Raw genomic sequence first — 142,587 nt, forward strand, 5'->3', positions numbered from 1 at the left:
TGCCCCTGATCACAGCCGCTACTGGTTCCCATCATCGCCCCGAGATAGCCAGGCAGCACACGTCGTAAAAATCATCCTTCATTCCCGCATGACACCGTTATTTAGCTTCGCATGCACGGCCTTTATCCAACCTTCGAGCTTTCAACGCATCAGTTCCATTTTTATCATTCTGTTCCTTGTGCACTCAGTAATTAGTGAGCTATAAGTCACTGGATTTCATCAGATGATATCAAGAAGTAGAAACAAAGAGTTGACTCCGTAGCCCCCGTCCTCCCAGCCCAATAGGAACAGAGACATCTGTGGATATATAAGGAGAAATAAGAAATATCCATTAGTGAAAGACGTTGGTTTGCGTCACTATTGGCAACAGCTGGTTCTTCAGGCAAATAAGTCTTCAAAGCAAAGTGCGTTGATCATTTTCTAGCTGATCCTCAGTTTTTGAATATTTATTTACATCACATAGCAACGGCGTCATACCAAAGATGTTCTTCCAGAATACATAGAGAATGACGAATTGCCTCTGCAGCTCTTCTCGTGGTTGGGAAAGGCTGAACTTTAGGTCTTTACTTTTGTGTTAGCGCAGCACGTTTGACACCAAATGACCTGCCAGTATGATGTGTGGATGAATAAAAACCAAGCTCTTCTGGTGAGTTAAATAGCTTTTCCAGGTTAACACCAGTTATTGCTGCTATAAAATGAAGCGCGCTCCTCTCTCACGCGGCTGCAGGATTTACACCTTAGTCATCACTGATCCAAATCTAACTTGTGTTGTGTTTACTGCTTCGGTGCATTTTTTAATAAAGTGCAACGTAACCTGATTGACCAATACTGTAATTTTTTAATTGAATTCAATTGTGCATCCACTGCGCAATCCAGTGTGTGTCCAGTATCACATTGATTATTTTGCATCAATAACAGTTTCATTAAGTTGTGAGACGAGATGTTCTGACCCAGAAAAATCTGATTGGACTGAGAGATTGGTTGAGAGAAGTGCTCTGCTCATAAATTTCACAGAAAAATTAATATGATGCTTCAGCGAGCAACTTAAATAGTGTTTGGGTTGTGGCCTTCCGTCATTTTCCAGATGGAACAAGTTACAGTCAGTACACCGAGGTGAGGTTTAATCTCTCCACTCAACATTTTATGGTTTATTTGGATTGCCAGTATGCAAGACAAATGGAAAGAAATTTGGTCTTATTCAAGAATCCATTGCATCTGCGATGTTACAAAATAAATAAATAAATAAATTAGTTTGTTTGGTTCGCATGTGTGCAGACTGGTGACTCATAAATAAAGCACTTGCATTTTTCCTGTGTGTGCCTTGTGTATGTTGTTTGTCATTTGTGGGCCGGCCTCTGTCATTGGTCTGTGTGCGTAAGCTCTCTGATATCTTCGGACAAATAAAGCATTTTGAAACTAAAATAAAGAGTCATAGGTAGCCATAAACCTTCCAGGGAAATTCAGTAATATGTATTAAATTAGGTTGTGTTTGCTAAACTAAATTATGTGCTTGCCTCTAGCGGGACAAATAAGGTATCTTGGATCTCATATTCAGATCCCGCACCATCAAATTCACTAACAAATGGCATCCTTACGCTGGTTAAAAACTTACGAACATATTTCTCCCTTCTATGTGAGGGATTAAAATGGCTGTTGAAATAACAGTGCTGCACCAGAAACGATCTCTTTAACTGACGAGCTTCAGAGATGCAGTGATTCAGGAATACGCTGCTGAGGCTGAAGCCCCCGAAGAAGACCGAGGCTTCTTTCAAACCTGAACCTTAAAGGAGGCAACAGCTGCAGATTATTCATTAAAGTCATTATAAAGCCCGTTTTACATGTAATTAATGCATTAGGCAATGTTTTTATATGATGAATGTATTTAGGATTTTATAATTAAAGTAATTAATAATTAAAATATACCTTTCCCATGTACAGTTAAAGCATCCACACAGAGTACTTTTCATGAGCGAGCCTAACACTTAAACCTGGTAGCCCACTGCATTGATCCAGCAAGTTTCTACTGAGCACTCAAGAAAGAATGCCGAACAGCATTTAAGCAATACCCTAAATTTTGTTGATGTAGTCTTTCCCTCTGCAGCACTGTGCCTCAACTTTCACAACCACAGTGTGCCCTGCAGTTCAGTCTTTGCCCCGGGTTTCACCACGCATTGTGTACATGAGTATACGGGGTCCACAGGAAAAGCAATAACAGACAATTTGTGGAAGAGGATATTTCCAAATGTATTTCCTTTAAAGCTCACCCCATCCTGAGCTAAAAATGGAGTGACCCTAACGTTAAAGCCACTTGAGCTGTTTTAATTAACCTAACCACAAAATGCCTTTCCGGCTCGAATGACATCAGCGATTGGGTCAAATATAAATGGTCCAGACAAGGGACATCACCGACTTCCTGCTCTCTGTCCAAAACGGCTACTTCATGGGAATATCGTGCCCTTGTTCAGTTCCCAATTTCCAGCTAAATCCCGCTTACTCACGCTACTAAACCGCCAAGAAATGTTGTCTAGTTGATGGCTGTTAAATTGCCACAAATGTATGCAGATGATATGTAGAAATGGATTTTAAAAAAATTGAAAATGTTCTTTCCCAAAGAATTTAGCCTTCAAGCAAGCTTGTCTATGAATACATATCTATTGATACATATTGAACAGGATCATCCTTCTTCTCCTCAATGTTTTCAGAAGAACAGTGGTGTGAAAAAGTGGTGCCCCACTCCCTGATTTTTTTTGCATGTTTCTCACACTTAAGTGTTTCAGATCATCAAACAACTTTAAAAATTAACACAAAGATAGCACAAGAAAACACAAAATGTAGTTTTTGAATAAAGGTTTTCATTGTTAAGGGAAAACAAATTCCAAACCTACATGATCATTCAAAGTGACCCTACCCTAAGCAGCAACAACTTTGATCTCTACCATGAGGCCATTTTAGTCCAGTCTCTTTCTTATGGTGGAGCCATAAGCACTGACCTTAACTGAAGCAGGTGAGGCCTGCTGTTCTTTGGTTGGTGTTGGGAGGTCTTTTGTGACCTCTTGGATGAGTCATTGCTGTGCTCTTTGGTTAATTTTGTTCAGCTGGCTGCTCCTGGGAAGGTTCACCACTGCTCCATGTTTTCACCATTTGTGGATGATGGCTCTCACTGTGGTTCACTGGAGTCCCAAAGGTTTAGAAATGGCTTTATAACCTTTTCCAGACTGAGTCATCCCAATTATCTTTTTTCTCCTCTGTTCCTGAATTTCCTTGGATCTCGGCATGATGTCTAGCTTTTGAGGATCTTTTGGTCTACTTCTCTTTGTCGGGCAGGTCACATTGAAGTGATTTCTTGATCGAGAACAGGTATGTCAGTAATCCGGCCTGGATGTGGCTAGAGACACTGAACTCAGGTGTTAGTTAACTTGTGTTTTAACAGGGGGGACACACACCTTTTTCACACAGGGCTGTTTAGGTTTGGATTTATTTCCTTAATAATAAAAACCTTCATTTAAAAACTGCATTTTGTGTTTACTTGTGTTATGTTTGTCTTATATTTAAATTTGTTTGATGAAATTAGGAAGGGGGCAAACACTTTTTCCACACCACTAAATACAGCAGGAAAACAACCACCTCCAAGCCTTCATTTCCTGTATTGCCTCATCACTCGCTCAGGGTGTGAATACTGGGAATTACTGAAAAGGTTACTGAGTCTGCATTCACACATGAATGTTGTCTTTATTCCCCCCTTCAAGCCTCATGTTCACCATTAACAGTAACACCTTTCAAAGCTCTTATAGAGGGACCAATTCTAGACTGTCAGTCAATTTGATCTGGTGTTGATTAGGTTCCCTGAGAGAGAACCCTAAGTCTTGTGAGGCTGTGCTCAGATCCCTTCATGTTTTGACAGGGAAACACTTGCTTGTCCCTGTGGTGGGAGCAGAATTCAAGCGCATTCAATTAATATTCATGTTTTTTCTAAAACCATAAATAAATGCTGGCAGATTCATGAAATATCTCAATCTGTATCATTGTTTAATGTCACTGCAGCATGAATATGTAGAAATGTAACAACTGAGCATTCTGCTTATACACATAATGTTAAATCCTGAGCAAGGGCCTATCATTTTTATCGGAATCATCTAACATTTTCTTTATAACCTTACTAAATTTCCACATAGGCCCATCCAGTGAAACTCCAGTGAGTTTTACGCTATTTGGATGGATTGCCATGAAATTCAGCACACATTCACACGACCCACGACATCAACTGTAATAACACTGGTAATCCTCCCCAGTGATGATGCTGTGTGCCCTCTTTGTGACCCGGGTGTTGTAAATGTCATGTAGTGGTGGGAAGGCTGCTTCACAATTGAATTATGCCGACATGCTGGACAGCCTTGTTGTCATGAACGGTGCAGTTCCCATCCCACACTGTGATGACGCTCTCCACTGTGCATCTATAAAAGCTGCTGAGGGGTTTTGGAAGCTAATCCAAATTTCTTCTTTGTCATGTCACCGACAGGTGAGGTCTTTTGGAGAGTGTTACTGAAGCAGAGCTTGGCTCCACTTAACAAACAGCGAGTTCAAAGAAGGTTCAGGGTGTGTGATTTGAGTGGAGCTTAGGCTGGTGAGCGGTGCCTATAGGCAGACAGCTGGAGCATCTTGAGCACTGGAATTGCCATACAGTCGTCATAAACTGGGACCAAAACGGTTTGTGCCAGGGAGAAAACATATTTATATACTCTATGAAGTAGAACATTTTTACATGGGACTCTGGATGTTGGCTCAGCTTTTGGAGCTAGCTCCAAGTGACCATTCAAAAGTGAAAGACCAAATGAAGGGAAGTCTGTGTTGAGAGGAGGTTGGTGTAGGACTGGTTTACAAACCAATATCCAAATCTTTATTTTATCAAAAATGATGAACTTTTATTACAAAACCCATTCAAGTTGTTTTTCTGCCTACACCTAATAAAATTCTTGCTATGGCACAAATTCACAACTTTAATAAAGTTAAGGCATAATGTCTGTGTAGCCATCCACTAGCTGGAGCTCAGTAGAAGACAAATTATATAGCCAGAAAATGACCTTAAATGTCAAACTTAATTTACTACAGAAATCTTTCTACTGGGGGTAGCTAGGTCCCAAAACACAGATTATGATCCAGGCCAGATCCTACCAGAGATGATATCAGATTAACAGTGAAGCCCGTTGATATCAGTTGTCTGAACACGGGCGAATTGAAGTAAGAAAACATGAATTACATTTCCTCCTGAATGATGTTTCGGTCTGAGCTGCAATAGCCAAAAAGGCTTGTTTGAGTTTGTCAGTGCCAGCAGAGTTTCAACCACTTATTAAATACAAATGGCCATTTGTTTTTGTTTTTTCCACTGGAACCAGGAGCATTTACTGGTTGTGTTTAAACACAAAAAGATTGCAGTTGTGTGTTATTGTGAATGAGACAAAAGACCAGTCACTTTGTATAAAAATTAAAGCAGACAGGACCAGGAAATTCCAGAGGGTTCACATACTTCAGTTGCCACCGTGCTTTAGTTTATGACCAAGTGCCTGTAAAAATGTCCAGCTGTACTTATGAGCCTCTGAGTGTCATTAAATTGTGTAGTGCATAAAGGGATATACTGCAGTCAATGATGATCATGAGGAGATCAGTATGGTTAGGTTTACTGGTTTAAGATTCACATTAAATTCAATGTTATTTATGAGCCTGTGATCATCTGTTTTCAATTAGAAACTAAGTCTATGCTTTATAAAGATGTTTTTTGTTGTATGGTCTCTATCCACATGTGAAGAAAGGATGGAGTGCTGATAACAGTTTTGAGCCTTTTCAGTAGTTGATGATGATAGCATCATTGCAATTTTCTGTTTATAAGATTCAGTAACTAAACATTAAGTAAGAAATTCACATTCAAAACAGCCACACAGACCGTGTTTTGGCCTAATGTCTCCATAGAGGCATAAAGTCCCTGTACCTGAGAGGACTGCTGTGTGGATCACACCAGCACTGTTCAGTTTAAGAGCACATTTAAAAATTGAGAACTAGGAATGAAATTATAGTTAGCACACTCGCAGCTTAGGAAAAATATCCAGGTTAACAAACACTGCATTACCGCAACAGAATAAATACAAGTCCTGCCACACAGCCAGACGTCTAATTGGTTCAAGGAGAGTGTGGCATTAATAACAACAACGGCTCTCTGAACTGTGAGGCCTTTTTTGGAACAAAGATGTAGGCCTGTGGCTCTCCATCTCATTAATACATCAAAAACTCTATTGCAGAAACACGGTCATGGTAAAACCAGACAAAAGTCTGTCGTCCATAATTTGGACCTGCAAAACTGATGTGGTGTCAGGCCTTTTCATCTATGTACAGACAGTAAGGATGTGTTATTTTGAACTGACCCTCAGTAGCTCCTTTAAGATAATATTTGGAAAAGATAGGCTTTGTAAGTGAATTAAGATATCTCACTCAATAAAGATAAAACAACTAGATGGATGAGTGGCCGAGTAGAGATGATCTAAGTATGCAAGTGGAGGTGATTTCTCTGTGACTGTCATTCATTTCGTATCAGCAAGTATTTGATGGTGCTCTACAAAGCACTGTGATTTACAGATGGATTTTGGGGGATTTACTCTCACATAGAACATAGGTCTGTGACCTCAACAGTATCCTGTTACAACGTAATACGCTGAAAGTAATGCCATAAAAGGTCTCTTTGAATTCCATTATTTATCTCTAGGTTACGTAATTTGGACAATAGCAATGACAATCTTAGGCCAAAACATCTGTTAAACACAACTGAAGGCTTTGTAAGTATGAGAATGGAATCCCAAGGGTGACGTCATGAAGGGTTGCCCATCTTTTTATATACAGTTTATTGTTTTTCTTGGGAAAGACAAATTAGTTCCTTTTTATTCTCACATTATTTCTATCAGTGAGATTTTTTTTAACCTGGAACCTATTGTCCTATTCACCCTGTACACCTTGGATTGCAATTACAACACAGAGTCAAGTCACATGCAGAGGTTCTCAGGTAACAGCAAGAATATAAGAATCTGGTGAACAACTTCATCTCATGATGCGAAGCGAACCACCTTCCGATCAATAAGGCTAAAGCAAAAGAGATGGTAGTGGATTTACAGAGGTCGAGGCCGCACTTGCAGCCTGTACGGTGGTTCAGACCTATAAGTACTTGAGTCTACAGAGTCAGACCTTGAACAACCTTTTTTTTTTTTTTTTCACACAGCATTATATATTCATATTATTCTCTTTTAAATATTAGCGGAGCCAGTCAAAGTTTTGGACACATCTTCTTATTTGCTTCATTTTTATTATCTTCTACTTTGTAGATTAATACTGAACACATCAATCCTATGGCACAAGACACATGGAAAAGTGTAGCAAATAAAAAAGTGTTTAAAAAAGAATATAATTTATATTTCAGATTCTTAACAGTAGTCAAAAACAAAGTTTAATGACAGCTTTGATCACTCTTGGCATTCTCTCAGTCAACTTATTTATGTACCCTGGTCCAAAAGTCTTGAAGAAGTTCCCAGAGGTGTTGAGTACTTGTTGGCTGCTTTGCCTTCACTCTGTGGTCCAACTCATACCATACCCAAACCATCTCAGTTGAGTTTAGGTTGGATGAATATGGAGACAAGGTTGTCTGAAGCAGCACTATCTCTTGGTCAAATAGCCCTCGTGTATCCTGGAGCTTTTCTGATGGTTAATTCTGCATTTTTAAGGTGGTGTTTTGAGTCATAATACAAAAGAGTTTATCGGTTTGATCAAAATAAAATTTAAGGCACTTGTGTCGTTGGCAACCGAAGGGTTTCAAAGCCAATGTCACCACCACGTGGTAGATATTTGTTGTTGCAGGTCATTCCTCAGTGACTTTTCAACCAACCTTTTACATAAACCGAAGCCGTCTATTGGCCAGTTCAGGCTGCCGTCACCTCCAACTCATTTCTGATTGGTTCCCTTAGTCCCGACAGCCAGCATGTTACTATGAGTTTTACGTTCGTTAGCTTTGAGCTAGTCCTGTGATGAAAGTGATTTGACTCTGACAATCAACAGGTTAGTGCCTGAGTAGTTGACTGCAGTTAGAATTAATAACGCACAAGCTTTCGTGAATTGGCGTATTGTACCCTCGCATATCTCAGTTGTTTTTGTGTTTAAGTTTTAATTGTAATTGGCCTAATAACCATCTCAGGCTTGATTTTTTTTGCGTTCGCTAATTAGCATGGAGTTAGCAGGGTCAACGTCTCTGGACTTAAAATTAGTAGCCTGCACGTATACTGAAGGAACTGCACCGGTAACTGAAGGAAAATACTGTTGCAAATTAGCGCTGCCGTTTCCGACGTGTAGCAGTAAACCCTGCTGTGCTCGGTTCCCCTTCACATTCATTTTAAATGTGGCGGTTTGCATCATTGGTGAAGTGACGACGTGGGAGGCGCAGCACGGAGAGCTCTGAAGCTAGATTATGTTGCTAGGCAACAAACAATCCTGAATATAACGTTAGCCATAGTTATTATTATTAAAAACGGATTTTCCCATTGAAATACTATTAATCGACGTTGTGTAGTGTTTCATATAATGCCATTAAAACAAAATACCACTTATATCAGCGGATAAGCTCTGTCGTGTGTCATTTGCACAGTCAGTTACCATAGCAACAGCCCACAAGCTAGAACGCTAACTACATCCATATAAACCTCAGCTATAAGGGTGATTAGGACAGGTCCTGTCCAAAGTAGTCGCGTAAAAATCAGCTTGCAAACGGGACGCTAATAGGCTCTGCTAAGTACAAGCGCTGTCGCTGAAGCTGTAGTGGATGTCCTGATGGAAGGTATGGTCATCAAAATGAGGGTACACGTACCTCAGTTAGCGCTACTGAAACGCTGCTGTTAGCACGACAGCTATGTTTCGCTGCCACCTAACTCTATGTAATTAGATACTGCATATGATGATTTCCGTCAGGTATGCACAATGTATTACAACACTAATGCACGCGTAGCACACCGTGAGGACCAGTATTCGCCATACTGAGTTATATTTTACAGCATTGTAGTGCTCTCAGCACGCCTTTATAGACTTCTAATCCGCTTTGCACGTCTTATTTCAGGGATGGGACAGTCGCCTGTGGTGATCCTGCAGCCCCTGATGAGTGGCAGCTAGTGACAGTGCAAAAGCAATGTTGTGCTGCCATATACAATGAAGAAGATATTCAGCTTCACTAAGAAAAAGAAAAACCCGTCCAGCAGCACCCCTGACAACGGGAGCGTGCTTTCTGTTGGCTATGAATTGAAGGACAAGGACCTGGGGAAGGTTCACAAGGCTGCCTCAGTGGGTGATCTGGCAAAGCTGAAGCAACTAGCTAAGAAAAATGATATCAATCAACTGGACAAGGAGAACAGGTAAGTGGGATTGAAGCACTTGTTGACTCTAATAGTTGGTATCAGAATCACTTAAAATGTGTCATGTGAACGTTGGTAAATGCGTGCTTACACTATTTGGAGCCTTAATTTCATTTATCCTGGTGAATTGGATTCAACAGCAAGGTAACTTTTGTAGTAAGCCTATAATGTTGTTTAATGATCACAGATGGCTCCTCTCAGAGAATCAGTGCATGATTGATCTACTTAATTCTTTAAGTAATTTAATAATTTTATGCTGTTTCGCTAATTCTAGTCTTTTTATTGATATCAAGGATATTAATCCAGAGATCACTTTAAAATGCTGTCCATGTGAACAGTTTGGTAAAATGTCTGTGCTTAAACCACTATTTTGGAGCCTTTAATTTACATTTTTATCCTTGTGCATATTGGAATTTTCAACAGACAAGGTTAACTTTTGTAGTAAGCCTACTAGTTGTTTGTTTTAAAGTGATCAGCCAGATGGCTCCTTCTCAGAGGAATGCAGTTGCATAGATTGATCTATATAATTCTTTAAAGTAAATATTAATAAAATTTATTATTGCTGTTTCAGACATAAAATTATACCATAGTAGCTTTTGTGTACATTATTGGATATAGTATGCAAGGAATATTTGATGCATTCTCTGGGTTGTGAAAAATGGTGTCCTGTTTTTAAACTGTCAACAGCAAGCTGCCCGCTGTTTTAGGCATGATGTAAAATCTACATGACACCCCCATTGTTTCTTTTCTACTTAAGTTTCAAGGTACTATCTAATTACCATGAACAACTCAACTCCACTGTTAGTGGAGCACTTGAGCCATAATATAATAGAAGTTGTACTGAACAGAATCTGTTTGATGTTTTGTGAGGTGGTACTTATCGATCCATTTGAAAAATGATAATAATCATTTTTATATTTTTGTATAATTTTCTATATTTTATATTATATTTACATTTTGGTATTTGTTATTGTTACTGGTTATACCAATAAATCCATTATCATGCAATCTATTTCTAATGGGAATCCTAAATTTGACACAGTTAATGGAATAATTACTGAGAGTAACACCTTTCAATGTACTCATTATAAATCTACTACAGATGGTACAAACAGTTAATATAATACTGTATAACAAGGATTAGGCTTAAAGAAGAACCCTTGCTTGTAAAAATCTGTGCTACACACATAAAGATTATGGCAAGCTCTAAAATGCATAAAAACCTGAAGTTGAAAACAGTATCTGTGTGGTTGGAGGGAGTAGGAAGGTAAGAGCTAAGTTTGATTTTTCTTTTAAAGTGCTCAAGTATAGTGTTTTATGAGTGTTTAAATGAGAACATTTCTCTCCTTTTGTGTTACAGGACTGCACTCCATATTGCCTGTGCTAATGGCCATGTTGAGGTGGTGCAGTTCCTCGTTGAGAGCAAAGCCAAGCTTAACCTATGCGACAATCAAAATAGATCCGCCTTAATGAAGGTAATCCTGGATGTTGAAACTCCAAGTCGAAGTGATTCTTAATTGAATATAAAACATCAGTGTGTGACTATAGTTAATATACAGCATTAGTCTCTGAATATATGTTAACTTTCCACTGTAACAGGCGGTGCAGGGCCAGCATGAGCACTGTGTGAGCGTACTGCTTGAAAACCATGCCGAGCCTAACCTGGTGGACATCAATGGCAATACAGCCCTGCATTTAGCAGCAAACATCCCATCCATCTCTACTGCTGTGCTCCTGCTGCAGCATGGGGCTGAAATTAACGCCCAAAACAAGGTGATACCATAGGTAGTCAATATTAAATAAAATATACTATGCAACATGTTTCCCACTGCAGTTTATGAGACTGTGGGGTTGGCACTTTGTGCTTGGGTGGAACATACTCAACACCAGGTATGGCACAAACGCCAATATAGGGCCAAGACTTTAATAGTTATTTTAGTTACACACTTCTGCTATTCTTGTACCGAATATTTGAAATGAATGTATTGTGTATATGTGTTATGTTTGGATATTTCTTATGAAGGCTACATCAAAAGTTTTTTATTTTATTTGGACCTACATTTTAGGAGGGTTTCACACCCTTAACTGTAGCAGTCCGTGAGGATCATATTGAGATGGCCGAGTTTCTCCTCAAGGAGACTGCTGACCTGAATTTTTTGGATCAAGACCAAAGGTTAGTTAAACGCATTTGTTAGGAATGTCAAATAATATTGATGTTGCCTAATCATTGTTTACAGTTGGTTATGTTGCTTTCATCCATTTCACCTGTAGGTCCCCATTAATGATAGCTGCTGGCAATGGACAAATCAATATGGTGCGACTACTCTTGCAGTTTGATGCAGATATCACGCTAAAGGACTCTAAAGGATGGTCAGCTGATGACTATGCAGTGATGAATGGACATCATCCGTAAGCTGGGCTTTGCTTTGCACTTTTGCTCCTAGAGTGGTATTTCTCCTAATGGTTATGGATTATTAGAAAAGTTCATAAAACGGGACATTTTAATGAGATGAATTTGGTTAAATTGGTACCAATTTTCATTAGTTCTCTGCACAGTCTCGCAGCACATTTGTATCCCTAAAATCACTGAAACACACGATGATTGATGACATCTTGACTGTCTTGTCTCTTTGGCAGTTGTTCCCTTTTGATCATTCAACATGGTACCCAGAGGAATGATGGGGCCTCTCTGTCACATCACGGTCCAAGCAGCAAGAAGAAGAAAATATTTGGCAGTCCTTCCCAGGACATTGAAGCAGGCTTCTCGCTGGGAGGGCCAGCCACAGACAAAGATGGTAGGGAGTTTTCATCATGTTATAATGAATGAAAACATTTGTTATTGTGTCTATTCATTATTGACAATGATTATTTTATTCATTCCTCATGCATAACCTCTTGACTGGACCTAGAGCATGGAGGAAATGAAGCAGGGGGAGGTATTACCTTGATTAGATGCTTTGTTATCGAAAGCACTCAAAGACTATTCGTTTCTTGCCAATAAAGATCATTAACAATCACAAGGGATGGATATTCTACTTGTTCCTGTTTTCAGGAAATTTATAGTTCCCTGCTGCTTACGTCATAGAGCTTTGTGCACTGTTCTTTTTCTGCTTTTTAAGATTTAGAAGCTCTGAAGATCTCACAGTTTGATAGTTGCAATAATAAAATATGCCACATGCCTTACTGAAATGGATACAGATGAGGTTAAGTTGAAAATATGTTCTGTGCTTTGTTGCAGATGAAGATATTTCTCAGTCAGAGTCACTAAGTCGGTGAGCTAAATTTTGTTTTTACAGTTTACAATTTACATTACAGTTGACTTCCTGGCTGTAAACATTGTTGTTTATTCATCAGTGTTTCAAAAAGTGCTGCAGATGAATGGCCTTCATCAGAAGATGATGAATCGATTATACCTGATAAGGTTGGTGCCACTCACTTTTCATTTCGTGGTGTGTTTTTTGTAACGTTTATACTGACTTTCATTGTTTCTTGTTCTGACTTTCAGAAACTACTAAAAGTAAACCTAAGCAAAATGATTGTGTCTAAAAAGGCAGAAGGTACCGATAATCTTTCAGTCTTTTTTTACTCCTTAGTGCCCGCTCCATAGTTTGTAGTAAGTAATCTTTTATCCCTACCTTCCCTGTAGCTCCTGCACTGCGTGACACCTCCTTGAGTGGTACAGAATCTGAGCCAGAGAGTGAAAATAGAATTCAGAGTATCCCATCCCTCCCCAAGGCTTTCTCCTCCAGCAAATCTCTTCAATACCCAGTAGATCCATCTCCTGTTTCATTCCTTTCCAAAGTACCCCAGATGGCTTCCACCCCTCTTCCAAACTACAGAAAGGTAAAATATCTGTTGAAGCATTGCCCAGTTTCTTTTCTGTGACAACTTTCTTTCCTTCTTTTTTTGTAAATGTTTAAAACAAGCTGAGCGTGTCACTGAGCAGGAGAAAAGCAAACGCTCAGAGCAACCTTCAAGTAGTAAAACAAGGTCAGACTCTCGAGAAGGAAACTCAACAGCAGAGGACTCAGAGGAGGAAGATGGAGATGGAGAAGAAGAAGAAGAAGAAGATGATGAAGACGAAGAAGAAGAAGAAGAGGAGGAGGAGGAGGAAGAAGAAGATGATGATGATGACGATGACGAAGACGATGAGGAAGAGGATGAGGATGAAAGTGAAGAAGAGGAAGGAGATGAAAACGAAGAGGAAGGGGATGAAAATGAAGAAAAGGATCAATCTCTGGAAGAAGATAATGACAATTGTATGGCTACAGTCAAGGCCGACACTGCTGAGTTTGAAGATGTACAAAAACCTAATGGTGCCCTTAAGATTGTTGACAGCACTGATACTCAAAGCATACATGGAGATGCCTCAGAAAACTATGCCAAAACAGAGACTCAAAAAACTGATCTCACTTCCCCCGCTGGAACAGCAAATTATGCAATGGCAGCAACCTTAAACGTAGAAGGGGATTGTGTTGTGTCAGCCATTAGAGTTGAATCAAAATTTTCAGATGAAGATGACAGCCTTGGGAAGGAGAGTTTAAACCAAGGTTCAGTGGGATTCCCCACACCTTCCAAACATCGTCCGGACACTCATTCACCTAGCAAGATTAACGAGGAAGAGTTTGAGAAAGAAGAGGATGATGATGATCCCTGGATCGATAGACCAGGCAGTGGTGATACAGTGTGGAATGACAGTGATGAAGATGAGAACAGTCAAAAAGGGACTTTTATTCCCAGCAGTTTGCTAGCTAATCAAGGCAATGTGTTCCCCAAGGTTAGTATTGGACATACTGATAGTCTGTCTGACAATAAAGGTGCTGGATATGACAAAAAAGAAGAGAAACGCAGGACCTCATGGGGCTCTTCATTAGAGGACAGTGACATTGATATACCCAAAGATAATGAGGAAAACAGTGAGACTGCTGATCACAGAAGCAATGTTCAAGCAGTAGATCTGCTGCCAGAAACAACATCACTGCATTCAAAAACCACATTGCCGACACCAAATGAAGACCCCCAGGATACCACATGGGATTCTTCATCACCGGTGATACCATCTCCAAGCAGTGTCTCACCTAAGCAAGTTAAAGAAGAGCATAAATCACTTTTAGAACTATGTTCAACAAGCTCTCCTCTGTCCAAAAACATAGCTGGTAGAGAAACCGTAGAAGATTCTGATTGGGATTCTTCTGAAAATCATGCCCAAAATGATGCAAGCACTATTACAAAATATGAAGTGGTTTCATCAGTCTCCAAAGCAAATGTCACAACAGCAGATCAGGCAGGAGAGCACTGTGAATCCTCTGGGGAAGGAGAAGATAAAGAAAGTATTGAGAGGAAGTCAAATGACCCTTCCGCTGCGGTGTCACCAGTACCTGAGGATGAAAACGCAACCAGAAACCAAATATTAGACAGTGAAGATGATGATGAATCTGTTGAGTTGTTAAATAAGAAAGAACAGTCAGACTCAGAGGAAGAAAAAGATGATAGTAGTTGGGATGATGAAGATGAAAGTGATGAGTCAGAGAAGCAGCAAGCTATGAACATGAAGGATGAAAAAGTTTTGAACTTGGATGATAAGAAGGGAGTGGAAGAAGTTCAAATAGATAGCACTGAGAAAGATGAAGACAATGAAGTTGTTCCTCAATCTTTTAGTAATGAAAAAGATGAGTCTGTAGAGAATGTCAAGATCGAGAAAGAAAAACCTGTGGGTATGAAGAGTCACAGTCTTAACAAAGATGATGAATCAAGTGAGGACTCGGACAGCAAAGATGAAAAGCTGCAGTACGATTTTACCAGCGCCAAAGTAAAGATGACGGATGTGGGAGAGGATTCTGACGACTTGTGTCAAAGTGACAAATCAGATGACGAACACGATGCTAGATTAACTTCATACGTCACACTTGAAAATAAAAGTTTCAGTGTTACCCAAACACAACTGCTATTAGATGAAGAACCAATAAGGGAAAAGATGTTTTCAAGCCCACCCACCAAAGATGATGTCACCACTGCTCAACCCAATGGTTCAGATGGTTCTGATGAAGTGTTACCTCAGACTGATATTGATGATGTTGACGTAGACTCACCTGATGAGGCAGAGAGCCCAGACATGAGAGGGCCAGAGCTCAGAGACACTGAACAGACTGTCATTCAGGTAAAACCGGAACCTCATTAGTTGTAGTATAAGAGTTTGTGTAAAATAGTGAAGCTACTCATAACAAGTTCTTTGATAGCTCTGCCAAGACCCTCATTATCATCCCTTGCCCAGTGTTTGGAGTTCATTAGAGGTGGCTTGTGGATGCACATACTCAGTAAAATAGGTCTTAAACTATGTGATTATGATATTTTTTTTGTTTTTTTTATATACAGAAAGAAGATTCCACAGAAGATGAGGATGACCATGACAAAGAGGAGGAGCAAGATGAGGACGACGACGAAGGGGATATATCAGATGAGGATGATCAACCTGAAGAGATAAGAGGATCCCTTGATGCCATTTCATCTGTCCCCGAGACAGAAGTCTCTAAAGATAAGAAAAGAGGTAAAGAACAGTTCCTTCTTGTGATGTTTATTACAGAAATATACGCTCACTTTCCAGTTTATTGGGTACACGAGTGAAAATTAATGAATTTTAATAAACAGTCCTACACTAAATTCCCCTTCATGACTTTTAATTCAAATTGTATAAGCCAAGTAGAACACAGCCATAATGTTATTGGTATTGACTGTGGATATGACATTATTATATCCATAGAACAATTATACTTTTAATAGATGCTGTATTATCTTAGGTGTTGACTGAATGTGCATTGGATTGATGACCTCATGGCACATCATTATGTCTAAATAATGTCCTACTCACATTTCTCTGTACATTGGACAACTACATAGGAAATTGAGCGGTCACATGTTGTAGAAGAAGTGTATAGTCTAATCCATTTTCTTACTGTATAACAACACTTTCATTAAATGTAGGAATTATTTATCATCATCCAAATACCCAAATTTGATGGAGTTAAAAATGGTGCAATAATCTAGAAGTGTTTAATCATAATGTCGCAACCTTTCTTATAATTAAAATAAATTAAGCTAAGTTAGCTCCTGGAAGTTACAGTTTTCCTGTTGCTGTTATAAAAGTCATCTGTATTGAGCTGCAGCCTTCTGCTGTTCAAGTACTGCATGTCGTGGTAATCAGTCTACATCTCTTTCTGCCTTGGAAGATTTCTTGTCTGAACTGGGCCTAGAGAAGGGTGAGGAAGAGCAGGATTCATTGGACTCTGAGGTACAGCAAAGACACATTTTGGATATCATGTAGGTAGGACTGCTGTTTGCCATAAAACTCTCAGAGACATACTTCTCTTTTTCAGTCCCACTCTGAAAAATCCACGATGTCCGCTGCAGAACAAAAAGAAGATATTAAAGAAAGTAAGCCTATATCACAAATTCCTATCTTTTTTTTTTTAATGCAGCCAAATCATTCCAGGCGCCATTTCATGCTATAGACGCAAAGTGACCCTATTTAATCATAACCATAGAAAACTGTAGTTTTTTGTAGTGCATGCATCAATTTTCTTCCTGAGTAATGGTGCAAGCTGTCAAAATATGATCCAGAATGTGCAGTTCTACGCAATTTCACAGCCTTTCCAACAATGTGTTACATCTCTTTTGTAGACTTGTTTTATACTCCCTCTTTTTTAAGAGGAGAAGGATGCAATAGGATGGCAGTGCTAGAGCCTCGGAGGAGTGTAGGCAGGCCAAGAGGCAGCAGGGGAGAGGGTATGAATGTCTTGACTCATGGGTTTGAGGAACGGCATGTTTACCATACCAGAGGCCTAATCATCACTTCATGGTCACCATAAGCGATTGCATGCAGCATACATACACTACTCCATCCTGCCTGCTTAAACCCCATTTGTCCTATTTGGAACTTAACGGGACAGTTCACCAGTAAACTAAATGTGTAAATCTGGTATGTAGTGCTTTTTATCCATCTACATTTTCTGGAAATATCAGTAGGAGATTTCCGCCTTCTCTGTTCCTACAAGCACCAAAAATGCATTTAAAAAGGCAATGTCTATTTCTAGAATTATGGCCCCTTTACTCAAGAAAATCCACAAAGCTTATTGTGAATAGTTTCATGTGTGAATGGTTTTCTTTCTACCTAAGAACATTCATATTACTGCTTAGAAGGAAGCATGGGTCACCCCTGATGAGAAGCAGTCATTACCAGCTGCCCTGGGTTAGCCATAGTGGTAGCACCATCTGTTGCAATCTGTCTACTCAGGTTCGAATAAGTGTGATTGAGGAGGATAGGTAAGTCTGCAAGTCTTCCGTGTAGTCACACATTGGCTTGTGGAGATAAGTTTATATCTAACCGATACTGCTGGCTCACCCAGCGCCACAGATTTAGCTAACTTTACAGCTTAGCCAAGAAGGACATCTTGTCTTACATCTTGGCACGAACGTTACCCTCTGGTCATAGGTAGATGAATGCTTTTTTCTGTTCAGATATACAGGTACAGTTGGGTGTGGTATGTATAGTCTAACAGCCTAGAATAAAAACACAGCTTTGGTTTTAGAGTGAACTGTCCCTTTTAACAACCACAGGTTCTTCTTACCCTGCTTGTTTTTTATAGGTTTTGGTTCAGAAAATCCATCTTGGCTAATGCTGAACTTGAGTCCCAGTAAAATGTGTACAGGGATTTCTGATGTCTATGCATGTACAGTATGTTTAAGTAAATTAATCATATGCTCATTTGCATGGGAATGCTTTTCACAGTGGTCTGGCAAACTCATCCAGCGGCACCAAAATATAATTTATTGTACTTTGTTGTTTTATTTCTTCTACAAAAGACCTTTTGTGTAACAAGCATGCCTCATTTCTTTCAGTTGGAAACAACAGTAAAGATGATAATGGAGATGAAAATTGTGATAAAGGTGACACTATACAGAAAGAGGTAGGTTGAGTCACATATGCTGTGGAAGATTAAATTAACTGTAATCTGTTGGACTCAAATTGTGATGTGTTTTTACTAGACTGAGAAAACGAAATGGGAACCACTTAGTGTATTGAGCAAACTTGAAGGGGATAATGACCAAAAGACAGGTAAACATAATAAAAATTTAAAAATGTATTTGAAGAAGAAGAGTTTGTATTGAACATTGTGTCTTATTTTGCTTTGACAGACTTAATGGAAGAGCTTGGTCTGGGTGATGTTGATGATCTTGAAGGTAAGATGACATAATGGATTTTCCTTTTAGTTTTAATATCTTCTGCCTATCTGCCTGAACACAGGGCTGTTGTTGGTCATCTGATGTCAGGAATTCTGTTGTTAAACATACTGTTGGTAAATTGTCTGATATGTGCAATATTCCTATTGTAAAAGCTTTTATTTAAGTGCTGGTTTATCTGACTCTACCTGTCGTTACTGGTGGTTATAGCAAATGTGGTTAAAACCTAAGTAAATACCTAAGTAACTCTGGTGTATATTTCCCACACCAAATGTTTCTGAACGAATCAAGCAGAACTTGATTGCTGTTGCTAGTGTATGGATAGAGCTAGTTCTTCAGGTTCATAGCCTGCTATCAGCACAGTGAACGTTGTGGTAGGAACAGTCATGGATGGCGTTTCCTTGCTTGTTTCATATACTAATTAGCCATATAAGGCGCTCCTATTGGTCATTGTCTCAATCGCATCGCCTAAAAAGTCAAGTCAACTTTTTACCCACTTATTTTGCATCACAAATTTATTTTTGCCTGTCCATTGCTAGCGCTTGCTGAATTTCATTAACCTTCTATGGTCATTTGGACCCTCAGCATGGCTAGTTGCTTTCTGTATGTTTCCCCCTTTACAGTTCACTGGGACAGAACCTTGACAAAACATTCTGTCTTGTTTTGTAGGCACATTTTCATGAACTATAGCTGTGCCAAGGCCACTGGCAAAACGCATTCATTTCCTATGCCTACTTTATAATAAAATACAACTCTTGTTCACCAGTTATTAATGTGAAGCTGCAGCAGGAGCAAATGCTTTTTCCATTAGCAGCAATCTTGGAACCCATTGCTTAACACAACAGTTTTTAAAAATGCAAATTAACTGCAATGCTTTCGTCAGTGCACAGTGGACTCAGGCACAATTGTGGTACATCATTTGGCAATGTTTTCTCACTCTTTAAATGAAATGAAGATTGCTAAAATAAAATTCCTAGAAGCTACTGTATTTTGTCACTGTTGATTAAAGGCATCTTTTCTGTACGCAGTTGATCTTTTTCTCCTTTGTTTATTTCTGTTATCAAACTATTTGAAGCTCAAAAAGCAGGTCAGTAGGATAGACAAGCTGAACTAATATGTAGAACTGTATAGACTGGTAGCTGCAGTATCCCCTGTGAGGCCTCACTTTAGAGTAAAGTTGTGTAGCACCCTATCCAGACCGTTTCCATTGCCATAAAGAAGTGTCTCCTTTTATGGAGATATATGTGTTCAAGGCATAGAGGTGAAGGGGTTATCCTAGTGTAAACCCATCTAATGCCCTCTGCAACATCAGTGTCATGTTTTGTTCAGTCACCTCGAGCTTCTTTTGTCAATGACCCAGATGCATCAGACTGGGACTCGGCCAGTACTGCCAGTAAGAGAACCCTGCCTGGCCGCAGAACTGCCTCCCCTGGACTTGAGGAGTTCCCAGAATGCTCAAGTTCATCCGTTAAGGGACAGGCTGAAAACACAACTCCCGCTGCACAGTTGACACCTGAGAGGAGCTTTGAAAAGAGACTGCCCAGTACTCCCTCTCAATCTGTTCCCCATCCTCAGCCCCGCGCAAGAAAAATGGTACTTCAGAAACCAGAGAGCGAGGAAGGTAAAGTGAATCAAAATCTTCCGTATCCTGTCTTATTTTTTCAGGGTCTGTATAATGAAGCCCCTTCTTGGCCGTTTCTTTCTTTGTTTTGTTCTCATGCAGAATCGGATTGGGAATCGGACAAGATGAGTTCATCTTCTAGCAAAATGACTAAAACTGACAATCAGCTGCAGGATACAGCTGAGCCTCTGCCGATGGTTGGGCCAGGTAAAGCAAACTGGTCTTTTTTTAGCAGGTCTTTTCTGTGTGCACATGTTGTGTGCTCTGGTTTAATGACTCTCTTTCTTAGGTTCCCCTGAGCTTTCGCCAGTGACACGAGACAGTGAAAATTTCACAAAGTTTGAAGAGCATCAGGAAAAGGTGAGAAAATATCCTCCCTGCTTACAAAGTCTACGATTTATTTTTGTGCCACACAACATAGACACTCGTAGTTTCCCAATAATAGGAAATTAAAGTACACAATTAACTCATGTTGTTGTGAAAATGTGCACATATTTATGACATTGCAAGTTCCTTGAGCCTACACTGTCCTATGTGAAGAGAGTTACATACAAAAATGCATTATATTGGTAGCTCTTTAGCAAAATCATACTTGTCTTTGCACTGGATTGAGCTACATTCACACTACTGAAAATGTGTACACACAACATATTTCTGTGGTGCAAGTAAGTGGTATCATATCAAAGACAGCATATATATTCTTGATTCTCTAATGCAGAACTGTAATCAGAACTAAGAAGTCCCATGGGAATGTGTTGAAGTGTCTCCATTTTATTTGAATATAATGTCAAAACCTGGTTTTTGCATTTTTGTCTCGTTTGTTCTGTGTTTTTCTTGTCCAACCATGCCATCAAAGGAGAAAGATCATGCATTAGATAGAGATCTATATAACTCTGGCCTTGTGAGCTCTGACAGAAGACCACATGATGAGTTCAGAGATCGGTGCAGTCCTGAGGAAACAGTTGACAAGTGTGATGGCGTCCCATGGGAGAAACGTTACGAGAAGCTCTGGGTAGAGGTGGAGAAAAGGGAGGTGAAATCCACCTTCAAGAATGTTGCTGGTGAATTGAAAGAGAGATTTGGAGAGCTGTTTAAGTCAGGATGTGCTGCAGAAAATGTCACAGAAGAACAGGCCACAACTGGAGCCACCTCTGAAGAAGACAAAGATTCAAGTGATGAAGAAGAAGAAGGGGAAATGATTGTGCGCCCTACAGCCAGAGCAAGGAGCACTGTTCTTCTCACCATACCTGAGCAGAGAGAGTCTGGACTGGAGGACTCCGCTACAGAGTCACCTGATAACTCGCTCTGCGAAGGCACGATGCAAGACTGCGAGCAGCCAGCTAGAAACAACAGCTTTCATCAGAAGTCGAGTTTACTCACTAATGATGATCTGAAATCTTCTTCACCACCACTCACCAGTATAACTCATGCAACTGAAGCTTTGACTGATGGTCATACCATGCAAATGTGTGCTGTTGACCACGGTTCATTGTTAAAAGATGAGCCCAAACAACACATGGAGCTAATCTGTACAGATACATCAGCTGATCTAAATGCAGCTAAGAAGAACAATTCAAGTTCAGAGGAATATCTTGTGGAGTCCGCCATATCTCGTCCTCCTTCACTAGGCAGATGTTCAGCGTCTGTTCTGGGTGTTTCTGATGAGGAGCTGGAAGAGGACATGGAAAGGTTTAAAGTTGAGGTAGGGGTGCTGAAGGTTGTCTTCCTCGATTTGGAGAAAGAAAGGGCCCAACTCCAGAAAGAGGTAGATGATGGCCGCACTACATACTCCGTTCTAGATTGCCTCTCTTTCACTTTTTCTCATTTTATTTGCATACTTTTCCTTCTGAGTTGTTTCAAAGCTCCCCAACTAGATGTACATCATGGTCTCATTTTTTCTTCCCTTCTGTTCATGTTCCATCTTCTAACATTTGTTTTATTTTTACATTTCATTATCTTGCATAGCCTGGCAAAGCCAGACACAATTCATATCAGAATATGATACAGTGTTGGGATTTCCTCATGGGGCACGTTTCAACCATTTTTCTGTCGCCTGCCCAAACATTGTGATTGGCCCAGCAGATTTTTGACGGTCAAAATCAACTTCCAACGGAGCTACTCCAGAAATTTTGTGGATGGGGGATTTGTGCTGGCTTCCAGGCTAGCTCTTGAGTGGTTCTTTATACATACATTAAAAAAAAACACGAAGTTGAACATCCAAGAAGCCTTTAGTACTTACTTGCAGCTACACAAAGTTCAGTTTGTTGTTTTCTATAGTTTTTAACTATCAACTACTATCATGCATGGACCTCGCATGTATCTTTACATTGAACACGTTCTGTTGTATAAACTCTTTGTTTCTAGGTAATACCACGTGAAAGTTCTCTAACTGATAGCCTTCTTTGCCCTGAAAAGAAGTGCAGTGATGATGTGTCAGCTGATGTTATTCTGTTTGTTTGTTTTTCTCTTGCATGCTGTGCTCTAGTTAGTCTCTACACATTCAGACATTTCTAAAAAGATTGAAAACCATGGGACTAAAACAGTTATTGAGTTATTGCCAGCCTTTTGAGTGTATGGGTGGGTGTCTCTGTTGAACAAAAAAGATATGTATTATATTTCTGCATAATTCAATATGTCACAAAAGACCATCACCTAAAGTCAAATATACTAAAAAAACAATGCAATTTACTGTAAGCATCATCCAGTAAGACTGTAAGACGTGAGCTCATAAGGAAGTAGATAATGGTTTTTCATTTTGGGAAAAACTCCTTCAGATCAAATTATTTAAATTGATGAGAGCTTCACAGTTTAGTTACTTAGAATTCCACAGCGAGTACTGCAATGCCTGGAATCGTGCGTCCTTTTGATTGACTGAAAATTCCATGTCAAATAGAGTAGCAACACTGAGGTGTTAGGTCTCCAAAGGGAGGGGTGACACTAAATTATGTATGACAAAGTGTAGTACCTGATCCAAAATGCATCTTAAAAGGCTGGCCCCAACCTGTTTCAGTAAGGATGAATCTCTCAGCTCCATTTATCAAAATTTTGCCCTTGTCTTTTCAGGTTGGCAAAGAGGTGACAAAGGTTGCAGTAGAGGTCCAAAAATCAAGTGCTTCCTGGGATACTGGTGGATCGGCATTGGAAGAAGGTACTGAGAAACCTGATACTGAGTTAAGATGCCTCTCAAGTCAAACTGAAGCAGTTCACCAGGAGCAGCAGCAGCCTGCAGCCACTGAGAGGTATGCATTATTTTGCTTCTGGACATTTATAGGCCCTGACAGTTACTTTTGGCAAAAGTTATCAAGGACTCATACAAATTCAAAACAATTTTCTAAAAAAAACAAAACAAAAAAAAAACTCTAACCAGATCAGATATCACTGGACATTATATACAATTGTTCTTTAGAGCACACTTCATTCTCTAAAATTTCTCTTACTGACTTCGATAATTGAGGTCCTTCTTCTGCATTGCCTCCAAAGGCTCCAATGTGTAGATGTCACAGCTCATTTACTGTCAGGTTTATTGCTCTCCATGGCACCAACAGGGCTCCACTACAGTTGCATCTTCCAGTCCAGCAGATCCGCAATAGCATCAAACAAGAGAAGCAAGCTGTAGAGGCGACCTTACAGCTGGAGCTGGTCAGAGGGGCCCAACACAGCAGAGCCCCTCAGACCAACACACATGTTAACGGAGACCCTCTCTCTGTGTTTGACGATAGCAGTTTAAGTGAAGTGTCGGACGATGAAGGAAGGTATATATGCAGTATGCCACTTTTGTATATCAATTCACTTCTATTAATTCACTAACAATAACAATCTGTTAATTCACTAACAATAATGATAAAAATATTTTAGACTGAACGCAAAGTTAATATACACTCACTTGGCAGTTCATTAGGTACACTTGTGTTTTTATTTAGGAGTCTGTGGTTTGTAGTACTGTTGAATTGTATTTTTTTGTACTGACATGCTTTTTTTCAACAGCCACATTTTAGTCAGTGGGTTCATAATACGAACACTTCAGTGTTTCAGTCCAATTTAACAGCACCACCATCTACAACTTACAAAATGCATGGCACTGGTGTGTGAATGTGCGTGCTTGTGTAAACGAGTGCAAAAATGATACATTGTCACCATAAAGTGCTTTGAATGTCCAGTAATTAGAAAGGCTTTATAAAGCCATGTACCATTTATGCTGTGTCAGAATAAACTGACATTATTGCAGTCATGAAGGGGATTTAGTACCAGACTGGTATATCCATTTGTTTTCACTCCTATACCTAATGAACTGGCCAGTGAGTGTATATAGTGTATATATATATACTATAGTATAGTATATATAGTGTGTATATAGTCAGTGGAGTCATGTACACAGACACAGAAAGATACGTGTACATGAACAGATTTGCTCTAGGACCCGGAAATCAAGGTCCCTATGCAAGTAAAAAAAAAAAAAAAAATTATAAAAATTAAAGCAATAATGTCCAGATTTCAGTCTTTTTTTTTACCTCATATAGTCAATATTCAGACAGTAGATATAAAAGCAAGGGAATAATATAACAGAAACTGCTTCTAAAACTCATTCTAAAACGAATTCTAAAACTCACCATCAGCGAATTACAAACCAGGATTGCCAAACACTTTGCGTTCAGTCTGAACAGAACTTAATGATATTAATCATTATGGTGAAGTAAATCTCTTTAATATGAAGCTCCCCCCACTTCTGTAGAACTGCATGGCTGACCACTGGCTTAAAAAAAAATAATGTTAGTATACTGCATTATACCATTATACTTCCAACAGCTCTTGTGTTGTGTGTTACAGCTGAAGAACATGCACATCTCTTCATCAAATAACATAATGTTTTTCTTCTCTGTGTTTGCTGGGCTCAGGGTGCCAACCAGTGGACAGCATAAAAACAAGGTAGAACACAGAGAAATCCCATCAGTAACTGGACGGACTAGATGTTTGAGGCTGAGTACACCACAGAGAATAAGAATTATGTTGAGGTCATATTTTGTTTCCCTATTTAGAACTCTGAAGAAGTGGAGATGGCAGAAGATTTTGATGAACTCACTCAGTCATCGGACACAGCCACAGATGACATTGACTCACCCACCTCGGGCTACCGTCACGCATCCCTCCTCATTCAGAATCTGGACTCAGCCTCTTTAGGTAATGATTCAGCTTGTTCAAATATATAATAAATAATTTACTCTGCTTTTTAAGACATTATCCACTTTTGAAAACAAGCTCTGGCACAGGCTTCACCATATTTTATTTTATAGATTCAAGAAGCATGGTGAAGCTACAAAATATTTTCCACGAATACGAGCGCTCCATCCAAAAGGCAAGGAGTCGGCACGGTTACCTGTCAGACAAAGTGAGCCAGCTGGAAATGGAGAAGGTGGAGTTGAAGAGCTCCCTGGAGGAAGTCAAAGATTTAAAGTCTGCTTTGGAGCGCAACCAGCTGGAATTGCAGACTGAAGTCACAAATATCAAGTGAGAACTTACTTCCTTCTTACAGTAACTAGCCATTTCTTACACTGTCTTGGTCTCTTGTTCCCTCCTATTGTTGTGCATCATATCTTATGTGATCTGCCTGTTTTGTGGAAAATATTGTTTTGTTGAATGAAAGCTTATACCTGATGCTCGGTACAGATTTCAGCTGAAACAGGAACAGGAGAATCGTCGCAATGCCACAATGATGTACAACACCACCAGAGATAAGCTGAAGAGGACGGAGGAGCAGCATCAGCTGGAGGTTCAGGAGAGACAGAAGGTAGAGCTCACGCTCAGGAACCTGGAGCTGGAGATGAGAATACTGGTCAACAACATCAAACAGGTACCTTCTCTTCAATTTTGTTTCACCTATCCTAAAAAACATGTGCACTTTTCATTATACCGATATTATCTGATGTTTTTTGAGTATTTTTTCAGTTGCTGGTGTATCCAGTTGTCTTTTTGGTGTGAAAGATTGTTACATTAGTGTATGTTATGTTACCGACCCAGCTTGAAGAGGACCACAGTGAGACTCAGAGACTGCTGGCTCAGGAGCGAAGTGCACGGACGCTACAGGAGAATCTGCTCAACAGCCATCTCCGTAAACAGCAAGAGATAGAGGAGGAGAATAAAAGAAACATGAGCAAAAGCAATGAGGTAATCTCCACTGATAATGCCAATTGTCAGAATTTACCTTAAGTTTGTCTCCTCGAGGTAATCTCTTCATGTTGTTTCATGTTTCATGTCCAAAGGCCTTATCTCAGCTCACTGAAGCCAGTGACAGGGAGAGGGAGTTGGTCCAGCAGGTCTCTACCTTACAGGAGCAACTCAGCATCCTGAGGACCGACCTTGAGCGTTCGCATGCCAACAGCAGCCTCAAGGAGAGCCACCTCCTGGAGGAGAACGAGGCCCTTAAGGAGCAGCTCGAAGATGCCCGGCGAGATCTGAAACTCAACAGTGAAGCCCTCACCCAAACCGTCTTCAGCAGCAACAACCAGCTGTCTGCCCTAAAGTCAGAGTTGGCAGTGACAACAACCCGCCTGGAAAATGAGCGGCAGAGTCGTGAAACGCTGGAGGTAGAGGTTGAGTCGACTCGCACCAGGCTGGCTGGAGCTGTGAAGGAGGCTGAGCTCTGCTTGGCAGCTCACACAGACACTGAGAAAGCTCTGCTCCGCGAGAAAGAGGAACACCAGCGTCTTAAAGACAGACTCACTGGTTAGTACTGAGGGAAATTATTTTCTTAATGATGCATTCCAGGTATGAATGCCATATATTAAATGGATACACCGGCTTTGAAAAAAAACATTTTGAATTGAACACCTTATATGTAACTTATAGAATGAGAGAGGCATGAAAGAGGCATTTGTAGTTTATAGTCTGATTTGAATGAGGATCCTTAACCACAACACAGACTGAGTGGCTGTTGACATTTTTTCCTGGCCTCTTCCACCTCCTGTTGTACTTGACATTTGCTGTAGTGGCTTCTATTTGTGTTGTTGTTTTTTGTTTTGTCCAGCAACGTTTTTGGCTTTTTGTGATCTGGTTTGTAACCCCTACTATGTTTATTTCTACAGGTGAATCATCCAGTCAGCGTGAGGCGGTCAGCAGCCTGTCCCAGAAGCTTTCCAAAGCCGAGTCCCGCGCCAATAGCATGGAGAACGAGGTTCATCGGGTCACTATGCAGCTGACCGAGAAGGGCCTACTGCTGGAGGTCCTACAGCGCGAGAAGGACCAGGCAACTGCTCGTGTCAAGGAGCTGGAGGCAGCTCTGCAGTCTGAAAGGGATCTGGTCAGCCGTGCCGGAGCACGCCAAGAGGCCACACAGGAGCGACTAGCACAGGCTCAGAGTGAAGGCATGTTACTACGGCAACAGCTAGAAGAAGCCCAGAACAAAGGCGTCGCAAAGGAACGTGCCGTGACAGATGCCCAAGAGCGCTTCAGTGACATCCTGTCCAAGCTGCGCTCTGACTGCGAAGAGAGGGTACAGCTAGTGGAGGACAGAAATAAAGAGCTGGCCAGTAGGACCGCTGATCTCCGTGATCAAATCTACAAGTTAGAGGAAGAGAAGAACGAGCGAGAGGTAAGGTTAAGTCTACTCAGAGTAAGAAGATTATCTAACCTCCATCTCCAGACCCACTTTTAGCCTTTATTCTACGTGCCAGTTAAGGATCTCCTTCTATATCCAACCAGCATTTGCTTTCTCTCTCCACACAGACTAGTGTAAGGCAGCTGCAGCAGGAGCTAGCAGACTCACTCAAGAAGCTGTCAATGAGCGAAGCTTCTCTGGAGGTCAACACACGCTATCGCAATGACCTGGAAGAAGAGAAGGCTCGGCTCTTCAAGGACTTGGACAGGCTCAAAGGGAAGGTAATGGCAAGAAACAGGGCCCCCATGTGGCAGCATATTGTCTTTAAAATTGACAACACCATAATATCGTTATGGTGTTCAGCTGAAATAACTTTAATTTCATATATTCACTGAATTGAATTTAAATCCACTGTAAACATGATGAGGATGCTCTGTCTCTGTCATGTAGCTTGAAGAAAGTGAAGATCAGTATGTGCAGGCGGAGAGGCGTATTAACGGTCTGAAAAGCAGCCTGGATGACAGGGAAAAGGAACTCACCACTATTTCTCAGAAACTCCAGGAGGCGCAGTCTGCCTCAGCAGCGTCTCATACCACCATCAAACAGCTGGAAGAAGCTGTGCAGAGGTATGAAGAGACACATACTGTCCACTCGCACTGAGTTAAAGATTGATCAGTTTATTCTGTTTTATTAGACACCACATATAAAAGACATTATTAAATAAGTCATGAAATAACAGGCCAACATAATTATATACTCTACATAAAATGGGATCAAATAATTTTCCGCTATTTCTTTATTGATGTACAGTATAAATGTATGCAATGTTAATGTAATGTCTCATTAGGCTGGAGATTGACAACGCCCGATTAGAAGCTGCAGCGAAGCAACAATCCAACAAAATTGATGCTCTTCAGAAAGGTGCTCAGGAAGCTGCCATGGTGAGTGCTGAAAACCTAACACACACATGCTGGATCTCTGTGTTGTCATATCTACTATTTTGCAATCAAAAGCCACAATATCTCCTATAATATCAAACCACTAACTGTTCATTATGCAGTCATTATTACTTTCTAAGGTATGCAATCTTTTTCCAGCTATCTGACTGCTCACCTGGAGGAGGGGTCAGTATTGTGGATGTAGGCTTAGTTTCTCTGTGTGGGCTCTCTTTACAACCGTAATATAAATTGATACTGCATATGCAGTAAAAAAATAAATCCACTGGGGCGTCATGGACTTCTAACAGAGGCTGTAAAAATACGGAAGAGGACAAATCTTTGTGTTGGTTTGGGGTTTTTCTTGGTGATGTAAAAAATGTGTTTTCTCCCTCTAGCCTGATCTTGGTGTGTGGGGTCTTTCACTTTCACTTCACTGAGCTGTCTAATGCATGTTATTTCCTCAAGTCTCTGCCAGACTTCTAAAGTAGTTTATTAAAAAAATCCTCTCTTTTAGTTTTATTTTTACAAAGCTTTTCTTATTTCTGTAGGTGCGGGGTCGTTTGGAGGACTTGGTTACAAACCTCCAAAGCAGTAAGATGACTTTGGAAGACCAACTCAGTAGAGAGGTTGGTGGCATTGTTTGTTTCCTCACTTTGAGAGCCTTTTATTTTTATTCTTTGTTATTACTGCATTCTGATAAAAAGATTATCAGTAGGTTATTAATCCAAAGAGTAAAATCAGAAAATGTAAACCAGCAGAATGGTGCTTCCTTTTGCTAAATGTTTTCTTATGTCTTTTTTAGGTCCAGAAGCAAAGCATGCTGTCTCACACGGCCCAGGACTCCCAGGCCTTGTGGGAGGAGGAGCTGAAGAGCCGCTCTAAGTTAGGACTGCGTCTGGCGGAGCTCGAGAAGGAGAAAGGAGAACTGAACACCCAGGTGATCACGCTGACTAATGCGTGCGCAGCCTGATGCCATGATCAATTCAATTGTCGCACGTCCACGTCATGGTTTCGGTTTAAGACATATTGCCTGTGTTCCAGATGGAAATAGAAAAGAAGAAAGCCAAGAAAATAGCAGAGCAGAAGAAGGCTGTGGACACTCGTCTGGATCAAGAGATGAAGAGAAACACAGAGCTGCAAAAAGAAATGTACAGGTGACTCCTAACGTCCTCCTCCTCGCGCCTTCCTCACCTCTGGCAGTACCTCCTCCTGTTATTTAGACACCTTGGATCCAGTAGAGTGCAGTCTTTCCTGGCTTATGTGACTGTGCTGCACAAATGTGTGTATCTGGTGTAAGAATGTGCTTTTAAATTCACTATAAACTGCAGTTTCTTTAAAATAACATGTAGTGTCAGTCTTTTAACCTATGTTTCATTTATCTGTTATTTTGTCTTGTTTGCTTTATGTTACTGTTGTCTGTATGTCTTAGATCTAAACTCATTTCCTGTCATTCTAATTGATCAAAACTACTAGATTAAACTTCCTTATAAATCAGGTAAAAAATGTGATAGGTAATTATGGTCGGGTTTGTGCACGTTTATTAGTGTGCACATTCTGAGCTGATCATACGAATGGTTTGAGATTTGTGTGTGACCTGGACATGTGTGTGTGTGGTTGTTTGTTCAAGGCTCCGCACTTTATTGAAGACTGCGAAAAAGAAACTGCGGGATCAAGATGCTGGCGGAGCAGAGTTCGTCTCTCCTATGAGCAGCCTACGGATGGAGCACGGCAGACACACCCAGGCAGACGGGGCGTTTGGACGAATTAAAGACCAGGTTTGTCCATCTAATGCAGCACCGTGGTTTTGATATAAACCCCGTCTGATATGTAGCATTTTGTGACGTTTTCTCTGTGGTGGTGCTTTCACTCTGTTTCTTTTCCTCTGTTTCAGGTGGATGATCTGCAGGTGCAGCTGGAGAAGGAATCGTCCCGTCGCAGCCAGCTGGAGAAGGTGAACGGGGAGCTTAAGGATCAGGTGGCCTCTCTGAAGAGCTTGAGCCGCACTCACGATCAGCTGGAGAAAACTAAGAGGCAGTTGGAGGAGGAGGTGTTGGACCTGAGACGGCGAATGGAGGCCGTTCAGGTGGAGCAGAGCCAGGTGGAGCAGGTCCGCCGTGACGCAGAAGACAGAGCCCGGCAGGAGATTCAGCAGAAACTGGAGCAGGTCAACCTCTTCCTTCAGGTACAGAGTTACTATGTATACAATGGAAATAAAAGGATCAAACACATAACAGACTGATGTGATTTTCAGTACGAACATGGCTGATGTAGGATCATTGTGCGTGTTGTTCCTTCCAGTCCCAGGCAGCGTCCCAAGAAGCACTGGACCAGATTAAAGCCGCCAATGAATCTAACCTGCGCTCTCAACTGGAGCAGAAGATCCGGGAGCTGGAGGGGGAACTGGGCCGGACCCGTTCCACCCAGCAGGACAGCCTTAACCAAAGAGACTCCACTCGCACAGAGCTGGAGAGATACCGCCAACTCTACACAGAGGAGCTACGTCTGCGCAAATCCCTAGCTGCTAAACTAGACAGGTCTGAATAACGTTACTGTATGTCACCAGTCCTTCCACAATATACAGAGCTAGTGCATTGGCCTCATGTTTTAACTCCTTTCAGAGGAACAATCCTGTAGGCAGTGTTGATTTGCTGTTTTCCATCCTCAGAGCCAACAGCCGCCTTGCAGAAGCCAACTCCAAGTTGCTCCATGAGCGCAGCAGGTCCCTGATCACCAGCAACATCACAAACGGGAGTCTTGGAGGGCCCTCGCTGGACTTGGGCTCTTTGGGTTCACCAGCAAACTATGGGGCCACGTTGGGACCCCTCAACAGGAGTCTGGGCCTGGGAATCTCCCTCCTCAGCCCTGTGACCGAGGGACGCAACAGCAGGGTGGAGGACTACCTGGCCAAGGTCTGCATATACATTTGACTCTGTCACTCACTGGAATTAAGGGGTAATTTTCTTCATGTGGACTAGTTTATTTATTTTGAGCCATTTTCATTTCCATAGTGTCATTATTGTCAGCGTTGCTGTTGTCTTGTAACCAGTGCCGTTTGGTTCCAGCTTTTTACTTTTACAGGCCAGTGTGTAGTCGTAACTTTAGAGGTGTGTCAGTCTGGATGCGTGACACTTCAAATATTGTCCTGATCCAGGAAAACATAGTACCTACCTACAAAACTGAAGTTATTTTCTTCTCTCTGAATTGATCTTTTCTTCCTCCTGCACACTGTCTCTATCTCTAGTCTAGTAAGCTAGTAATACTTACCTTCTAACCTGTCTTCTGTTTCTCACTCTTTTAGCTTCTAGCTCAAAAATCTGTCTCTCACCTCTCCTCTCTCCAACCAGACTCATAACCAGGTGTGTAGACGTATGTAGCTCAGTGTCTGACTGGCTGCTGTTCCCTTTACCCTGCTGGTGGGCTGACGTTTGTGGCTCTGTGCAGATGCAAACCTTGATGTTCAGCTCAGGGCTTGCAAGTGAATGAATGAAAAACAGATGTTAAAAGGCAAAGCTGCAAAACGTCTGGCTACAAAAATATATTTCCACTGAGCATTCCGGACACCGCGAAAAATACTTTTTATTTTTACATGGTTAAGTATTGGACAAAAAGAAAGAAAAATCTCCTCCTGCCAAGTCAGAGATCTGGAAGTATAAAATTAAAGTTATAATTTTAGTTACGTAAAATAAAATAGAAAAAAAATAAATAAATATAAATATATATATATAGTGTGCCATTTCATTGCAGAACTATTTCATGATTCCATGAATAAGATATTTATGGAATAAAATAGAAAATTAGCTGAGATCATACGTCAGGGTTTAATGGAGAGAACTATAAAAAATGTGAGTGAAATGTGCAGGATCCTCACGATTTGCTTTGTGCAGTTAGTTTCATACACTTGCCAGTTCAGTAGGTACACTAGAGCCAACGAATGCACTATAACCTTCATGGAACTAAGATTTAGTGCAGGACTGTTACGTTAGAGTGCATTTATTTTCACGAGTTTACCTAATTAATGTGTATGGCACAGTAACTGATACATCTACCAGCCTCAAACATACAAAGGTGAAGCTTTATTCAAAATATATTTTTAATAGTTAAAACATTTAAGTATTTCTATCCGTGTGCAATATATGCATATTGCATGATGTGTGTGTATGTGTGTGAACGCAGCACATCCAAGTGTATTTCTAGGTAAATACGAACAAATCTGGAATAATTCCCTGTATATGGTGCATGTGCAGCTTTACGGTTTGTTTTTCCAACCATTGCCTTTAATGTGGATTCATTCAGATGTTGCACAAAAAGCTTTGGTTTACTTGCATTTTGTCCAGTATCATCTATCATTCGTGGAGACGTGACTTCCCGTTGACCACACTGACGCTGTGATTTAAGGCATCAAATATCTTTTCATACCAGACACTACACAGAACACTAGAATAAAGCAGAGCTCGCATGTCTGGCATGTCCTGCTGTGTTTCACTAAATAGTCCAGATTCCCTTGCAGTGTTTTTCCACCGTTTAGTATTTTCCATGGTGTTGTGTTTGGCGGTGTTACATCGTTCTTGTGTCATTGTTTTTTTTTAAAAACGTGTAAATACCTCCAAGTGCATATTTTTGCGTGTTACCTCAAATTACTGCTTTTTTTTATTCTTTTTTTTTTTTTTCCAGATGCAGAGTGAGTTGGATAGAAATATATCAAAAGAGCTAAGCAACGGTGAGTGCTCTGAAGCTGGAAACCTGACAAAGTTTGTGTTAATCTGTCCGCCTTTAGTTAAATATGGTGGTGTTATCTGACGTGAAGCAGTAGTTGCATATAAATGGTAACTCTGGCGTCTCTGGTCTTCAGCCACAGCAGAGCTGGATGCTGCCTCGGCCCGTATGTCCCCTGTGGGCTCTGCCTCCAGAGTGGAGCTGGACCCCGTTAGCAGGGCAACGCAGCAGTACCTGGAGGTGCTGAAGAAAAACAACATGATCTGAACACGTAATACAGCTCTAACTTTGTATTTTAGCGAGTGAAACCTTTAAATACTGACTGAACCAACTCTAAGGCCAACACCAAGAATCTTTGTACGTATTTATCTTCTTTTATGAAAGAAAGCTTAATAATGCACATTGCACTTAACCACTCAGGAGCAAAGGGCATGAGTCATAGATATAGATATATATATATATATATATGTATACACGCAAATATATTATATACTGCATTAATGATGGGTCAGTTAGAGACAACCTCGAAAGTATTTGTTCCTTCTCACGAATTCTGTTCCTCCTGTATCTTTGTTGTGGTTTGGATTTTTATTTGTGAATATTGGTGTTGCTAAGTTTGTGTTATTTGTCTAAGTATTCGTATGCATCATTAATGCTTTTGCCAAGATGTTACATTTGGTACGTGCCATGAAATGGTGCAATATCTTGTCTTGGTCTTACTTTTAGTATTGTGTGTCTTATTATTTTATTTATTCTTTTTTTTTAATGAACATGATATACTTGAATAAGACGAGCTGGAACGCTCTCCAGCTATAGGAACAGAGTGACTATGTTTGTCATTTAAGTTTTGGTTGTCTTCTTATTCATAATACTGTAACAGAATTATCTGGTCATATTCAGTCTAACCATAGTGACACAATGTTTTGTAATTGGAGGTACTGTGTCATTGTTTAATTTAAAATCTTTCATGTTTGCTATTAAACGTTTTAATCGCATTTCAAATTACTTCTTGTACTCTTCATTCTGAGCTGGTAATATGTTGGTGCTTACTTGTCATTAGGTGTAGTTACAGCAGTTCTGCAACAGGTAGGCTTCATTTAACTGAGTGTAAATCAAGAGGTAATCACCATCTAGTAAAATAAAGCCTGTGTGGAGCTGCAGTTCCTCTTATCACCAGTAGAGGCCGACTCTAAAAACTAGTCAGTCCTCACAGATGTTAAAATAGCCAACTTTACTTCACAAACTGTACAATAAGAAATTGTTAACAACCTAGTACAAAAACAGGTTTGATCTATTGATAATATAGTGAACACACCACCTTAAATTATATTACACCGATCAGCCACAGCATTAAAACCACTGACAGGAGAAGTAAATAATACTGAGCATCCTGTGTTAACTCATTGTTCTGCTGGGAAACTTTTGAACCTGGTATTCATGTGGATGTTACTGATGACATCTACCACCCACCTAGACCAGACCAGATAGGTCTGATCATAATGTTGTGTCTGATTGGTGTAAAATGAAATTTACACATGAAATATACAACACTGAAATGATAACTGGTAGCTGGCTAGGTGCCTTGATCAAGGGCTGTCAGTCAAGTGCTCCCAAGCCTGTATCTCGACCTCTTGACTTTAATTGTGTTATAAACAGAATAAATCATCGTGAAAATTCGGAAGGCCTCTCTTTTCTTATTCAGTTTACTTTGTTACATATTTTAAAATTCATTGGTTTGAATACACTGTGTAGTAAAAAAACAACAGGAAGAAAAAGTCTTTCTATGTTTTCTTACTAAAGGCAGCTAAGCAGATTCATGACTGGCCTCCTGGTGCTTGAACTGCACCTTTTTCTGCAGTTACTGTTTACAGATCTGTAGATTCCAGGTATCTTACATTCAAAACAATAAAAAAATGAAAATACTGAAGCTTGCCATCAACATTATTCCCATTTTTAACCCAGTCCTCATTAGCTATATGTTTTGATGTATTCCACCGCTCCCCATCGCCTCACTCTTCCAAACACATGAAACTTGATGGCATGCGCTGGATTAGAAGCCGTTTCCCTCACTTATTAAAATGAGACAATGTGTTTATGATTGCCCCCCTCTGGGGTGTCTCTCATCCCTTTGATCCGTCCTCTCTGCGTCAGCCTCTAAAGTTCGATATTCAAATCTGGTTACATTTATTTTTGTTTCCTTTACAGCCGATGGGCACATCTGACAGACTGACTATTAGGTGTTATTATTTCCCCTTTTCTTTTCTTTTCTTTTCTTTTTTTTTTCAATCGACGCCACTTCATACACTACACACAAACCATGTCTTGATTGAGGAGGTTACAACCGTTGTCACAAAGCTTTGGAGGCAGGCGTGAATACAAATAGACAGATTCTGAATAAAGAAGCGTTTAAAGAATTGTTTTTGAAAAGCAGCTCAGGTTTAAAACAAACCGCCCCTCACTGGGTCATCTCCCGTCTGTGATGCCCAGTCTTGTTATCTCGGTATCTCAGACTGCCAGTCCAACAAGATAAAAACAAGGTGTCGGTTCTAAACCTCAAGCCTCCGACGCGCGATGAAGTTGTCAACTGAAAGATCCACCCTATTTATGAATCTTACAAGGATGCAAATGCATCTGTGATGTTCTCTATATCAGCAGGAATAAATGCATGATATTATGTACATACCACGTCAATAACAACTGAAGAATAAATGTTCAAGAAGTAATTTGTAACTTGAGGCCACTGGACTGCTCAGTCTGAGATTAACAAAAGCACTGTCAGCGAGTTGTACTCTATACACCCGGGGTGAAGCCTTTGTGAATAACAGATCCCCTACAACACAAAACAATGATTTCAATCAAAATGTGCCTTTTCCTTCAATTAATATACTTTTTTTTTAGCTTTTCTAGAGGGGATCTGGGTAAATATTTCCACACTAGACTTGGTCACAGATAATGGAGACACTTTTGGTAACCGGTAAAGAAACAAGTGAAACAATGAGTGAGTGGAAGCTTTGCATAACATTATGACCACCTTCCTAATATTGTCTAGGCCTGCAAAACAGTTGTGACTCATCAGAGAATGGACATCTGGACCTTCTGAGGGTGTCCTGTGGTGTCTGGAAACTCAGTGTCGTTAGTGAGGGGGCATTAATTTTCTCCGCTGCATGTAAACTGGAGTCATGCAAACAACAGGATTTTGAATGTGCAGAGCAGAGGTGAGGGCCCCAAAGGGAGGTCTCCTACTGTCATCAGCTAAGTTTATCAGCACACGGGCCCCAAACTGGCCCGGGCTGCCAAGTAGTCAACGGGCCTGTTGACAGGATGTGACTGTGGCTGAACCTAAGTGAGGTATTCTCACAACTTATAGCTTATAACTTATAACTTATAGCTGACACTTTAACCCCATTTTAAGCGTTTTGTGTACATGAACTTGCGTGTTGTAGCTGCCAGCTCCATTTGGAGGCAGCAAGAAAACAATAATCTGACTCTGCAGCTTAAAAATGACGGCCTCACGTTTTAACGTGTCTGCTTGTGCACAGGATAAACTATGAAATAGAATTCATTTGTGAGATTTAGAGGCGTCAAGACTCAGTTTAGCCAGTATCCCCTGCTTTCAGTTTTAATGCTAAGCTAAGCTAATGGCCTTCTGGCTCCAGCTCCACAGCTTACCAGCAGACATGATATCTCCACGGTGATACCTTGCAAAATAAAATTAAAAAAAATTTCAAAATATTAAAGCAAATACATCAAGATAATTTGTTCTGTCAGTTCTGTCTCTTTGAACAGAGTCAGTATGGGGCTCATTAATAGCCCAGTGCTGTTGTTTTTGACCGTATTATCAAATGGTCACAGTTTCTTTTGATAGGTTCACTAGTGTGTGGGCAAACTAGATCTATACTGAAAGAAATGCTTTATGTTTGTGCATGTTTGTACATTTAATGACGTTGACCCAACGAGGCCCTGAACGAGAGGGCTCTACTTCTCTGCTCAGTTTCATACAGTTTCTGATGTTATAAGATCGCAGGTTTGACTTCTCCCTGCGCAGCTCTTTTCAGCTCAGGAACGGGGCGATGCAAAACTTGTCAGCTTTTACTTGAGTATTTGTCATATAAAGCGCTTAAAGAACATAAAAGGATGCTTATTCTCTCCAGATCTCAGAAGATCTAAGCTGGCCCCTTAAAGCTGCAGCGTGAGATGACAGCAGAGAGGCAGAGTAAACAGCCAAAAATAAAACAAAGTGGCGATAAAGACAACGCTGTCAATCTGTCCGGGAGAGCCAAGAGGCTCATTTAAATCACGTTACAGCGCGTAAATCGAATTTAAGTGTCTCTTTTGCCCACAGCACGTTCAGATCGCGCCGGTGACAAGCAACAGCGGCGGCGTCTAATTTGGAGCATGGCGAGTACACACCATCAAATAAACACCCAGGTTTGTTCCACTTGTCCCCCTCAATTAGTTGTACCCTTTACCCACAGCTGGTGTGACCCCGCACACGTCACAGCTGACATTGTCACACGTCTCCGTCGGCTGCAGTCACACCGTGATAAACCGTGATAAAATGTGGATCCATATATTTGCCTGTGAGTTTGAAAATGATGACGCTTGAGTGACACTGCTTATGATGGAAAAATCTAAATAGCAAAACCAGACGCACAGCGTCAATAAATCAAACAAAAAAAGTATTAATTTGTTCATTAATTAATCACATATAAATGTTTTTAAACCCATCATGTTCTTGTGCCAAATCCTTAACTATCAAAAATGTTGAAACGTTCTTCATATAATGGAATTATGTAATTATGGATTAAATATCTGTTAGAAAGTTCTAAGTTTTTATTGACTAAACAATTATTTTCGATTCTTATTTTTAACATCCAGCTATTTTGCGATGGAATAAGGAATATTAAGCATTCAGTCTTTTTAAATAAAAGTAATAATATTATAAAACGTGGTTTCCACAGAAGCAGTGTACAAAGTAAAGGGAATGAAAAATGAGAATGTGAATTATTTCACAGTATAATTGAAGCTGCTGATTTATATAACAGTTCTCTATTTGAAATAAATTACATGCCTCGTTATTTTTAATATTTGGGGACCCAAGGTCATGTCCTCATTTCATTTTTTATTTGTGGCAACCTACATAGACTTCACCCTCCTGTATTAAAAACTTAGAGGTGATTCAAGACCCATTTAATCACCTTGTCACTCCGCGCAAACAAATAATATAATTTCTCTGCCAATTCTCAGCAAGCATTCGCTCACTTCTGATATCAGCTGCAACCACAATGAGATTTAACTCAGACTGTGCTCTACCAGCTTTTAGTGCTGGTACACGTATGTCGACATATGAATTCCACCCATGCCTACAGACTACAGTTCCCTCAGAAAACAAGGAAAAACCACACCAACACCATCTCTGTTTGTTCTTCTTGACTTTCTCTTTTTTTTTGTCTGTAATTCTTCTGAACACTGAATTTCCTTTGTATTAGGAGCATCAAAATCTTTTTCTGCTTTCTAGGTTCAACAACTGCTTGTTGCTAAACCGGTAACTTAATGTATGGAAAAGGAAGATAAACATTTTCCTCTGATGTAAAAAAAACAATAAAGTGTCAGTGAGAAGAGACTCTTTGCAACGTCTGACATGTTCCCAAGTCACACTGGAAACTCTGACACCAACAGGCAAAGACCAGATGTTTTATCTGCGACACTGTGACCTAAATCTAAGAGTGGACAGCATGTGCTCTCCGCCACTGTCAGTCCATCATCAGTATCATAAAATATCATAAAATGCTGAGCTTCCAGGTTGGGTTCGGGAGGCAGACACCCTCTCCTTTTAAGATCAGGCTTCAGACTTCCTTTTTTGATAAAGCTAATAGTTCCATCCATTAGTTTTGATACAATAGGCCTAGGCTGCTGGGGAACAATGCACTGCTCACCATTTCTTCTCTATTACAACTCATGCATTTGTGTGCTACTCCTGTCTGGCATGTCTCCACCTCCCTTTTTGAACTGTGACCTTCCGACCAACAAGGTTATTTATATGCGTTTCTTAAAGGGATGTAAACCCAACATCCAACTGAGGGCGGCAAGAATCAGACATGTTGCTCTTTTTTATTTATTTCGTGCATTTCTCTTATTTCTCGAGGAGCCTGCACTTTCCACATTGCAAGACACCCACAGTTTTGGAGCAGGTGGCATCTGAAAATACAAAAAAAAAACAACAACAAAAAAAATAAAAACATGCATATTTCTTCACATCCTGCATGCAGCAGTATCCCCACGACACTGTGGTGGAATCCCCCTTTAACTTCAGAGATTCAATAAGAAAAAAAAAAAAAATCACTTCAAAGAATGGCAGTTTGCTCTGTCCGTGACTCTTTGGGGCAGCGTCACCCGTCAGTTCATGTCCGGTGCGCGTGTCCGTCCTAGCTGCGATGGCAGATTTCGCAGCACTCCAGACAAAACTCCAGACACTCCGTGGGCTCGCAGCAGGACTCGAACAAAACCGAGTGGCAGTGAGCGTGGCAGTTGAGCTCCTCCACCGGAGCGTCCTCGACGGCCGAGCAGCAGCGGGAGCAGGCCTGGCAGCAGGAGGAGCAGAGTGCGGTGAGGCAGCAGGAGCAGGCCTCCAGCAGTCCCAGGAGCACTACGGAGCACCGGCACCACAGGCACGCCAGCAGCAGGTGAAAGCACACGTCTGTTCCAACAACACACAGAGCAGAGGAGCTGATTTAGCGACAGCTACACCTGAGGTCACCGAAAGAAGCGGCTGCGTGTGGTGAAAGCCTGTCACGCGCCATCAGAAACAGGGATTAACGACTCTATTAACCCCGAATTAATCTATGCCATGTTTGTTTGCGATGCCAAGTGGAACTTAAAAGGGAAACTATTCTGCTGCACTGATCAAGTGTGATTGTTTTTACTTAATCACAGAGCTTTGTTCAGTCCTCGGGGGAAAATAATAATAAAAAAAAAAGGCCACAGAGGCTGCCAGTGATGAACAACAACCAGGAAGAAGCTGTCAAGTAATAATTGCTCCTGCTACCCAAATTAGGTGCAGATGAAATTGCATACATTAACCCCACCGCAGTGTTGTAGTGTACCTCCTGCGATCCCAACCGGTGTGTCGTTCTGTTTTCATCCTCGCGAGCACCGAGATGGTGCGCGAGCTCATGCAAATGGAGCTGTTTTATCCTGTTTACTCAAGGAAATAAATGAAAAGGAGGTGGCAGAATTCCCCGGGGAGTGGGGTTCAGCGTTTTCCTGCTTAGCCGTCCAAATTATACACCCACGGTATGTAAGTTATGCTAATGTCTGCGTGAAGATGAAAAAGGAGCATTACGTGTGGCTGCTGTTCTGATTTAATGCACAACCTCATAGAGATAACGACATGAACACAGCGATAAACAAGGTGTGGCCTGTCACACGCTTTGGTGAGACCGGAGAAGGCATTCACTGGAAACTTTTAAGAGCTTCACTGGTTGTGTGTTACATCTTCGATCAAGATAAAAGTGATCAAATATTGCCTTATTTACACGACTTCATGTAGAAGTATCAATAACAAGTGCCTATTATTGTATAGTATAGTATAGCCTAGTATTATCTACCAAATTTCAATATGTTCTGCAGTAAAAGTTTCCCTGTCAGTGATTTACTGTTAAATATGATGTTTATGCTGTAGCTTACACCTGTATGTTGCATTTTACTGCTGTGGATGTTTCACGGATTAATAAATTTCCATTAGTTGTAGTAGCTTTAGCTCAGTGTTGCACCGGTGCTGTGGCTTAGTTGGTCAAAGCGCCTGCCTTGTAAACAGGAGATCCTGGGTTCAAACCCCAGCAGCGCCTTTCAGACACTTGGTAAAATGCATATTTAAGTTGTGGTTAATGCTTTCATTTAACAGAAACATGTCCCTGTGCAATTAGCCAATAAAGCTTTCTATTTATATCTTTACGATGGCCGGTTCTCTAAGCACTTAATTCTATGTAAACTCATAGATGAACACACTGCCATTTTAAATGTTTGCCTTCCATGCACTGCACTACACACTAGTCCCAAAGCACAGGGACCGTGCTCGTATTTGAATTCCAGCATCAACCAGTCAATCAGATCAAAACTCAGTCTAGAAGCAGCTAAACCGGTTTCTGAAAGGGTTTTGTACTAGCGCATTAAAACTAATGTACCTAGAGAGTAGATACGTATTTTAGATAGTAAAGCTTAGCCCCACTCAAACAAACCCACCAGCCGGTGTCTCAGCAGCTTCCTGGGATCCAGCCACGCCGCTCCGGCTGCCGCTCTGCTCCAGCAGCCTGGATCCCTGAAGTCCGCTCAGGCTTTGGGAGCCGGAGGGGAGCTTGTGGTCTGGGACCGTGAGACCACATCGCGGGCACGTGGTCTTCTGGAGTTCACTCCGAGGCTGCGAGAGCACACCTTCCTCCTGTGAGGCCTCAGCTGGCGGAGCAGCAGCGGACAGAGGCTGGGCTGAGCAGATCAGAAATGGAGAGAGCGTTGTATAGATCGCTATATATAAAACAGATGTGCACAAATGCACCTCATGTTTGTTTTTCTATTTCGCTATTTTACAAGCTCCTTGGAGGAGCTTGCTAACGATTTGTTTTTCAGATAAACCCCTAATGAAGAGTAACAACATTGAATTAGGTCACTGTATTGTTTGCTGTGTAGGCCTCATGGTTTCCACTTACTGCTGATGAGGCCAGTGGGTCTGGCATTTCCTCCACTAACAGGTTCACACACTGGACGGATTTCCTGGGCTGATTTCAGAGACTCGCTACCTTGAGACACATCAGGAAAAAGTCACGTTCGCTTAGGACACATGGACAATATGGATAAACAAGGTTCTTGATAAATCAGTGATGTCAGCATCCAACTTTCACTTTTTCACCAGAAAAATTGATGCAGGATGGAGATGCCACCAATGGGATGTGATCCTGCTTTATAGAGAGTACAACTCTCACAATTCAATCCCATAATATTTCAATTTGGTTTCGGGGTGTCTACACAATGGACTCAGAAAAACACGTAAACCATTCATTATATTTGACCAATAATGAGCAGCAGCAGTGACTTGAAGCCCAGCTTTAAAGCCAAACATAATGAAAACAGAGAGCTCATTTGAGATCGTCTTATCAGCACTTGCCTTTATTCTGGTTGCTCTGTTCCTCCGTCCCATCCACAGACACATTCTCTCCTGGTAACATGTCTGACACACATGACTGCTCAGGATCCTTCTTCCACTTGTGTCACCCGATCACCTTCTTCATCCCCCTTCCTCAGTCCACACAGAGAGGTCAGGAAACCTCCAGCGACACCCACCATGCCGGCGTGAGTCACCGCTCAGCAGACTGTGAGCTGTGCTGAGTGTGTGTTTTGTTGTTTTATCAGTGACTAAGTAACACTCCCCTTTCCAGTGGAGCTCCGAGCAGCCGCTCCAGTCGAGCTGGTCGCAGAGCGGAGCGGGCGGCGAATGGCCGACCGTATTCTGCTTTTAGTCACCTAACACAGTGGAGACACATACCCCACCGGGGTGTTAGCTAAGGATTGTATGTATGCATGCAAACTCCCCTGCTCACTTTCGTACACAACAATAAGAACTTGTCGTAGTTGTGTATTGGCTAGCATAAAATGTGCAAACACATCCAGTGACTAAGCCATTATTACGTTTAAGGGACTGTCAATCAAACATCTGGCCCATCCCACATGGCACCACTATACATCCACATGTACACATAATCAATAATACTGTTATTCATTTAGCAGTTGAGATTGTTTGAATCGTAACACTTGGTTGGTTGGGTATCTTCAAGAAAAATAAGGTTTTGTCAGAGTATCTGTATGTAACACCAATTTATTGTCCATATTTAGTGGAGTGTAACATGGTAGCAACACATTTAAACATTTAAACTTAAAAGTGACCAACATAGCCACCGTTCTTTTCGGTAACTACCAGAAATCTTTCCATCAGTAGAGTCTGTTGTTTTCTCAGCCTGTTCACCTCCCAAATGCACACGCTTTCTTCCCTCACTGAAAATCTCACTGCTGCTAACAGTTTCTCAGTAAGATTAAAGGTGATTTAAATGAGGAAGGAGAGTAATCTTTGAGTATTTGCTGGTTAGCCCAGAGTGCTTATTATTATTGAATGCCTTTATTATCTTCCTGTACCGAAGCTTAAAAAGTATCAAATGGAAAAGAAGAAGTCCATGCCATTGCCCGTCCTCCAGCTTGCTGTCACAGTGTGCTGACCTGTTAACCTGTTTAATGAATCACAGCCATCTACTCTATCAAGAGGCATCAAAATCTCATCTGTCCATAAAACCTTTCCAAAAGACAGCCTTTTATCTTCTGCCTCTTCATATCTTCTAGATCATTTTAGTTCGGGGGCCACATACAGTCCAGTTTGATCTCAAGTCGGCCAGACCAATAACATAACAGCATAATGACAACAGATTTTATTTATTTTTTTCGCTGAAATTTACCCACTTTGCAAGTTCATGCTGCAGGCCATATGTTTGACACCTGGGTTCTAGATAGTTCTATGCTGTACTACTGGAATACGTTGAGACTAATTGGCTTCAAGTAGCGTCACCATGTGTTGGTCATGCCACAATAATTTACATATATTTTAGACCTTTTTGACTTCTTGGTATGAGTCCTTTTTTTTTGGTCTGATCCTTAGTAACTAGTCACAGTGTAAAATACACATCCTTCCTCAGTCAGCGTCGATACTGATGTTTCTAATTCCTTATCCAGTCATTAGTTTTGTTGTCAGTGGGCCGTTAGCGTGGCTTTAGTTTTGAATCATGTGAATCAGCAGACTCTCCAACAACAAAGTAATGCTGGTAATCAGTAATCATTTGCAGTCAGTAATTTTTTAATCTTTGCTTTCCCACATACTGAGAGCGTGGCTGACGGCGTCATCATTACACGTTGATGAGCAAATGAGAAGGGAGCAGCCCTTTAAGAGGGGCTGTTGACTAACTGCTGTCAAAAGTGCTACACTGGAAAACATGTTGACTCCCCCCCAACCCCCCCCAACCCCTCGCAGTGAGTCTACGGCACATCAAAGCAATGCGTAAGTGAAGCCGTTGAAGCTGTCTAGCACCGTGCTAACTCTCCGTCAGTGAGCGCGCAGCACGGAGAGACAACCAGGAGAAAATGTCATCTAATGGGCTGACGGCGAATCAAAGGGAGCCCTGAGAGGCAACAGAAAACCTAAAGCTAACACGTTATCAGCAAAGACAATTACTGACATTAGTCAAAACAGGGAGCGGAGAAATCTTTTGTTCTGCGTCTGGTTGTGAAGTCTGCAGTCACAGCTTCACTCTGTGTGTGTGCGTGTGTGTATCAGTGGATGTGGCAAGATGATGCCGTTGGGACTGTTTGTTCCTTAATTTCATTGTTATTTTACAATTATACGCACAATGATACATTAAAGAGACACGAGGATAAACCACAGTCCGTGATCATCAAGAGCTAAACTTATATTTTTTAGTTTTTTACTAAAACATATTCAAGTTACAATCATATAGTCTATATAGGTTCTGCTTTAATTTGAGGTTTGATGTTAAACAAATGTATCATGTAAAATGTTGGAGGATTGCAGCCATTTATATATATAGTCCCTTATTATCAGAGGCTCTACTCATTCTTAAGTCATAATACTTTGCATACTTTCTGTACTGTAAAGCATCGTCCGATCAGTCTGATCATACAGTATATCCTTGTGTACTTTATTTTAGAATTCATTCAGCTGTCTCTGCCTCCCGTCACATCCTGAATAAACACCAGTGGCCCATTAGAAGATCTGCATCCTGTTATATACTACTCTGTTTGTTTGATTGCTTTTGCTTTATTAATTATTAATTTATGCTGCTCAGCTCACCATAGCTCACATAGTGTTTATTTGGTGGGTGTGGTGAGGTGACTTGTTTTTGTTTTTTTTTCAGCCCATATTTTGCTCATTTCTGTTGTATTGAGAGCTGCTTTGAATGCATGTGGTGGGTTAAAAAAATCCCTAAAGAAACAATGAAATATTATCCTGCACCCCTCTATTCTCCTAGCTGTAACTTGAATGTTTTTATAAAGTGAAATAAATAAATGCATCAGTGTCCAAAACTATACGGGCCTAAAAAATGAAGTGTTCATAGAAACAATCTGCTGCCCTGCCAATATTTTGTAGGAGTACAACCAGGAAATGATGCGCAAGAATGAATTTATTGTACTCGCATGAATTCATGTCATTACTATGTTACACACATTTGCTGAACAAAACGATGGACGCAATATTATAAATGATTTCTGTTGGTTTTCAAAGATCAATTTATAATTTACTCATAAATAAGAGTTAAGTAAGTTATTTAAAATATGAAAATAAAAGTACACTAAACAGTAGCCCTGAGTTACCTCCTAATGTTTAATTGCCATGTAAAGTGAACATATGACGCTACAAGTGCATTTACTCAAGAAGTCGTTTATTCTTTGTAAAAATCATTAAAATAGCCAACATACAGACTGAGTAAGTAGATAAGCAGAAAAACATACTGGATAACTTAACATTGCACAACACGGTAATAAATCCAACATTAAACAGGTTTACATATATTTATTACACTGTAGTAACAGACATTGGACACGCAACTACAAACAGAAGGACTCTGGCATGAGCACCTACTCTCAATATTATAACATGTCTGAGTTCAGTGGACTGGAATAAAGGAAAGACAAAGATAACACATACTGATATGATTCTTAAATAGAAGTAAAAACATAGAAAGACACTCCTCTTCAGTCGGAACGGTGCACAATGTACATATTCAACTGTTTTAATGACACATATCTTCATTTTATTCTATCACATATCAAACAACATCAAACATCACATCGATGGCATAATAAATAACTCTGGGAATCGTTCACTTTGGCCTTTAAGATGGATTTAATTAAAACACGACAGTTCATCCTGTTTTCTCCAGCTGTACTTTTGACTGCACATGCTTTTTTTTTAGATATCACTTGACTTTGTATATTCATGTTTGTCTGATGCAATTTTATTTGGCAGCTTTTCCCTTGAAAAAGAACGAAAGGACTGTCCTATAGAGGGACTATAAATGGGACTAAACAGCAACACCTCCAGATACATTTTAATCACACGTCTTATATTCAGAACTGTTAAAGCCACTCAAATATCCAGAAGGAAAAGCCTCCGATACCTTTGTTTTGGTGAGAATGTCTGGAAGAATAGATTGTACTCGCACCGTCAGGGGTCATTCCAGGTCAAACAAATGCTCTTCGTCATTTTCCATCATGTGCTGCAGACTGTCCGACTTCACCATCGGCATCATGCATTCATGGTCGTTCAGCTCTTCGTCTTTAAGGAAAAATGGCCTGCAAAAAGACATTTCAATAAATGCTCTGAGCACATTGTAGATGTCACTCGTTTCCAGACTTTATTATAAACTCACTGCTGGACTTGTGCAGAAAAGTGGAGGTTTTTGTTGCTTTCCGCTGCTTTGTTCTCCCTTATTTGACCCCTCGAGCTTCTGCTTAAACTCTCCTTCTTGTAGGATGTCTCTGATAGCGCTGCCTGCAAAGAATATTTATTAACAATCAGACAGTGGGCGCAGCTCAAACTCCTGTGAACGGGAACAACTGGTCAAAACGTCTACTGAAACATATCCACTCACCTGTAAACTCACATTTGCAACAGTCCCGAAAGACACATTTTTCATGAGTGACGGGCTCCTGCAGCGTAATAAGGGTGAAAGGATTTCAAAATACACATAATCCATTTCTAATTCATAGCAAGCAAACCAATACATACTATGTATTCTGAAAACAACAGCATGGTAAACAGCAAGTCCACTTAAATTGACAAATAATTAATGTAGTGAATGAACAGGGCTTTGTATAAGAGCTCTGGAACTGATGAGAACTGTTCCAGTCATATTTCTCTATTTATTGACACCAGGAAACTACCCTCTACATACTGTAAAGCACATATTTTGGTGTAGCCATAGTTTCTACTGATTTACTGAAAATTTGTTTTTGTTTTTTTCTGTTGGTCCAGTTCTTCACTACTCATCACATGCTGTGCTTTATGGAATCATCTACAGTTCTTTCCATTAAAAGTAGCCTATCGTGTCTCTTATCCATGTCAAAAGTTAGATTTTTGCTTCTTAATTTTGCAACTAACAGTGGAGAAAAAAAAAAAAAAAGCTGTTATATCTGCACGAAACCATTATCAAACTAGACGCCAGTGTTCTGCAGCTACACCCTGGACAAGTCAACAGTCAATCGCAGGCCTCACACAAAGTGACAAACAACCATTCACACTCTTTTTTTTAGATTAGATTTTTTAGATCTAGAATCATCAATTAACTTAACAGGCATGTGTTTGGACTGTGAGAGGAACTCGGAGTACCCCCTGAGATATGTTGGAGTAGAAGTAGAATGCAGTATGACAAAACAAAAATGAACTACCTCAAATTTGTACTTTATATACACCAAATGCACATATCTCTCCCCGCTCTATTACATGCAGACACATGTGTGCCAGCTCTGAGAGGAGCAGGAAGGAAGCACCGTACCCCGTGATTTTCTGAGATCTTCTCCTCTGGAATTCAACCTCATCAACCGTCCACACGGCTCCTTTCACATTCTCCACGCGCACGAAACACTTGTGCAGGCTCAGGTTGTGGCGAACTGCGTTCTGATCCAGAGGAAATCAGAGTCAGGGGGGTATTGGTGAAACCGTGATGCTCAGATCATGTGTGACACACGGCGGGATCGGGGAGGTTAGGATGTGCGGGTGCGATACCTTCCACGTGGCAGCGTTACGTCTGAAATAAGCGAACGTCCTCGTGAACCAGTTGTATATCTCGTTGAGCGTCAGCTGCATGTCTGATGCTTCCATGATAGCCTGTAGATGGAGTTTACATAAAAAAATTGAAACACATTACAGGGTCAAGTCAAAGCTCTGGCTGTTTCATGTCTAATCCAAGAACAGGAGAGTGAAGCTGCCCTCAACTTTGATTTAGTTTTTTTTGGTAATACTCATCAGTTTACAGGATTAATGTCAGTAACAATGTGACTTAAGTAACAATTAAAGGTGTAAGGCCACTACTTGGCGTCATTACCATTATTCATTTTTAAACTTTTATTCATCAATGACATGTTTGCTTTATTCCAAACAACACTTGATACAACCCAATACAGCTCAGAGAAACACATACTTATGTTCAAGAGGATTTTAAATTGATAATATAACAAAATGAACAAGTTAATTTTGTGCTGTCGAATGTGTAATGAATGTGTAATGAGGAGTATTAGGGCAACCCATGAGAAAAAAATTGAGGAGGCAGATTTTTTTTCATCATGCATTTTGAGAAAAAAGTCGAAATACATGTTCATTAAGTAGACCGGCAGTATCGTATGCGTATGGTACTGCCGATACTAATATTAATATTAAAATTGTGATGTGATTATTTTTTAGTTATATTGTTGATATATTATTTTGGACTGTTGCATGTCACCAGTGGCGTGGATATTGTCACACACTGTTGTGAAAGTCAAAGTCAATTTTTTTCCCCTGAAATTTCATCTTTTTTGTCAAAGTGCATGATAAAAACTAAAATCTACCTCCTCTATTTTTTTTTCCACATGGGTGGCCCTAATACTCTTCTGTACCTGTAGCAATACTAGTACATACATATTTCTTTCCCCACACACATTAATATGTCCTCATAATTCATGGCTCACAGGGTGGTGAATAAAAGTGAAATTTTAATGCCTAAACTCAACTGAAACACGAACCCTGAACATATTCCATCCCCAGTTCGTGATCACATAAAGAAAGCGACTTGGTCCTACCTGTCGGATCAGTATAGCGTAGGTGAAAGGAGGTCTGATATCAGTGTTCTTGTAAAGCTCAAATTCATTTTCTGGAACAAGATAAGTCAAACCTGCCATAAGCCTCTGAGTGTATTTACTGGCCGATCAGATACGTTAAGTGGCCCTAAGTATACCTGAAGACAGAGCGCAGACCAGCGGGTGGTGACGGCGTCTTATGGCCCCGGCACACGACGCGTGAGTGGGAGACTCTTCTTCACCCCTCTGGGGTGGAGTCCCTGGAGGCTGGGGCGACACTCGGGCAGAGTCTGACGGGCTCAGAGAGGGCGAGCGGTTGGTCGCTGTGATGGAGCTGAGCTGAGAGCAAACAAAAGCAAGACCATCCAAGTCGACAAAGGGACAGCGCAAAGACTGACAGAGAACCAAAACAGAGTGGGAGAATCTTTTAACTGAGTGTAACAGAGCGATTAGATGCGCCTCCTCAGAGAAGATTCCACTAATATCGCAATAAGAAGGAAGCCAATTATTGTTAATTATAGGGTGAAATTATTTGGTGCGTGTTGTGATTATGGTGCAATATTTGCAAGATTAACAAATGATTATCTTCCACATTATCAGAGCATGTCTGCTGTCTGGAAGCACAATGGCGCCGATGAGGTGCCAACTGCTGGGCACAGAGAGGGAGGGAAGCTGAGAGCTGACCGACCTCACACAGTCCACCGAGAAATGTAATGTGAGAGTTGTGATAAAAAGGTGCACAGGGCTTAAACGTTTCAAAATTGCACTTGTGATTCAACCTGATGGATTTTCCCTCTGCCTCAAAGTCCTGTTTTTTTTTTTTTTGTTTCTGAGAAAATGCAAACATGCAAGCCCATCGAGCTGTAAGAGTCCGACAGGTCAATTACAGTCTAGCAGAGCCTTCATCAGCTCCGGAGGAGATGAAGCTGCAGACAGACACATGCTATTTTCACAACAAATCTTCCTCACAGATCTGTAACGGCGACAACTTTACGGCTCATTTACTCAGCCTCCATTGTCCGCGCCGCCGTTACTGCTCGCTGTCTACCTGCAGGTCGCGGAGGTCGGCAGCCCCATCAGGCTGCAGCGAGCTGGCGGGGGCCGAGAGGGACCGAGCCTCCGAGGACGGCAGGCGCAGGTGAGCCGCCATCGCCCGCAAGCGCTCCCGTTCTTTGCAGAGCTGTTAAGAGGAGAGGAAGTGAGGAAGAGTCATAGTGGATGGGGGGGCATGTCAACATCACAGATGGCTGAAATGGTGGACTGAGAACCAGACACATTTCGCTGTAAAATTCCCTCCTGGGTCAAACATTACGAAGAAAGAGAACTTACAGGAATATTTGAAGTTGTGTCAATGACAATTTTTTTTTTATCAGAGGAGAACGGAATCATGATGACGACAGTCGCTCATTTAGTTTTTCAGTATGTCATTTTGGCTCTACCAAAGAATACATGTGTACGTGGCTACTGCTACAAATTCATCTGATGTTTTTGTTATTTTATTTTTTTACCTGAAGCTCGAGCTGCTGAACCACCTGCATCTGGACTCTGCACTGGGCCGTGCTCCTGTCATCCAGAGTGTGTTCACTGCTTATGTGCCTATTACAAACACAGGGATAAAAAAATTAAAAAAAGGTTGGTCAGTCCGGACTCAGAGCTGACAAACATGTCAAAATATATCAAAGCCAATCATTGAAACTTTCTGCTGCAATGAATATGAAAATCAAATAATATTACAGTAATAAGCAAGATTTAGAATTTAAGGAATTAATTAATGCTAAAAATGATGGGACCCGTAACTAAACCCCCAATCCGTGATGACCCAGTGCTCCGAGTGTTTCCAGCATTTATTCTCATCCATTTGTGTGTGTATAAATAGAATGACTAAATGCAGAGAAAGAATTTCCCCATGAGTGGATTTCTATTATTTTTGTATATAGGAGTCTTCACATGTGCAGAGAGTGTTTGGAAAACACGCATGATATTTTAATGTGTTTGCCACTGGAATGAATTTGCGTTTGCCACATGAATTATAGTTGAACGGTGAATCTGAGTTGCAGAGAAGATAAACCTAAAAGATTCCAGATACCACAGCATTTTTGTTTATACTTCCAGATTCTTCTGAAATATTTCTGCCGATCTGCGCAATCAGTGCATTTTATGGCCGTCATCGCATTTCTAAAGGGAGATTGTAGCCAGAAATTGCACATATTTGCTTTTTATTAACATTGCTTTCCATCTTTTTCCGTTTTCACACAGAGACGTATGCACACATTCACCAGTCCAATATGCATGCTGAAGGTCAGTTAACATAACTCAGAGAGCTGTTTTTATTTCAACTGAGTTCTCATCTCGGAGGCTGTGGTTTGTTGTATTGTGTTGTGCTCAAAAACAAACACAAACCACCTCCCATACAATGGAATTATTGGGGCGTTTTAACATGAAGTGAACATTAAACCTTGAAGCATAATGTAGTGCAGTACTGTTACATTAGAATGCATTTATTTTTCTCGTGTACGTAATGAACTGGCAAGTTTCCTCACTGTACAATAAATTGTGTTTCTTTCTCACATGATGAAAAACACTGTCAAAACAACCTTCTTGTTTCCGAATAAGGAGCATTTTTGAGAGACTAAATGTCTGTCTGACGATTATCCTAGGCTGACGAGAGAGACGCACGCCAAGGCCACAGAAAAATAACGAAGATGGAATAAAAACCTACTTGATAAAGTGGCTGAAGTTTTCACAGAGTGACTCGCATCCAGGCCAATTACACACACCGTGACCAAAGAGGACGTGCGAGGCGACGTGATCAACTTTAACACTGCCGAATGAGGAGAGAGAAAAAACTGTCATTAAAAAAAACTGCAGTCAGACAACGAAACAGCAGGAAAACCGACATGAGAGTGTTTGCTTTTCTTTTCAGGTGACATGACTCTGACAGGGAGCGGTGATAGGGAGCACTGAAAAATAAACGGAAAACTATTTACTTTTGATTTGGAACATGTAAACTTTTTTTTCAGGTGGAGGAACACAAAGCAAACAAACAACATAAAATATATCGTCCCAGGGGGAATTAAAAGTGAAGTCTCAGAAGAGAGATGTGTACAGACGACAAGTGTTTGATGTTTACAAACAGGCGGTGCCATATTTGCGCTGAGGTCTGTTTACAGCACAGAGAGATGGATCTCACCATTCAGCCCTGTGAGGAGGCGGAGGCTGTTGGTCACCGCTCTGTCTCCCTGTAGCTTTTGTTGACATTATTTTGTGGGCAGAGGAGTCCTGGCTGCTCGTTATTGTGGTTTTATCTTCAGTTATTCCAAATATGACCTCTTTCCATATCTGCTGCATCTCTGCGAGGCTGAGGCAAGCTGGAAGATTCGAGATAACACACAGAATTAGCTTACTTTTTATTTTATTTGTCCATTGAGGAAGCAACACATCTTATCTTATCCTAATCAGTGAATGAGACATTCGAGGAACCATGACATTTACTTTCCAGTCAGCTTGTAGCTGTGCTCACAACCAACTTTTCAGTGAAGGATGAAACACAGGGAGAGAATTTAGTGTGATCTAGGAGCAATAATCTCAGCGACAGCTTCATATTATACATTTTACACAATTTTCTATCTCTTACTTTATCATCTCAGAAGTAATCTTTCTGAGTCTGCATCACATTGATATCCAACTTTGTCTTATTTTTTGTTCGTAATATTTTATCCCATTATGTTGTGTACCTACTGTCCACTGAATCTCATGCATGCCCCTAGTTAAAAGCTTATAGCAGATGCTGACCTGATGAGTGGCCTGGAGATAGAGTAGGAGAGGACATTGCTGGTCTCTGCGTCCGTGCGAGCTGCTGCTGCTGCTGCTGCTGGAGTTGGAGGAGTTGTTGGAATATGAGCTGCTGCGCAGGGAGCTGGAGGACAGAGCAGGGAAGTGAGATCAGTAAAACATGGCACAAACAACGTAGGATGTTTCACTATGTAACCATGACAAGACTTTGCGTCAAACAGGACACGAACACTGTAATAATAAGCACACACCAATCAGCCGCAACATTAAAACCACTGACCATTGATGGGGAGTGAATAACAATGATCATCTCGTTAAAAACCTTTGGTCCTGGCATTCATGTGGATTTTATTCCCTACACATAGCACCAGCCTTAATAACGTTGCTGACCAAGAACCCTGAAGCAAACATCAAACCCAATGACAGCAGCGTTACCCAGTACGACAGTGCAGCCTGCCATGCCACAAACATCTGTGGATTGCCAGAGACCCCTCTCCTTAACCCGCGAAACCCAAACACGACGACCACAGAATGCCTGTGTCCATCAGTACGTCACAACTGTTTGTGAGGAACAAGGGAGACCTACACAATATTAGGCAGAGGGTCATACAGTATTGTTGTGGCTAATAGCTCTATCTAAAGGATTCAAAAGTTCATCAGTTCTAGATTATTGACAATCACTTCTCAAGCCTTAAAACGAAGACCTGAATACACATCATTGTGTAAAAAAGTAAGTAAAAATATATCAATACATATTAAATACTGTATAAAATTTCCTCAATGGAAATTATGTCTTCTACTTTCCAACATCCTATTAGTGCCTACTAGAACATCCTGAAATATGCAAAATTCTAGGCTAAGATCTTTCACAAAGACAATACAAAAAGACCACAAGCACTGACCTCTTTGATTTTCTTGTTTGACTGCTGCTGAAGCAGCTGAATCTGCTGTTGTTGCTTCTTGTAAAACTCTTTCAGATGCTGCTGGAGAAGAAAAGATGATTAGCTAATATGATTCCAATGTAGGCTATTTAATTATTAATAGAATATTTTGTTGTTTGTGCTTATTGATAATATTAATTACACTGTATTTCTGCTATGGCATGTCCAAGATGTCTGCTGATCAATTAAAATTGGACAGCCTGGTAGGCTAAGTAAAATTTTACCTGTTGTGCCAAATGTACAGTTTTGCACTTTTGGCCTATAAGAAGACAATTTTGTCTAAACAGACTAGCCAACCAGTATTTAAAAAACTTTGCAGTACTTGGTAGTTTTTAGTTAGTGAACTAGCATTAGAATTAGCCATGAGCTCAGTGTGAACTGGAATGTTAGCTGCTGCTTGCAAGGCTAATTATGCTAACAGTAACCAAAATATGTTAACTTATATAACAAAATATTTTTTTTTCCCATGTGCAAATTCTAATTATTTAGTATTTTCATGTAAGAGAACTAAGTTGCATTGTCAGACAGATTAAATTATCTAGCTAACTGAACAATTTTAAGATTTGCTGGCCTGGCTAACCAGTAGACTATTGGTTAGCCACCCTGGGTACATACTGTATCAGCAGTAATACGTACTAAGTAAGTGGGGTGCTTTCATGTCAAACTAATGTGTCACAAAGCTATCATTTGGTTTAATAGAAAAAATAAAGAAATGAAGAAAAGAAACTGCACTTAAATGAGAAGATGAAACAGCAGGAAAAGTGCAAAACAAACTTAAAGATATGAAAGTCAATGAAGATAGGCATCCCTGCATAAGAGGCAACATCATTCTATCCTTTGTCTCTCCTCTTGGACGTGACAGACCCTGCAGACCCTTAGCAGGTGCTTGGGAACCGCTAAAAATGAGCTAGACATGCCTATGTAAGTAAATATTTTCATGCAAAAAAATGATCTTTACCTGCACAGGTACAGTCCAGTTACTGTCCATGTTGTATATTAGCAGTAGCAGTATTAGTTTTTGTGACAAATACCTGCTGAAGCAGAAGGGCCTGCTGTTTCTGGTGGATCAGAGCCTGCAGCTGGTTGGGGGACAGAAGCTGCTGCATCTGTTGAGGAGCCATCATAGCCAGGAAGACCTCAAAGAAGGAGAAGACAGATACAATTATAAAGTGCCACAATCTACGGAGTGAAGTCAAGAGGATGAGTGAGACAGAAGGTAAATGCCAGGTGATAAACCGTGATAACCATCGAATGGGAATTTTTCCAATTACACAATAGTGTTGTCAACCTTTTGTGAACATCATCATGCTGCATTGTGTCACTGACCCTAAATGAGATGAGGGGGAAAGGCTGAGCAGTTAATTAGCGACACCATTTCATGCTTGTTGTGGCTCTTAATAGAAGTGTATGGGTATTAATAAAGGCGAACTCCCACAGAATAATAACTGGTCTGCGCTGATACCCATAGAGTGATTGTCTCCCTTTGTATTCAAACAGAGGTGGCAGGAATTACCATGACTGCATTAAAAACAAGAAGAACCCACTTACATGTTCGACACGTTGTACTACAAACAACACAAATAAAAACACAATAAAACATTATAGAAAATAGAATTCACTATTACAGTATGTGTCCCTTTGTTCTACATATAAAACGTCAGCTATTGTCCACGGTCATGTGTGAAGGCAGTGACCTGATGTTCTTCATTGGATTTAGTAAAGCCTGTCATATTGGAGTATTATCTTCGCGGCTTGCAGGATGTAATGAAAGAAGAACACACCAAGGACTTCAAGTTAGTAATTTTTTTGTACTCATTCCATTGACATAACGTCTCCAGAGTTTCAACCAGACTGATAAAACAACTGGAAAGTTATGAAGATATTGGCAGCAGGTGTAATGTTCTGAATTGCCTAGGGGGGCGTGTAGGATCTGGTCTTATTTACTGCTGGAACAGTTCATTTACTGAGGTTATATCAGCAATTTAAAAAGGTTGTACGGTAGCTTAAAACACAAGGGTTATCTCTGATTTATAATTTCACAAATTGATCTTCAGGTCTGAGACTGTTCCTGCTTATTCCAATTGAAGAATTAGTTAAACATGGTGACGTTCCACTGAATAAAAGTCATTTGTGTGAGTAAGAAAGCACAGCGTATTGACCTACCTAGTTTCCTCACCCTAATACACACCTCTAAATTATACTACAGTACAGTGCTAGTCAGGCAAAACAAGCGGGCGTCACTTTGATAATTTTGGGGGATTTCACTCTAAATCTTTCCTGGATGTTCTTTTACATGTACTGTAAGAAAACACCTATGCTGACTTCATTATCATGCTTAACAAATCACTGGGTAGGACTCGACGGTTCTGTTAGAAAAGAAATAGATTGCATATGGAGGTCCTTCTCTTTCATTATTAGAGAACACCCGGCTTCAATAGCATTCAACTGTAGTATTTTCTAAAGTTTGCAGGATGAAAAGTGTTCACATCACAAGTTATTATTGTATTCTGAAGGCTGGAATCACGCTCTGGCAGACAGGCAGTGTAGCTCGCAACAGTGTCTCCACGACATTGTCATTATGTTGAACCGGGAATAACAAAAAAAGTGACGTGTTTAAAAAGTCACATCATGCAGATCCGGTGCTGGCTGTCAGCTCACAAATTGAAGGCCACAAGTACAGACTTAAAAAGGGAATTAAAGGAAAAGACGAGGGGCTGAAGGAAACAATGTTCATTATCTGAGCTGTTTCATTGATCCTGTAGATAAAGATCACCAAGGATGGAATTGCAAGAGACAACCATAAAATGATGTCGGGCCAATGCTTATTTGCCTTTCACTTGCATGTGTTTGACCCCGGTCTGCGCACAATTATTCCTCCTTGGCACCAGCTCGCAACCTCATTATGGGGGACAAACACGAGTTCTGTGTGTCAAGTCCCAGCTCAGTTCAGATCACATATGAAATCTCTGCCACTGTCAACAGAGCTGTAGGCTCTGGGTTAGGTGTCCTGTCAGAGGATAATCCACTACGGAGCCATGGGGTATTTCTCCTGACATCTGTTTGCCCAAGACTGTTCTGTTTCCCGCTTATAAAGAGGAGGAGACAGAGCTGAAGGATGGTGAAGAGTTGGATGAGGAGGAAGATAAGGAGTAGCATCACGAACGTACCTGTTTATGGTGGAGACTCTGCCAGTTTTCAGCACTCACTCCACTGCAGGAGTCCCCATTAGCCACTCTCTCCCCTGCGCCGTTCTCTGTGTGACTGAGGAGGCTGCGGGCTGGGGTTTGACGGGATGCCGTGGGACTGAGAGGAGACTCAGGCATCTCAGCTCAGGTCCTAACAGAGAACACCAACACTAAATGAGCTGTGAGGCTCACACACTATAGGTACAGTTCAGCATCTCAGTTAAAGTTATAAGACCACACTAAGCACGAGGCAGGAAAGGAACTTTTTTTTCTAACTTTAAAAACCTATTTGTATGTATTTTAAAAACAGCTGAAGATGAAGATGAAGATGAAGGCGATGAGTGTGTTCATTGAGGTGCTGCCGAATAGATCATATGAAAAGAGGAAAAGAATGACAGCAAACCACAACTGGAATACAAAATAAAAAAGGTTGCAGGTTCGACACCCACAAGGTGACGACAGATGCAGTTTACAGAGACACAGATTCGACAGAAGGTCACAAAAGACACATTTATTTTCACCCACATGCTATTAATACCTTACACGAAAACAAAGCAAGTGTCATAAATCTAAATAAAAACATTACCTTATTCACAGCAAGTTCTAAAAATAAAGACTGAATATGTATTCACTGAAAACATTTTCAGATGTAACTGACAAATAACATAAATGCCCGCTCAGTTTTCAGTTTCTATTCTGAATTCTATGAAGCAAAGTTTTGATCACACTGGCTAACTTGCCTCTGCGCGTAGTGAAAACCAAGTGACACAAAAAGATCCCATGCATAAGGGCTAAAACGTACAACCTGTTACCTCTAAAATAAAATAAAAAAAAAAGCAGTTAACTACAGTTATTAACTCCTAAAGCCCTGCAAGAAGTAAAGTCTTAGCACCGTCTTGTACTACAAAGCTCCTCTGTGTCCATCAGAGCTGTATATAAGCTACATACCTTTGAGGAGAATAGTAAAACTCAGAGCAGCCTGGCAGAGTTGGTGTCTCCAAGTCACGCAGTTTGGACTGAGGATGTGAGAGAACTGATAGAGTTGTGTGTCTACCTGAGTGGGAGGAGTCCCAGTGTCAGTCTGTAAATATGTGACAGTGAAAACAGCAGCTGACTGCCCAGTATGTGAGAAGCAGAAAAACACAGTTATCAAATCAGCCACTGATGTTTTTTTTTTAATTATTATTATTATTATTTTATGCTCAAAAGAATTCAAAATCTTCATATATGTATCACTCCATTTTTAAAAACACCCTCCACAAATTAACATCAATTAACACTTCATTTACACTGCAATATATTTTGACGTGAAGCTGCATAATAGAGCTCGATTTTGTTCTTTTCCAGCTGATTGATTTTCAGAAATTGCTCTTGTATGTGGGCATTGCTTGTGTTGGCTGATGTTCATAGGCGTACACAACATAACAGCAAAATATATAAATAAACCCGTTGTCAAAAAAAAACGAGCACAGTTTACCGTCTCAAACGGAAAATACAAAGGCTCTCGATCTTTTAGGGAAGACGAGTATAGTTGAGACTTTATTTAGATATGCAATATGTGAAAGTTTCAAACAACAAAAAAGAGCTCTGAAACTACACAACTGTCAAACGATTATCAAAGGGCTATTTACAGTTGTTTCTGCACTTTTATTTGAACAGTATTAAAAATAAATAAAAGTGTTTTTATTTAGGCTCCTGATAAATGCAGTGTACCCTAGAGTTTAGACGTTCAACCACACCTGAAATACCTTCAGATCTGTCTAAGACAGAACAAACTCTGCACAAGACACTTTGGTATATTTGGCTCTTGTTTGTATGGGTTATTGTTTTTGTGTTTTTTAGGTCCTGGTTTCTTTTAAATACACGATAAACGAAGCTGGAGGGGACTGAAGGCCACACATCTTAATAGTTAAACCCGTGGTGACATTTAAGAATCAAGGGTTTCATAGCTCTGCTCACACACATTTTCACATTTTTTAAAAAGAATATCTTAGTATAGATTAATGAACATACACAGCAATAATGTAGGTTACATATGTGTCAAATATTATACTATTCTTACCATGATTAAGTACTGTACATTTATATTAGGGAAAGTGAAGAGGCCAGATACGTCTTCTCTTTGTTAGGATAAAATCTGCTAAAGAAGGATAAACCCAAGAGCAGTTAGTGCCTGAATTATAGATATTGTTATCAAGGTAACTTTCTGCCACCTACTGGATTAGTATTTACCTCTCCTCCAGTTTGTATAGAATAAAAAAAAAAAGAAAAAGTAATATGCATTTATTTTATATATTCAGATATATGAAAAATCCTCCATGTTGTTCTGTCTGAGCTTTCAGGGCTGTTCAAAAATGAAATTAAAAGTTGACATTGTAAGGTAATGGGTTTATTAACTCTTTGATGACTGGAGGCTTGCACCAGCAGAATGCGGCAGGTGGTGTGCAGAAGCTGCTGTCATACGACTTCATCATGCCTTTCAGTACTGGGACATTAGTTTCCCAGCAGTGTGGTCTGGAAGTCAGAGGCTGACTCTCATGTCGTCTCCCGGCTGTAATCTTGCCATATGAGCCTGGCAGCATCTTTGGACAGTAGTAAGGTCTCATCCAGCTGGGGGATTGCACCCAGCCCACACTAATGCTCCGGGGCTCATAGCACAGTTGGGTCCAGCCCGAAGAACTCATCTGATTCCTCCGTGGTTCCTGTAGAGGGCATTGTGGCACCACCCAGGCCAAAGACTCTGATCCACGCTCACAGAACCTTCCTGGGAAGCAACTGGTCTCCATCAAAGCCAGAAACCCTGCCACACTTTCACACCTCCACCTCTCCCTCCTGCTCCTCGTACTCTTGTACTGCCGAAAGTTCCCATGTTGGAAGTCTGTCAGGTGAGCTTGGTGGACTCCCCAGTAGTGGCCCCGACCATCCTCGCAGCGGCTCACCTTTACAAAGCAGTCGTTCACTGACAAGTTGTGCCTGACGCTGTTCCTCCAGCCTGGACCTCGGCTCCTCAGGTAGGGAAACTGCTCCTCCATGGCTCTGTATATGGATCCCAGGTTGAGTTTCTGGGACGGGGAGGACAGGATGACTTTGGCAATGAGAGCAATGTAAGAGAGTGATGGCTTGGAAAGCGATGAGGAGGGGCTCATCGTGTTATCAGGAGCTTTGGTGACGATGCTGTCATAGGGTCGGGCCGCGTCTACCATCGCTAGATCTTTTGAAATTATGCTGCTCTCATTGGCCTTAGAAGCAGTTGTCACGATGCATCTTGCTTTTTCTTCTTTAACATGTGAAGTATCCATTAAGTGTCCTCTTTCCTTTGCCTGCATTGTCTATTTTTACCACAACCTCCTAGCACAGCGATGAATATATTTTGCCTATATATCAGATCCTACAACTTATTACAGTGTGGACAAAGCTGTTATTCTGCCTACATGCTTTTATATGATTCTCAAACAGGTGAGGGGAGTGTACCAGTCAAAGTTAAGCATTCTTACTCACTGTTAAAGTATGTATTTTATCTACTCTCTGGTATTAAGGACCAACCACTTCGGGCAGGATAGGCCACTTTATCACAGGTGTGAGATAAATATAGGAAGTAATACACAATGCATAAACATAAATCATATAATTCTGGTATGTGCTGATAAATCTCATGTGCAGGTATGGGATAAGCAGATAAATGAATAATCTCACATGGAATGGTTGTTTCTCACTATCAGGAGTTCACAGTTATTGCATCACTCTGAGAAAGTCACCAACTGGTCAAAGGAACTTGTGTTTGGAGGCCTAAACAGTTTATGAAAAGACTATAAGTTCTGTTTCAAATCGTGTGCGTGACGAATTATGGGCCAGAAGCAACAGAACACAAATAGCTCTTGTGGTAAATCTCGTGCTTCTTCTACAAATAGGTTTATAACTCTCTTGGGAGAAATTATAACACAAGACAGATGACGACAAAACTTGAGCAAGTTATGCAATAAGAAAGTTAGATCGTTATCAAGCAATAGTTTAGATTATATCACACAAGTCTTAAAGAGGCAAGTGGTTGATATATTCTCCTCATGAAGTTAGACTACTGTACATAGCTTAAGTCTCTTCTGGCCTATTTATAGTACTGGCCCTTGCAACAATGTCATCTGTAACTCGACTCCATCTGTTAACTCAGAGCATGTTGAATGTCAGTTGCCAGAAACAGCAGCAGTTCATTTCCCACTGACTCTCTCACAGAGAGCTACATGGAGTTTGTGGGACAACCAAGAGTTTTTGGGGCCGATAACCTCTTGGCTGTCCCAGGCCTCAGCTCCCTGGACGTGGACGATGATGAGGGTGAAGTGATCATCGGCATCAGGCCCAAATGTTCTCCTATCCCACGGCGAAGGAGCTCTTTCACGGAAGAGGACTCGGAGCCGGAGCCTCCCTTGAGCGGCTCCAGGAGAGTGTCCTTTGCAGATGCCAAAGGCCTCTGTTTGGTGCAAGTGAAGGAGTTTGACAAATGGGATGTACCCAAACTACCAGGGTTCGACTCCTCTGAGGTTGAAGTTAACGATACAGAAGAGTACCTCCTCTCACCCTTTTCTTTCACTGTTCCTCTGGCAACAGAGGAGCTGTTTGCCAAAGTCCAGGAACAGAAAATCGAACTGGAATCAATCGAATTACTTCCAGGGACCACAATACTAAAAGGAGTGGTCCGCGTCCTCAACATCTCCTTCAACAAGGCGGTATATATCCGAACCACTTTGGACTCCTGGTCCAGCCACTTCGACCTCCTGGCAGAGTACATTCCTGGTTCCAGTGATGGTCTGATGGACTGTTTCTCATTTAAGCTCACCTTAGTGCCACCATTCGGGGAGCAGGGAGTCAGAGTTGACTTTTGTCTGCGGTACGAAACTCCTGTGGGGACATTCTGGGCCAACAATAACAGCAGGAACTATGTGCTCTTCTGTCACCACATAATGAAAGGGGACAAAAAGAAACAGAAGGAAAATGTGAACAAGAAAAGCTGCCTCAAGACAGTCAGGTGAGGACTGACTGGGGTGTTTTTTTGGATTATGAGAAGGGTCCGTTATGGTGGGAGAGTGGACTGTCTAGTTTCTGCCATTTGATGTAAACAACGTTAACTTTGCTAAAACCTTGTATAGCTTTGCATGAACTGCTTTATTTCTGCATGAAAAAGAAAGGATCGCCTGGCTACTAATTTATATGGGGATCTGGAGCTGCCTTTATGCTACTGCTGATGTCTGACTGTTCAGGCTGTCTGTAAATGGGAAAACTGACATAAGGTCATAGATTATTACAACTGATGAACACCATCAGCAAAATTAAAAATATTTTTTAAATCAAAATGAGTGAATTTTAGCATCGTCTCCGTATGTGGTTTGTTAATTAGTGATAGTCGCAAAAAAAAAAGAAAAAAAAAGAAAAAAAAGTGACTGATCAAAACTGTATTAATTCACAGTCAGAACGACTCCACTGTGGACAACATTTCAGCAAATGAAGCGTCATCACAAGAAAATAGTCCACCAGGTGAATATTGATTTTGCTGATTGTGAAGTGAAGGAATGATTCTTATTGTGAAATTGTACAAAATGTATGTGTTAGTGCAGATACGACGTAGATGTAAAATGTGTCCCTTCTCCGCATGTGTCCATAGTAGATGCTGCTGAAGACAAGAAAATCTCAAATTCTCAGTCACAAGTATCAGAAAAACTAACGGTAAGTCATCTGATTTGATTTTGCAAAATGTTTTAAATTATTTAAATTACTCTATTTTTAAGCTCTGTGTATTATTAGCTATGAAAGGGAGCTTAAAGACACCATGTTGAGCGTATGAGGTAGAAGAGGAGCAGAAAAGTTAACATGACCCCTGGTGGACCTCCAAAAGAAATGTCACGTAACTGGAGCTTGAGTTGCTCCATCATGGTAACATAATGTCCTGTGCATCTAGAGAACACTAAGTGCTTCCTCAGGGCCTCATATTTTGTCATGCAAGCTCCTATCCCGTTTCAGTAATTAATGCAAAAATGCAGACAATATTTAATCTGAATATGCAGCTTTAAATGTCACCCTTCATCACCATTGTGTGAGCAAGCTGAACTTAATCTATCCCTGTTGATGGACAGATTGAGAGCAGCCAGAACAGGAGCAGAAGAAGTCGCCGAAAGGCTGCACGGATGGCTCGAGTGAAGGAGCACTTTCAACAAAGAGCCGGAGGACCTAATGACACTGAAAGAGAAGAAGCCCCTCTAGAAATAAAACAGGCAGCTCAAGATGACCCAGGTCGAGAGGTGCAGTTATTTTCTGAGGCAAACGGCAAATCAGAAAGTTCTCAGTTTTTTCATGAATCTCTAAAAACATGCTGCAAACCCTCCCTTAAAGTTCTGCCTGATACATCACAAGCACATGACTCCACAGCTAACAGTGAGCCAGAGAAATGTGAGATTACTTTGGCTGACTCTGCCACATTAACAGATGGAGAGAGTGTCACGGTCGTGACAGGCAAACCATCACACTCAGCTGATGAACCTGTACCTACAGAGCAGCAAAACATCGATACGTTTGTGAGCAAAGCTGAGGAAAGCAGTCGAGACCCAACTTATGACAGAAACACGACAGCAGTGAGCGGTGTGAGCTCTATCAGCCAGGCCAACGGCTTCACATTTGGAACTGTGGTGGCCCCGCTGTATCATCAGGTGTTTGGTAGAGCGGGAAGTGAAAGTCAGAGTGTAGGTGACTGGGGACGTCCCGTATGGCCTACACTAAACACTGGAGACTTACATCTTCACAGTGAAAGAAAAGAGACCAGCTGCACAGCTCCAACAGATGCTAGAAGTAGCAATGAGAAGGTTCAAGGAAATGTAATGAACAATCATGAAGAGTTAGATGTTGCGATCAATGATCTCCCCACTGAAGAAGAGGAGACAACCTTCGCAGTGACGGTAACTGATGCGCTGAATTGTGGAGACGACGTGCAGGGTCCAGATAGGACTGATAATTCTGACCGGAGATTTACAAGTTCATCTCAGGGTCCAAAACATTTGGGAGACGCTTCGGAATATCCCGAGCCTGTAAGCATACAAGTGAATACAGAATTGCGGAATCTACAAATAACCACTGAGAGTTTACATCTCCAGGGAGAAACACAGGAAGACAATCTGACCCACGACCTCCAATGGGACAGCATAGCACAAACACAAGACTGCCAACTCGCAGAGAATACATGTACACAATCTAAAACTAATCTTGATGAAACACAGGCACAAAGTGAAACACAAGAAGCCAGGCTCAGTCTGCAAACATCAGTTTTGTCACTTCAGTCTTCTCAGAGTCAGTCAGAGCACTATATTGTAGAAGAGTCAGGCCCACAGACCAGCAGCAGAGAAGAACAGAACTGCGATAGTAAAACTGTGACAATATCTTTAAAGGAGGATCGGCTACCAGAAACATTACATGATTTGAGTTCTAACTCCGTCAATAATGCCTTTGTAAAAGAAACTGATGTTTCTTGTTGTAACAGTGAGGATTTAACAACACCTCAGACATCTCTGGAAGCTCTTAACACAGAGGAAGGATATAAAGCAACATGCAGCTCATACAAAAATGAACCGAAACCCCTGTGGGAAATTAAGGCAGTTGGTGATGTAGCTGAATCCACAACAAACAAGGTGATGAGTGACTATAATGAAGACACTTTGGAAAACACAGAGCACCATGAAATGGAAGCTGCCGTCTCAAAACAGGACGAGGCTTTCTGTTCAGCGGGCGTTTCTGATGGGAAAAACTGGGAAATGATGGTTGAAGAGGAGGAAAATAGCATATTAACAAATGAAGAAAAGAGTGAGCCAGTAGATTTAAAGGAGGAGAACAGTGAAGCAACGGAGAACGATGCTGCAGAGATGAAAATAGAAGAATTTGTGAAGGAGATCTCAGCTGCAGGAGTGGAAGAGGACGGGGCTGACAAGGCGGTGGGGTTAGAGGACAAGGAGTGGGGAAGAGAGGGGGAAATTGGGGAGACTGTAACTGCAAACAATATGGCAAATGTTGAGACAGAATTAGAATATGTTCAGGTCACAGCGACGGAAAAGACAACTGCAGAAGAAGAAGTAGCTGAAGCAGAGAAAACAGAGGGAGAAGAGGAGACAGAGTTACAGAAACACTTTGCTGAGACACAAGAGGTCAAAACTGAAAGGGCACATGTCCAAGAAGAAGAGGAGCCCGAGAGGGAGGGAAAAAATGATAAAGCCTGGAGCGATGAAAGTGAAACCACTGTGGGATGGGAGGACCAGTTAAAACCAAGGGAGGGAAATGGAGAGGAGGAGAATCCAGATTACAGAGGAGGTATCCTGGTTGATGAAGCAGGAGAGGCAGAGATTGTAGATGCAGACTCATGCATGACAATAGTGAACAGAGGAGATGGAGTGCAGTGTTTAGAGGAGAGGTTAGACGTTATACAAAACAAGGTTGAAGATGGTTTACATGCTCTGGTGAGCAATGGGCAGGAGGGTGCATATGAGACAGCAATTGACAAAGAAAATACAGAAGAAGGGCAAAATCCACACATCCAGAATGAAATCTGTCTTTACAAGGAGGAGGATCTTCGAAGCAACAAGAATGTCACACATGACCGATCAAAGGCTGAGAAAGAATCCCGCGCTGCAGAGGGAGCCGGGCACATTTTAACAGATGAACCTGAAAATGAACAAACAAGCCGCGACAGTGCTTCAGAAGAGTCCAACTCAGATGACGAGGTGGAGTTGTACATGCACTGTCTGAGGGCTGTTGGCACAGCACAGGGCCACAAAGACAAAGACACAGGATTCAGTTTGAGCAAAAGGCCTTCTGTAAGCAGAAGCAAATCTCTGTCCACGCCCATGCCGTCTATCAGCGAGTCTCTGGATGAAGAACAGCACCTCAGCCGCCCTGAGGACACATATGAAGACGTGAAGGCAGCTGCCGCCGCAGCTCTGACACTGTCAAGTGGACAGCAAAGCATTAACCAAAATGTTTCACGGTGGAAAGATACTTTTTCCTGCAGCAATGTCTCAAAAACACTGCTGTACACCACCTCGTCAGTGGTATTTTTAGTTGTGGCGTACCATTATGATTTTCTTGCCTGTTTGGGGCTCTACTTGATAACTGTGGTTTGGCTCTGCTGTCATGGAGAGAAGCAGCCCGTTAAAAATGACAACAACTAAGTTGTAAAAGCCACTCTCAGTAGTGATGACTTTTCAAATGAACTTCAGAAGTTTACTAGCATAGAAGGTGTTGTCATCATAACCGTGTTTCTCTCTCTCCCTCTACATATATATGTGTGTGTATATATATATGTATATGATCATAGTTAATTAGTAAGAGTTGAAGAATTAGCAAGATCATACCATAGGAAATAATACTGGGCATTGATCTTTTTCACATATGACTCATATCAGAATAAATGCTGTACATTCCCTATGGGAGGATGTTAACTCTCTGTTGTCAAGAGTAGAGTATGAACCAATAATTTCTACGCTTTCCTGCACATGAAACCCAGCGTCTCCTCAGCTGTGGAGGATAACTCTCACTGATCGGTCCTGCAAAGCCATGTGGAGGAAAATCATCAGTGTGCTGTGTATATGACTTCCGGCAAAAAACGTTGCATTAGTGTATGATACTTTGAGTCTTCTCAACAATAAAATAAATAGGTTGTAAAAGTGGAAAAAAAAAAAAAAAAAAATCTGTGGCTCTCATTTGTCTATTGTTAGCAGCAGTACTGGAAAGGCACTTGTAGGTGAAAGCTAACTAGCTAGCTAGGAAAGACTTCAACAACAAACATGTACGTAACATGTACACATGTTCACATACACGACTCATAGTTTCTTGACTAGAAATCGAATGCTAGTAGTTTTACTCTGAGTTTTACTGTGCGCTAACATACTGTATGTTTGTAGCCAAGACATAATAACTTGCAGCCTGAAACTTGTTCGGAATATCATTAATTTTGATCCAACACTTTACAGCATTTCCTTTTTTAACAAGTACATTGTCTTAGCAGGTTCTTGGATTAGACTGGACTACACTGAGGTTGAATTACTTACAAATAAACAGTGCTGTCAGTGGTATGTCAGTAATCTGCAGTCATGCCCTGGAACTCTGCATAAACACAGAAACCAGATGATGACCTGAGTGTTTGGGATCTTATTTGTGTTTCTGGTGTGGGGAAATGTGTTTGAAACTCTAGCTGCATACTGATCCAACCAAACATCTTGTTATCACCAGGTATCAGTTATAAAATATGTTTGGCATCAAGCTAACCAACACAAAAGTCGAACTGTATTCTTTTACTATTTAAATGTAATGTTTCCACAGTCTAGCCTTAAAAATCAGTATTTACTCATGAACAAATGGCTTCTGGGAAAGAATGAAAGGAAATAGTTTGAAGGATTAGTCCTCTTCTCGCTCTGTCCTTAGTTTCTTATCTTTCTCTGCTAAAGAATGTCAGGCTCATGTAAAATGGAGGGCAAACCTTGATGGGAGTCCGTGTTCATTTCAAAAAAGCTGCTAAAGCATGATCTTTGACAGCTTTCAACGCTCATGCAAAACAGCTGAATATATTTGTCGGAGTTAAATTTTTTCTCTTGTAGCTGCTGCATGTAGTTCCTGTTTTCAACTTGGGATTCCAGCTGTGCGAGCTGAGCACAGCAGAACCCAGTCACCAAGGCACTTGAGGGCTGTCCACTTGCCTTTCAGGAAAACAACATTTTCATCAAGTAAAAAAAAAAGAGTATATCTGCCTGTGCAACGAAAGTTATTGCTGTATCCTTTCTCTTCTTATTGTTCACATTCCAGGGGCAGTGTACATCTGAACTTCAAATATCCTCAGATATCTTTTTTGTAAACAGGAAATCTGTGAATTGTGTCCTATAATTCAAACAACACCATGTTTTCTGACTTTGGCTGTTCTTACTAAAACCTCAGGGCTTTATGAGGAGTTTGCTGCATAACCAGCATGCACAGTAATAATTAGTTTTTATTAGCTTTGCAAGTGGAGTTTATTTTACCTCGTATCATTGGGGCATGTTGGCTGAACCCTTCACCTGTCGGACTACTCTGATGTCTGCAGTGTTTAATAGCCGATACAATCTCTGCGCCTCTCAGCTGCCTTCATTTCATCACGTCATATCTGACCTCTTTCTGGATGCTTTATTACTTGAGTGCGGTGATAAACCCATTGAGAGCAAATGGAAAAAATATTTAATCTGGTTAAAGTGTCATACTGAAAAACTGTAATTTGGTCTGTAAAATTACAAGATACAAAAAAATAATTACTTAATTAGCAAAAGAAAATTCGAAACTATACAATACAGTCAAAGAAACCTGCAATGGGCCCATTAAAATAAGTTTGTCTTGTTTTCTCAAAGCTGTTACATAAAAATTCATACGTGATGCTATAAACCACTAAAGTTAGGATAGTTTTATAAATACACTCCTCTGGGAGAGGAATCAGCAGCTAAATAAACAGCGGCAACCATCATGTGCTATGTGTTATTTTGGGAGAGAGGAATATTTACTGTGGAGGGGTCTGAAAGAATGCATAAATAAAGAATAACAAAGCTTTAAATACAACTAGAGTTGGCCTTACTTTACACTGACTTCAACATTAAATCAGGACAAAAGCATGTCAGTTTTTTTTTGACAGTGTTGAGCTACAACAGTAAACCCACAGATCAGAATAAAGAAAAGGACGCATGGAGATCTAGGTTTGAAAATAACTATTAAAAGGTAATAGCCCTGAAACCATTGGGTGGCACTAAACACACCACAAGTGAAATTTGAGGTACAAAAATTAAATGTACCATGCACAAAATTATTTGAGTTTATTTTGTTTATGTATATATATATATATATATAGATAGATATAGATATAGATATATAGATATATATATATAATCTTGAGATTTACAACATTTACCTTACATCACTGTTTCTTCCAGTGAATCGTGGTTTAGACAGGAATTGGAAAATCTTATTGTTTCACCGCAGTGAAGATCAGATAAATACAAGAGGAACACAGCTTGTGTCAAATATCATGACAAGATCACAGCATTGATGCTTCATGACATTTTTTTTTTTTTTTTTTGTTGTTTTTGTTTTTTTTGTTTTTCTAAATTAAAATCTCCCACTGTGGATTGGTTGTTACTTGAAAAGTAGAAAGAGACTCTTTTGTCTGTTTTTGAACTTGATGTACAGCATCATCCAGCAGACATTGCCTCAAATCCTGAACTTATTAAGCATATAGTTAATAATAGGCAGAGATTTTCTGTAAACAGCCGTGTTGAATAGAGTCTTTAATAATTTTTTTGGCAGTCCACTATTTCCTCAGCGGCAGCAACAACGACAGATTGTTTTTATTATAGTCAGGTTACCCTACCAGAGTGAAATGCTCTCCATCAGAATTTTCCACAGCATTTTCCAAAAAAATAACCTCATGGTTGTCAAACTCTTTGCCTGTTTAGAAAAATAGTACCCTTGAACAATCTGCACTGAACTCACACAAACAAAAACCTAATTTATCTATGCTTTCTACACTTTCTGGGCCTAATCAGATTACCCCTCTTACTGGGGCAGTTACCCAGCGCTCTTTGCTGTGTTTCTGTGTCCGTGCCAAATCACAGCAGGTTGTACAGAACGCTTATAGCCTATGTGCATATTTTTGAAGAATTAGCAAGTTTTTAGAAGAATTAGCAGTCCAGGCAACACTTTTTTTGTGTGTGAAGATGTTTCACCACTTTGATGAGTTTGCTTTTGTTTAAGCTTTTAGATACACCATGACCTGGATAACTGAGAACCTTCAAAGACATAAATCTTCTGCAAGTAGTTGAACTAACAGATACCTCGTGTTGTTTATTGTGTAAATGAGTTCAGTTAACCTGGCACCATTTAGGTTTTAGGTAAGTTTTTAAGTTATTAAAAGAATGGTTACTTTTTTATTTGAAGTTAACAGTAAAATTCTGTATTTTATATGTGTGTAAATAAATAAGAGAATAGAAAAACATAAAGTTACTTAATTATTACAAGTATGATTGTTTTTATTTTAGCACTACAATGATGTATTTTAATATGCATGCAAGTCGGAGTCATTGGGAAATTTACAAACGCACGTAAACGCCTCATGGCACGCACGCCAGCTCGAGATGCTTTCCAGACTTGTGATTGGCCGGCCCGCTGTCAGTTGTGAAGCATGTCTGTGAAAGTCAACCAATCACGTTGCGTTTTGTTGGCCGGTGCGCCGGTTCGCCGGTCGGGTTGCAGCCTGGAAAAGGGGAAGCAACTGGCGAAGGCAGCATCGGCGGTGCGGTGCTATGGACCCCGGGGACAATGTCGAGACTGGGGAGACGGAAACCTACATGGACGTCTACATGCCAATACCAAACGAAGCACCGTGTAAGAACGAGCAGGAGAAGCTGTCAGGGGTCGTCAAAAACGTCCACAGAAAACTGCGCAGGAAATACAAAGAGGGTAAGCAGTCTCACTGGGCCCCTCTGTCTCTCTGCAGCCGAGTGGCTAACCCTGCATGTTAGCTCTCAGATCCTATATTAACGTTAAATCCAAAAGTTTGCATCAGAAATGAAAACGGTAAACAATAAAGTGTTGTGCTCGCGTTACTCCTTCTAGCTGGCGCTCCAGTTTTGAGGCAGGTTAGATGTTAATGGTGGCAGAATTAAATCGACCCTCAGCATGCAAGGCCTTTAAAACTCCTTAACATCACACACACTTCCAATAATATTAGCTCTGTTTTGACAGTTTTCAGAAGTATCTCCGGTTTATCTCTATATTCTATCTCTATTTAAAACCCCAACAAACCGGAACTTAATAGGTTACTAATGCGAGACACTGAAAGAACATATCTGTTGACAATGAGTTACTTTATATTGCCTCTCTGTTGCCAAGAAAAGATAAGTCTGTGGACTGAACAAACACTGGTTGCAACTTTTACAACCAAATTATTTTTTTCTTCTTGGCATTGCTGTTATTCAGAACCCCAACACCATCAGTTGATAACCCCACAGATCCTCTTGTGCAGACAATAATCTGACTCTTTAAAGAAATTATTATTTATGAATGGATCGGGATACGATTATATATTACACTGCAGGAAAGAGTATTCTATTTAATCTTGTGGGAGTCAAGGTAGGGATCAAAACAATATGTACAAAAACAGGCACAAAGATGGCACAACATGTGAGTGATCTGCTGCTGTAGGTGGACAATAGAGCATCTATTATAACATAATAGATGACTGTAATAAAATAGATCAGATAAATGATTCAAGAATCCAAAGCATTGCTTACATAATGCAGTCTTGTTAGTGAACAGTTTGCGCATGTTTATAGCCGGCTAATTATATTTTGAGACAATAGTTTTTGAGTAAGGCATACGGACCACTTCCTAAAACAGGCAGGTCAGTTAAATTAAGATCCAAACTAGCACTTTCACTCCTCCTTGGGGAGAATTTGGGTTTGCCTTTACAATTTGGGGAAGTACAAAAAATAACTACTTTATAGGGCAGATTATATCTAAAAATAGAATTAGAAAAGAAGTGGAAAACATTTATTTGTCCCGCAATGCAGAAATCGCAGTGTCTAGAATATAGAATAGGCCGCGATGACAACCTGTTTGAAGTTCACCTGGGATGTTGCCGTCGGACAACCTGCCTGCAAGGATTTGCAAGTAAGACTAGCAAGATCATAACTTGATCCCTTTAGAAACAAATCAAGACAAAGCAGCAAACACTAAACACTTCCTGGTGTTCGAGTGACTCAAACAGAAAGGGTTGACGGATAATTTACAGCTGCAAACATTGTATTAAGATCTTTCTACTGTGCACATTCAAGTGCAGCTGTTTGTCCTAAGAGCAGAAGCTTTTGTCTTGTTTGTGTAAAATGGGAAGTTTGGAAAAACCCTTTTACGACACATCACTAACATTCGATATCTGTGAGCTCGGCATCTTCATTGTTAAGCACAGGACAAATTCACTTAGAGAACCCTGGACTCTAAACTTCTCCACAATGTCTTATCTACTCTAGGCTTTGTGTTGTTGCTGTTGTTGTTGTTGTTGCTGCTGCACCCTGTCATTTTTAGGAAACGCATATTCCTCCATGTGTGGGAGGCAACACAAAAAGGCAGAAACTTTTTATCGTGATTTTTATCGTGAAAATAAATCTTCCGCTCAGTTCACAGTCGTCTTGTATTCCTAACAATAGCACTCCTGTGTAAATGATTTACTTTGATTGTGTAAAAGCTCCACAAACAAACAGCAGCAAGAAAACTCTTCACCTTAGCACCCAAGACAGTTTAAAGCGCTTCACCTTAATGTGGCCACATATATATAAATATATTTTTATAGCAAGCCGTGTATTTATTTGTGTATGAACTGCCCTACATTTGCACCTTAACACACTTCATAACTACAGGCGAGCGTTCTAAAACGAGCTTCCGTGTTATGAATAAAGCATGTCCAATCAGAAAATATTTAGCATAAGCGAGGCTGGCTGCTTGTTTTGGAGACTAGAATAACACAAAGCAGCCGTCCTGCTAGCAGACCTCATGATTGGTTAATAAGTAAAGCATGATCTGGTAGGCTTGGCATTGAATCACAGTGGTCATGCTTTCAGAGCGCTGCTGTTTACCACCACTCCTCTTGTTGTTCTTTCATTTCTGCAAATCAGATATAGAGGTTTTTTTCCCTTCAGGTCATGGGATTTCTCCCTTATCAGCATATTTTCTTTATGCTACAGGCTGTCGACTCCAGAGCAGCCGGGAAAATGTACTGATGGGAATTTCTGTGGACATCAACAACTTATTACAGCACCGTATTATTGTGTAATGGCTATTTGAGGTAGTTTTTTTTTTTTTTTTTTTTAGAGAAGCAGTTCTGCTTCTGTGCTGCTGGAGAGAGTAAACATGTAGGCAATTTTAAAGCAGTAGTGGTTAGAGCTTTTCCTGAAGGGTTTTCTGAGCAGTGCAGGCATGTTTTGCTGCTGAAGGGGACGACTAAAGCTGGCAAGTACGTTTTGAATGTAATATTGACTCAAAAAAACAAAAACAGGCATGGCTTCAGCTTGACGATATGAATAGCTCAAGCTTTCACTGAAAGTCTGAATTGCTTCCTCTTAGGTTGTGATTTATTTCTTGTGCTGCTTTTGTTAGTTTCGTCCCGATTTACTTATTTTTTTTTCCTCAGTGGGCGACTTTGACAAGATTTGGCGTGAGCACTGTGAGGATGAGCAGACGCTGAGTGAGTACGCCCTCGCCATGAAGAATCTCGCTGACAACCACTGGACCAAAAACTGCGAGGGAGAGGGCCGCATCGAATGGTGTCGCAGGTACGACCGACTCTAATGTGGGCTTTTCTGCGTTAATTTTAGAGCCCTCGGCGGTCAGATCTGTCTAATCTGAGCCTGTAAGATGAGCTTCCGTGACAGCGTGTTCTCCTTTGCCAGCGAGGTTTAACGAGCGTTTTGATTCCACTTCCACAGTGTCTGTCAAGAGTATTTTTTGGATGGCGGAATGAAAAGAATGTTGGAAAAGGATGAGAAGAGTGCCACACTCGCCATGGGTCTGACTGCAACTTCTGTAAGTGCCCAACCGTACAGCACCATCCCCAGGTAAGGACTTCTTCTGTTGTAAATGCATCATATGTTCAAAAAACATGATCCATACTATGCACTGCCTTTATAAAGTCTGCATGACATGAATCTCTATATTACAGTACACTCCTTCTGCTGATACTATACAATGCTTGTCTTGTTAAAACTCAGCACGTTGCTCTATCTGACATCAAGCAAATTACTACGTTAGAATATCATTACAAATTGAACTTGACATGACGAAAGCAAATAACATGTACATGTAAATAAAGATACTACTTCTTCCATCAAAACTGTACACATTATCCCAGTTCTGGGTTCAGCATTTCTTCTGGCAAGAATCAAGAGTTTTTTTATTTAAGCTAATTTAAGCTCCTACAGATTTACTTAAATATACCTGACACTAAATCTGGACAGAAAAGACTGTCCCCCTACAGTCTGCATTGGACTGTATATTACTAACACTTTAAATATGAACCCTTGCTTGGGATATAACGTTTGACTTCTCTTTCTCAGTAACCAAAGTTGGAAAGTATTGTTAAAGGTTTCTGTGCAGTGAGACACATTTATTTTAAATACCACTTAAACATGGCATGCCGTTAGATTTTGGGATTTGTTCAAGCAAATCATATCATCTGCCTGCACTCATTAATGCACGATACACTACCGCTACTAATCAGGCATTACACATTGTCTTTACACTGATGCTCCTTCCATATTTATTCTTTAGTTCAATCTCTCACCTGGGGAAAATGCGCCTTCTGGATGTGGGGAGCTGCTTCAACCCGTTCTTGAAGTTTGATGAATTCCTTACAGTTGGAATTGACATAGTGCCTGCAGTGGAGGTACGACTGCTTATTTGTTTTCTTCACATTTTGTTGATGACATTCTTGTAAGTACGAGTAAAATGCATGAGGTTTTCCTGCCTGAGCGCTAAGTGCTTGCATTACAAATCAAAAACAACGTTAGAAATGACTCATGCGGGGTATCAGTGTGGCGGTTAGACATATCGTCTGTGTTAACCAATTCAGCAAATAGTTGAACTGCATTCTGCAGCTGCACGTAATGAAACTATATGAATGGAATAACAGTGGCCCGAGGGTACGTCACATTTGATCTGTGGATTTCCTTTCCAGAGCGTGTACAAGTGTGACTTCCTCAACCTTCAGCTCCAGCAGCCTCTCCAGTTGGCAGGTGACGCGGTAGAGGCCTTTCTTCGCCAGCTCCACAACCCCATCGACGCTCTGCCGGCTCAGCTTTTCCACGTGGTGGTCTTCTCCCTGCTCCTCTCCTACTTCCCCTCACCGTACCAGCGCTGGATCTGCTGCAAGAAAGCCCACGAGCTGCTGGAGCTGCACGGCCTGCTGCTCATCATCACGCCCGACTCCTCCCACCAAAACCGCCACGCCCTGATGATGCGCAGCTGGCGCGTCGCCGTGGAGTCGCTGGGCTTCAAGCGCTACAAATACGTCAAGTATTCCCACATGCATCTCATCGCCTTCCGCAAGGTGTCCCTGGCCACCACCAGCGACCTGGTGTCACGCAACTACCCCGAGATGCTCTACATCCCTCAGGACTTTAACTCCAACGAGGAGGAGGACTGCGCCGACATACCGGTGCAGGTTCGCTCCGAGTACGAGGATGACCAGGTGGCTTGGGGTTTCATGGAGCTGCCGGACACGCCCTACGATTCAGATTCCGGGGAGAGCCAGAGTAGCTCCGTGCCTGGCTTTCATGAGCTAGACGATCCCATCCTGCTTCAGAGCTAGGCTAAACCAGCAACCCCACCGCCCCTGGCCCCCCCCCCCTCCTCCTCGTACCTTTTGTCTACCTAACTCTCATCTCCCTTTCGACTGCTGCGCTGCCAAATTTAACCTGCTGCATTCTTCTCCCACTTCTCCTCCCGCTCCTCGAAACAATGCAGTTTGCACAGTGTGAAAGAGAGAAGTTTACATATTATTTTCACATATCCTCTTCCGAGAGTGCATACACACACACACACACACACGCACACACACATGCACATACACACACACTAAGATGGATATATTTTGATAAATAGCTAGGTTTTTTAAGAGTTGGAAACTGAATGACCTTAAGGTGTCTAATCTCCACGCTCCTTTATTTCCACCCCATCTTTTGATCAGCTCTCAATAACAAAAGTCAGCTTGTCTACATTCTGTACTCAGTATTTGAATAAGCTAGTGTCGCAGGCTGCTTAGTACAAAAGCCAAAAACAGCAACCCAAGCAGTCTGACAGGAGTTTGATTGCACTGGAGAGACTGAGATGGGATGAGTGGACTGGTACGCTTGCTTCTGTCACAGTCATGCAGCTAGAGTTTCAGAAAATTCTTGATGTGCATTTAGTTTTCCAAGACAAAAAAAAAAAAAAAGTTCATTGTTTTCAAATATATATATTCTTAGTCAGATTTCGGTGTTGTCCAGTGTAGTGCGGCAATGCCATTTTAACTCGGCATCCCCCGAACGACTTGTGTATCTTTTACGAGAAAGTGGTATTTGTAGCATTTTAAAGACTTTCTGAACCATACAGTAGGAGTATTACTAGGTTTACTAATGTGAAAATGTAACTGTTTACTTTTTGTGTAACAAGGTACAAGTGCAAAACAGGTATTGCTATTCTATCCCCTCCTCTCATTGTCCTCACAAACATTAATTCAGAATCCTGTTAGGTACCGATGTGTTTTTTTGCTCTTGAGCAGAGAAATAGTACAACACTGCAAGTCAGTGACACAATAAATGGACTTTCCAGCACCAGTATCCTTTGACACAATTTTGTAACTTTGATGTGAGAATACATTCAGTACTCCAAAAATATCCTGATCTGAGCTCCTCCTAGTCAGAAGATTCACCTTGACAGAAGAGATTTGCACTAATGTATGGTTTTGTGAAATGGAACCTCTGGAACAGGTGAAATCAGGACCAGATCCTGATCTGGTGATACTTTATGCTAATGGGGGAGGTTTTAGCTAAAGACACTACCGGGTAAAATGTTAGTGTGTGTTTCCGCCAGTCCCTGAACAGGCTAAACGTGCGGATGTGGTTGTCGGTGTGAATGAAAGAGTGTGTTTTTTTTTTTTGTTTTCTTTTTGTCAGTGGCACTTTATCGTTGATCCCAAAGGGTGTCACAAAACTACGTTCCCATAATGATAGTTTTACAACCAATGTGACAGCGCCCATACAATAATAGTAGATAGTTTAAGGTGCCTTCTTTGTACATATTTGTGTTGCAAATTGAATCTCAAGCCCCTGGAGACAGTTCATTTCATAACATTTTAAAAGCCCGGTGTGTAAGATTTACGTCTCAGTTGCACCTTTGAGTCCATTTGCACACAATGGCTACATGGGTTGTCCTACACACTTAGAAAATAAGGGGAATTAAGTTGTTCAGATTGGCAGACCTCACCATTATATCCCACTAAATCCTACACACCGGCCCTTTTAATTAAAAGTTAGAAAGCTTCTTTAGCCAAGCAGTATGCACAAACTGTTCACTTCTCCTTTGTCATAATAATGGAACAAGAAACATGTCCATAGATGGTGTAATACAGTGTGTTGTTCCCATTTCCATATCATTTTCAATACACATCTCTTGGCTGATATTTCCCGTTTCAACAAAATGAAAAGTTTCACAGTACCACACACAATCTGACTTTGAAGAAGCGTGTTTTGTGATTTGTCTTCCAGTGTTTCTTTGCATGAGGTGGTTCATCTTCATTTTCATCAATGCAGAACAATGTGTGCTTATAGTATGGTTGTATTTCTCTTTTATAAATGAATGTACATGATGTTTGCGTGTGTGTGATTATTATTATTCTGTCTGTACTGTGTCTTTGTTTTTGAAGTTACAGTTCTATGAAGGTTTTAATGAGTTGTTACTCAGGAGCACAACATTGATTAGTGTTTTTATACACATATAAAATTAGTATTAGCAGTTAGATTACTTTAATTATAATTACTAATACTACTGTGTGTGTAATGTATTGGTAAATATTTTATTGCCAACTGTAGTATTTTACTAAATCCAAAATATTTGCCTTAGTACCTTTTGGAAAACAAAAGATAAAAAATAAATTACAAAAGCACAAAACTGTAAGGAGCATGCTGCAGCAGAAGGCAAAAATTACTCACTCAGGCAAAATTTGTAATCGTATCATTATTTATTCAGATCTCTTATTTTGTGGAAACGTATAAAAAAATGCGGGTTACTTCTTTAACGTTGTAAAATCAGTTTGACCTTCCGCGCTTGCCGTAGTTCAGGCAGAAACATGGCGTCCATCACCTGACTCAAAAGTTTTGACGTGACAAACTTTTTGAACTAATATGCCTTTCACACTCCTGGCAGCTGCTTTCAGGACAGTAGTTCTGCTGCATTTTAAATCCGCACCGGACACTAGATGAAAGAATACAAAGACCGACCGTCAAGATGTAAATATGCTGACGCTTCGCTGCTAGCTAACAGTTGCTAAGTTAGCTACTTTCAAAAGTTCCTGGCAACTTTGTTAAGTTGTCGCGGGATTTGAAATATTATAACGGACAGATAAACTGACTGTACCTGCTAAGGGTCAGTTTTTTTGGGTTGGGACATTTTGTTTTTCGTTTCAAAATGTGTCGTTTTCTACGCTACTGTGTCAGCCATTGCCTGCACGCGGCCATGACCCGGCTGGATGAGGTCAACGGAGAGGTGAGCGTGTGGTCGTCTGTCCGGTGGCTGGGCTACCTGTCCAGCCTTAACCTGCTCGTAGCCCTGTGTCTGGGTCTCTATGTCCAGTGGGAGAGCACCGCGGAGTCCACCCTCCTTGTCATTTTTGTCCTGGCTGTGCTTGTCTTCGGCACGGCGAGTGTACTGTACTACTACTTCAACATGGAGAAGCTCAGCCTGAGCCTCCTCCACCTGTGGTTCGGCTTCCTGCAGGGTCTGCTCTGCTTCCTCAACAGTCCCACCCTAGAGAGCGACGCCAGGGCGCAGGCGGCCAACTACCTGCTGCTGAGCAGCGTGACCCTGAGGACGCTGTGGGCGCTGCTGGAGAGGATGTTTGGGCGTACGAGGTACCGTCCTGCCTTCCTCACCTCGGCTGAGAGGCAGGAGCTGGTGGGCTTCGCCGCAGCCAGCATGGTGCTGCTCATCCAGAAGTCCCTGAGCGTGATGGTGCTGGTGGTGGCGTTGGCCACGGTCATGGTCGCGCTCCGGATGAAAGCTGTCCTGGCCCTTCCCAACTTGGTGGCCTTTGCTGTCATCACTGGCGTGCTGTTCTTCAAGTCCCTGAGCGTCAACACTAACCCATTCGCCCTCGCATGCTTCTTCGGCCAGCTCATCTGTGACCCCCTGCTGGATGTGTACTTCAGCGGCCTCTCTGTGACTGAGCGCTGGCAGCCTTTTCTGGTGTGGAAGGGCCTGTGGCGCCGCCTGTCCCTCCTGCCTCTGCTGGTGGTGGAGGCGACCTTCATCATCCTAGCTGCCCACAAGCTGGATAAGTGGTACCTGACAGTCCTGGCCTTTGCTGTGTGTGTGCCCTTCTGGATCTTTTGCCACATGGTGTTGGTCATTACTGTGTGGGGCTTTCACACCAAGCTCAGCGACTGCCAGCGGTTGTGCTTGGCAGAGGTCAGCAGCCTGGACAAAGTGATGGCCTCAAAGGGCATGAGGCATTTCAGCCTCATCTCCGAACAGCTCGCCGCCTTCACGCTGTCGTCAACTGTTGCTGTTGCTGCTCTTTGCTGGCAGGTAGGGGCACCTAGAAAGTGGCTTGAAACAGCGTGACATTTCAGTTGCATAGATCTGACAGACTAGAACAGTATAACCTCCCCATATTACAAATCTACACAGTGTTTGTTTACTTATGTCCCAAATCTTTAGGTCACACTTTATTTTACATCAGTTTCCACTGTACGTCTTTGAATGACCTGTGTGGATTTCGTGTTGCAGGGCTCCAGCAGTACCTTTGTGAGCATGTTTCTACTCGTTCTGCCCCTTGAGTCTCTGTTCCACGGACTCTTCTACGAGCTTGGGAGCAGCCTCGGAGGAACCAGTGTGGGTTATGCAGTAGTCATCCCCACCAACTACTGCAGGTAGTGCACAAGTCAAACCGGACGCACTCCAGTCAGTTTAGATTGGGTGACTTTGTGTGTAATACCAGTCATACTGGTTGGATGTTAGTTTTATTCTTGCCTTTGACTCAGTAAATATACTGTGATGTATTGTGAAATGGTATAGTCTTCATAGACACATGATTCAGTTAACTTTCCTCTTCTGTTTTGTTTGTGTTCGTCCTGTAGTCCTGATGGTCAGCCTATGCTGCTGCCTCCAAGTCAGGTGCATGAGCTGAACAAGCGCTCTACAGGTATGTTGAGTAATGTGCAACGTTTCTTCGCCCACCACCTGATTGAGAACTTTGGCTGCGACTATTCCACCAGCGGGGTGACCCTGGAAGCTCTGCAGGCCAAGATCAAATCCTTTTTCGAGCTCCGCACAGCAGATGGGCCTCGCCATGACACATATGTGATCTACTACAGCGGTCACACACACCGCACAGGAGAGTGGGCGCTGGCAGGTGAGAGAGGCATTAAGTTGCATGAAGGAGTTAACATTAGTTGGTCTGTGTAGTAGTTGTTGGCCTTGGTCTGCTGACCACCTACCAAATGCTTCCTACGTCTGCCAATGGTGGCATAGTTACTAACGTAGCTGTTTTACCTCCATCTCTAGATTTCTCTAGGTTTTGTGTGTTTTCTACAGCGGTGGATGGGACTTCACCTCCTCATTGCTATTGTTTGTCTAATCTAGTAACAGTAACATGCCAAGGAATTTGACAAAGCACAGGGGAACTCTGGTTGGTGTTCAGCAGACGAATCAAAGGCCAACAAAGGGTGAATTAGAGGTTGGGGCTGCATACTTAATTGATCAGTAAGTAAATGGGATAATGCCCAACATGTTAATACCTGACACCTCGAAGGGTATTTTACTGCTTATACCATGGTCACTAGCCAAAGAAGACAAGACAGAAGAAATGTTTTTTTCATACCACAGATGGAAAAACAGAGGGAATGACTGATCAGATCATTATGAACCCACATTTTACGTGACCAGAAAATCTTATTCTTCTACAAACGGTTTGTTGCTGTGTGATGTGTAATCAGCTGGTCCCTGTGTTCATCATCAGGAGGAGACACTCTTCGCCTGGACCAGCTGGTGGAGTGGTGGAGGGAGAAGAACGGCAGCTTGTGTTCACGCCTCATCGTGGTGCTGGACTGTGACAACTCGTTGCCGTGGGTCAACGACATCAGGAACGTGGAAGGTCTGTACATAGCCGTGCAGGGAGCAACACTAGCCAGGGTGACCGACCCTGAGCTCCAGGACCCCCCTCAGCTCGGAGACTTCACCGCTCAGTGGGTGGAGTACAACTGCAACTCGAACAGCAACATCCAGTGGTCAGGGAGGGACAGGGCGGTCACTGCCATCTACGGCATCTCCAAGCACTGGAGCGACTACAAACTGCATCTGCCAACAGGAAGCGACGTCACCAATCACTGGAGCATGTACTTCCCCCGGATCACCTACCCGGTGGTCCACTTGGCACAGTGGACAGGCGGCCGGAACCAGATGTCCATCTGCGACATCTGTCTGCGATGTCTCAAGAGAATCAAGCTCAACTGGTTTCCACCAGCCATACTGGACACAGGGCAAGGCTTCAAACTGGTCAGATCGTAGGTGTGCGAGCGAGGGCTGTTTCTATGTGTAGAATATATTTCACACAGAATATTTCCTAAAAATGAGTTTCTCTGAAAATGGGCAGCTATTGGATTGTAAACTCATCTCTAACCAGCACTCTGAGTCACTTAAAAATGAACCTGTTACTGAAGGGGGCATTGAAATTTGTAGCCTTTTAAGTACACATTTTTATATTCCTTAAAGAGTTGAGTGTGTGTGTGTGTGTGTGTTTTTAGATTTGACTTGCAGGTCTCATCCTGTACTTTCCTTGACAGACAGACATGACCGTTGTGGGGACGAGACTGAGCACATTCACACTATTTTACAAAGGTTATGTTATTTCCTGTTAGATCTGATTCCACCTTGAATATACTGTATGTACAGTCACGTTGTGCCTTTTACCCGAAAATCACCAAACTCCCTCGGCCTACCTCCTTCATTCTAAACCAAAGTGGCCGTGGTACATTTTCAGACGAAGATCTCAGGCGTTTTGTAAGTTGTCGGTTCCTAGAGTTCCAAATCTGGCGGTATTCTGTTTTGATGAAATGATTCCTTCACTACTTCTCTCTGTGTTTGACACTCATTGCTTATCGTAGGCTTGAACGCATTGCTTTTTGTCTGTTCTAACACTCTTTAACGTACTTTAAATCCTCTCCAGCTGCTACAGGGAGACACGGAAGTGTTTTGAAAACTGTTCTGATGAATGCACTAAATGCAGATATGTACGGGAAATGCAGTGAGAATTATATGCATTTTTTTCCTCTTGTTCGTTTCAGTTTACCCTCACTAGGCTATGCAGCTTTATTCTAATCACTCCAAAGTGTTTGCAAAGGGATTCGTGGTAAGAAAACCAGGTGAAAGATGAAACTATGCAATAAAAAAAAAAGAAGTGAAACGTTGCTAAGTTTACTGGGCTTAATTTCCCTCATTACGTATATTCTGCCAAAACGTCTGACTAGCACCAAAGCAATCTGGGTCAGTATTTCCTAAGACCTTTTAGAGGGTCTCCTGGGAACAACATTGTGATTTGGTGCTGTTTACTAGATGGTGAACAGGGATATAGGAAACAGATGGTGGTGACAGCTACACTGATTACATTTTAAGAACAGTCGGGTCAGAGCATCTCTGAAACTGAGGCTCTGGTAGTCTAAAGGAAAGAAAAGTGGTGATTGGCCAGAGATGCTTTGGCCAGTTTTCTGCTGAGACGCCATGTCCTGCCATTTATGTGGATGTTACCTGCACATATACCACCTACCTAAACATTGCTGTCAACTGTGCAGTGTTCACATTCATGGAAACATTCCCTGAAAGCAGTGGCCTCTTTCAGCATAATGTGACCTGCACAACAGCACCACAGCGAGTTCACGGCGTCGAGTTGGACTCCTAATTGCTCAGAGATCAATTCAATCGACTATCCGTGGGATATGCTTGACAAACAAGTCCGATCCATCAAGTAGTGTCTTGGAGTCAGATACCACAGCACACCTCCGGGACTGTTTTGGTTCCAAAGGGGACAGGTGGTCATTATATTATGGCTGTTCAGTATGGAGTAAAGAAAAACATGATTTAGCCGTGTACACCGACACTTAAAGCAGCTGCAACTCAGGTGGAGGTGGGTATTAAATCACCATCAGCAGGGATGTCGGATGTAGCCACACCGTGGGGAACTATGACAAACACAAGCAGCTGCACAATCAATTGTGTAATTTGATAAAAATAAAGTTTATGTGGCAATAGTGTGAAAAGGATCGTGGTGTATTTGCCAGTTGACATTCGACTGTAGTGAAGGAGGTAGTTATTGTTCAGGTTTGTGACTGTCTGCCTTGTTTACTGCTCTACTCATCAGGAATACTCATCTCCGTGTTGACGAAAAACGAACTAACTGCAAATAGCAAACCTTAGTCCCAACTGATTTATAGTTAGTAACAGCCATTTATTCAAAACCCAAACTTTCCATCTGTTAAAGTAAATCAATCACTGGGCGACGTTCAGGGTTTTCAGTTGCTTTTATTGAAAACATTATAAAAGTATGTGACGCAGCAGCATATTTCAGTTTTTAAATGATCTTAACATGTTCACATTTATACAAACCAAAGCGGCCTTTATTTGTCAGTGATCACAGGGCAAAGATAAGACAACATCTGCCGCCCCCACGTGGCTGCAAGTGATACTACACAGAACCCTCAAACACTAAAGGAAAAGATCTCGTTTTGTTTGGTTGTTTTTGGCCAATTCCCATTTGGTTTTTACAGTTAATTTAAGATTGAGAATTCACCATTTTGTGGTTTCAGAGCTGATGTGCAAATTCATGACTTGGGTTGGTTTGAGTTTTCAGTTTTTGACCCCAGTGTAAGTCTAGACCTAGTTGTCCAGCTCACGTCTAAAAAGCTTTCATTCAAGGAAAGAAAAATATAACTGCATTAGCACATCACAGGATAACGAGAACAGACTTTGTAACATCAGATAAACATTTGTAGGGTTTAAAGTTTGCACAGCAATCACCGTATTAATGTGAGAAACTGAAGGGATTAATTGCAAATGAGCCTCACAGAAGCTTCAACTTAGTGTTTGCGGCAAAATAAAAATCACAGATGATCAAACCCTCTCGTTTGAACAACAGCTTCTGATGGATTACATTCACAAGAAAATCACTATAGTGTCACCGAACATCAGCCTAGTTTACAGCAGAGGTTGGAGCTAGGTTCACAGATGTCATCTACGTCACTGGAACACATCAAGTAACACAGGAACGTACAACTGATCTCTGACAACCACAGGACAAAGACTAGAGGTGTTTTAATAAGTGAGGCCAGAACATACTGTTGTTTTCAGTTTGACTATTTTTTTTTTCCAGAGTAAAGCTAATTTTTGGTCTCCTTTAGGAATCTTATGAACATTTAACCAGAGCTGCGCTTAACAACGTAACTAGATTAAGCTGTTGAATGATATCAAATCGAGAAAACAGTGCTGATTAGAAATCTAATCATAACGCAGAGTCTACAAATTCCTTGTTTTGTCCACTTAAACCCAAAACAAATTTAGTTTGCTCAAGCATCAAGTCTCAAACTTGAGAAGCCACAGAAAGAGAGTGTTTGGCAATGCTTGAAAAATGAATCATTACAACAACGGTTAATAAATTACTTATTGACTAGGTCCAAGCAGCTCTACTCTTAGCAACTCTGTTACTGGTACAGATACATAGGTTTCATACATTTAGACAGAAAATGAGAAGTTTCGACAACGTCACAGTTCCAGTGAATTTGGTTTCAGACCCCTCCAGGAAACATTTTCTAACACAGACACTGTACGCATACGCAGCTTGTCCTCGAACGTAAGGTGAAGAGGAATCAAAGTGAGGTTTACCGGCGGTTTGCGAGGCTCAGGCGGGTCTGGGTGGCATCTATGGCTTTAGCAGGAATGAGATTTAAGCTTTGGCTGATTGCGTGTGCAATATGGCGACCCCCATAGTAAAAACGATGGTTCTCTTCCCAAACCAAAACACCCTGAACCTTCGCTTCCCTCCTCTCAACCTGATCTTCTTTCTCTTTTAGGAAACTTAACCAACACGTAACATGACATTTCTGTAATAATAAAACATTAAGAAATCGAGCATCAATCAAGTTCACGTTCTGATGCGACTCGAGCGGAGGGACGCCTGGCGGCGCGCTGCGTTACCGCGAGCCAACATCAGAGGAGAAGTTGTGATTGTCATGGATGTGTTCGTTAGAGCGCTGCAGGTTTCTCATCTCACAAAACTAGTGTTTATAATCAGCCGACCCTAAAGAAATATCAACAGTGAAAATAAAACAATAAAAAACATCTACAAAAGAACCCAAACTATTATCTTATTTAGCACGTATAATATAACCAGTTAAATAACTAGGAAATGGTACATCTTGATTTTATTTTTAGTTTCTAAACAAACTCCGTGTTCTCTACAAGAACGCAGCCAGAGAGGAGTGAAAGGCTTTGAGCGGTTTTCCTCTCTGAATCATACTGAGGGAGACTCAGTGCTTCCAGGAATGAAGCCTGAACTGATCATTGTCTCCCACATGTAAACAAAGCATCACGTACCTGGGACCCATTCCACTTTAAATCACCCAGCTAATTAAGTGTCATTTCCTCTGAGAACTGAACCGAGTTTTAACCGCTCCACGGTGACAAAGTGCCCCAAGTCCCAGGTTGATGCTGAGGGTTGCATAGCAGTGGACAATAATTGGAATCAGATCAGTCCTTACATGTGCAGGAACTTGTTACTGCTCCGGGCGCTCTGCCTTTTCTCACCGGCACTTCTGCGACAGCACAGCACAGAACTAAGCATATTTACAGAGGCAGATATGTTCCTGACGCTCGTCTCGTTTTCTAAGACAAAGTGCAGCCGAGAGAAATGGAAACTACTGTCGATTATTGGTCAATTTATCTACTTCCCATCTACTCCTTCCACCACTCCTCACCTTTGATTCAGTTTTGTCTTTTTCCCCGTCGTCACCCAAAATTCTAAATAATGTACAAATAACACAAACATGTATCTTGTCCTGTGTACAACTCCCCAAAATGTTCGTTAAAAAGTAGAATGAGGTAAATCCCTGTAGTATGACAACTACACAATGCAGCAAATCAAACCCCCCCTCCCCCTCATTGCTTCTGTTTAATTTCTACCTGGTTCATGTAGGCACAACAACGATCTACGGGGGCATGTGTGTGTCCGTCTGGTTGCCTCTACGCGTCTCTTCTTCTCTTTTATTTTTTTTTCCCCCATCAAACCCGTGTCCTTCTCCCCTTCAGTCGCTGCAGACTATGTGACCGCCTTCCTCTCAGGACTTCCTCTGCCGCAGCGCCTCAGAGCTGCCGTTCAGTTTGCTTCGCCCCGATGGCGTCGCTGTGCTGCCGTTGCCCAGAGGCCGGTCCCAGTCAGTGGGGACTTCCTGCCTGCGCCGGCGGGTCTCTTTGTAGCGGAGTGTGATGTCACTGTGGGAAAATCGGAAGAAAGCAGACACGCTATTAATAGAAAATCACTCGTCTTCCCAGCTGAATTCTGCTACGGGTGTAGTGAAATAAAGGGATTATCTCGACTGCTCCTGACGGGGATCTCAAGGACTAGAACCCCTCACTGGTGCACTGGATTGGGTAATGTGACAACAACACACTGTACAGCTGGATAAATCGTATTTTCCAATGATACTTTGCCTTCTCTGGTCAAAGATGTGTGGAGTTGGGTGACTGGTCTGACGATCAGACACTTCAAGTGTGCAGTATATATAGTATATTATGACAAGAAGGCTAAAATGAACTTTTAAAGGATTCAGTAGTGCTTAACAGTGAGGTCCCTCATCCTTCTGTCTCCAGTCATGTAGAAGAAACTTTGGTGGCTGCTACTACCATGCACATCCCTCTCTGGAGACAGGGTTCAGTTTGTCTGTTGTGTACTATAGAGACATGACTCCAAGGCAGAAGAAAAGCTCCTTGTACAGATATGAAGGGATCATCGAAAAACACGACATCACCACAATTACAGGTGACTATAAACACAGCATTGTGAATACTCTATTCCATTTCTGCTAATAAATTCTTGTAAATCCTACACACTGGACATTTGTAACAATTATTAATACAACATGAATGACATGGCATGCTTTGGTGTCCCTGATGTATTGTACAACAGGAGGGATGTGCACCAGAACAATTGATGGAGGTGATTTTATTGGCTCTCATTAAGAGATGAAGGAAACATGCTGACGCAGAGTGGGTGTGTGTGTGTGTGTGTGTGTGTGTGTGTGTGTGGGTGTGTGTGTGTGTGTGTCTCAGGGCGTCAACACTTCCTCATTCATTCACAATACCAGCTGCATGTCATCTGCATCCCTGAGCTGACAGCAACTGAGACTAAAAATGACTTGAAAGCAAATGAAAATGATCAAATTCACCAGAGCAACAAACTGCAGTGTCATGCCAAAGATGGATCCATGAGGAGTAATATCCGAGTTCCCTGAGGGACCCCAAAAAAACCCACCAATTAGAATGATGGGTCCTAACAATGATGTAGACTTCTGTCCTACACTCACCTCACCTGACTAGGACACTGCTGCTGAACAGGAGCAGGAAGGAGGGAAGGAAAAAAGGAGAAGGGGAAGCCATAGGAGAGGTGGAGAAAATGGATAAAAGGCTTAACGTGCTGGGGCAGAGCTGCACTCAACAGGATGTGAGTCCAACCAAATCACTGCACGAGGTCATGAGGAAAAAGTAATTCAGACATAAACTCAAGCTCACATTAGACGGGATCTGTCCCAGGTGAAGCCACATTTATGAAATCTAGTTGACTGCTGTGATTAAACCGTACTTTAGGGATGCAATTATTTGAGTTCCTGTGCCAGGCATAATGGAAAATATCAAAAGAAATTCAGAACCAGGTCAGCGTGGGGTCAGGCACCCAATAAAATGCTCTCTGGATTACAACCAGCACAAGCCACCGAACTTAAATCATACCACTACTATTACTAACAATAAGAACACAACTCCTGTCCTGGACTTTTGTGACGAAATATATCACGAGGTAAATGTTTGCAATAGTTTGTTAATTCATAGATTTTATGTTAAAATATGATAAGAAAATGTTTGATGATTATTGTTGTAGGTTAGATGAAACTCAACATACAGTGAAGCCAAGTGTCAATTTGACCTGCCTGTAAAACAGCAGCATGTGAATGGATGTTATTTCTTTCTGGTGTATGATTTTCTAGTTTGAGAAAGGACTTATTTGGCAAGAAACTTGAAATAAGTAACATACACATATACATACAGGGGGGTAGAAGATGTGCAACAGGATAAGCAATGAACCCAGGGAGAGAGAACACTGACAGCATCTGACACCATTATCCTTCCTCATATCGCATACAAATACAGTTTCATGACCAAAACACAAGTGGAGTTCATATAATTTGGACCTGACTCAACTTCAGTCTCAGGTCTGTTGTAAATATGACTTAAATTTATCTTATATGCACCAGAAATAGGTGTTTTACATCAAGTTTACTAAATTCTAACCCTCACCCACTTTCCCTTCGCACACTTCTTACCGGATGAAAAACCTCCACAGGGTCCAGATGAGTATGAGGAGGATTCCTAACAACCAGCACTGTGTGACGAAGAAGGGGATGGGCAGCATGATGGTTTTGGGGTCGTACTTGACGACTATGAGGAACTCAGTGACTGTGATTGCTGCTACCAGCCAAGCCTGCTGGCCAAGCTTCTTGTGGAACTTCCTGTTAGTAAAAAACAATAAGTTATTATCAACTAGATTATGAACATTTTTACTCTAAGTTGTCTCTGGAAAATTCTTTGCTTCTAACTGAAATTATTTTTACAGTTAAAGGTAAGAACCCTAAACCACTCCGCTACTCACGGGTGATCCATGAAGTCGTAGATCTCCCTCATGGCCACACCTCCCACGTTGACAAAAAAGACGAGGCGGAGCAGCACGAGGTAGTGCTCAGGAGGCATCCACAACACGAACTTCAGGTAGAAGGTGTTCAGCTCCGCCAAGAGGAACTGATGAGGGGAGAGATACAGTAATGTGGATCCAAATTCAGAAACACCAAAAAAAAAAAAAAAAAAAAAAAATATGCTCGTTCCCTAACATTTGATCATGAATGATCAGGGTTTGTGTTTCCTTTCTTGTCCCTGTTCTGTAATAACTTCCTCCGTCAGTAACGTGATATTTCTCACCATGAAGATGATGCCTAACACAGCCAGCCAGCGACGGAGGTTCGATGCAGGCTTCCACTCAAACTTCACCCAGCTGTACGGTGTGAACTGGAATGCTATACGCTTTATCTTCCCCCTGTGAGGCACACAGCAGACGTAATATTAGATGAAGAAAACAAACACAGATCACGACAACACGGCCAAGGCTGGACTCCCAGTGGAGACGCTGAAAGTGGATTGCATCGACGAGCGGATGTGTGAGTGATGCAGAATTAATGAAGTCCTACTTGTATGTAGGAATGTTCCAGAGGCCTTGCCACTGGTAGGGCTTCATGGACAACCAGGCCAGAGTCTTCATGCCGCAGTAGATGCCCAAACCGTTGCACACCAGCACGTCCATGATCCACTGGGGAGGGAAAAGCATTTCATTAAAGGGTGAAGGGAGCACAGCGACCGTGATCCACCTACACACATTATTAGATTAGATACGTCCTTTGGATTGTGTGGGTGTGAGCAGATTACGCTCGACTCCCGGCTTAGTATTTGTTGCAGTCTGCGGAGAAGACACAACAGTGTTTCTATTTGAGAAGAATCACAGAATACATTCGATACGTATGAACTTGTACCATAAAACATTCCTCTTGCAACATTGTAAGCAACTTTGCAACTGTAGGCAATTTGAGTAAATTCAACACATGCGGTATCTGTTCTGCAAAATGGCTCATAAAAGGCGCATGACTTTTTGCTTTGCTTCAACAGCAAGGCTACATTTTGTAGCTTCCGTCTGTTCCCATGGTGATTCACAAGACAGGGGTGGTTTATCTAATGTGGACAAATGTGAGTCATATTTAGTGCAGTGACGTCCGCAGCACATTCACATCTAACACCGGACTGAGAAAGTGCGTTTTAGTTCAGAGAACATTGGCAGAATTACGTTTGCAGTTTACACCGACTACATATCTACAGCTTCACGTTTTTTACATGAAATGATCAGATAAGAAATATGCCTTCATATGCTCTAAAACACAACACAATATTTGACTTGTGCTAACTGTTTGTGCCCGCTGTGGCACATTGAATATGGTGTCAATAAAAAAACAAGCCTGAAAATAAACTCCTGCTATATTTACAACCTCTGCAAAACTCACACCACCCGATGCTGACCTCATGAAAGACGAGCATGGAAACGGCCACACGAGGCGCGTTAATTCTGATTATTCTGATTATTAGTGGAGAATCTGTGTCCATGTAATGAGATGGTTCGAAGAAAGCAAAGGAGCAGAAACACTTGTGACATACATGGTCCCACCAGCACTCTGAGAAGTTGGGTAACTGGTGCTCCAGGCTGTACTCCAGGAACTCGAACATGACGCTGATTATCATACACATCCACCAGTCCCGAATCATCAGAGTCTGGAGGAAAAAAAACAAGAGTAGAGAGACCAGTCGGCGAGACACTAAGAGAAAGAAACTTAACACCATCCAGTGTCAAACATCCGCGCTTTAAGTCTTTGTAAATAAACTATTTTATTTTACTTTTATTGTAATAAGGTAATTGTGTGGTAATTGTATCTGAGTGGGTACTTAACGACTGAGGCGCTTGTCGATAAATTTATGTAAATGTGAAACATCTTCCTCCCCAGTGCATCTAAATGTGTTCTATCTGTAATCACTGGCTCAGAAATGGTCGTCATCCCAGCGTGGTGGTAAGGCTCACCGCCACAAATATCCCTCATTAGTCACATGCTCAACTGCTTCCATGAAGCAGGAACTGAAAATAATTTTGGTTAAATTAGACAGCTCAACTGCTGATTCTTAGTCATCACAAGAGCACAGCTGAAACCAGGCAGCTAGTGCGTCCAAACCTACCTTGATGTACCATCCCAGAAAGTGAGCTGGAACAAATCCGTCCATCTTGTCCTGCAGACATAAATCTACGTATTAATTTAACACCATATTATCCTGGCAAATCCTCCGATATATCACACAATCCTGTCCACTTCTGCTTAGATTAGTACAAAAAGCGCATCCCTCAGGTTATTATGACCCGTCACCTGAAGGCCACAGGACATAAATGCTGATAAATATGCAAATGAGCAGCACCACATCCAGAGAGCAGGGTCATTTCAGGTGACTGTCCTGTTTTTAAACCACCTGCAACCAACACCAGGCTGCTACACAGACAGCAACATTGTTCAATTGTGCTACAGTAGCTCATCAATCATGTGTGTCACTGTCTTCTCTACAGCTTTCCTTTTAAGCTCATTTTCCAGAGTGTGACTGACTTTCCAGTTCACCAATACCCTTCGCACATCGGGCTGCTTCACCTATGTGAACCGAAATAGCAGGTGCCCCTGGAGACGTCCACACAGTCTGTGCAGCTAATTCCTACTTGTAGTTTTGGTTGTGCAGGTAGAATGTGGGCCCTCGTGTTGGAATGAATCACCACATCTAGTTCACATCGGTGCAGAGCAGAAATGAGCACAGTGAGTACTGGGTCACTGAACAGGACAAAACTTAGTGGGGCATCGTGACACATGAAAAAAAAAAAAAAATCCATCTATAAGCAGCTGTTTACTGCATTTCTGTTTCAGCAGCATAGTTCTTTTCAACAGCACAGCTGAAGTGCACAGTATTTAGATTCAGATTCAGCTTAGTAATGTATGGATATATCCAGACTGGTCACAAGGCATTTTTAAAAATGCATTTGTTTTGCATTTGTTTTACGGTTCCCATGAACCAAAACCAAACACTGAGGAAGGTGGCTAAACGTGTCAGCTGCACTTTACAGAAGTGAGAAGTGATTTTGTTATCTGGTCACTTATTTACTTTTAGCTGTTCACTGTTACTGATGTTCTACATCAAAGAAGGCTTTACTGTTAAACTAAATTAAAGAAAAAAATAACATCAGAAGTATTTTTTTTTCTACAGTTCACTTCAAAATGGGTTTATAATAAATATGTGTCTGAATGCTTGAATATCCTGTTCACAGAGCAGCTCTGAAAGGTGGCCTGTTACAAGTTTTTATATACCTATATACCCGTACATACAGATATACAAATAATGACTATAATTATTGCAGCATTTCTAAAATGAAAAATATGTTGCTCAGAGTAGATTCATATGCAAAGATGTGGGAATGTAAAATAACAGAATAAAATCAAAGTTCTCACCCAGATGTTGTGGAAAGGGTCTGTAGTGTTCCCTGAGTCGTACATGAGGCAGTTTCCTCCATAGTCGCGCTCAGGGAGGGGCACCCCCAGTTTGGGGTCAATGTACTTCATGAACTGTCGTCCATCGTGCACCGTCTGGATACCGAGGTAAGAAGAAAAAAGTAAAGTATCATAAAAATGGATTTATTTTTAACTTTTCATCAAACTAGAGCTTTAACGTTCCTGTGTTAAGTCCAGGATCTAGTAGGATCTAGTTATCTATTATTTGTTAGTGTCCTGGCTTGGTTCGGACTCAGTGCGGCTTGTTTAAAGGGTCTGGCTCAGTGACAGACTGTTTGATTAAACTGGAAGGAAGAAAAGAGGCTTCAAGGGATCACAGCAGAAAAAACAGCACAGATTGGAGAAGAAATCTGGTAGAAAATCCTACGTTTTGGCAAGGTTTTGAGATGCCTTCATTGACTCTATCTGGACTTAGATGGATTTATACCAAAGGTCAGTGTGAGCGTTTGACCCGCTCTGAGAAGCTGAACGAGTTCTGCTGCCACGTTGTGAGGAAGGAGGAGGCACTGGATCACCGAAATTATTCAGTAAAACTCTGAAGAAAGAAGCACTCGCTGTGTAACTGACATACTTCAAGTCACTGGTGTATGGAGTTCACATCAGCAGTGTACTGGCCTGTGCATAAGCTGCCGTGTGCACAATTCTTTGCATGTTCATGCAAGTCTTTGCAGACATTGACATAATCAACACACCAACCTGAAATAGGATGAAGATGAGGAACAGTTCGTAGACGACGGTGACACAAAGCCAGAACCTCCAATAAGCTGCAGCAAGAAAGAAAACAACATGTTACACATACGATACAAGCCAAGTCACATCATAAAAAAAATATGTTGGATTACAACTAGGCTGACGTGCGCCCGAGTGCCCGAATGACTCTATTCACGTCCGTCATTCCTCATTTTGACATTTAAAGTGTGAGTACGGCATTTAAAAAGAACTCATGACCACACACACACACAAAAAACCAAGCTGCTAGGAGAACATGTAGTGTAACTGTTGTCAAATCAAGACATTAATTGGAGGTGTTTTCTTCCTGAATGATGACAACCTGAATTACTAACTAGTATCTATAGTGCGTTTTATCACAACACGAGTCTGGTAACGCAGCATTTGGATTTTATTATGGCTGTTACTGCTCTGTCCATCACAGCTTAAAGTCCATCCAAACGACTGGATCAGCCCAGCACATGTGTTTTCTACCACCATGGAACAATTCAGTGATAAATGAAGGACTGCCATAGATAATGTAATTTCATTTTTAAAATAAAATGAAATGACTAATATAAAAGTAGTAGTAACAACCAGCAGTTTTTTTAAATTCCCCCTTTTACTGTTATTTTAAATTTGTATGTATTCACGTGTATAAGCTCAGCTAAAGTAACACTCCCAGCCAGCGACCCAGCAGGAGTTACAAGATGGAAATCTGAAGATTTTTTGTTTGGTTTTTTTCCCCACAGGGTACCAACTGAAATGCTTCGATGAGAACAATACCAGGACCTACTCGGCTGGCTCAACAGGTCAGAGAGTGTGACGCAGTGTCTCCCTACACACACACCACATCTCTCAACACAAAAGGAACGAGGAGCAGTGGCAAAGTAATTTCTTGCCTGACCATTATAAGCCGAAAAACAGGCAACAATATTCAGCGTGTCTCCACACCCTGTTATCTTCCTTCCTTCCCTCCCTCCCCTTCCCCTCCCTCTGGAGTCTGTTGCTGTGTGAGAAGAAAAGCCTCTGGACGGACAACTTCTTTTAAACACAGCTCTGTTAAACCAGATATAATTTGTCGTGTAAACCAGACAGATGCCTTTCACAAGCACCAGCAGCCCCGGCCTCAAACTGTAACCGATACTGAAATACATTTAAAAAAAAAAATCTCTGCTTCCAGTGGAGTCACAAACAGCCAACTCTCATGAAATACTAACTCATTTTTTCCACTAGTCATTATGGTGGCATTAGCTAACTTCACTGCTTGTGAACAATGTGCTGGGGCTCATTTATCACAGTTAAGTAGATATAAGCCCTCAAAGGGAGGCGTGTTCGGGGTATGGCTTGATTGACGTGTCTGAACTGGAGCGACGGAAAATCCGTTTGGAAGAGGTAAGCCAGGAGTGTCATGTACTGGTGAACCAGAGTCACATGCACGCTGCTTTTATTCAGCTGTGATACGACTCCTTGCTAGTAGTTTTATTGTGCACAATGAGCAGTGGATTATGTGTTATGTGTCATGTATCAGGTTTCTAGCGTCACCATGCCGCCCACATAGGACAGCCCTACAACAGCCTGAATCACTGGAGATTACTGCCATAAAATTCAACCTGTATGTCCACACACTTCTATTACTGTAGCACGCAGCTGATGTTTTACACTCCTGTGATGTCTTTATATGAGTGATACACACGCTTGTCATACCTGGATGTGGTCGGGTGAAAGGTCCATCTTTGGCCTGTGTCACTCCGAAACAGAGGAACACCAGGATGCTGGCCACAATCCCCCTAAAGGAGAACAATTACAAACACAAACATATGGTTTACACCTGTGCTACACAACAACACATAAAAGTAACATACAAGACACACCAAAGCCTTGAAAGCACACACTCATCCTTCTCTGCAGACTTTCTCAAAGATCTCTGATGACAGTGTGAGTGAGTGTAAATATATCATGTAAATATATTTTTGGACACTGACACAAGTTTTGTCATATTGTTTACCACTGCTGGACTTAACAGTTGTGTTAAGATCTGAAATCAGGAAAGCAGAAAGGACGTTACTCTGAATCTACAAGCAGACAGGCTTAAGAGACTTGGGATACAATGAGATTACAGCTTGTGTCTTTTAATGGGTGTAAAGGTTTGACTGTGTAACTGATTATCTGGGAAATTAATTATACTAACTGTCATTCAATGAGTACTATAATCAAAGTGTGTGAACTAGTGATCCCAAATTAAATGTGTTATGAGAGGAGGATTCGGACTGTGTGTGTGTGTGTGTGTGTGTGTGTGTGTGTGTGTGTGTGTGTGTGTGTGTGTGAGTGTGAGTGTGTGAGTGTTCTCTGCTGCCAGGAAGAAGATCTAGGATCTTTATCCCGACGAGCCGGACTGCGCTGACGGCAGCAAATCCAGTTAAGAACCGTCCCACAATCCCACAACCACACATTCACTCGGCCTCACAAACACTCGCGTCACTGACACGGCCTGCTCGTGCTTTCTTGATTGTTCCAGTCTGTCTTCGAAACACACAGTTCCATTAAAGCAAATGAAAAATGATGGCAACTCTGGTGAGCCGTGCCGCACAAATCTCAATCTTAAAGCAACAGCAAACCAACAAGAGGGAGAACCCCAGAGTTCAAAGCACCGTGTCATTTTATAAAACCCTGCTCGGAAAAATTAGAAGCGACGGCATTACCCTCCTGGTTTCCATTTTGCCACATACAAAGCAGCCACGGCCAACAAACCAGCAGTAGTTCAGATTATTCGTCCTATTCATGTGCACTACTATTTATAACTACCATACTGTGAAATGGTTGTAGGCAGTTTAGATGTTAAAATACCCATACATACAATCAGGGTGATATTTGCTCAGTTTCAAATTCTAGCTACACACAGTTATTCAGCCAGAATCACAAGAAGAACCTGCAGCAGATTACATGCCCTCCACAGATGCAGTATTAACAGCTTGGAGTCAGTCTGGGATTACAGGAAGAGACACAAGACAACTGAACAGAAGAACTGTGCAAGTGCTGGCACCGTCTAAGTATTCGGATCAACCAAAGGCAAAGGGAGGAGACGCGAAACGCAGAGTTGTTTTGCTTTTCAACGCTTTTGTTCACTTCAGTTTCCATGAGAGTAATAGAGAGTAAATTCCATTGTATTGTACTGTGTTTTAAAAGAATGAGCCATAAAACCTACTCGCCATAACTTAATCTCAGTCAATACCTAATAAAACGGTTTCTTAGGAACCGTGCTCTTCTCTTTCATGGTCACGATGCTTGTATTACTCTGTGAATAGCCGCACACCTCTTGGTTTGACGCGTGGCCTTGAGAGAGGGCCAGCTGGGCTTAAGGTGAATGCTACTGAAAAAGAAAGTGACTGCCTTTGAAACTACTTCTGCACCTCATCCAGGCTGTGGCTTCAGGCCAAGTGATGTTAAATATAAGATAACAACGCTAGTAGTCTACTGATTATGTGATATCAGGTTTCAAATGTCAATGTGACATGAACCACGGGGCCGACACACACACACACACACACACACACACACACACACACACACACACACACACACACACACACACACATACACATACTTCTACAATTTCCTGGAATTTTACACACACAGGAAAGCATGTCAACATGGCATACCATTAGGACACAGTCACCTTAACCAACAGAGAACAGGAACAGAGAGGCTGATTAGTGAGTAACCATTCTGAAGTATTGGTGGAAAACAGCTTCTTATAAAACATGCTCAACTTGCATCTAGCTCTAAATGGTGGATATATAAACATATTTTACATCCCATGTTTCTTTAGTTAGTGGAATACTTTTGGTCTGCTCTGGGGCCCTGCAGGGTTTTGGCTTCGCGGACACAGAGGAAGGGAAATTACAGCCCCACTAACCTTTTGGTGTTGTAGGCCGTGTCCTGAGGAGTCTCCTCCAACAGAGTGACGTAGACTAGAGCACAGGTCAGAATGAACAGCACTGTCACAGTATGGGCTCGCCTGTGGAGCAAGAGGGAGAAAACAGTTAATACTGCTTCTAGAGAAGAACATTAGAAGAGAAGTTTTACCTGACAGGCCACAGAGAAAGTTTTTACAATCCGAGTGTCTTAAAGCGTAACATCCTGTTAAGAGAAAGGAAAAATGTTGTCTCAACTAATCCAAAGAGAGCACGGGGGGAAAATGGAGGCAGTGGACATGGGATAAAACAGAAGAGTTGAAACAGATTTCTCTTGGGAAACTGGGCTACTGCAGCTGAAAATAGCTGCAAAAATGGTGGAGAACAAACTTTGGTTCAAGCCAACAGGAAACCGTCAAAAATAGACGTTGCCTCTGTGTTCTGTGAAAAAAACTCCTCGTGATACAATGATTACATACAAGTTGAATTGAGTCGAGTGTGAAGGCCTTCGTGTCGGATGGAGGCGGTTCTCTCCCAGATCACCCCATGGCAGTAAACAAACCTTGGCCTTTGTCAGAAGATGGTACGATATACTGTGCATCCACACTTATCTCAGCTGAGGGGGCAAAGTTTTATTTATCACACTTTCTGGGTCGAGAGTTTAAATTATGTAATGAACACCTGGAGTCCTCAATTAGAGAGCAGCGCTTTGCAAGAGCTTAACGTGACATTATTCCAAGGAGAAACACGGTGAATCACTAGAAACCTTCTTCTCGTTCGCGGAAGGTTCAGACTGATCAAGCAGCAGGTGGAATAATCTTGACATGTTTTGCGATTAGAGTCGTTACGGCTTATCGGGATCAGGACTGGAGCCGATCCAGAACGCTTTTAAAATCTTGACCTGCTGCAAATCCTTTACACTGTATGTTTCTTCAAAACATACTAGCCAACAAAAACATCACCCTGTGCTTGGTTACAACACACACACACCTGAGAATACTACGTGCAAGTGGATTGCGAAACTCAGCGTCAACAAATGACACTTTTGTTAAGTTAATAAATGATAAGACATTGTGTACCAATGTACGGTGCGTGAACTTGAATTACGTTTTGCTGTTTGTTTGTTTTTTGTCATTTCTTTACCTCGTTGGATAGTCGTTAGCAAAGACACACAAAAAATGAAATGGTGAGAGGGAGAACGACATGCAACAAAAGTTGGAATAACACGTCACGGGTCGACTGCTCAACCAGGCGGGTCAGTTGTTACGTATGTTATCTGTTCAACACAACTAAGCATCTAGTAATTTAAGATTAGACCTGTGTTGTGTATTCTTCCTATCAGCTATTTAAACTGAAATTTGCATGTGCCACTGACTGCAACAGTCGGTTATGTTTTAGAAGTTCCGACACAGCAAGGGAGCTCAATTGAGGCCACTTCTGTCCATCAAACTACACGACATCACCCCCTCCACCAGCCCTTTGGTACAGTCTGAGTCACAAAGACGTCATGTCAGATGTCATTAGCATTTTCTCCCTGTTCCACCTCCTTATCCAACCTGTTTGGCAGGAGACACAAGGGAGAGCAGGGCCTGGCTTCTCTCTTGCTTTGACAACCGTACAACACCACAGGGAGTGAAAAGACGCTGCCGAGACATCAGTGCGGTGCAAACGAGAGACAGCCTAAGCTTCCAACAAAATGTATCTCAAAGCCTGTGGGTGCAGAATAAATGAGCTTCTTATTCAACATATGGAGAAATAAAAGAATTTTGTCCCGAGGCTAAATGCGAGGCGTGGAAGTGGGATGACAAAAAGGTTGAGAACCTAACCAGACGTGTCCCTTTGCCTGTAATCAGACTGCACAGAACGTGCTATTTATGGAAAAACAAAATGTGCTATGCTAGCACAACATTTCGTGCCATCACGACACATAATGTGTTCGCCTCCTAATCCAACACACTCTTCACAGAAAAAAAGATGCTTATTCAACTGCAGCCTGTACTAACAGGAATCAGCTGCATGCCATGTAGTTATCCTCCTTAAGAACCAGAGGAAGCTTCTATCACGCACAACGTTCCTAGATGTAACTGTGTAACACTCCCACACAGAGCCAGCGCATTCCTGTATTCACTCTATGATCAGAGGTGTTTTATAAAATGTAACTGCTGGATGTACATGGAAATGACAGGAAAACTGGCTCCTTGTTTTCTCCAGTTTTCGCCGTGTTTGTACACGCAGTGTTTTAGATTCACTACAGTCAAACGTTTTTGAAGCTGACCACATGTCAAACAGCTACAAAGCCATTAAACGTTATCAGTTCCCCATTAGAAACAAACTGGGAGTGTCAAGCACTTGGACGCCGAATTCCTTAAACGTGCAATCACACAAATCACAGGCAGTACCAAGGAGAGCTGGTCATTTTAAGGCCGGCATAAGGATTTAGTCAAACTAATTACAAAATGTTGGGACTGCATCTTGGCCACTGTCTTCCCACTAGGCTGCCAGTTAAATCTAATGCTATCTAAAACTGTGACCCCTTCAACTCTGTCTTGTGGTTGGTATTTGTTGAAACTCCTTAGACTGGAGGATGTCTACCTTACCTTACCAGATGCATTATGTAGTGCTGCTAAATTACACTACATTTTTAAAAAAAAAAATCTTGTTATGAGTATTCAGTCCACCATATAGTATAATGACCATATGTCTCTTGTGTATACTGCAAGCTTTTAAAATCAGTGGGCATGTTTGCATGCTGTTAATGGCTCCACTCCTGAAACATATATAATATACAATATATACAAGGTTCACTCTGAGAGGACCCCTCTCCTCTGCGCTCTCCACACATATTGGATATTGTGTTAGATTCTTATTGACTCCTGTATCGCACACAAAGCAGGGATGAAACACGCATACCCCTGCTCTGCCTTAAATATTCCTGGAGCGACAGGTTGAAGGTCCAGGATGGCTATAAATTGAAGACACCAGCAGAAAGGAATGCTGCTTTTCTGGACCAGCCGCAAACTCTCGTGCAACAAGACCTGCATCGGGCACTTATCAGCACTTTGTGTCTGTGTGCGTGTGTGCATGTGTGTGCATGTGTGTGTACTCCTGTCAGTGGCTGCATCTGCACTCATTCCTCCAGTTTACCACATGGGCATAATATCGGTCTTGACTTCAAGCCAGTTGTGGATCTCTTTCTGCTGAAGGCGCAGGGTGGGATATTAGCTTGGGTCTCATCAACAACTAGCTCTGAGGTTAGGCCTGCAGTGTAAACATCTGCAGCAGCACAAATTAGTCCTTTAAAAGTGACACCATGCATGTAGCAGGCTTAGGTGAATCGCAAAAGCACATTTTCTATTTACATTACATAAATAAGGGTACATTAACTTGGAACAAGGTCACAGTATTTGTGTTGGTTAAAGGAGGTCACCTTGATCACCTTCAAACACATAAGCAGACTATCTTTCTGCAGGTACTGTTTGGAGGAACTATTTTCCTTGCACATACAGATATTGTTGACACTGCCAGAAACAACTCACCAGAAAAAGGTGTTGGTCCCGTCGTCATAGACCTCAGACTCCGTGTTCCTGCGGTGCAGACTGTCCCTGGAGATCTGCTTCATCACCTTGGCTTTTATTGGGCCGCTCTGATCCGGACACCCGGGATCCACCGCGCCGTTGTTCACCTGCTCTGCGGCGGCGGAGGAGCCCTTGCCAGTGGCGCTGACCGCCGCCGCGCCGCTTCTCCTCGACTCGGGCTTGGTCATGGCTTCACCCGACGACCGACCCACGGCCCACGGCGCTTCAAAACGTTCCTGTGCGGGTTGGTTTATCCCGGAGCTCTGCCGTCATCCGCGTCAGCCCCACCCAAGTGACAGTCAGCAGCATCCTGGGGTGGTCGGAGGAAGTGAGCGTTACTAGGACGGTATTAGGGAGGGGAGCAAACCTGACAATCTCGTCCTGCGGCTTTTTGTCTTTTTTTTTTTTTTTTTTAAACCGTGACCTGCACAGACACGCGAGAGAGAAATGTGGCGTGGGCTGCTGCTCAAATCAAAGCCGGCGACAAGCGGGACAAGAGTGTCATGTGTCAGCAATGGCGACCGCGTGTGGACACGACAAAACCCAATGTGAGGAGATATGCCACATATATATTCTTTAAAATCACCCCGGTTCCTGCACTGCGATGGAAACGTAGCCTTGACGTTAGTCAGCTCGGTGGAGCTTTTTTTTTTTTTTTTTTTTTTTTTTTTTTTGTAGCGCACTAATTTCTGACTGTTTGACCTTGCTACAAGGCTATGGTAACTAACAAGCTTGTCATCAATTAATTAACCGACACAAAACCTTCATTATTCAAGAACTCGTTTACTGTCCATGTTGAGAAACTGTCCGTACACCAGCTAGCTATCGGTTCGGTTTAAACTAGCGTTATTACTTACCAGATGAATTTATGGGATTACTGACTGCAGTCCGGAGGAGTTCACGAACTGCTCGCGCTACATTGGTACCGCACGGTCAAGCGCGTCCGTTTAGCAAACAGAGAAACGCGTTTTTGGTGGCGACTGTGTCACAGTGGAGACTGACACTCATGTAGCCACAGACGGACGAGCCTCGCCGCACCACGGATCCTACAGTCTGAACATCACATGGACATTAGCTGGAGCAACAACGCCGCTTCCTGTTTATGTTCGCTAAAATAAAAGCCACTCCCGTCGTCACCAATAGAGGCGTTTTATTTTGAAAATACAGTTCTTGTTTTGGTAGGTTTATTTCGGCTACTTTGCGAAGCTTGTGTAACTTGACAGTCTGGCATACAACGGCGGGTTTAGATGAGGATCGTCCATTTAAAGTCGTCAGTGACGAGCAAACGTTAAAGTTGCATAATCCCGCAGTAACAGCGGCTCAAAACAAGTAACTTGGTAGCAGCACACTATTTGACTGGACAAACCTTAAAAACGTCTATTAAAATCGTGATTTTACCAAATGTTTTGAACATGCACGCAATGGGTCGTTTATATGACGTAACTTCCGCCTAGTCTGCGCCTCACAGTCAGTAAATAAAGAGATGCATGTAACAGAAAAATAATTTCCAGCGTAGGCTTCAGTTATGATGAAAGTAGGGATAACATGAAAGGATTATAATGAGCTAAAACGTGTCAGCTTGATTGTTCATACTTTCAGAATTGAGAAAGAAAGAAAGAAAGAAAGAAAGAAAGAAAGAAAGAAAGAAAGAAATAAGTACAGCATGGAAAAACTTGGCCACTAATCTGTGGTTTTCTTAATTATTATTATTGTTATAGTGACATTAATTCAACAATTATTCACTCAGCATAATAAACATTCTCCAAAGCAATTCTGGGGTAATATGGCTGCAAAAGAAACTGTGTATTTGCCTTTAATAAAGTTGTTACTTTTATCTGTTCTTTCTTGAAATGTCAAACAGCATCATATATTTTATTTCCATAAACAATCTCAAGATTTTTAATGGCAGTTAAGTCCCCCTACCATCCTCAGCGACTTGATTTGGCCACTGATGAAGCAATCTGAAAACCTGCTGTCTGCTATGCAGACACTTTTTTTTTTTTAATCTTCAACAACTGTTACCGAAGCCTTTAAGAGCTTCACACCACTGGGTTAGTACAAACTTTGCAAACTCTTCCCCACCAAGTAAATCTAGTAAAAGATCCATTCAGAAGACTCTTCTCATGACTTAATTATCCAGCTTGGAAAGTCCCTCAGCTGACAGCACATGGTAAAACCACATTTACTGTGTCTCCCTCTTGTGCAAGCATCCTCACTGAACTCCAGGCTTGAAAAAAAAAAAAAAAAAATGAAAAGGCTCTTCTGTACTTGGGTATTTTTATTTTACTTTAACTTGTCCAAACAGTATCTCAGAAAAAAATCTAACTTTTTAACTCCAGTAGGATAATCAATAGCCTTTACAAAACAAGCATTTACATTTAAAGATTTTAACTTGTAACTGATCGACAATTCTAAAATATCAACAATTGAGGATGCTAAAAATAATCATTTGTAGTTATTAGTGTGGATTTATTGCTAACACATCTGTACATTGACATACAGTTTTGAATTAACTTTGGATATCACTATTTTCATACATGTTTTTCAGTCATTATATTAGTGTAGGGATATATCCTATGCAATATTTTATTTATTTTTATGACAATCTCTTTCGTGTTTTCATTTGCAAGTGTTATTTTCACCTGTGTCTGATCTGATCTGTATTGTCGTACCCACAGACAAAGGCAGCGTGCTCTGCAGGCCAGAGGAGACACACTGAGGCCTAACAATCCTAATGACCGCCGTCGATCATAAATTCCCGAGGCAAAAGTTTTGTATTCGTAAAGGTAAATTAATGGCAGGAGCCCAAAGCCCAAGGCTTTTAGCGTTTGTCTAAAGTCGCTTTATAATGTTTGACTCGGTGGAATATAAAACAATTAGCATTCACAAATAAAGCCCACCCTCTGTGTGACGCTGCTCCTTTGAAGAGTCTTCTTGTTTCTACAAAGGACACCCGTCAATATATCCTCTGACCGTGGTTCGGAGCATAGCATGCTGCCAGATGAGGCACACGACACAAATCTGGGGTTTAACATACCTGTGAAACGTATCCCTCTGCTAACATAATGGCGAGGCAAAGTTCAAAAGAAGTTCATGGGTCACCTAGACAAAAGAACACAGCCATTAAGTCTTACCTTGAAAGAAAAGTGCACAAGTATTTGCACTGATTAGCGGACCATAGTGCAGTTTACGTCTTTGTTCCTGTAAAGATAATACAAAACTCTAACAGAACTAGACACACATTTATAGCAGAAATCATTTATGGTGTATCACCCTATTGGATGCTACCTGATGGATTCATTAAGTGAATAAGGTATGTGATTCTAAAACTTATTTGTAACTTTATTAAAAGATCATTTCGTACAGAAGGTTTTTACCTTTTACTGAAACGCAGCACAATATGCTCACTCATGCAGTGCAGATTGCTGAGGCAATGCGCGCTCAGCACATAACATATGGAACAGGCTAACCGCTTTGTGAGGCTCTCTTTAACTTGCACAGAATGACTCTTGCATGGATTCTGTGTTTAACCAAAATAATTTAACGCTTTTTAACATATCCATTTCCTTTTTTTGTGGGGCGTATCATTAGGTAGGAAATGCTCACTCACCCGGGAAGTCTTCCCAGCCGGGTGTGTCACATGATTGCCAACGTCAAGCTTAAAGGCTGCATGGGGAGAAAACAGTTTTATAGGTGTTGCATGGGATTGTGGGATCAAACGGCCATTTATCCCGCGTCTAAAGGCCCAGCGGTGATGCCTGCAGCCCCTTCAGCGACATCAAAAGGGTCAGTTTGTTCAGGTGAGTGGTCTGTGTGGGGGTGGGATGGATAGCACCACCCTGGAAATGGCCTTTTAGTTAATGGCTTTATGGGTCAAAAACAACAGCAGCAGCCAAAAAAAAAGAGCCCAAATCAACTACGTTTATAAGTAGCCGAGCAAAGTAAATTGTTTTTATACACTTATAGCAGACTCCAGCTTAAATCAAAGTTTTATGTTATCATTATACTCTTTATACATATTTGTTTTTGTCTTGACCATTTTATTGTAGATGGAAATAAAATATCAGATTAAATCTGGTCTAAAACCTACTGCCGTCATAGACCTTCAACTGACTAATGTTCAAACAGTTTTCTGGTCTGTGCTGAATCAGTTCACGTTCTGTCTGGAGTCGGATGAGCCTGCCAGGTATTTTTAAAGTAGTCTGAGCCCTCGAGATATTTCCATCTGAAGTGTGCATTCTTAACATGCAAAAGTTTTGCATTTCTGAGACAAACCAGTCAGGAGACATCGCGCTAGTCGAATGATCATACCTGTGCTGCCCTGATGAAAGCACTAAGACTTACTCTGAGACGTAATGAATACAGACTTTCTCCTTGCAATTTAAGGCCTTTAAAACGTCAGCTGATAATATCTGTTTAAACAGTATGCCTGAGGAGCAGAAGTGTTTGCCCCCACATTACAAAGTAAATGTTAGCAGCTTGATGCAGAGTAAAAAGATTAGGATAATTTTGTATTTAAGCAGAACTTGTAGCTCTAGAGCAAACTGCTTATCTCAAGTTCTGCTCATCATAATTACCTATAATCATCTCAATCAGACAGTGTCATTTATTAAGAGTAATGCTGAATATTTAATCATTTACAACTGTTTCTACGAAGGGAGATGCTTTGACACTGCTTTGAATTAGGCTAAAAGGCCCTGGTGTGTTTCAGTAGGTACAACTCACCACTAGATGGAGCCAACTATCAACTATCAACACAGATTCCTATCTGCCTTAATCACGGTGAATACTTTTGTGTCACGTCTCAGATCGGAGTCTGAATAGATGTGGCACTAGTTCACAGTTTAGGTGAACAGACTCAGATTTGTTTGCGCCAGTCTCATTGTTATAATAATCAAGAATAATAGTAAGAAAACGCGTCTTAAGGACCAACTCCCCCTCAGCGGAGTGAGTTTTAGTGATTTGGAACAATAACCAAGTGATCTTGAAATATCTTGTGAATTTGAGTTTACTGTCTGAGAATAGGAAACCCTTATGTCATCTCTATGGAAGAATCACATGTTCCCAACCAAGAGCATCACCTGGTGAAGGGGCATTACTTCAAGAGAGCACATGACCTTTGCTGGAAAATGTGAGTCATTAAGGAAAGCGGCTGCATACAGTGACATCCCTCCCTCCATTCTTCCCTTCATGTGACTCTGACAAGACACACATAAACTGCAACCTCTCAGCCTGCGTGGGTGACCCCTCATGTGACATCACAGTGTTACACGCAGGTCAAGGATTCTCACTCTGAGGGAGTCACAAGAGCCTTTCTGCAAATAGCGCTGCCACAGTGTGGTGTTACCCGCGTTCACTGGCTCCTAATCAACATCAAGCTCACAGCTACATGTAAATCCAATTAATTGGCTGCCTTTGCACATTAATCTGCAAGGTAAAAGAGACCTATACCAAACTGTATTGCTCCTAAAAAACACGCACACGCAAGGGTTCCATTTACCTACACACAGACTACTACTACAGCGCAGGGTAAAACGTGCATGCGCCGACTGATTACATGCGTTTCGGGACACTTCTCTTGCAAACAGCCAACACAAGCTGAAAAGACACACTCGACACACAACTCTTTTTTTCTCTTTCTTTTTTTTTTTGGAGGGGGTGGGGGCATGGTGGGGATCAGTGATTGAATCAGATTTTGCTGCGTTCGCACTTTCTAGCAGGCTGCAGTTTCAGTTTTGGATCATTGTGGGTCGCTGTGCACCCATCATCCGCCCCAAAGGCGTTGTCCTTCTCCCCCTGCGCACCCTCCGCAGGCTCCCAGCAGTCAAACGTAGCCGTCGTATTGTTCTGACCTTATAGAAAACTGTGGCATATCAGTCCATAATGCGGGGTTGAGTGTACATGTTAAAGAATGATGCTAAATGTTGCCTATTCTGACTCATATCAGGCCTTTTCTCAGAGACCGAAGACACACGCGCGCTGGAGTTAACGGGACGAGTGTGTTACGGCTGCAGTGATTTATAGGTACCTTTGTCTGAGATCCTGATGTTGATTCATTTCATCAGTAAGCGGAACATGAGATGGCAGAGGGTTTTAGTCTTCTACTTTGCTCTAACTTGTAAATAAATAATAAATATCTATAATAAAAAGAATAAAAAATTAATTTTCGGGTGATTTTTTTTGCATTTCTGGCATAGCAACCCTACTTGTTACTATACTTCCACAACCGAAGAAGCACCCTCCCTGCAGCCTCTTGAGTGATGTGACCCGATGGGCTCGGTGCAGTGCTTTTGTGCTGAGATACAGAAAGAACAGGGGCAACGTCTGTGGAAACAGGGGTGTAAGTGTGTGGAGCAGCTAATATCGAGGGTCAAACACCGGGCAGAAGATTTAACTCGCGAGATCATATTTGCCAACTTTATTTGTTTATTTATTTATTGCATATTAAAAACAGACTACTATTGATTACAGACTACTATAGTGACCGGTACTTCAGACGCGCAACTTTGAAAAAGGGAAATAGAAAGGAAAACTACGTCGTGTCCGAAAATGGAAGCGATTTGGTGAATGTTTAAAAAAAAGCGATTGAGGTTGCAGCTCCGACAACCTTTTTTACTGACACTGGGAGTTGTAGTCCGTCTTATCCGAGGATTGACGCCGAGAGAAAAATCAAAACGCTGAGCTCTGCTCGTCTCTGCCAAACGGGCAAAGGGGAGGGGGCTCGATGGGAAATCAGGCTGTGTGTGTGTGTCTGTGTGTGTGTCCGTGAGTGAGTGTTTGAGGGTGGTGGTGGTGGGGTTGTAGAGGGTTGGACTTAAGGCAACCAATGAGAAAGTCGTCCGGGGTGCCTGCTTTGACTTACGACTTGCAGGGAGTTTATATACTCCGATACTCACCATGAAAGGTACATTTAAACGGAACTGTGTGACCGTGGAGAGACGCGAGAGCGAGGAGAGGAGACGCGCACACACTTAAGGCTCCACGACAACAACAACAATAACACCTGAGAGCTTACTCTCTCATCAGGTATCGTCCTAGTTTTGCGGAGGGTATTACATTTGTGGAAAGATTTTGGAGATGTCCCACGTCCAGTTATCGACCGCCGCTCTGGAGAGGCTGGTGGCCAGAAGGACCTTCCCTCTCCACAGACGCACTAGCGTCTGCCGAAACCTCTTTGGACCGGTGGACCACGACGAGCTGAGCCGGGAGATGAAAGCCAAGATGCGGGAGATGTCCGAGCGGGACCAGCAGAGATGGAACTTTAATTTCGAGACCAACACCCCGCTGGATGGGGATTACGAGTGGAAGACCGTGACAGCGGATGAGACCCCGGTGTTTTATCAGGACTCTGTACAGGACGACAGGATCCGGGTGCCGGCGACGCCCGTCAAGCAGCATCCCTCATCGGACACTGATCTCCCAGAAACGCCCCGTTTGGATGTACTGGAGCGCCTGGCCGTGCCCGAGAGCAGCAGCACTCCTTGCTCAGGGGAGGTGAACCAGGAGAACCGCACAGATAAACTCAACTCAGGGAAGTCGACTCAGAGACAGGTCCAGTGTGCTAGACGGAAGAGGACGGCCACGACAGACAACAACACACACATCACAGGTAAATAATAAAAAGACAAACAAAACAAAACATAACAAAAAACACTCAAATTACGCCTCTAATGTGACAGACCTGTACCGTAACCCGTCAAAATATCACCTTATCTGTCGCTCTGTTCCGTGCGTAATTTAATTTCAAGTCAATTTGTGTACTTAACTTTATTTTTTTTATGATTATTTTATGTTCATATAGACTTCTTCGTGAAACGTAAGAGGCCTGCTGACAGAAAATCCAATGATGTGAGCGCTTGCCATATCTCCAAGTCTCCAATCCCGGTGGAACAAACTCCACGAAAGAGGATCCGTTGAAGGTACGAGGATTTTTTTTTTTTTTTTTTTTTAAAGTTTAATGTGACAAGGAAGCTTACTTGAGTGCTGAAAATGTTGAATAGTATTGGTTGAATGGATTTAGACTTGTCTATTTATTGGCTCGTGAAAAGTTATTTCTGTTTTGCTTTGCGCTTTAATTGCCGTAGATTACGTGAGCCAAAAAGTGCAGACAGTCTTATCTGGGTGGGGGTGGGGGTGGGAGAGATTGCTGTGGTGAAATCGCAGTAGTAGTGATAGTAGTAGCTGTAGTAACACCACAGTGGGTTGGGGGAGGGGGATGTGCGTCACAATGTGGCGGGAAAAGGCTCGGGTAAAGGGTGACGCCTGCTGCTCCGTTTAGATCTCCTGTTTCCTCAGAAAGCTGACGAGCCGTGCTTCGTCGGAATAACTATTCTTCTTCAACTTATGGTGTTTTCTTCCTTCTCCAGGCGCATTTTTTATTTTTAATTTTTTTTGCACTATATGCCTTTACGCAATTTGGAGGCTCTCGGGGAAGCTGCCTATCCCCACCACTTAAAAGGACGGAGAGGAGGAGGAGAGGACGCGGGGACGGTGTGGGACAAAGAAGTCCGACCGGTTGGTTGCGGCTCGGTGCGCCCCGGCGGAGCGCAGCCTGAGCACCGGACCACAACTCTCAGGACTGAACGGTTTGGGGAAGGAGAAGAGAGGACGTTTTTTTTGTGTTTTTTTTTTCTTTTTTTTTTTTTTTTTTTGCCGAATGACTTCTATCCAGTACAAATGTAGCATTCATTGTTGCTTTTGCATACAGCCACTCGACAGTGTTAAATGTTTTAACATCTGTGCAATCCTAAATTTCTTTAAAAAGAATCGTCTACACTGGCCAAAAGTGTACAGCTTTATAGAGACAATAGCTTATAAATGTTTATTTCTGTTCTGATTGTTTCTGTTAATGTATATTTTTTAAGTTTATTCTAACTTATAATTTATTTATGTTTCTTTATATTTGTGAAAATGCCTTGTTGATTTAGCCACAAGGCATGTTTTTTTTTTAAATTCTATTTTATTATTTACGTTTTCTTTGTTGTTGGTGTTGTGATGTTTTGCAATCATGTAGCTTCCCCATAGTAGTTCACACTTGAAAAACATAGATTTCTTTGTGTCTCTGAGCCGTTTCGTTTCGTGTGTTTTCATAAAAGTGCCCTAATTGTGTATTGCAAAAGATGGGAATAAAAACGTCTTTCACTTAATCGTAAGACAGATTTGTTTGTGTGTTTTGTCTCGTTTGGTCGATGCTGCTTTTTTTTCTTTTTTTTTGGCCGGCTAGGTGCTAAAATAGTCTGGAAACTGAAACTGAGATAAGAGACATTGACGTCTTTGTGTTGTTTGTTCAGACACCGCAGATCTGCATAGGTTTCACAATCTAGGAAAACAATATTATGAAACTCAGTCACATTTTTTTTTTTTTTTTAGTTGTTCATCATCCGTCTGTTTTAAAAACACAGTTAACTGTCGTTTATTTTACCTCTCCGGCGGAGACAGGTACTTTACTTTTCATTGCGCCCGTGCCTGCCTCCATGTCCTTGTGGGGGGAAAACGCATTCAGACGCGCAGCCTTATGGCAGCTGCGGGATATAGGCTAGGATTTAAAGGCCCTTTCGCCCCTCTAAAGAAGCAGCAGCTGCCTTTGGATCCCCGCTTTGTCCACCGCGAAGACACCCCCACATCCACCCCGCACTCAACAAGCCCTCTAAAGACCCACTCACACACACTGTTTACTCCGCCGCAGATACACCGGGCGTGGAGGCCACCTGCCAGAGCTGGAAAAAGAAAACTACTAGTCTTTGTAATTGTCCTCGTCTATTGAAACAAACCATTCAACAGGTCATACTTGCAAGTTTACCCTTAATTGAAAGAAGCCAAATGCAGCGTCTGAATGCGTCCCAGCCATGGACCTGGGCTGCCTCGTCAGTGCGCAGGAAAACAAAGCAGCATTTCATAATTTCCCCATAAGTTTCTCATGCCGTTTGAATGGCTTTGACTGTCTGACATGAACGTGTTGATAAAAATGGAGACTTTTGATGGCCGGAGTGACTTTGTCAGCTCCATGCAGCCATAAGCTCTGACGGAGCTTGTTCTGATTTCCAACACAAAGCGCTCTCCGGCTCCATTCTTTCCTTTTTGTTGCCATATGGCAAATCCATGTAGACATAGCCAAGACCTATTCAGTCAGCCACAGAATGTCCTGCATCAGAGAACAAAAGACACTTTGTCTGGCTGCTCTATTGATACGAATAGGCGAAAAAAATATTATAATTAATCTATGGCTATATCCAGCTAATTAACGCCCATATGCCCGCGGGGAAGCAGCGGGGCCATTCAGTGCAGTTTTAAATTCTCAATAGTTTACATGTTAAAGACAACAGCTGTTTATGTGTTACTTTAATGAAGTCCCCTCGATGTTGGAGACTGGACACATTTGGGGGGCTCCGGTCCCCCTCAGTGCTAAAGGGGTCATCTTCTTTTATTTCTGTCTACAGCTGTGTAACTATATAAAAATTTGTCCAAGTAAATAGGACCTGAAGTCGTACTCGTTTTCCCCAAAAGGATTTGAATCTGAGCCATTCTGGGAGAGGTCAGAGGTTAAGGCCTGAAAATCAAAGCTTCTCCTTAAACAGAAGAAATATCTGAAGTATCTGAAATCATTTGAATCCAGCTACCCACTAATGATGAGATCACTGTTCGTTGCTCCATAGAATGATCTAAATGTTGTGTGAATTTTCCAGTTAAATGGTCTGACTTGTATGGCAATTATAACTTAATTCAGGCCTGTTGTACATGTGATGCACGTACAGGAAAGAGATGACAGCTAACATACAGACCTCATTAACATGACCTCTGCAATAGAATATCATTAAACAACCAGCTGCTGATGGAGACAATCAACCTCATGGTCCCTACAGTCTCCTGACCTTTAACTCGCATCCACAGTTTCATTTGTCACAATATATGCGGTCTTCAAGCTTCAAAACATCCTCGTCTACCAGCTATTGTACCCTCTCTCTATCAAACTAAGCTGCGTGATCCTTAAGTTTGTAATTATCGTGAAAATATCCAGATGGTAAATCCCAAAAAAAGAAAGTTTCGGAAAAGCATTAGGCCTTATGTTTCTCCTCAAATGTTCAAAATACTTGAAATATTTCTTAATCGGGCGTTTATTGTTTTAATACAAACATCATGCCGATATTTCTTAGTTAAACTTTTACTCGTGTTATATAAAATTAAAATTTATCTTCACGTTTTTAAAATGAACGCTTATGATTGAACATCCATTCCGGAGCTGGACGAGCAAATTGGATTGTAAAAATTCGCTTTTCATGACAGTGTAATGAAAATGACAATAGTTTTAAAAAGTTAAAAAGTACCCTTGAGTTACAAGATGGCATGTTTAAATTATACTTATTAATTTCTAATAAAATACCATCAAATCAAACGCGTATTATTTCCAAAAAATATTGCTTCTTTGGTTCTGGATCATCTCGACGCAGGCGCTTTCTCGTATACACAAATTTATAACCTGCGTTTTGTGCGAATGTAGCAACAAAAAAATATATAATTTCAGAGAACACTTTTTCCACTCAAAACACACAATTAACGGGACAGTCTGCAAAGCCTGCAATTAAATATAGAAAGGAGGAAAATCAGCCAAGGGGAATTAGCATTTTCCATGACCATCTGGCATCGGCGCAGGCGACAGGGAACAAAGGGGAGCTGGATGGAGAGGAGAGGCGAGTGTGCCATCGCATTGACCTGCAAATGAGGCTTTGTCACCGTGTTAAAGCTCCCTGACCCCCTTTACCCCCCTCACCAAAAAACACTTCTTTTTTTTTTTTTTTTAACAAAAAATAAAAAAAAACCTATAGCACAGCGTCACGAAAGGGGGGCTGAATCTGAGTGTGTATGTTGAGTAGCACGGACCAAAACTGTCAAAAAGGAATTAATGACGGAGTGAAAACACTGTATTTCTGGAGGCCAGTTCGTCTGCCCCTATCTTTAATGGTAAAGATAATTTCAACTGACAGCAATTAATGAGTTGGGCTATTAACGTGGATCATCAAGAGAGAATTAGGCTCCCTCATTTTCATTTGCAATCGTTTACCAAACAACATTAATTAACCGAATGATTCCGAATTGCAAATTAGTCTCTGACCTCCTGACGCTTGGGCCTGTTGAGCTTTACGCACCAAACGTCTCTAAAATGCATCTTTGGCGCAAGCGTTTACATTCATTAAAGTAATAACATTTTCAATAATCGAATAATTAGTCAGTATTCTGAAGGGGTTCCGGGTTGTTTCCGTGAAGTTTTCCGAAATACCTCGTTCATCGCTTTTCAGCGATGAAAAGTGTCAGCGAGTGTCTGCGTAATTGTGCGTGCGCTTCGTGCGTATTTCCCATCGCTGCTGGATTGTTGGACACCTGTCCCCCATCCTCCTCCTCCTCCTCCTCCTCCTCCTCCTCATCCACTGATTGTTCATGAGTGGGCAGAGGGAGACCTGAAAGTTGATTGTGATTGCGCTGAATGAGCCTTTTACACATAGTCAAAACAGCACAACACTGTTCGTCACTGGATTTTAAAAATCATCAAACCGCAAAGTTAAAGTAAATTCCGTTCAAAAACAAGAATTGGTGAAAAACAAAAGCCATAAATCCACAAATACGTATAAACACTTTCCCTTGAAGATCACGGGGGACATTTTGGTGAAGACGGTGATAACGCATGTGATTTAAGGAAGCCACTGCAGAGCTTCGGTATTAATCAGCCTCAACTCTTCACGTCATTTACGCTAATGAACATCAAGGTGACACCCAAGCAAATTTGAACACACTAAAAGCGATTTACTTGAGATGATTTCTAGGTCAAGTTATTTTTAGTCTGGGTCCTACCAGACGCAGAGGTTGCCCCAATGTTTTCTTTTTTTTTTCTATCTCCCTCTTTCTCGCTCCTCTCCTAGGCCCTTTCTCTTTACATCCACTCAGTATTCATGCCCGCGGATAACAAAGAGCACGGCTCAATCCACGCAGGAGGCGGTGTGACAGGGAACTCGTGGCAGCATTTCAAATATCTTCTTTCTGTGCGTCTCCTCCTTTTTTTTCTTTTTCTTTTTGCTTCTCGACTTGGGCCTCGACTGGAGGAGGAGGAGGAGGAGGAGGGAGGGGAGTGAAACAGACTGCCACCTCAATCTTTAATTCACTTTGCTCTCCCCACGCATCAAGGGGATCGGATTTAATGCTGGGCAGAAGAAAAGGCGGATCCTTTACAATGTTTCACAACGTGATGAAGCGAGTGACCCACTGCGTTTGTGCTGTGGGGTGCTGCAAAGAAGCGCAGGACACACTTTACTTTAGGAGAATAGAAATATAGGCTATAATTATTTATATTATACTGCATGAAATAGGTCAACACCAGAATTTGGTCCATTAAAAAACGCGTGTCGTGTTTTTAAGTCAGAGAACATTATGAGCCAAGTTGTGTAAAGCTTCAGTCTGAATAGCTTTGATTTTCAAAGAGATTAGCATTGACCTTCTGCCCTTATTGTTTGTTAAAACGCAACGCAATTCATGGAGGTAAAAATAAAAATGTTTAAAGTGATTTGTGTCCTGGACAGAATGCATTTTATAGCACAAGTGTCCCTTATCACATTTTATCTTGATCAGTTTTCTATCTGTGATAAATGGCTCTAGAGGGGAAAAAAAATGTTAATCACTCCAGAATTAAATCTGCAAGACATTTAACTCCATTCAAAACAGTGTTGTGTTTCTCTGACTACTCCTTTACATTTTACAAAACACGACCAGACAAATTGACTTATGGTGGAATTTCTTTCTAGTGTGGAGAGGTCCCATTGAAGGACGTCTATTCTTTATGTGCAGGGGCCGCCTGTTTTTCCTCTGAAAAGGTGCAAAGGTCAGTCCTGCCTGGCTCCGACACGACACTCCGTTCCATCATTCTCGCCGAACCACTGAAACTGTTTTTGATCATGTAAATATTACATTCTCCTAACACATCTTTTCTGTCGTGCTTGCTCAGTTTTTGTGGGGATGCTCACACACAGACTCTTTCAGCTTCTTTCGCTTTGTCCCCAAAGACCAAAGGAAAATAGCAGCGTGGTTTGTCATAGGAAAAGCAGGTGTTACTAATAACATTAACAAAGCCTCTGGTCCATTTAAGTGATTCAACAGGCAAAACACAACACCAGGACAGTTGTAGTGACGGCCCTAATCAGGAAGGAGCCATCTTTAAGAATTTTAGCTACACGTGTGTCATATTATACTATTTCTTTGTATTATTCTGCTTCATTTAATAATGTGTCCAACAACGTATTCAGACCAGATTGTCTATATCACGGCTATTTTGTAGCATCAAGTAATATTAAGCAAAGCCTTAGAATTCAACTTAAAGTTTTTTGCTATGTGGTGACATGTCAGTGTGTCAATTATTTCCTGATCTCCCAGAGAAACGGGCAGCCAAGCGAGCCGAACTGCACCGCCCTCGAGAAAGACGCAGATTGCTTTTTTATTGATCCTGCAGCTGACCCCGAGCCGTGGTTATACGACATATACATCAATAGATGTCCATCGACATATGGCGTGCCGTCGAATTCCCGCAGAGGACGCACACCAGTACAGCCAGAGAATGCCTTCACAACACGATGGCCGTGGGAACACACAGGGATTCATAAAGAGTGTGTCACATTTAGAATTACTTAGCAAGTTGCTAAGTTTTACTGTCTGCAATTATTATGACACTGCTGAATTTTAACAAAAAAAAAAAAACTCTGTAAGCACAAGAGGAAACTGAATAATTGACAGCAACAAATGTAGATCATTACAGTATCACAGCTGACAGAGGATGATTCAATCATACTCTGTAGTCTGTGATAGATGGATGCCGTGTGGAAATCATGTTCAGACTGGAGGTCTCAGCAGCCGCCCGTCCTCTGTCAAACAACCAGCCGCGGCCCTCTGAGCCTCACACATACTGTACCTATCAAAAACTGCATAGCTTTGCTCGGGAGTGATGGCTTTACAACAGCAGAGCCATATGCAGCTCTGCAGGGAGAAGGCCTGCCTCATTGTGGCGGTAATTGGACGGAGAGGAGAGAGGAGGAGACGCTGATAGTGCGATGACACTTGAGAAATGAGATCTAACTCCATCCCAGCGCCAGTCCTGACAGCCAGAGTCCTCCACCTCCATTCTTCTACCCTTCCCCTTTGTGCGAATTCTTTTCAGCCGCTCTGAGGCAAACCTGTTCCCCTTCACATCCCATCTTCCACGGGATGCGGGTCTTCTGTTGAGCGGCTGCTGTCTCTGTTCTGTCGGCCCGTCCGTCCATCCATCTCGGACGCCCTCTCCTCCTCGCGCCTCTCCTCCCCGTCCCTCTGTATGGCAGAACAGTTTTCTTCTCCTTCAATCATCTTGGCTCATAAAACTTGTGGAGGAGGGCTAGCAGGCTGTGTTTTCAGGGCTGGCTACACTGCTATGTGTGCACTGACTCGGACTAATGCTATTCACGCCTCACATTTGCTCGCCAGGTTCCATGAAAAGGGATGGCCACGGCAGCCTTTATGGGACACGCAACAAAGGTCCATCATTCATCGGGCGGCAGAGCACCCAGGAGCGGCAGAGCTGAGTTCGGACGCTCGCTTTTGCCAGCATCATGTTTGAGCGGGGATGTCTTTTCAGTGGGATCTGTGATCTTCTCCGTTCTCCAAGAGTTGTTTCAATGTTGGCAAAAAAAATAAATAAATAAAAAATCAGAGAACGCAGCTGATGAAGAGAAACTGAAACTTCAACATTTTCTCCTGCTTTCTAGCTTGTAATCTATCCCAGATTTTGTGTCTGAACGTTCATACGCTGGGGATGGTGTGTGTGTGTGTGTGTGTGTGTGTGTGTGTGTGTTTGTGTGCTTGCACAGAAAGTGTTAGGTGGCAAGATAGATCTATAACCATACTCCCAGGTCACCAAGCCACTATTAATCTTCACCTTTCCTTGGATGGTCTTTCACACAGAACCTGAAGCTTTAGAGGCCGGTTGGCAGCTCACAACAATACCCAGAATGCCTCAGGGCCTTGTCAGCCTGTCCTAATTTGTGGCTGTGGTCCTGGGGTTGAATTCAGTCACTGCTGCCTGCTTGACCTGGCGGATTAGCAACATCTTTTAGTCTCCGCGCAGGGCAGCGCCAGTGGGCTGATACGCAGCCTGCAATTACACAGCAGGAAAGGCCTGCTTAGACACGCAGCCGTATGCATACACACACACACACATATAAAAGTGTATGGACGGATAGAAGGATGGATGAATAGTTGGCTGAGAAGGAAAAGAAGCAGGTGATGCGGTGGAAGGCTGCTTTGAAGAAGACTTAAGAAAGAGAGAGGGAAACTGTCTCAGTGTGTGTTTTGGGGTTTTATGCTTACACAGCAGGTCCTCAGCCTACATTGTATACATGGAAATCGATGTATCGAGGAGCGGAGCGGGCAGCTTATCTTCACAGAGATGGCACTGTACCCCTTCAGAGCATCAGACTGCCAAGAGATCCCTGGCAAAGAGGGAGCCCTTGCCAATTTAAATCCATCAAAGAGGGTTTTTTCAATGGTCGTGACCGTGCGATTCTCCTATGGGGGATTTTACAAAAGATGATTCTTCAGCTGTGTTGGCCGTTGACTCGAAGTGTGACAATTAAGTGTTTAACAATTATTGTTGTAGAGAGATTGTTTTAGAAATGATGAACTGGCAAGTGATCAGGGTGGAATGGTCCAATGAGATGCATTTTAGAGAGTCTGGATTCCAGCATTTCCATTTAAGTATGGTAACTTTCCATGCTATATTATACGCTGGTCGATTTAGACATGTATCAACTTTGATTTATTTTTCAAATCTTGAGAGACTAATCAGTGGGATGAAAAATAAAGTTTTGATTGCTGAGGCAGAGAGCTCAGGTTTCTCTCTCTGTAAACGTACATTGTAGCTCTTTCATTTATCGAAAGAGACACATCCCATGCACTTCTTGTAAATTTTTAACCAAAACTGACATCAACAGTATTTCTTTATCAACAGTCTTCCATGGCAAGACAGGTACAAAAAAAAAGATACTGTTTAAAAATTCTCCAGGACACACACTGATGCACACACATGGACACACACACACAGATGCATTTGCACAGTGTTGCCCCTGAGTAAAACAAAAGACCTAGACCTTGATAACAACAGGCAGATACACAGCAGGTCAAGCGCAGATCAGAATTGGCAGCGCAGCGCAGCATCTCACAATGCACACAAAGCCTGGAACGATGGGAACAGGGAAATTGGCAAACCTAACACGGTGTCTTGCCATCATCCCTCGCTCCCTCCCTCTGATTCACAACAGATGCTACGTTCCATGAAGACACTGTCAGCTGCACGAGAATGGGCCGAAATTTGTCGACAATGAGGGCGGACAAAAAAAAAAAAAAAACAACAAAAAAAAAGACCGTTCTCAAAGTCAGCATCCCGAGTTAACAATAAGGACACGGCACTGGGGAGGAGGGCACCATGTAAGCGTATGCACAGACCTCTCTCTAGGAATAGGGCCTATCGCTATGGAAACACGCCCCTGCCCCTCCCCAGTATTATTACTATAGTATACACATACACGCACACACTTGTCAGCTGCAGGCCAGGCGCTGTCTGAGCCCAGATGGTGGCAAACTGCATAACTCACTTATCTGTCTCTGGCCTCTAAAGGAATGCTTAAAGGCCTCTCCAATTCCCAATGGACGTCACCAATAAGAGAGAGAGGGAGAGGCAAGCCATCTGCTCCCAGACGCCGCGGTCAACCCCCTATTCCTGTCCGTCCCCCAAATTCATCCCCCCCTTTTTTTTTACCTTCCACGCCCCCCCTCAAAAACCACTCCCCGTGATCGCTGATGTTTCCTGGAGAGAGTATGGTGCACGACTGTACCTGAGTCTTGTCCGCTGTGGACATTAAAAGGCTCTTGCTATCAGTTTTGCTTCCATTTAACTCGTTAAAGGCAGGGAAAAAAGGGAGGAAAAGTTGTGGTGCATTTGTAACATCATATTGGTTTACAAGTTGCAACCGGCCTCCGGTCTTTTAGTTTCTGCAGGTTTTAATTCATTTCTTCTGAAAAACTGACACGCAACCTTCTGTTCACAACTTGTGTCATCTTTCTGAGTGGATGAAGAGACCTGGTCTTTTTAGTTATACCTTATTTCCACATAAAAATACTGATAAGACCTTAAATAACTTACTGTATCTGTTGTGTATTAAAGCATTTCCCAGTAATGTGGGGCGTTTCCTATCAAAAGACCCGTAAGAAGGGAAAATGAGCTCAAACAAAACAAACCGAACCAAAGGGATATTCGGAGCGAGAAGCACGAAAGGGCAGCGAAGGCACCGGCGTGTTTCTCCTTCATCAAGATGCCAACTCTTTACTCTCCCTCTTTAAGCCCCTGATTACGAAGCACACCCTTCTCCGGCTTATTGAATATCACTGCTCTGTTTAAAGCAGAGAAATCTGGCGAGATCTCCACCACCCACCACGTCAAGTGTGGCTCAGGTGTGTGTGCGCCACATGTGCTTCTATGCATGCTGGTGTGTGGTCCAGTTTTGTATAAGCAAAATCAGATAGTGTTCTTGGTCCGGTGCATGCCTGCATGCATAGGAGCAAATAATGAATATAGCCACGTCCGCCTTTTTTGTTTTTTGTTTTCTCCACTGGCGCAAGACAATGGTTAACACTTGAAGCGTGGAATGATGAAGTGGCAATAGTGGTTGCTGGTCTATCTACTCACACTGGAACAGATCTGTTCAAAACTCTTGTTTCTATCAGCCCATCAATTCTCTGGATGAATGCAGTCTCTCTGTCATTTTCTGTTGACTTCGCTTTGGCAGCGTCCGGGCTTTATGATACACGCAGTGAAACCGGGTGTCAGTTTTAGAACTTTACAAAAATTTGGATGACGCAGATGTTTCTTGTGTCCTGTGTGAAATGGTATTTTAAACTTTCACCCCGTAGGTCACACCAGCTCTGTCAGGTGCCTTTACAGAGCCCCAGGCCTTCACACCCACATGTGCATGACATCGTGGTCAGAAGGAGGCCGACCTTTAGTCTGGAGGGGTTTAATAACCACTGAGCAGGAGTCAGCTTAGGCGACACCCACACTTATGCGTTTAGTTTTTAGTTTTTCAAGTAAAAACAACCGTCACCCAGGTGAGAGTTTTGACATATTCCTTTGTCCACATTTGCCACATTTCACGACACCAGGAAACAGAATGGACACACTGCTTGCTGTCATTGCTGGAAAAGGGGCAACGGCAAAAAGCTGACTTGGGAGTGTTTCTGAAAATAACATGAGTCTGAAGCAGCCATGGTGGCAGCGATTTATGCTTCTATGCTGAAGTGGTGCAGAGACTCCTGCGGCGAAGCAGGCCGCAAGAGCTGTGACCGGTCCACTCGGATGTTGCGTGTTTCCACTTTAGCATTTTACGGCGGCTTCTCCATCTGCTCGATTTTCGAATTGGTTGTTTTGGATCAGTAAAGCATCGACAAGGTTAACTGAGGTGAAGGTCTGTGTCCTTGAGTATAAAGTGGTTTGTTGGTCTATCACAGAATGGGCCTTGTCAATTGGTAAAGAGTAACCACACAAAAAGAGGAAATCACAAATGAAATGTAGCCCTTGAGTTCACCTTTTGGCTTTATTTCATTTTAGTTTCACAAAATACACACGTGCCACTTTTTCCAGCAGTTTTTTTTATTTATTTTTTTGTCTGTCAAACATGAAGTTTTAATTTTTTAAATAAAAATGCCTAAGTGTGGATGCAGCCTTTTAGTGAATGCACACACTTCAGAGATCACAACCTTCTGCATAGCTGCATAGCCAAGACACCCTTCAACTATAATCTGTCTCATGAATGTGGACACACCTGTGACTTCACATTCACAGTCCGGCTACGCACCCGGTGGAATTCAAATACAGCTGCAAAAGCTTTAGAGCGAGACCCCCGTGTAAAAAACAGCGAGAGATTAGATGTCGAGGGAAGGAGCTGAAGAGGAAGCAATTTCCAACTTGACTCTTAAGACCAGTTTCATCAGCTGATTGATGTTTACTGGCTGTGAGTGCAGGGAATATCTTTACGTCAGAAAGATTAATGCGCGCTCAAGCCTCAGGTCCTGACATAAGTCTCCGGCGAGTCTGGACAAGACTTCCATCATGTGGCCCCACAGCACCACCAGCTCCCAGCAGCTTTCCGCCAGCCATCGACAACAAGGATGGAACAAACGGCACCAGCCAAATGGAGAGGCAATAAGGCGAGGGGCCCTCTGTAAAGTGTGTGTGTGTGTGTGTGTGTGTGTGTGTATGTTGGTGTGTGTGCGTGTGCAGGAGCGTGTGTGCGTTGATCAAGTGCACCCAGGCAGACAGGACGTGGTGTGTGTGGATTTTGCGCAGTGAATGGTGATTGTGTATTTTCAAAAGAGAGGGGGTGTCGCCCTGTGTGAGAGTGAATGTCGGAGCTCTCTGTGAGTGAGAGGGTGTGTGTGTGCGTGTGCACGCGTGTGTCACAACAAGCTGGAGTGGGTGAGAAAGAGCAGTCCGTTGGTTCAAGTATGCCCCCATGTGACCGCCGGGAGAAGTAAAAGGTCCAAACTGGAGAGAGAGAGACGGACTTCTCTGTCCTTCCAGGCACTCAAGTGTACTTTATTACATTTTTTTTTTATAGTGTGTCGGTGTCAATTAGTTGTTTTTTTTACCCCCTGCCTCACTTTCTTGTATCTCGTTAGGTGTGTTGCAGGTGACCTCTGTGGCCGATCTAAGTCTTTGCCAAAATTCTTGCCTTATTTTAAATATTTATTTAAGATGCTTTTTTCTTGTTCTATTGGTTGTGATAAAAAAAAAAAATACTGCTCTCTTATCATAGATTGGTCCTTTGACTGATTGCAACTGTGCACCTGCCCTGTGCAATAACAAATCTGATGTAACTCCCTCTGGCTAAAGTGAGGGTTTATTAGAACAAATACTGCAGGAATTACCGTGGTAAGTCAAGTGTAATAAAGACAACAATGAAGATTATAATGAAGATTATAATGAATGTATATAATATATAACATCTTCAGCGGCTCTGGTGGAACCTTTTCAGTTTGGAAAAACGATAACATCACCAGGGTTATCTCGGCGTGTGCTGGTGAGAAACGTTTAGAAAGCATGGGTTTTGTATGGGTATGTATATGAAGATGGATTAATGTGATGTCATCCGTGGGATTTGTGAGGCTCAGCAAAGGTAGCAATCAGCTTCTTGGCAGAGCCCGACTCCTTAACTTTTAATTCAAAAACGAGCGCGGTAAGTCACGATTAAACTTAAAAGGTTTAAGATCATCCTCGTACCTTATAGTTATCACAAATAGATAAGTTTGCCACAGAGACCAAAACTGTTATTGTACCGGGCTGTAATCATGCGTAGCGTCGAGCATTTTAACCTGAACTTGACTCGACTGGAACTGCTTTGCAGGCTTCACGTTTCAGCTCTGGAGGTCGTCACTTGGTTTGACTTTAACTTCTAAATAGAAGCTATGGATTTTCAAAGATTGGCCCTTTTCTAACTTTTTGGAAAAGAGTGGGTGGCTTTCACACCTAAGTCTTGAGAGCGCTAGTGATTTCCTGAAAGTTCCAAGCAGAAAAGTGTTTGTCAGCACTTTGTGATCAGGACGTCAGAAGTCTGTCCTGACTGATGAAAAAAACAAAGCAAGGTTAAATGCAATATTGTGACAATTCTGTATCACCTATACATACTGTGTTAGCAGCGCAGCATCGGTGTGAAGTGTTTTATTCTGTCTGCCACAAGCGTGTGCAACACAGGGGCTTTGACGCTCGTAACGGAGACAGAATATCTACTATAAATGCTTGTTAAAGAAAATAAGAGTCCCCTTTCATGTTATAGTCGCCTGCTTCCTTTTGTGTGACTCAAGAAATGATCCCAGCCCACCGGCCCTTACAGTGGTAGCCATGGCGAACATCTCCATCGAACTAGTGGGGGGAAACAGATAATGTCTTTTCACTGAGGATCAGAGGGTTTCACTCATGAGTCACTGAGAGGCTCGTCGGTCTACTCACAAACAGATCCCTGCTTCTGCTGCATCCAAGAGGATTTTCCCCGCTTTGATTAGAGTCCCCCAACAAAGACGGAGAGTGTTAAGATTTTAAAGCCCTCCTAAAAAAAAAAAAAAAAACACTTTCAGCCTCAAGAGACACTTGCAGCACTGTCGAGGAGGAGGGGGGGACGCAAGCAAAGTAAGCAAACAAACCCACTGGGACTGAGATATTGTGTGTTTATCTTTTGTCGTGAAAACACAAATCTGCCTCTTTGTTTCGCTCCTTTTTTTATCAGATGGCCCTAATGAGGTGCCCTCTGAATAGTTCTGAAAAGTTCAACAAGAAGGCCTTATAATCAGACGGCACTGTTATCGTCAACAGAAAACTTCAAAACCGAGCAACAACAAACAAAAAGGAGCCATCTGAACCCTCGGAATCGGCCCCTTTTATCCGCCTCACTCCCATCCGCCCTCCACGGTGGGACCGCCGTCGCGTTTTCGGAGACGGGGAGTCCACTGTTATCGAACCATTATGCTTGAAATGGACCCCTGATCTTTTATCTCCCCCTCCTACCAGATCGCCGCTCGCTCCTTGCTTTTTTTTTTTACCATGGATGGAAAAAGAAATCACATGCATTAAACTCTTTCATCTGCCCACAGCGTCACATCTGGGCCGGGCTCTGACATCAGCGAGGAGGCTCGTGTCAGATGTGGGTCCCAATTAGCTAACAGGGCTTCTTCACGGTCTCCTCTATTCCTCCTTCCTTTTCATGTTCCTCTATAGCTCAGACACAGAGAAGCCTACATGAAAAGGCCAGGGGCTGCCTGAGTAGCCGAGTGCTGTGTAAAAAAAAAAAAAAAAAAAACGCAACTAATTGCGCTTGGCTGATCTTTATGAAGTTGGAAGTCATGTCGCTTGGTGCGACGCCCACCTCTTCCACTCTGAAGTCGCACAGAGGCGACAACTGCGCACTATAAACACCGCCCCAGCTGGATTTGTGGTCGTAGCGATCAAAGCCACAAACGGGGATGATAGGCTTGGCGCTGTGTGTGTGTGTGTGTGTGTCAGAGAGGAGCTAATGTATGGGTTCTCTTGTTGTAATTCTTTATGAGTGTAACTGCTGTACAACTTGATGAGAGAACATGACGCGAACACGCCGACCTCTGACGCACTTTGTGTTTGGGTTCGTGTAAGAGTGTGCGTCTCTTTCCAAGAGGGCCACAATCGCTGCACACGTATGGCTCTCATATTGGTGGAAAGTAATGTTATGATATATGCATTGGGGGCAGAAAACATTTACTTCATCGCTTTGAGGAGTGTCCGTCAATCCAACAGTGCAGTGTGTGACACGCGGCTTAACCAGCAGGGCTGTTAGGAAACGTGGGCCGACGTGTCCACTCAGATCAGCCGTCGGCCGTGGGCTCTTAAAATTTGTGGATTTCATAAGAACGCACATGCCTTAAACTAAAATCTCCTGCTGAAATAAATAAATAAATACGAGTTAATTGTGATGTTCAGTGTGTTACCGACTGAGCAAAGCCGTTAAAAAAAACAAATCAATATCAAATGCCAGACTGAACAAAGGATAAAATATGTTTATTTGCAGAAAAAGAGTCAGATTCAGTGAACTGATGAGTTATTTCCTGTGTCACCATGTCCAAGCAGATCAGCAGCGCGGCCTGTGTGTACATGTCGACTAAGCTGATGTGACGTCAACCATAGTTTCCTGCAGAGCTGTTCTGAAGAACAGTGTGGTTGGTCTCGTTAAATCGCAATCTTAGCGGCGCCTGACTCTGCCTAGATCAAAAATGTCCCTGAGTCATGAAAAGTAAACATGCGGTTATTTAGGCACAAGTTTAACCCTTAATACAATTAAATTGAGTGAATTTAATTGTATTGAGTCATAAATAGAGAGATTAGCCACCGTGACCTTTGCTTCTGGACGCAGTCTCAAGTGGCTGTTTGAGGAACTGCAGATCTGTGTCCATCAAATATACTGCTGCCTAAAAACAAAGTGGGTTAGTTTGATTTAAGCAGCTGTTTTGGGGAGACGAGCTTGATTTGATCTGGTTGATCTTTTTAAACTAGCGTGGGTTGTTGTCCGTATTTGTGCTTTGTTTTACTGGAGACTTTTAACATTTACAGCGTTAGCTTGGGGACTTATTTGGTCATATTTCTCCCATTTCCTACTTCTTCTTCTCCTCGCCCCATTCCTTCCCTCCATTGTTCCTTTTGTGCTTTCTTTTCCTCTTCCTGTTTCCTATTCTTCACTTTCCTGTAGGTTTTCTACCTTGCTGTCGTCCCTCCTTTCAGTTCTCTCTGCCTTTTCTCTCCATGATTTCCTCACTTCTTGTCTCTTTTCTGGGTCGACAAACCGATCTTTACACGGCTTGTTCTTTCAGGGCCCGTCTCTTATTCCTCATTTTGCTTTTCCCTACTCCATATTTCCCTTTCTCAGTTTTTTTTTTTTTGGTCAGCCTCTCTCTTTTCTCTCCCTCTCTGTCCTCTCCATTTATTATCACCGGCTTAGAAAAACAGAGGAGTCTTTTGGTGGCGAGCCAGAGCAAACACTGATATCCAACCAGCCACCCCCCCACGCCTCACCGTTCTCTCCTTCCACTGGCAGCTGTCCACAACTAAACACACAATGTAACAGAACAGACACGCACACATATACACACACGCTCCCTGGAGTGTCCACTGTAGCTGTTTGCTTGGCTGACATGCTCTACTATAATTGCAGTGGTCTGTATGGTGCTCTAGAGCCTGCAGCTGTGGACCTCTCCAAAGCTTAAACTGCAGCCAACCAGAAACAGCAACAAACTACGGACAGGCAGAAAATAAACAGACACTTTTGGTCTTTTGCATGGCCTCTCCAGTCATTTTCCTCTTCATTTTTTTTTTCATTGGATTGTCAGTTTTTCCCCCCCAAACTTATACAGAGAAAGTTTAAAAATATGTATGTAGTAGATGGAGTTTATCCCACTTAAACACCAAAAAAGAGCAAAAAAACAGTTTTGTGGCTGGCAGCAGTACTAGCAATGTCATTAAGTTCCTTCCTTATAAACTCGCTGTCACCCTCTCACTTCCCTCGCAGAGGCTATTTTGATACTCTTGCACATCGCTGCTGTTTTTTTTTCAACGCGTCTAGCTTCTCCCCGTCTTCTTTGCTTTCATTTTATTGTGCTATTTTTTTGACATTTTTCTTGGCAACACACCTTTTTCTTTTTTCTTTCTCCTGCTTCCTTTAAAGGAGTTTCGTGAAATATGCTTTTCATTTTATTGAACACTAGTCACATCTTTCAAATAAATATAATGTTACACTCCAGCAGCCAGTTAACTTAGCACTGAGGCTGGAAACAAGTGGAAACAGATAGCTTCGGTTTGTTCAAAATAAACAAAATCTAAAATTGTCTTAATCGGAAGATAGAGAGAGATGCTTGTGCAAGTTAGGCAAATATATTTTACATTTTAAGGCGGCAGTATTGTCAAGATTTGTGGAGAATCTATCTTGCCCTTGAGGCCGATCCACAGAGGTGTAGACCATTCAGTGTTAGGATGCACTGGAAGCCAAGTGTGTGATAATGGTCACTCTGATTTAATGGATCTGCATTGATCTACGTAGAAAAAAAGCCATAGTCTACACGGTGACATATGCTGCTGTGATAATTTATAATTGTGCAGTAGGATACAAGTCTATGGCTACTCAGCTGTGTTGACTTTCTCTGTGTATTTCCAACAATAGGAGCTACAGCTATCGGCCAGACTCTACACAGACTAGCTATGGCTTAAAATTGACATAGAAGCATAAACCGTGTATTACGTCAGGTTAAACTATATCATGGCTGTGCAGCATGAAGCAGACATTTGCCTGACATTCGTCCTATTGAGCTCTTAGTGAGCACCTGTGACCCCAGTTTAAGGGGAGAGATCATTTACACTGATCACGCATACAATTAAAACCACTGACAGGAGAAGTGAGTAACATTGACCGCCTTGGGACAATTCAGTGTTCTGCTGGGAACCTTTTGGACCTGGCATTCATGTGGATGTTACATGTACCACCTCCCTGACCAGACACCAGACACCTTCACCACACCTGGCCTCCAAATTCACCAGATCCCAAACTGGTCAAGTACCTGTGGGATGCACCGGAACAAGCCTGATTCACAGAGGCCCCTCCCCTCAACCCATAGGACCCAAAGGCCCCCACTACCTGCATTCTGTTACCAGGCACCACAGGACACCCTCAGAAGACCCATGTCCCTTCTCTGATGAGTCTGTTTTGGAGGCCCTAGGGAGACCTACACAGTATAATAGGAAGGTGGTCATAATGTTATGCCTGATCAGTGTATGTTTGCATTATGATTTTTCCTTTTCTTCCCTTTTCTGCCTTTGTCCAGCACCTTTACCTTGCTGGGCATTTGTTTGCACTCACTCGCTCACCACCTCCGTACAAGGAGAAAACAGTGCTCAAAGTGAATTTCTCACAGAAAAATTGTGTTGCGACACGTTCACTTGTAGAAAAAAGGAACAAAAATGTTTTGCAAGGGCATTGGAACAATTATGTTTATTACAAAGATGGAAAAAAAAGGGTTTTGCAAATGCTGACTTACGTTGCAGCTACTCATTTTCTGTGTTACTGAAAGGTCAGACTAGACTTCTTTTCTTTTTTGCCTTCACTCAAGAAATATCCTCTTACAATCGCAATTACTTTAATCGTTAGTCACACTCACTGTTCCTGGCAATATGGACAAATTAGAATCTAGTGTTCTCGTTTATAGAGATCAGCTGCCCAAATGAGAGGTAAATGGAGGTTCTTCACCGGAAACCGTCTCCACAAATTTAAACCTCCCCTCAGTCACATCCTCTGCACATATGTCTCTGAGGTAAACCTTCAATTGTTTCCACGCACACATGCTGACGGCTCGTTAATGACAGGTAATAAAGGTTGTGTAAACACATCTGTTGGTGCTGAGTTACCAGACAGTAAAAGGCCTTCTCCTCAGGCTGTAAAACTGTGGGCCATCAGGCGCAGTACAAAGTGCCCATTATCATTTGGCTGCCCTGGCTCTGAGCTCCGACAATCAATGACAATTTAATTTCTTGTCAGCAGTGTTCGTTTTTGTTTGTCTGTTTTGTCCTTATTGTGGAAGGCTTCTAAGAGGCTGCCCATCCCATTCTTGTGTTTGGTCACTTTGCCATAAGAAGTCAGTGGCAAATGATCAGGAGACATAAAGAGAATGGAAGATAATGAGCTATATTTATTTATGTGAGTCATGGTATTTCCTCACACGTGGCACACACACACACACATATATATATATTTTATATATATATATATATACGTTTGAAAGGTCAGGTCAAACTAAAAGCTTAACACCTACCCACCCCCCTGCACACCAACCCACACACAAGCATCCTGCAGGAAACGCAGTAATTATCTGGTGGGTAGAAGCAGCTCTGTCCTGGATGACTAGGTTAAGCGTCCTGCGTGTATGTCAGCTGGGAATAGGTGCCACATGGTCGATAACTGGACCTGCCTCGGAGCTGAACAGATGGCACAGGGTGTATCACTGGTAGTGCAGACGCGGTCACCAAACGAGATGAAACCAATAGCAGTGATTAAGAACAATCAATAACAGTGATTAAATGAGATTTCAGACAAAAGACAGGACGCCAGGCGATGCTGAGACAGAAGGGTTGAAGCATGTCCCAAAGCACCAAAGCTATCTGTGCGGAGCTTTGCCAGCGTCTGATGTGAAAATTGCTGGCCGTGGTTCAAAGGAAGAAAGCCAATAACATGCAGATTCATCCGACTTGATTAAACACGACTCATTGGTGTTGCAAATGAAGACTCTGATGATTTTGCGCTCTGCAAGTCAATAATGTGCTTTGGCGTCTTCCTGTTTGAAATTTAAATCTGAAAAAAAAAAAAACACACACACACGCACACACACATTTTAATGCAATACCTGGAAGTGTTGCTCTGTAATACCTCCCCGTATATTCTTTCTGAAAGCTTTACCTTCATCAACTGACTTCTAAAGTCCCTTGAGGTAGACCATAAAAACCTAACTTCTATCTGTTTGTAGTGCACACCTGTTATTCTCAGCCATAGCTCCCACAGTGTGTTCCTTGGCCCAGTCTGCACGGAGCAGTCGCTAGAGCAAACTCCAATTAAAGATAAGGTGCAATAAAACTTCACAGTGCTGACAAATGCACTTTTGCGCTGTGGAGTTAGGGTGAGGTCTCTCACCGGTGACTGTTTAGGACACCTCTGCTTGGACCATGGCGGGGGCTTTAGTGGTCACACACATGCAAACTAGTAAATTACTGTGCAAAGGAACTGGACTGGTTTCTACAGTGCGCTATGATTTTTTTGTGTCTTATCCAATTGGCAACCTTCGGGGAAGATGGAACAAACCCAACTGTGTGGTAGAGTTAAGGGCGAGGTTGATTTCAGTTACAGGTGGGTGCCCCGATAGGTAGGTATCTGTCTGCCAAGACATCAACCACCCACACCAGCAACACTTGTACGCGACCTCACTGCCAATTTTTGAACAAGGCAACAGTTTAGTGGAAATTGCTGCACTGCAGAGGTGGCTGTGCCTACCAAGCTGAGTTTCAAATTGTGCATCAGGATCTTGTATCTTCCTGAGGGCACATTAAGGTTAAGGTTCTCTGAGTGCTCCCACTGTAATATCATTCACCAGTATCGTAATATATATTTGGCTGAACTGGAATGTACATTCTAATTTTATATCAAACTAAGAACTCCATTAGTTAGCTAATAAACTAATAACTATAAACTCCATACATGCACATTCTAGCACTAATCTTCCAGGGGTTCTGTGGAACCCTGAGGAATTAAAACTGGAATAAAATCAAGAATGAACAAGAAAGGTCAAGCAGTAAATCTGTTCCCTGCTTTTGCTTCTGTGTGAAGGATTAACTCCTCAGGATATTACATTTGTAATGATCAAAATTCTGTTTTCTCCTCATCAGTCTATCGGCGTGAATGATTGAAAGATCTAGGACGTGGCGTGGAGCCAAAAGGGGAAAGTGAGCACAGTGATGTGTCCTGGCTTGTTTTCATTCAGCCTCTCTCACTTGTTTATTTCAAATCAGCAAAGTGGTTGTGGGGGGAGTGGGAGAGGCTTGTGTGTGTGTGTGTGCTTAGGGCTTGTGTGCATGTGTGTGTTAACAACATATGGTTGTTTGGCGATATACGTAAAGGTTTACAGGGAAACAAATGGACAGTAAAAGGAGAGACCCTCCTTTTGTTATCATAAAGAGAAAATGGGATAAAGTAAGCAAACAGCAAACAGACGTAAGTAGGTACGAGGTTAATCACTGATGCCTTATGATAATGTCTTTTTCATTCATTTTCTTCATATTGTAACAGTGAAAGTGGATTTATTATTAAAACAAGCGTGGATATGATCTGGAGGGCAACAAAAACCCTGACTCAGCTAGAATATTTAAGGCTCACCAGTAGACAGGCCCAGACTTGCCCTGGAGTGTCACAAACTTGATGCCTTCATTGATAACACATTTTAGTTGGTGCAGCCCCATCCAAAATGTCATTCAACACATCAGTCAACACGGTTTTTAGCAAATAAATCATACAAAATTAATGCATCATGTCGCCTATTTAGGCAACTTTACATTGGGAAAACTGTACTAGAACCAGACCACCAAGTTGCACCAAGTCACATTTGTTTTTCAGTCCTTGACTTTTGCAAGAATGGGAAGCAGGTCCTAGTATCATTGTGTTTTATTGGCCCTTTTCCTTATTCATTGTATCTATTTAGTGTCATCCTCAACCAAAATTTAAAATAAATAGTAATGGCCAAAAAATGGCAATGCTCTCAATTTTAAATGCTCTAATAAAATTTACATAAAGGCAGCATAGCGTTAGCTGTGCTAGCAGCTAATGAGCAGCAGCTGTTTCCAGTATGCTTCACACTCAACGGCGAGGTCACAGCTGTTGTAAGAGACAGTCATATTCATGTGCAGGTGTATGGGGCAGTCATTATAACCAGTGGTGATCTTCAGTTCTGAGGGCCCCAGACAAAGGCACACGTGTGTTATCCCCCCAGTCCAAACTAGTGTCATCTATCATGGATTTAGATAGAATGGGGGCCCTAAGGTGTGTTGTTGAATGTTGTGTTTATTGTCTTTAGAGCCTTCACAGGTTTAAGGGGGTTGGTTTGTTTAACCTCACACTTATCACTGTTATTACTATGTACTGTGCAAACTTTTTAGGCAGGTACTGCTTTCAAAAATATAAATAATTATTTTTTTATCAGTTTACAGAATACAAAGTGAGTGGACAAAAGAAAAGTCACATCAATATTTGGTGTTACTACCCTTTTGTCTTCAAACCAGCATCAATCCTTATAGGTACATTTGCTCAAAGTCAGTTATTTTGTAGGACCGTAGACGCAGTGGTCGGCCAAGGAAACTTAGTGCAGCAGATGAAAAACACATCAAACTTATTTTCCTTCAAAATCTGAAGATGTCCAGCAGAGCCATCAGCTCAGAACTGGCAGAAACCAGTGGGGCCCAGGTACACCCATCGACTGTCTAAAGTCTGGACAGAAGTGGTCTTCATGACAGAGCTGCAGCCAGAAATCCATCCCTCTGACATGGAAACAAGGCCAAGAGACTTAACTATTCACGGAACCATAGGAACTGGGGTGCAGAAAAATGGCACCAGGTGCTCTAGACTAAACAGTCAAAATTTGAAATATTTGTCTGTAGCAGAAGGGAGTTTGTTCACCAAAGGGCTGGAGAGTGCTACAATAATGAGAGCACGGAAGTTTGGGGCTGCATTTCTGTATATGGAGCTAGACATTTGGTCCAATGGAGTCCTCAATGACCGCCGGTTGTCTCAAGTAGCCGTGGTTCAACACTCCCAATCATCTTTAGACCCCTTCTTTAGCCAATATAACTTGTTATTAATTTGAAGGCTGACTACTTAGCGTGCTACAGCTTTACAGCAGCTCTGTGCATGTGTGGGGAGAACTCACACTGGCCGCCCGTCAGTTCATTATTGTTTTATACGTCAACCAAATATCAAAAGCAGGACAGAGGATAGAGTAATACTAAAAAAAGATTTCTGTGGCACTACGTTGGCATTCTACTGGTTAATTACAATGAATGTAATGGACACCCCAGATCTAAAAGATCAGTCTTACCATAGAGGAGAAGTTGACCCATCAACGTCCCAGTCTTTGGTTTAAGTCTTTAGCTTCTTTAAACTTTAAGTCAAGGCTGTTAACCATTAACTCTGATGGTTAAGATGGCTGCATGGGACTAGGATGGCTAAGAACTCTGTGACAGTACCTATAGGATAGTCAGACAGTGATTTTGATGAAAACATCCCCATCTCGGTATCTTGTGGTTCTACTGAACTCCAGCTAAACTATAACTTGATAAAGTGGAGTATTCTTCAGATCTGGAGGTCGTTTGCTCTTAACTATCTGACATTGCAGTCATGTTCGTCTGTTGCCCTGTGTTTTTTTTTTTTTTTTTTTTTACTACAACTCCCACAAGCTCAGAATGAATGTCTGTCTAGAATGACGTAAAAGTTGCATGAACTCTAACTTGCCTTTTCACACTGACCGACAGAGGTCACACTGTAAAAAAAATTCCAAACTGTGTCTGATTTATAACCACATATGTGAACAAAAGGGGACAAAATCTGAATGAGAAATAGCAGAGTGATTTGTGCTGCTCAAAGTTAGGAAAAAAATTATTTGAATCACAAATGAGCAAGTCAAATTTGGTCAGCTGTCTGAACACAGTTTCTTTTTGAAGTGCAGGATACAGATGTCTGGGAATATATTTATATTAGTAGATATTTACTTTAGTTGAGAGATTTCCTTTGTTTAAAAAAACATTTAAAAGCAGGTTAACGGTATGTGCAACAAATCTTTCATACAGTGGAAGAGGCATTGTTAAATTGTGTTCTGAGAGGGAGTTTGTTTTGGCTATGAACACCCACCCTTCGATCCCCATGGAGAAATTAGAGCTGGATTCTTTGGTCACTGAATTCCAGTGGCTTCGGTCCAATCGGCACCACTGGCTGGCCTCCGTCCTTCCCAGCCTGACATTCCACCTCTCTGGACAGTGAACATAATCCTTCACTGTCTCCCTTTCTGGGTCTCATTGGGACAGTTTTCCATTGCAGGAAGCCAGACGAGATTCCAGCATTCCAGGCATTTCACCTGGCTCTAGCCGTGTCTCTTGGCGCTTTCCCTGACGAAGGGCCCGGGCATGAACCGCCTCCTGCTGAGACACACGACGCCCCTCACATTGTTCCCGGCTTTGGCTGCTCCTCAGGACTTCACCGCAGGCTATTGTTCCTGCCAGTGGGGAAGAGAAAAAGGCATGTTCACACAAACAAGGACAAACTCATTCAGACTGAGACATGCACGTGCACATTTTTAAACTTGGAATCCTTGGGAAAAAAAAAACAAAAAAAAAATTTCCAAGAATCTGTAAAGAACACACCTGCATATTTTTACTCAAGCGAATACAGGACTCTGAACTCTGCCCACAGATCGTTTAGGTGTATGTTAGTGTCTTTGTGTGCCTGTTTCAGCAGGCTTCGGCCTCAAGCGCAGTATGTACATTCAAATTCAAGGAAAATCTCACTTCATTAAGACATATGCAGTTTTATAATGAAAAAAACATTACCAAGAACCTGCAGATCACACAACTACTACACCCTGAGAAGCTTCTGCTTCCATCACATCACATCCACACTGATACTGACAAGGGTTTGTTGTAAAATGCAATGCAAGTGAGAAATTTAGCACGCAGTTGTCCAACTACATAAAGTGGCCCCACACTGTTTACTGTTCTGCTGTCAGCATGTCATAATGCCACTCTTTCAACATCAACCTAACCTCACACTCAGAAATAATCTAACAAAGCTCGAAGTCAATAAGGAGAAGTGAATTAAGTCCTGCCGCGGCAGCAGAGCAGAGCTCGTGGTAATGACGTGGGAAGTCGTGTACACAGAATACTTGGCTTTCAAGTGGTCGCATCAACCGTAAGTCCATGCGACCACTTGAAAGCTCGCTTCTCCGGCGGCCGCCATTTTGTTACGAGCAAATTCAGTTCCACAGCACTAAGAATATGTGTTTGACTGTGTTGCCGTCGCTCTCCTGTCCAGCGCTTCATAAAGCTCGTGCAAATGATTCAATTGGCAGAAGACAGATCTTTGCCAGAGCATAATCAGTTCCCAAATTTCTGCCATTTGTTCTTGTTTCCAGATTAGAGAGCGCTGGGAAAACCCTTTTCCTGACATATTATGAAATTACGAAGAAAACCGTACAAATAAACTACAATACATCAACTTACCATCATACTCTGCCACTTCACAAAACATCTGCAAACAGCTCACAACTCATGAACTTGCCTTACCACAAGAGAGGGCCAATCATATGGTGTTGTCTTGTGAACATAGCAAACACAACCACATTTGAGGGCAGTACGACTTCGGATGAGTGTATGTGGGATAATGATTTACTTCAAATCTTGTGGAAACAATACTGCAGCACTGGGTCTAGGGATCGTAGACCATCGTGGGGACTAAATAGTATCGGTTACGTTTTGACTCAGCTCTGCATTACTCATCTCGCTACATCAAGTTTAGTACTTAATGAATTGTTCCCAGACTTGAATGTGTAGTATTTATGGTAAGCTGGCAACGTGACAAGCCATGACAAGAAAATTGTAGTAATTTTATTTCCTGTGTGATTAGTGTGCTACCTTTGCATCAAGAGTATGGCGTGGTGGTGCATACAGCTGGTGTATGCTCTAAAAAAACATGTGGAGTTTCGTTGGGACTAACAGCTCTTCTGGCTCAGGACTTGGCTCTGTTTCCAAGTTCTGTGAAATTGGCCAAAACAATGGAAAAATCATTTTGGAGGAGAGGAGTCAGATTTCCAAGCAGGCTTTTCTTCAGAAAACCACAAATATTTAAGCATTTGATGGTGCTTTCCAGTGGAGCTGTGGTGCATGCACGACGCTCAGATAAAGGAATTTTATTTGTGGGTCATGGTTAAAAATCTAAGCAGGGTTAGTTAGGGAGCGATGTTTGGCCACAGTTGTGGGTTTCAGCTGTTTTTGTCTGCGAGAAATTGCAGTTTTGACCAAAACTTGCATTTCTGTGTTACTTTGAATAAGGTTAGGTAAAAGGTAATACTGGGTAACAAACCGATTTACAGAAAATAATTAGAATTTAGTGAGACACACATAGAGGTGACATTTTGTAGTGTAATAAAAATGCAAAGAAAATGTTTTTTTTTTTATTTTTAACTGAAAACAGTTGGCAAATCAGTAAAACAAACTTTATTTAACTCTCCTGTGAAATCATAAAGTAATCAAAATCTAGTCAAAGTTACTAATTTATTATTGGAATTTAAAGTTTCATGCCAAAATTAAGCACAGAGGTTTTTTTTTCTATTGTATTCCTTGAATTCCTTGACTGCCTACAAATTCTTGACATACATAGAAGGTGATGATTTTATTCTATCCTGCGATTATGTTTTCAGTGTCACCATAACCAAAATGTATATGTATATCCCTCTGAAATGTATCTTTGAAGCCACAAATCCTGTTTTAGGACTCGTCCAACACCCAGAAAATCCCACGAATCCCACATCTTATTAGAGAACTATCATCTAGAGCCTGTGTGGAATAAGGGTACAGTGCTTATTATAACATGTGTTTGTGTCTTTGTTACTTTTAGAAACAAACAAACAAAAAAAAAAATCAGGCATCACCGTGTCATATATCAGTCAATTCAGTTTCAGACGCATCTCCTCATATGAGGGGCACAACAGCTGTACTTAAATGATCAGTCTTGTAGAATACAGCATTAGCAAATTACTTGGGAGGGGAATCTTGTGACTTGTGCAGTTTTGGACAAAAATGCATAGTTGCAAAGCCGCACTGCCAAAATTTATTCGCGAAATGCGCAGGCGGCAACGCACAAACTCACCAACACGTACACATACTCAAACGCACATATTTACGCATGCTGGGGGCCGACACATGGCGAGGACCACCCAAGAAGGAGCAGCCGCTTTGAAAATAATGAAAATTCCGCTGCAGCCCGGTGCTGCACAGCAGGCAGCGCTGCATCTGCACTGGAGAGTGCGCGGAGGGAGGCCTGCATCCCGCCTAGCTGCAGCAGCTGCTGAGTAAAGACAGAGGGCCGCAATGATAAACACTTACAGTGTGTCCATCTGTGGGATCTCTGCTATCTCTCGGCCTGTCAAAACTGTCAGGAGTACAACAAAAACACATCTGTGTTATACATGATTTCAGTAACATTATCTGTGTTGGAAACCGAAGTGATTTCAGCCTAAGCTGATGTGATATCCTAATTAGACTGAATGTGGATCCTGATAACTTTGTTTTCTTGAGTTCTTATATGGAAGGAAGAGTTCAATAAATTTAAGCATTTTAAAAAAATATATCAGTGTTTGTCTTATCATGCTTCACAAGATTTAAGACACACTAATAATGATAAATTGTCAGGTTTACCATGGTGATACATTGTTTGATAATCTCAGCAAAGCAGTTTTAGTCTCGACTTAAGTGGCAAATCTTTTACAACAACAACGTAATCCCCTCACGATGATGAGGAAGAGGTGATGTGTTAGTAATAGTAACGTGTATTTAAACAATTAATAAAGTATGTAAAGCAATAACTTTTACATTTTCAAGGTTAATTATGACATTCCTCTCTAAATAACCAGTCAACATAACACTTTCAAATTTGATTTTGAAACTTTTACTTGTGAACGGATAACCATTATCCAGTTTATATTTGTGTGAAAGCTAAATCACAGATGAAAATGCGATAGCTTTTTTCAAAAACTGTTCAGTTCACTTTATATTTATTTATGTTTTTTTTTTGTTGTTGTTGTTGTTATTTTTTTCTTTAATTAAATATATATTCTTGCATCTTCTGCCCTCATCAGTTAAATACTTCAACACATCATGCAAACAGCCTCCAACCTTCTTGCCAGGACCAGGTGCCAGTAAATGTTTTACATGGTGGCAGAACCGGGAACCCCGCTCACACACACACACACACACCCAATGACATGCCCATGCTATGGATTTCACTTCACGTTGACATTTCAATAAGCGATCAAAACGACGTAACACGCACACTCAGCCACCCAGAGACTAACTTCAAACCACATCCACGCATGAGACCACTGCTGACCCAGTGGGTAGAAGAGGAAAGCAGGAGATGAAGTGGAAGCATGGAGATAATCAAGGTCTTTCCTTATGGGTGAGACAATAAGTAGGAACCACACAGAGTCCAGGGGCTCTCTCATTTCCTTTGACCAAATCTTTTTTCAGCCCAAAGAATGTACCAACCCCATTTTTACTAGTGAAGTCAAAGGTAAAGGAGGAAGGGGCAGGGGCGCCATTTGGACCACAGAACCCACCAGACACCATCCATCACTGAAGTCAAACCCATACCGGCTCTCTCTAGCTCCTTCTTTCTCTCTTCTGCCTGAAACAAGGAAAAACATTCACAGATTTCACAAGTCAATTCTAAAGTTATAAAATGATCACCCCAAATCCCACCAGTGTAAAATGAGGGACTATTAAGCACAGCCACAAGCCCTCCCCTGTTCCTGCCGACCTCCCATGGTGGAGGCGCTGGTTGGAGAGTCACAAATCTTCCTGAGATGCCAAACAAGTCTTAAAACGAATTTTAGTTTTGTACCACCCCCAAGTTATACAACAGAACCTTATTTATAAATCAGGGAGGTCACAGAAAAACCAATAGAGTGGTGATTTGCTGGCAGGGTGAGTACAAATGTTGGATCGCAGTAAATTTTTAAACTGACTGACAACCTTCTGTGTTTCAGCTAATGTTAGCATCTCAGGCTGCTAATCTAGAGTGAAGAATAAAAGGACTACTGCCTATGGCGTTCTTAGAAAGTCGTTCCTTAGAAAGGAATTCCTTAGGAAGGGATTTGAAATGATTTGTAAATACCTCTTGAAAAACATTTTTGTTTTATTCCTATTATATTGGACAAAACACAGCTTAAACTTTACAAAAACTTTACATGTTCAACATACACCACTGGTCAAAAGTTCGGACACACCTTCTCATTCAGTTCAATGAGAAGACGTGCAAAAATCTTTGACTGGTAGTGTGTGTAACCCACAAAATAATCAGCGATCCAATCTCCCAATGAGGAATGTAGGAAGAAAAGGCGCTACCTAAGGCAAGCCAAATATTATTCTTGGCTGAGGTCGAAGCGAGTGCTTTGACAGCGTTGCTCATTTTCATGTTTAGCTGGAGCAGGAAAGGATCTTGACTCCATTGTTTTGGCTGAAAAATTAGAGGAGGACAATGACTGAGACAATACAATAAGCTTTACTTCCTCCATCAGTAGCACTAATAACAAATAGGTCAGAAGTCAGAGCCATAGTGTCCTTAAAGTATTTCTGCGGGGTCTAGCAAAACAATGTTAAAGAAAAAAACAATAAAGAGAAGAAACTGTGTGACACCTATGTGCTCTTATCTGACGTCCCACAATAGTATAGTGTGTATGTGTTTTCTCATTTTACCCACAGTCTGTTATGGCCTGAGTCCCTTCGTCGGATACTGAGACACATGTTTCTCAGGTCCTGACACTTGGTGCCGTTCCAACTCTCCTGACACAGAACGTTATGTACAGTAGTGAGGGCAGCGATTGTCCTCATCCAACCTAATTAAAACAAATGTTTTCCCCTACAGTAGACAATCGTTTCTCCATGTAAGGCAGAGAGTACAAATACACGTCGGCTTTTATTCCGGTTACAAATCCTTAACCCCAGCAGTAGCTGTATAGTTCATAACCCCACCAAAACCCCCGAATCTCCCTTTATCGCTCACCTGACTTTGTCTTAAAGATGATTCATACCTTAAGCTTTTATCACTATCTCTACAAGTCTCGGCAGATATCAGGTCAAAGCTCAATTGAAAAGTGTTGGATTACCTCAAAGACAATGCAGTTATTTCAGTCTCCTAGAACTCTGTACGTTTGCAACTTCCTTTTAAGAAATGCATTTCTGTGCTGGGAGTTTTCACCGATGGCTACACAGAGTGTCGACTGAGAGACAACTGATTGCTGACTGATTGTCTTTAGTTTGTGATGCCTGAATTTCAGATGACAGTTACATGACTTTGAACTTTTTCCCTTTGGCTCTTCAGATGTTTTGGTCTCCAAGTGAGCGTTACAGGGAAAAATGTCTCAAAGATTTATGAAGTTAATACACGTCAACCTGAGCTTTGTTACAAATCCCTAAAACTAGACCAGATCACAAAACCCCAGCAGGAGCTGTACAGTCCTAACAGCCCACTAAGACTCCCTACATATAAGACTTTGTTTCATGTGTAAATGTCTGCTTTTATCACATAACATGTATGCTAATGGAAAGGAGCGCAGTCATTTCTGTTGGACTCTGTAAAAAACACAGTTGCTTCCTTTAAATGTGTCTTCGTTCATCTTGACTCTGCTTTTCCCCAGTGGGTTGTAAATATGGACCCAAGTACAAACACGCGGTACAAGCCAGTCCTAGTCACACACACGCGTGCACACATACACACACATGCAGAGAGAGAGTTCTGTTTCCATTACTTCACATCACATTGACTTGGAGATTTTAAATAACTATTATCACTGATTGTCTAAATCCAGCCCCATCTCTCAATAACATGTTTATAGGTTTATGTTCCCACAACACAAGTAAGGCAAGTACACAAACACTGAAACACACACACAAACTGAACTGAACTTCTGCAGAGTTTTGAACTAAGCTGACAGTTTTACACACATATCTTGCACTAATACGCTCAAGGCCTGGATTTACAAACAGCTCAATTTAGCTGTGGTTAGCTTTAACCGTTAGCCACAGCCCCCACCCCAGGAGAATTAATAGGTAGGGGTGGACACAGGCATCCCCTTGTCTCTATCTGGCAGACCCCACACCACACACACACACACACACACATGGATGTAGCTGCACACAGGGTGTGCTACACTAAGTATAGCCATGCAGGCTAACCACACTGGAGGTTTGGCTCGGAGACAAACTTGAGCTGCCAGGCTAGCTTTCCCCCCGCTTTTAGAAGTGTCCGTCACACATAAACACACAATCACACTCGGGCCAGAGCTATTTTGAGAAGCCCAGTAAAATAAGTGCACGAGCTGCCCACGACGGAGCCTGAATGCACACAGTCAAGTATGCGCACGGTTTAAACACACAAACCCAAACGCAGACATCGAGTGCACAGGGAATCACACAGCACACACAATGTATATTTGCACTTGATAAACACCTGGTGGGTGTGGTGGGTGAAAATAGCCATCTCAACAGGCCTTTTACCTGAACTCAAAGGTGCTTTTAGGGACCTAAAATACCCCAGATTTGACCGCAAGAGACTCTCCTGGGAGCGTCAGGGGACTACTTTATTTTGATAGGCTGAGCAACCTGGCGTGAGCTAAAGAGACGCCAATGAGACTGACAACCCTTGTTGGGCGAGTTACTTAAAAAATGTGTTATTCGTTTTTCTCATTACCATTCTAAACACACTAACTATTGAACTTCATTAGTAATTCAAAACTAAAAGTTTTTGGCTTATTAGTCTCAGCTATGTCAGACATGCTTTTAAAGAACATTCATCATGTATTGTCTGTGCAAAGGGGGAGTTCCCCTGCAGATGTAAAGTTGGAAAGAAGTCAGAGCTCTGCAGCTTTCTCCTTATCTCTGCACGGTGTTAAATTACCCTCAGGCATTAACACTCCTACATTAAAAAAATAAAAAATAAAGGAGTGACAGATATCCAGGATTGCATGGAAAAGACAAGTCCGTATTGATCGGTATTGTGCAATATTAATGTAGAGGGAAAACCCTGCTCTTTTGAAAAGTGTGGGAAAACAATAAGATACTATATTAAGGTATTTTTTTTTTAAAAAGTACGCAGCTTGTAGGTTTGATCCCTGGCAGATCCCTCAGCACAGCCACTGGTGAAGGATCAGCCCCATCGTCATGTGGAGCTGTGGGGTTTACAGAGCTTTTCTATATAAAAGAAAATAAAGTACATAGGCCTATGGCTGTCCAACATTAGTCAGCCGTCTACGAATGCATAAACTCTAAGTGAGGCAACTGTTGAGTTACTAGAAGTAGCTTAACCCCACAATCCTCACACACTACACCTGAGCTAAAAATGTGGACATAAAGGCTCATAAATTGCATTAGTTGCCAGACGAGTGTTTTTTTTCTCTCTTCTACTTAAAGTGTAAGTTGATTCATTCCTTGATATGACTTAATATTTGTTTTGCTCAATAATTGACCCTGCACTTAACTGAAATGGCTGCTCAATTTAGTAATAAGTGGTTTTTGTTACTAGTGCTGCTTGAATACACAGAGGAACCTTTTTTTCTTTTCAACACAGTGAATCTATAACACAGCACATATCACTTAGAGGCTTGCAAGCGTCATTAATAATGTCATGACCTCAGACTGGGGTGAAAACAAATGAGACACTGTGTTCCAGGGCAGCTGTGGATCAGATGTATACAACCCCACCGAGGCCTGTAGCCCAGTTAAGTAAGTAGACTATCAAATAATTACAATCACAGTCTCCATTTTTTTTTTTTTTTCAAAAACCATCAGGGTCTGCGCTCTGCTCTGTAAAATGTGACCACTCCAACAAGGACCTCAATTATTTGGCAACACACGCCCAGCTCCCGCACGACCCCACTTCCACAGTAATAACCTCCCAAATCAGTCAGGAGACCCCTAAATAGCAGCACTCAGACGACCACGGGTGAGCAGGCATCTAGCCACGGGGCTGCCACTGTTCCATAGTCTGACGATTCATATATATACACACACACACAGCAACACAAACCAAGCCATGATTAAGCTCAGTCTAATAAGCAACATAAAATAAACCAGAAGCAACTGTCAGCTGAATATAGACTTATGAGTGGATAACATGTCGGCTTTTCACCTAAGAAAAGTTATAGAATCAAGGAGAGAGGTAGCGTCTCTCACAAGCTCCCAAATCTGACCCATCACCATGGCAACCTGGCCACACCGCTCTCGGACAAGGTCAGAGGCCGTAAAAGACAAATGAACACACAGTCACAGTGGGATTAATGCCACACATGAGCAGCATTGTAACTAGCAATGTTCGAGGGGTAATCAAAGGGTATTTTCACAGAGACAGATGGCGTCAAGAGTTCGTAATAAATATGCATTTTAGAAAATAGCCAGGTGTGTTATGTGATTGACCTGACCAGCTCTCTCACAAAGCTCTTGCTCATTGTGAAGTGGTTGATTTATGCTTAAATGCAGCCTCATTATGTGTGCTATGATATGCACGGTCCTTTAGAAAACAAAGAATGTTACGTTTATTTAACAATTTTATCTAAACTTTCAATAAAATTAATTAGACTTTTCTTTCAGCCCACTGCTTATAAGTGACCTGCTGTTTGGCGAAAGCCTGGAAAAGTAATGAATGAATCTGTAATGAATGGCACAAAGAGGTGAAAGTTTTACTTGTCAAATGTAAAGACCTCACTTTATCTGATCAAAGATCTGGTTCACACTTGACAGTTGGAATAAAAAATGTAAAAACAACAAAAAAAAACAACAACCTCAAAATGAGTTGTGAATGGGATTGCACTGAGGTAAAGAATTACCA

At 41.9% G+C, this 142,587-nt stretch overlaps 8 protein-coding genes and 1 non-coding gene across 15 annotated transcripts; 6 read left to right on the forward strand and 3 right to left on the reverse strand.

Moving 5' to 3' along the window:
• The first annotated feature begins 8,709 nt into the window (after nt 1–8,709).
• si:ch211-272n13.3 (ankyrin repeat domain-containing protein 36A) lies at nt 8,710–34,524 on the forward strand. Of its 3 annotated transcripts, XM_047596792.1 has the most exons (46): nt 8,710–8,857; nt 9,134–9,425; nt 10,786–10,900; nt 11,025–11,198; nt 11,492–11,598; nt 11,697–11,834; nt 12,063–12,220; nt 12,335–12,361; nt 12,664–12,697; nt 12,780–12,846; nt 12,931–12,982; nt 13,352–15,582; nt 15,798–15,969; nt 16,649–16,710; nt 16,796–16,853; nt 17,100–17,204; nt 18,318–18,385; nt 18,465–18,534; nt 18,615–18,659; nt 19,735–19,746; nt 20,020–20,280; nt 20,383–20,487; nt 20,570–20,640; nt 21,137–21,982; nt 23,344–23,519; nt 23,826–24,032; nt 25,173–25,203; nt 25,314–25,455; nt 25,569–25,782; nt 25,942–26,125; nt 26,293–26,439; nt 26,535–26,997; nt 27,357–27,862; nt 27,997–28,149; nt 28,319–28,494; nt 28,716–28,809; nt 28,966–28,992; nt 29,355–29,432; nt 29,609–29,743; nt 29,848–29,960; nt 30,434–30,581; nt 30,698–30,988; nt 31,105–31,340; nt 31,472–31,715; nt 33,478–33,523; nt 33,656–34,524. In XM_047596792.1, the coding sequence occupies exons 2-46, from the start codon at nt 9,223–9,225 to the stop codon at nt 33,784–33,786; spliced, it is 9,123 nt and encodes a 3,040-aa protein (XP_047452748.1). In that variant the 5' UTR covers nt 8,710–8,857; nt 9,134–9,222; the 3' UTR covers nt 33,787–34,524. The 3 variants fall into 3 exon arrangements, with proteins under 3 accessions (XP_047452748.1, XP_047452749.1, XP_047452750.1); XM_047596793.1 differs by lacking the exon at nt 28,966–28,992; XM_047596794.1 differs by lacking the exon at nt 17,100–17,204.
• A 5,142-nt stretch (nt 34,525–39,666) lies between these two features.
• LOC125015263 (myoD family inhibitor domain-containing protein-like) lies at nt 39,667–42,858 on the reverse strand. Its single transcript, XM_047596979.1, has 4 exons — nt 42,677–42,858; nt 42,222–42,311; nt 41,761–42,000; nt 39,667–40,216 (listed from the first exon to the last, which is right to left on the reverse strand). The coding sequence occupies exons 1-4, from the start codon at nt 42,735–42,737 to the stop codon at nt 39,945–39,947; spliced, it is 663 nt and encodes a 220-aa protein (XP_047452935.1). The 5' UTR covers nt 42,738–42,858; the 3' UTR covers nt 39,667–39,944.
• Nucleotides 41,293–41,366, forward strand: trnat-ugu. Its single transcript has one exon. It is a non-coding gene; the product is annotated as a tRNA-Thr (tRNA).
• Nucleotides 42,859–46,003: 3,145 nt separating the features above from the next.
• On the reverse strand, nt 46,004–57,464 carry LOC125014631 (forkhead box protein P2-like). The gene is made up of 15 exons (XM_047595876.1): nt 57,302–57,464; nt 55,166–55,270; nt 54,096–54,176; nt 53,194–53,317; nt 52,592–52,769; nt 52,121–52,222; nt 50,910–50,997; nt 50,436–50,581; nt 49,560–49,927; nt 49,405–49,475; nt 48,353–48,454; nt 48,123–48,244; nt 47,220–47,277; nt 46,998–47,119; nt 46,004–46,920 (listed from the first exon to the last, which is right to left on the reverse strand). The coding sequence occupies exons 1-15, from the start codon at nt 57,455–57,457 to the stop codon at nt 46,800–46,802; spliced, it is 1,944 nt and encodes a 647-aa protein (XP_047451832.1). The 5' UTR covers nt 57,458–57,464; the 3' UTR covers nt 46,004–46,799.
• Nucleotides 57,465–61,496: 4,032 nt separating this feature from the next.
• ppp1r3ab (protein phosphatase 1, regulatory subunit 3Ab) lies at nt 61,497–68,908 on the forward strand. 3 transcript variants are annotated; one of them, XM_047595951.1, is made up of 5 exons: nt 61,498–62,336; nt 62,775–62,842; nt 62,970–63,031; nt 63,439–64,126; nt 64,211–68,908. In XM_047595951.1, the coding sequence occupies exons 1-5, from the start codon at nt 61,555–61,557 to the stop codon at nt 66,508–66,510; spliced, it is 3,900 nt and encodes a 1,299-aa protein (XP_047451907.1). In that variant the 5' UTR covers nt 61,498–61,554; the 3' UTR covers nt 66,511–68,908. The 3 variants fall into 3 exon arrangements, with proteins under 3 accessions (XP_047451906.1, XP_047451907.1, XP_047451905.1); XM_047595950.1 differs by having other exon boundaries at nt 61,497–62,336; nt 62,973–63,031; nt 63,439–68,908; XM_047595949.1 differs by having other exon boundaries at nt 63,439–68,908.
• A 1,653-nt stretch (nt 68,909–70,561) lies between these two features.
• bmt2 (base methyltransferase of 25S rRNA 2 homolog) lies at nt 70,562–77,747 on the forward strand. 3 transcript variants are annotated; one of them, XM_047595952.1, is made up of 5 exons: nt 70,562–70,810; nt 73,536–73,677; nt 73,831–73,959; nt 74,672–74,786; nt 75,078–77,747. In XM_047595952.1, the coding sequence occupies exons 1-5, from the start codon at nt 70,654–70,656 to the stop codon at nt 75,708–75,710; spliced, it is 1,176 nt and encodes a 391-aa protein (XP_047451908.1). In that variant the 5' UTR covers nt 70,562–70,653; the 3' UTR covers nt 75,711–77,747. The 3 variants fall into 3 exon arrangements, with proteins under 3 accessions (XP_047451908.1, XP_047451909.1, XP_047451910.1); XM_047595953.1 differs by lacking the exon at nt 70,562–70,810 and adding an exon at nt 70,888–72,022; XM_047595954.1 differs by lacking the exon at nt 70,562–70,810 and adding an exon at nt 72,770–73,358.
• Nucleotides 77,748–78,219: 472 nt separating this feature from the next.
• tmem168b (transmembrane protein 168b) lies at nt 78,220–82,563 on the forward strand. The gene is made up of 4 exons (XM_047595396.1): nt 78,220–79,684; nt 79,886–80,028; nt 80,236–80,510; nt 81,117–82,563. The coding sequence occupies exons 1-4, from the start codon at nt 78,566–78,568 to the stop codon at nt 81,662–81,664; spliced, it is 2,085 nt and encodes a 694-aa protein (XP_047451352.1). The 5' UTR covers nt 78,220–78,565; the 3' UTR covers nt 81,665–82,563.
• Nucleotides 82,564–83,651: 1,088 nt separating this feature from the next.
• Nucleotides 83,652–102,632, reverse strand: ptdss2 (phosphatidylserine synthase 2). Its single transcript, XM_047595397.1, has 13 exons — nt 101,650–102,632; nt 100,754–101,102; nt 97,220–97,321; nt 95,011–95,093; nt 93,292–93,359; nt 92,536–92,670; nt 91,232–91,282; nt 90,662–90,775; nt 89,650–89,768; nt 89,384–89,498; nt 89,061–89,206; nt 88,735–88,920; nt 83,652–86,632 (listed from the first exon to the last, which is right to left on the reverse strand). The coding sequence occupies exons 2-13, from the start codon at nt 100,978–100,980 to the stop codon at nt 86,479–86,481; spliced, it is 1,500 nt and encodes a 499-aa protein (XP_047451353.1). The 5' UTR covers nt 100,981–101,102; nt 101,650–102,632; the 3' UTR covers nt 83,652–86,478.
• Nucleotides 102,633–107,676: 5,044 nt separating this feature from the next.
• On the forward strand, nt 107,677–109,944 carry cdkn1cb (cyclin-dependent kinase inhibitor 1Cb). The gene is made up of 3 exons (XM_047597361.1): nt 107,677–108,401; nt 108,594–108,711; nt 109,159–109,944. The coding sequence occupies exons 1-2, from the start codon at nt 107,870–107,872 to the stop codon at nt 108,707–108,709; spliced, it is 648 nt and encodes a 215-aa protein (XP_047453317.1). The 5' UTR covers nt 107,677–107,869; the 3' UTR covers nt 108,710–108,711; nt 109,159–109,944.
• Nucleotides 109,945–142,587: the final 32,643 nt, after the last annotated feature.

The sequence above is a fragment of the Mugil cephalus genome, chromosome 10 (assembly GCF_022458985.1).
Source record: "Mugil cephalus isolate CIBA_MC_2020 chromosome 10, CIBA_Mcephalus_1.1, whole genome shotgun sequence".
In the NCBI taxonomy this organism is placed as follows: Eukaryota; Metazoa; Chordata; class Actinopteri; order Mugiliformes; family Mugilidae; genus Mugil; species Mugil cephalus.

Coding starts and splice junctions, on each gene's coding strand:
- si:ch211-272n13.3 (XM_047596792.1), top strand. CDS start 9,223: ATGAAGAAGATATTCAGCTTCACTAAGAAAAAGAAAAACCCGTCCAGC. Junction 12,698..12,779: donor CAGTCAGAGTCACTAAGTCG/GTGAGCTAAATT, acceptor TTTATTCATCAG/TGTTTCAAAAAGTGCTGCAG. Junction 31,716..33,477: donor TGGAGGACTACCTGGCCAAG/GTCTGCATATAC, acceptor TTTTTTTTCCAG/ATGCAGAGTGAGTTGGATAG.
- LOC125014631 (XM_047595876.1), bottom strand. CDS start 57,457: ATGCCTGAGTCTCCTCTCAGTCCCACGGCATCCCGTCAAACCCCAGCC. Junction 49,928..50,435: donor CTGCAGGTAGACAGCGAGCA/GTAACGGCGGCG, acceptor CACCAAATAATT/TCACCCTATAATTAACAATA. Junction 49,476..49,559: donor GGTCTGCGCTCTGTCTTCAG/GTATACTTAGGG, acceptor ATCTTGTTCCAG/AAAATGAATTTGAGCTTTAC.
- cdkn1cb (XM_047597361.1), top strand. CDS start 107,870: ATGTCCCACGTCCAGTTATCGACCGCCGCTCTGGAGAGGCTGGTGGCC. Junction 108,402..108,593: donor CAACAACACACACATCACAG/GTAAATAATAAA, acceptor ATGTTCATATAG/ACTTCTTCGTGAAACGTAAG.
- ptdss2 (XM_047595397.1), bottom strand. CDS start 100,980: ATGACCAAGCCCGAGTCGAGGAGAAGCGGCGCGGCGGCGGTCAGCGCC. Junction 95,094..97,219: donor ACGGCCTACAACACCAAAAG/GTTAGTGGGGCT, acceptor GTTCTCCTTTAG/GGGGATTGTGGCCAGCATCC. Junction 92,671..93,291: donor TCATCTTCATCCTATTTCAG/GTTGGTGTGTTG, acceptor CTCGGTATCCAG/ACGGTGCACGATGGACGACA.
- ppp1r3ab (XM_047595949.1), top strand. CDS start 61,555: ATGGAGTTTGTGGGACAACCAAGAGTTTTTGGGGCCGATAACCTCTTG. Junction 62,843..62,969: donor ACAAGAAAATAGTCCACCAG/GTGAATATTGAT, acceptor ATGTGTCCATAG/TAGATGCTGCTGAAGACAAG. Junction 63,032..63,438: donor AAGTATCAGAAAAACTAACG/GTAAGTCATCTG, acceptor GTTGATGGACAG/ATTGAGAGCAGCCAGAACAG.
- tmem168b (XM_047595396.1), top strand. CDS start 78,566: ATGTGTCGTTTTCTACGCTACTGTGTCAGCCATTGCCTGCACGCGGCC. Junction 79,685..79,885: donor TTGCTGCTCTTTGCTGGCAG/GTAGGGGCACCT, acceptor TTCGTGTTGCAG/GGCTCCAGCAGTACCTTTGT. Junction 80,029..80,235: donor ATCCCCACCAACTACTGCAG/GTAGTGCACAAG, acceptor TTCGTCCTGTAG/TCCTGATGGTCAGCCTATGC.
- bmt2 (XM_047595952.1), top strand. CDS start 70,654: ATGGACCCCGGGGACAATGTCGAGACTGGGGAGACGGAAACCTACATG. Junction 70,811..73,535: donor GCGCAGGAAATACAAAGAGG/GTAAGCAGTCTC, acceptor TTTTTTCCTCAG/TGGGCGACTTTGACAAGATT. Junction 74,787..75,077: donor ACATAGTGCCTGCAGTGGAG/GTACGACTGCTT, acceptor TTTCCTTTCCAG/AGCGTGTACAAGTGTGACTT.
- LOC125015263 (XM_047596979.1), bottom strand. CDS start 42,737: ATGTTACCAGGAGAGAATGTGTCTGTGGATGGGACGGAGGAACAGAGC. Junction 42,001..42,221: donor ACCCACTGGCCTCATCAGCA/GTAAGTGGAAAC, acceptor TGATCTGCTCAG/CCCAGCCTCTGTCCGCTGCT. Junction 40,217..41,760: donor AGCTGCTGAGACACCGGCTG/GTGGGTTTGTTT, acceptor TTGTTGGAACAG/ACGTGTGCTTTCACCTGCTG.